Raw genomic sequence first — 125,033 nt, 5'->3', positions numbered from 1 at the left:
ATCTAAAATATGCGGGACATAACCTTTCGAAGTTAAATTGTACTGCATATGTATACCGAATCATCTATAAGCGGTTCAACAGGGTATAGTACACGGACATAATGTAACATTGGTTAGAGCAACGCCGGTCGGTTCTCAAACGCAAGCCAATTTATGTTCGGTTGCGTAACCCCGCAAAATACAGGGGTCCACTTCTGATCATGAGCAACGTGCACAAAAAGTTTATTATTTTTATTTTGATTGTTTTTATAGAATATGTAAAAGAAAACATAATAGTATAAAGACGTAGTTTGTAAAAGTACCCAAACGTGAAAAGTGACACATGGTAAGCGCATTGTCCGTCAGTTCTTACGCCGGTCTGTCCATGTACGCGTCCGTTATTATCTTGTTTCAGCATTATTTTTTTAATATTGATGGGATATACTCTTTACTTATTTGTAAAGCATCATGGGACGGCGTGTCGCGAAGACAAATAATAGGCCTTATAGTAATAAAATATAAGTCAAATTATCCATTTCAATATTTACACTCATTGATGTTAACTTCTTCGTCAAAATAAGACATTCGTTTTGGTAAAAAAATCTAATTAGCTGGAATTATGGAAAATTTCCTTCGCATACAATATACAATACACATACCCCCATAAAGCTTACCTTGAGCTGTGTACGTAACAGTGCCCAGCATATATCTCACATATGCGAAATGATTTTTATTCGGTTACACGGTGCATAATGACCGTACAAAATGTTAGCTTGGTTGAAGCAAGCAACCCCGGCACTTTTACGTGAGGCTGTGGACAGCACAGTATCCCCCTTATTAACGTCACTCCCGGAAAGCGATTAGTATTTAAGTGGTGAGACGGGAATTTAACCTGTGACCCTGGGTTGACAGCCAAGTGTGTAAACAGAAGAATAGCATAGACAATTCGTAAAGGGAATGCTATGAAAACAACAAAAGCTACAGACATATTAAAACACAGGGTAGGCAGAACACAGTTGTAAATATTTATGGTAAAAGATATTTATCATTCATAAAGATACCTGTACTGTTACAGTCTTGATAATTATGGAGACAGCTGAGTGTTGTTGGAACGCATTATGGTATCAGACTAACGTTGGTGATGAACACCAAACAGCGTTTCCGATTTTAACACAAAAGCGCGTTGCAGTGCTGCATACTACAGACTAGTATAGTTCGATCCTACATAATATTTTACAATGTAAAAAATAGGAGGATAGATAATGTGTTAAATCATTATCTATACTCGTAGTATTTACAGTGTTTTACAAATAAGAAAGCAGTGGAATTAAAACTATTTGATTTCGTTTTTGGTTTGTTAAAATTGCATTACTTTTTGCTCGATTTTTTAATGAAAATTCGGATTTTCTGAAGCTAATTTGGGGGGAAAACAGGGCCCGTCGCTTAAGGAAGTATCATGGTACCGGCTACGACAAAGAAGGGTAAAAAGGCTCTAGCTGTTACTTTAGCGTGTAGTTATAGTTTACTACAACTTCATTCAAAAGAGTCATCGAAAAAATACCGAATGTTCGAATAGTTATTTTGCCATTCTTTTGCATCCCTATAGTTTAAATACGTTTAGTACTAAGGTGATGGCAGTATCTCTTTTAAAAAATATCGACTATTAAATGCCATAGCAAAACAATAATCTACACTTTTTGAGCTGCCATTTATCCGTACCTGAAGTAGTGTTGAGATATGCATTCTTGTTTTTAAGAAAACAAAAACATAATATTGTGAAAAAATAATAACATTTTCGTCACACCAAATGCTGTAAACAGGGCCGTTCCAGGAATTGACCTTAAATGGGCTTTGGCGCTAAAAAAAGGCATTGGGATTTAGCTGTCAGTCCCAATGATTGGCATAAATGCTTAACGAAGGTGGGATAGGCCGCATGACCTGCTTGTTGAAATATAAGTTTCACTTCAGTTATTCAGTAGATATTTTGGGATTTTTAAATCAGCATTTCGATGAGTCTAACTCGAAACGAATGCTTCTGAAAAAGCTACAATGTTAATTTATGAACTTCCTTCCAAGGCTGACGAAACACCCATTTGAAGTCGCATGATTATCACGCCCAACAAAATAAATGAAAGGGCAATACTTTAACAAAGCTCCTTAACTGCTTGCCTTACATGACATATGTCAACGTACAAATACGCAAACACTTTGAACACCTATCATGCATAAAATAAATCAGAGTGATAAAATATCACAAAGAAATTTTATGGGAACATGCAATTTATCAGTTTGTCTAGCCGCTCAACACGCGTTTCCTCGTGATTCAATGATGATAGTCGTGAGGCGGGTATATAATCGGTTTGGGTTGACCAAAGAGGAGTAGTTTTCTCGCTGACCGGTCTGTTGTCACATGTTTTAAGGATCTTCACATTGAACGGTAGGATTGTTTTCTGAATTATACAAACGTATATATGAAGTAAAATGAGAATGAAAGAAACTTATCTTTCAGCTAACAATTGTATATTTTCATTTCATTTTCTACTTTTTTTTCAATGAAACTTTGTTTGGTTAAGATCGTGAAATGTGTCAGGAAATAAATCAATTATAGTGCTAATAATACCAATGGTATAAGGATACCATTTGTAGATTCGAGCAACTAGATAATCCTATTACTTCTAAAGAAATACAAAAGGTAGTCTAATCACTCTAGAGCGGTAAAGCGTTTGATAATTATCAATTGTTAAATGAGTAGTTTCATCGAGGCAGTTGATATTCTTTCGTCTCATTTAGTTGATTTATTTAATGCTATTCTTAATTCGGGACACTGTCTATTGGAGTGGTCTTAAGACAGTATTTTCCTGCTAACAAAAAAGAACGACTCGAATAACCTAAGTAATCTCCGTGGATTTAATTTAGAAAGCTGTTTTTCAAAGATTTTTAGTGGAATATTAAATAAAAGAGTTACTTAGCGAGCAAGAAAAAATAATACACTGAACGGATCTCAATTTGGTTTTCGTAGGGGTCGGTTTTTTACAGATGCTACTTTTATATTAAATGCAATTGTGCTAAAAAACCTTTTAAATGATAATAAAAGATTGTACTGCTCTTTTATTGACATGAAACGTGCGTTTGATAGTGTTATTTTACATGGCCTCTGGATAAAGTTTTATAGAACAGGAGTTGATGGGAAAATGCTTAGAATTGTTAAGAAAATGTAATCCAATGTAAAATAATGTGTAAAAACTGTAGCTCGTCGTCTGATTAGTTTTTCTTTTGTGCTGTCGGCCTTAAACAAGGGGAAATAATGTCTGCAATTTTACTATCACTTTTCGTCGATGATCTTGAGCTATTTAAAGAAGATAATCCTGTAGGCGGACTTGTAGATGATATCACTATTATACTCATTTTATTTGCCGACGATATGGTAGTTTTGGGCAATACTGTTTATAAATTACGAAATAACAGAACTTTGTTGCATGTTTATTGTTTGAAATGGGGACTAGAAGTTAACGCAGAAAAGACAAAGATAATGGTACTTCGGAAAAGGGGCATTTTACGTGGAAATAAAAAACGGACATATGATAAAAGATATCTGTATACAAACAGTTTTAGACTTTACCGTGTCTTTTGTTCTAAACCAAGAATCCATAGTAGGGAAAGGTCTTAAGGCTTTTAATATACTTATAAAGAATATAAAGCACTACAATTTTAAGCCTAGCGTTCTGTGCCAACGAGATCGAGCGTATTCACCTTAAATGTTTGTAAATATATACATGGCGTTAAAACGAGTCTATGCAACATGGCCTTGCGGTGAAATAGGTAGATACCTTTAATACGTCAATAGATATGCTAGGATTATAAAATTTTGGTGTAAAACTATTTTTACCGACTTCATTATCCCAAATGAATTGTTTAGTGACATGTTAGGAAGTCGTGAAAACAGGGAAAATAATGTAAAATCTCTGTTAGTTATTTTTGGTTTCTCAAATGTGTGGTTAAATCCAAACTCATTTAATGTATGTTTTCAAGCAATCACTGTATGAAGGGATAAGTAATAGCAATACTCAATGCACATTTAAACTCATAAAGAAACTTTAAATAGATGTTTTACTAAAACAACTTATAACGTCTTTGTCTCAGCTAAGTTTGTCATCTCATTAACTTCATATAGAAACAGGCCGATATGGCCGTCCGAAATAGAATAGATAGAGCTAAAAGTTAGTGTACTATTTGTAACTCTAATGATTTAGAAGACGAATATCATTTTATCCTAATGAGTCCTGTATATAACAACCTCAGAATAAAGTGATCAAATCGTATTATTTTAGAAACACAAGGTTATCAAACTAATGTCAGCAAAAAACTTAAGGATAAAAAGTAGCTCAGGTAAATTTATGATTCAAGCATTTCTGTTTAAAAATTCTTATATAAATAAAATCGTTTAGATTAAGTATTATGACATTCGTAAATATCCTTCCATAATGTATCATTACTTTATTTATTTTATATATCACAGTTTGATTTCGATATCTATCTCTTTTATTGATATATATTCTTGTATGTTCTTTAATTTAACTTACTTATTCCTTCCTCTTTTCTTTGTATTTAGGCCATGCATCGTTGTGACCATACTGAATATATATATGATTATATTCATTATATTTAGAGAAACTATTGTACAACATCTTTACGACAATAAACAGTTCTGTCTGTCTGTCCATCTTTCTGGTATTAGCGTTAAACAGGCTTATGAGTATCCGTTTTATTTTGGCCAATAAAATAGTCTAGTAAAAGTTAAAAAAATACTGATGAAAATGCGGTATTTTGTTTTCATTTCGCCAGTAAACGGCTACGGATCATTTATATACTTGTATATTAAAATTAGCCCATTCAAATGTTGATACATTTTATACATTTGCGCCTTAAGTAAAAACGTTACTGAATGAATACTGTATGTTATCATCTGTTTTAATTAAAAAAAACACATTTGGAAATAATTAAACATATCTATATTATTAAAAATGCTAAGATTAAACACATTATTATCAGAACTTATGAGCTCTTCGCTCTTCGGCTTGCATTTTCCTTATTACTGAACACAAATTTACCTAACATACACGAACAATTTAGACAATTTAGCTTCATATTTGATATTATTTATAATAATTTTTTCAATGATTGATTAGTTTTCATTCTTTCCTCCGGTTTGTACTTAAACCAATTGAAATGTTAGAATTGACTTTAAGGTGGACAAGTGTCCGAGATTAAGCTAATTAAGTTCTGCCAATAAAGTTAAGTGATAGTCAGGTAAGGTTAATTCTAAGACAACATCTGAGATTAATATTGCATTACCGACCAGGATTCACTTTTTTATACTTTGTTTACAGCACCATGCTGAGATTGTCCGCATTTCTGTTGTTGGGGGCCTGCTCCCTTGGGGTTATCGCCGGACGCAGTACCTACGGCGGAAGATTGAGTACGCTCGCCCAATCTTTTAAAAGCTGATACATTTCTGTGTACATGCATAAAACAGCAACTTACTAGAACTGGTTCATTTGTGAAGACATTGTAATTTGAATCACATTCGAGACAGTTACCATTCCTGGTGTTTTTTGTGAGCCCCAGAGTAACTATAATAAGGCTAGAATCCAAAAACTCTGCCATTACCATCCTTATACTTTAAAAAATTTGCGAATGGCGAAAGCCTTTGCCATTAGCCCACTTACAAAAATATGAAAGTAAAAACAACAACGTTTACTAGTTTTAAAACTTTTAATCTGAGACTTAGGCAAGATTTCAAAATTAAACGGTAACAAATTAAATGTAAGTGGGATATTGACAAAACTATACAGAAACATTTTTACAGCTTACCTTTACAAAGCCAGCATATATACATATATATGTGTATGCGTTTCATAAACATAGAACAGAGAAATTAGTAAAATAAAACTAAATTATGCTAAAAGAAATAAGATAAAATAACTTATTCATCTTTTTCTGATAAAGGTGGCGGAAATGGCGGATTTGCCGGACTTCTCGGGGCTTCACGGAACGGTGGCCTCAACGGGATTGGCGGCATGGACACCGGTAATTACGGAAGTAATGAAGCGGGAGGTGTAAGCGGAGGTAGTCCTAAACTACTTTTAATTACATGATTTATCATATGCGTGGCAATATAAGAATAAACGTAACATTAGATATATGAAAACATAAGAACATTATTGTAAGAAAAATGCTACTGAACATCTTTGAACAGAAAAACTAGGCTTCAAACACAAACATATCTTTTTATCTGTTTATAGCAGGTGCCGTCAACATGCCGGTCTTTGCCTACGCGCCATTTCTGCCAAATAGCGGTGCTGGATCCGGTTTATTTGGATCAGGAATGGGTTTAGCTGGTTTTGGTGGACCCAGCCTTGGCGGTCAAGGAGCAGGTAGACCAGGCAGTTCTGGTTCCTACGGCTCAAGTAGTAACACAGGTATCGCAGGTATTGCAGGTTTAAGCAGCGGTCTTCGAATGCGCCCGCGAAACGGAAATGGTGGTGCCCTCATCAACATTGGACCAAATGTTGTTGATTTCGTCCCTTTGTCCACGTCTTCATTCAGTCTCTTCCCTAGTCGCCCCAATACGATCCCAGTTAACGGCATGGTTGCTGGTGGCATTAACACGAACACCGGTGGTATAGGCGCAAATGGCATAAACGCGAACGCCGGTGCTATGGGCGCAGGTGGCATGAACGTGAACGCCGTTGGTATTGGCGCTGGAAGTATGAATGGAAACGGAGGTGCAGGAGCCGCTGCGGGAGCGGGTATGGGCAGCATGAACGCCGCTGCCGTGAACGCTGCTATGAACGCAGGAGGTAAGAGCGGTCTTGCAGTAGGGATGAACACAGGAACTGCATTGAATGCCGGAAATACTGGTATTAGTGCTAACATGGCTGCTGTTGATATGGGTGCTGCGATAGTCTCTATGAATTCCATGGCCGGAGCTGGAAGGAACGCTGGCATGAACGACGTTATGAACGGTGGCAGGAGCTCGGCCATTGGAGGAGGAATAAACGACAGCGGTATGAGAGCCATCGGAGCTGGTATAGGCGGTGGTAATGCTGGCGTTGGTGGTTCAACTGGTAGGTAACGCATATTTTTAACAGTTTTTGGTGATACTAGGAGAAAATATACAGTTACCGTTTCGTTAAACACGTTTTTCGACCAATCGCATGCTGTTTCAATCATGGTAGAGGAAGCGTGACGTTAACGCCAAATGTTATTACCTTACCATGATGCATCGGGTTTTAAGTGTTCACCGATATTTCACCAATACGATATGACTTGCTATAATACTTACATTTCAGGCGAAGTGAACGCAGCGATGGTGTCTGTGGCCATGGTGCCGTCGGCTGGTACCGGAAATGCCGGTCAAATGAATTTAGGTGGCAGGGGAGATGCCATCAGCACCGGCATCGCAGGGTTCGGGATGCAGGGCCTCACTCACATTGGAAACGGATGTTACATCGACGAAGGTCAGTATTCTTTACCTTAATTAGTTTTTGCTGGTTAACGGTATAAAACTTTGTTCCGCTTGCAAGGAGATTGCTTTATTCAGACCGAAACTGTTGATAAATATAACAATGTCAGTTTTTGGCCATATTAAATTATTTCAAGCCAAAGATGCTAACCATTATATCACAAACATCACCATAGAATATATTTACTTTGTATAAAGTATTATGGCAGTATGCATCGTGCCTGATATAACTCACATATTTCAGCTGGCGACATTGTGAAGCTTGGTTCGGGAGCAGCAGGAGTGGCGGGGGCCGGAAACAGCGGTTACGGCCGCTAGGCTGGAAGTAAGGCCTTTCTTCAATATTTTACGATACATTTTAGATCATGACATTGAAAGTTTAAAAAGGCGGCCATTCTCTACGGTAATAAACAAAACATAAATAAACTAAAAACCACTACATCTGGTTTACCCATCAGATTTCTAGCGGCTAAAACAATGCATGTACTTCAAAGCAGTTATGTTTACAATCAACCGGCATACTAGTGCATCACATTCATTTAAAAATTATGCCTTACAAATATAGAATATAAATCCTATTCGTTTTATATTTGCAGACATGGAAACTCTGGGCTCAAAATCCGGCATATTTATTGACCCCGGTAAAAAGGACTACAGCTTCTGCCAATCAGCGCTTGTCCTACAGTCCAGTGTACAATGTTTCCCTATTCTTTGCTTTTTGTATTGTTTTTATGAAATAAAATGCTTTGTTTTGCACACAGAAACTTTTTTTAATGTATGTTCTTTCCTTAACAACCTATTTCCATGAAACCTCCTAATAAAAAATGACCTATACTATACCATGAAACTCGTCTCGTCGATTTTCGCATTTTGCTGTGGGTTCTTTCTTATAACATACAGTAAAATTTAAATTCTAGGTCAAGTTTGAATGAGTAAAAAATAAGTATTATTAGTAGTAAAATAATGTATAATTATACATATTATGTGAAAATGCTGACACACGAGGCCGTAATTCATAACTATATATTTAAATAATAAAATATGCTAGTTTAGGTCTTGTTTTTAAACTCGAATTCCGTAAATTGGATGTGTAGCATATCGGAGCCCCTATTTTCGAATTCTACTTTATACGAATTGAAAATCATGTAAAATGCGTCAGTACGACTTGGACACATTGACCTCGAAATTAATTATGGTCAATTTTCTTCTTAAATAACTGTGCAGTTAAAAAGTCTTCCGTGTCGAGCTTTTCTTTTTCTAGTAAATGTTATACTGACCCAATAATCTTAAACGGTTATCAAATAACCGTGAACAATTTTTTTCTGCAAATATCTTGGAACACAACAAGTCATTCGGAAGTTTTGTTTCTGTACTGCAGAAGGTATAAAAGCCCTTAACCATTGACCTACTATTCCAATATTCAACAGTGGTCATTCTTCTGACAGTGACAAATGTGACGCTTAAGGACTACACATCAAGTTATTTAAAGATATTGATCGATACTTCATTCTGATAAAGGTCACTACGACTTTTGATTGATTTTTGACCCTCCACCCACAAAGCGCCAGGGCAGACCATAACCAATGACTATTTCAAATTTTGGGGTGACGTTGGGTTTAAGGTATAGATGACGACACAACTGGCCTTCCGTAGTCACAAAATCAGTCTTGTTTGATTGTGGGGTAGTAAAGCTCATCCCATATCGAGCTTTTTTGTGAGCTATATGCGTTAAGCGTTAGCTAGACTGGTCAGGAGCCACTTTTCACTTGTTACAACTATTCGCCGACCCTATAATGACCTTGTTTAGCGATTTCATTATGAATGTTTTATACAAATGAAAATTTGTGATCAAATGACGACTCCAAAAAGGATAACTGATATTTTTCTCGGACAATGATCAATATATCAGCAATATTGATAAAAATACCACGCAACGCCATATTTCTTACAGCGTGTGATAATCGATTTTTACCGCTCCACAAAATAAAAAAATAGTTTACCTAAATTCGTCCAAACAGAGCAAAATCTTCAATTTTAAGAGAAATAGACAGAAAAATCGTTGTTAATATGGAACATTTTCTTTAAATTCTTTTAAAATAGTGTTCTTAAGTGGGTGAATTATCAATACAATATATTGTCGTTTCAAGGAATTCAAGAGTATGTTTGGCACGTGAATAAGATCAAAGGGCATGCTCATTCCGCGTGTACCTTATGTATGAGCTGTGTGCGTGATCAATATGCGAACAAAAGCATGCTCATTCCGCATGTACCTTATGTATGAGCTGTGTGCGTGATTAATATGCGAACAAAAGCATGCTCATTCCGCATGTACCTTATGTATGAGCTGTGTGCGTGATCAATATGCGAACAAAAGCATGCTCATTCCGCATATAGCTTATGTTTAAGCTATATGAACGATCAATATGCGAACTAAAGCATGGCCATGTCGCATACAGCTTATGTTTTAGCTGTATGCGTGATCAATATGCTGACAAAAGCATGCTCATTTCGCATATAGCTTATGTTTTAGCTGTATACGTGATCAATGTGCGAACAAAAGCATGCTCATGTCGCATATAGCTTATGTTTTAGCTGTATACGTGATCAATGTGCGAACAAAAGCATGCTCATGTCGCATATAGCTTATGTTTAAGCTATATGAACGATCAATATGCGAACTAAAGCATGGCCATGTCGCATACAGCTTATGTTTTAGCTGTATGCGTGATCAATATGCTGACAAAAGCATGCTCATTTCGCATATAGCTTATGTTTTAGCTGTATACGTGATCAATGTGCGAACAAAAGCATGCTCATGCCGCATATAGCTTATGTTTAAGCTGTATGAACGATCAATATGCGAACTAAAGCATGGCCATGTCGCATACAGCTTATGTTTTAGCTGTATGCGTGATCAATATGCTGACAAAAGCATGCTCATTTCGCATATAGCTTATGTTTTTGCTGTATGCGTGATCAATATGCGAACAAAAGTATGCTCATTCCGCTATTGTATGTCCAAATGTTGAATTTGTTATATGCCAGTTCAAATGTAATACTGTAGTAAACGAACTAATTGTAACCCATTGTTACAAAGTTGTTTCCCTTAATAAGAAAAATGCATAACACCATACAAATCTTTGTTGAAAAAAGGGAATGAAAACATAAAAATAAATAAATAAATGGCAGACTTGACTTGTGCTCATAACAAGAAACATCAATATGTGACTCACTGTTCCTTTATTGATTCCCTTAAAATATTTTAGTTAATGAAAGTGAATGAAACTTGAAAAAAATCAAAACCTGGCAATGTGATATTGTAGTCGTAGTAGTAGTAGTAGTAGTAGTAGTAGTAGTAGTAGTAGTAGTAGTAGTAGTAGTAGTAGTAGTAGTAGTAGTAGTAGTAGTAGTAGTAGAAAAGGAGGCAATTTTTTCTAAAGAATTATGACTGTGACCGCCCTTGTTCCCAAATAGTGGAGTAAGTTTGAGTCATTCAAACGTCTTGGATGTATTACACCGTTGTTTTAGTAAACGCCATACTGACGTTGTCCGACATAACAGGGTCCACTACTGACCATTCAAAACGTGCACACTAAGTCTGAGAACTAAAACAAGTCATTCAAAAGTTATTTTTCTAGTGAAGGTCCAATTGAACCTGTGACCCTGGGTTGACGGTCAAATGTGTAAACAGAAGAATAGCATAGACAATTCGTAAAGGAAATGCTATGAAAAAGCTACAGACATATTAAAAGGCTTGGAAGGCTGATAACAGTTGTAAATGTTGTCGGTAAAAGATCAAAGACATTCATAAAGACACCACTAGAACTATTACAGCCTTAATACTAATGGGGACAGATGAGCTTAGTAAGAGCGTATTATGATATCAGCCTAACGTTGGTATTGAACACCACGCATCATTACCGATTTAACACCAAAGGAGGCTACAGTGTAACATTCTATATAGGGGATATTATAATAGGACGCTTTTCTGGTGACCTGTATCACGTCGAGTTCGGTGTGTAAACATGTGTTATGCATTTCTGTAGCTCGATCAAATTCTTATTTAATTTGTTCATTTTTTCTGCAATAGATACTGCTGTGAGCAGGGGTGGCTCCAAGAATTGATGTTAGAAGGGAAAGTGGTGTGCTTCTTTTCAATGAAACAGAAAAGTTTAGGCACTGGACAAAGTGTTGGGATTTAGCTGTCAGTCCAAATGATAATGTTGGCTAACTTTTGTAAAAACGGCGCACTCTGTCTTGTTTATTTTTTTCTACCACATTCTCATGAATACTTAATGTGGGTGGTGTTTGCCCCCAGAACATGAGACCGCTAGTTGAAATATATGTTTCACTTTGGTACTTCACTAGCAATTTAAAGATTTTAAAATAAGCATTTCGCTGAGTCCGACTCGAAATGAATACGTCATAAAATAGCTCATTTAAAAAAACACGTCCCAGGACGAAGGAAACACCCATTTAATGTATCACCATTATCACGCTCAATAAAAGACATGAAAGCGCAGATTTTAATAAAACTCCTTAACTTTTTTCCTTACATGAATTATGACAGCTTACAAATAAGCGAACACTTTGAAGACTTACCAGGCATACGAATTACAAATAAGAGTGATAAAATATTACAAAGAAATTTCATGGAAACATGCACTTTATCAGTTTGTCTGGCCGTTTTGCACGTTTCCTTGTGAGTTAATGACCGCTCGTTAGGCGTGAGGCGAGTATATAATCAGATTGCTTTCACAAAAAGGAGCGGTTTTCTCGCTGACCGGTCTGTTGTCACATCTTATACGGATCTTCACCTTGAAAGGTAGGTTTGTTTTCTAATATATACAAACGTGAATTACAATGAAAATGGAAGAAACTTATCTTTCAGCTAACAATTATATATTTTTCTTTTCTTTCAATGAAACTTTGTTTGGTTAAGATCGTGAAACGTGTCAAGAAATAAATCAATAGTGCCAACAATACCCAATGGTAAACTGGTACCAAATGTAGATTCGAGGAACTAGATAATCCTATTAATTCTAACGAGATACAAAAGGTAGCTAAATCACTCAAGAGTTGTAAAGCGTTTGGTAATAACCAATTGTAAAATGAGTATTTTTATCGAGGCAGTTGATATTCTGTCGTCTCATCTAGATTTATTTAATGCTATTCTTAATTCGTGGCACTTTCCAGAGAGTGGTATAAAGACATTTTTGTTCCTGTATACAAAAAACGACTCGACTAACCCATTTTATTTCCGAGGAATTAAATTAGTAAGCTATTTTGCAAAGATTTTTACCGAAGTATTAAATAAAAGAGCATCTGACTAGGCATAAATTAATACTATACCGAGCGATTCTCAATTAGGGTTTTGTAGGGGTCGGTCTACTACAGATGCTACTTTTATATTAAATGCAATTGTGCAAAAAAATAAGATGATAAGAAATGATTGTACTGCTCTTTCATTGACAAGAAACGTGCTTTTTATAGTTTAAGGTTACATAGCCTCTGGCTAAAAGCATTATAGAACAGGAGTTGATGGGAAAATGCTTAGAATTGTTGAGAATATGTATTCCAATCTGAAATAATGTATAAAAAATGAAGCTCGTTTTCTGATTACTTTTATTGTGCTGTCGGCCTTAAACAAGGGGAAATAATTTTATTTGCCCTTTTCGTCGATGATCTTGAGCTAAAAAGAAGATGATCCGGTAAATGGACTTGTAGATGATATCACTGTTATACTCATTTTATTTGCCGACGATGTGCCAGTTTTGGGCAATATTGTTGATGACTTACAAAATAGCTGAAATGTGTTGCATGTTTATTGTTTGAAATTGGGACCAGAAGTTAACATAGAAATGATAAAGATAATGGTACCTTGGAAAGGGGGCGTTTTACGTGGAAATGAAAAATGGACATATGACAATATTTATCTTGAAACAAATGATTTTAATTATCTTAGAACAGACTATACCGGGTCTATTGTTCTAACTTCTAAGCCAAGAATCCATAACAGGGAAAGGTCTTAAGGCTCTTTATGTTATTATAAATAATACAAAGCATTACAATTGTAAGCCTAGCGTTCTTTGTCAATTGTTTGACGCTTTTGTTGGGGCCACGTTGAATCATGGGTCTGAGATATGGGGATTTTCCAAGCGTATTCACCTGTAATTTTGTAAATATATACTTGGTGTTAAAACAAGTCCATGAAACATGACCGTTTACGGTGAAATAGGTACCCCCTATATGTCAATAGATAGGTAGGAATATAAAAGTTTGGTGTTAAACTATTTCTACCGACATCATTATCCCAAACAAATTGTTAAGTGATATGTTAGAAAGTCTTGATTATCGTGACAACAGGGCCAATAAGGTAAAGTCTTTGTAAGATATGTATGGTATCTCATATGTGTGGTTAAATGCAAACTCAGTTCATACTGTGTGTTTCAAGTTTCAATGGTATGAAGGGATAAGCAATAGTAATACTATATGCACATATACACTCATTAAAGGACTTTACCTAGATGTCTTGATAAAAAAATTAAGATTGTCATCTCATAAACTTAATGTAGAAACCGGCCGATATGGCCGAAATAGAATAGATAGAGCTCAAGGTTATTGTACTGTTTGTAACTCTAATGATTTAGAAGACGAATATCATTTTATCATTATATGTCCTGTATATAACAACCTCAGAAAAAATTATTAAATCATATTATATTAGAAACCAAAGTATGTGCACGTTTATAGAACTAATGTTATCAAAAAAGTAAGTATACTAAGTAGCTCAGGTAAATTTATAAATCGAGCATTTCTGTTTAAAATTTCCTATATAAATAACATCGTTTAGATCTTTCAAGTATTATGACATTTGTAAATAGCCTTCCATAATGTTTCATTACTCTATTTATTATATATCTCTCAGTTTGATTTTGATATGTATCTCTTTTTTTCTTTTCTGTTTATTAAATGCTCGTATGTTCTTTAACTTACTTATTCTTTACTCGTTTCTTTGTGTTTATGTCATGCATCGTTGTGACCATACCCACTATATTTAATTGGGTTGTAAGTACTGCATTTTGATCCGGGATATTGTATTCGACTCGAGTGGATTTTTGCAGATTCAGATTTCACGACGCGCTATATACGTTACTGGTCAGATCACTTAAAAGCCACATGTTTTCATAATAAATGTCTTTTAAACGACGCACTATTTTGTTTAATAACGTCATTTCAACATCGCGCAACGATAATTGTTATGACGTGACGTCACAAGAGAGGAATACGGCCGTATTGCACTGGAGTGGAATACGAACTACCGTATTTTGCGATATGTATTGCATTTGGATTTATGATATATAAATGGTATATAATAAATGCTAATATTTATCATACATGTATTTCTTCAAAAAAATGGTATATAACATGTTAACGATGATAAGCATTTCCGTCTGTCTGTCCGTCTGTCTGGTATTAGCGTTCAACAGGCTTATGCATATCCGTTTTCTTTTGGCCAAGAAATAGTATATTGAAAGTTCCATAACAAATGCGTATTATAAACATACGTAATTTTGTTTTCATTTTGCCAGTTAATAGATTGGTTGTGTCCTTAAAGTTCTCATTCTCTCTGCAGGTTTGTATTTAAACCAACTGAAATAATAGAATGGACTTTTAGGTTGGCAAGTGTCCGAGATTTAGCTCAATAAAGTTCTGTCAATAAAGTTAAGTAAGGGTCAGGTTATGTAAATTCTAAGATAACATTTGAGACTAATATTGCATTACCGACGAGTCACATGTTTATACTTTATTTGCAGCAACATGCTGAGATTGTCCGCATTTCTATTGTTGGGGGCCTGCTCCTTGGGGGTGATCGCCGGACGCAGTACCTACGGCGGAAGTTTGAGTACGCTCGCCCACTCTTTTGAATGATGATACATGCACAAGCTTAAAGCAACTAACAATACTAAGTTCGTTTGTAAAGACATTGTGATTTGAATCACATTCGAGACAGTTACCCGTACTGGTGTATTTTTGTGAGGTCCAGAGTACCTCTGGTAAGACTAGAATCCAAAAACTCTGCCATTACCATCAACGGCGAACGCCTTTGCCATTAGCCCACTTACACAAACCTGTATGTTAAAAACAACGACGATTTCTATACTTTTAATCAGAGACTTAGGCAAGTTTTCAAATAAAATAGTAAAGAATTAATTGTAAATGGCATATATATTTATGTCATAAATATGCGCAAAGAAAAATTCGCAAAATAAAAATAAATTATGCTAAAAGAAATAAGAAAACATAACATATCCATCTTTTTCTTTATAAAGGTGGCGGAAATGGCGGATTTGCCGGGCTTCTCGGGGCTTCACGAAATGGTGTCCTCAACGGGATTGGCAGCATGGGCGCAGGTAATAACGGAAGTATTGAAGCGGGAGATGTAAGCGGAGGTAGTCCTAAACTACTTCTAATTACATAATTTATCAAATGTATGGCAATATAAGAATAAACGTAAGATTGGATATATGAAATTATAAGAATATTTTTGAAAGAAAAAACGCCCTTGAACACCTTTGAGAAGAAAAACTCAAAATAAAGTTTCAAACACAAACTTATATTTTATCAGCAGGTGCCGTCAACATGCCAGTCTTTGCCTACGCGCCATTTCTGCCAAATAGCGGTGCTGGATCTGGTTCATTCGGATCAAGAATGGGCTTTGCTGGTTTTGGTGGACCCAGCTTAAGCGGTCCGGGAGCAGGTAGAACAGGAAGTTCTGGTTCCTATGGCTCAAGCGGTGGCGCAGGTATTGCAGGTATTGCAGGTTTAAGCAGCAGTCTTCGTATGCGCTCCCGAAACGGAAATGCTGGTGGCCTCGTCAACATTGGACCAAATGTTGTTGATTTCGTCCCTCTGTCCACGTCTTCATTCAGTCTCTTCCCTACCCGATCCGATATGATCCCAGTTAATGGTATGGTTGCTGGTGGCATTAACACGAACGCCGGTGGTATGGGCGCAATTGGCATGAACTCGAACGCCGGGAGTATGGGCGCAGGTGGCATGAACGCGATCACCGGTGGTATGGGCGCAGGTGGCATGAACGACGACGCCGGTGGTATGGCCATAGGTGGCATGAACGCGAACACCGGTGGTATGGGCGCTGTAGGAAACGGTGGTGCAGGAGCAGTTGCGGGAACGGGTATGGGTAGCATGGACGCCGCTGCCATGAACGCTGTTATGAACGCAGGAGGTATGGGCGGTCTTGCAGGAGGGATTAGCGCAGGAACTGCATCGAATGCCAGAAATACTGGTATTGCTGCTAACATGGCTGCTGTTGATATGGGTGCTGCGATAGTCGCTATGAATTCCATGGCCAGAGCTGAAAGGAACGCTGGCATGAACGCTGGCATAAACTCGGCCATTGGAGGAGGAATGAACAGTGGTATGGGCGGCGTTGACGTTGGTGGTTCAACTGGTTAGTACCGCATATATTTTTTAAAAGAAGCTATTTTTACAGTGATACTAACAGAAAATATAAAATGACCTATTTGTTTTGAACTTTGTTCGACCAATCGCACGCTTTTTCAATTATGGCAAAGGAAACGTGACGTTAATGCCAAATCTAATTACCTAACCATGATATATCAGTTTTTAAGTGATCACCGATATTTCACCTATATATTTCACCTACGATATGACTCGCTGTAATACTTACCTTTCAGGCGGAGTGAACGCAGCGATGGTGTCTGTGGCCATGGTGCCGTCGGCTGGTACCGGAAATGCCAGTCCGATGAATTTAGGTGGCAAAGGAGATGCCATCAGCGGCGGTATCGCAGGGTTCGGTATGCAGGGCCTCACTCACATTGGAAACGGATGTTACATCGACGAAGGTCAGTATTCAACTTTGATAAGTTTTTGCTGGTTAACGGTGTAAAGCTTTAATTCTTATATGTTCACTTCAGGCGTTATTCCGCTTGCAAGGATATTGCTTTATTCAGGCAGAAACTGTTGATAAATATCAATTTTTGGCCACATTAAATGATTTTAAGCCAATAAGGCTAACCATTATAAAACAAACATCACCATGGAATATATTGACTTTGTGTAAAGTATTATGTTCATATGCATCTTGCCTGGTATGACATACATATTTCAGCCGGCAACATTGTGAAGCTTGGTGAGGGAGTAGCAGGAGTGGCGGGGGCCGGAAACAGCGGTTACGGTCGCTAGGCTGGAAGTAAGACCTTTCTTCAATATTCACGATACATTTTAGTTCATGACTTTGAAAGTTTAAAATGTGGACATTCTCTACGGTACTGAAAAAGGCTACATAGTTTGCTACCCAATAAATTCATTGCGGCTTAAACAATGCATGTACTTGAAAACAGTTATTTTTGCAATCCACCAATATACTTCTTATTCAAAAACATACTTTCCAATTTATATAAATGCTATTCTTTTTTATATTTGCAGGCAAATGGAAACTCTTGGCTCACAATCCGGCATATTTAGTGACTCCGGTTAAATATACTACAGCTTCTGCCAATCTGCGCTGGTCATACAGTCCAGTGTACCATGCCTCGCCATTCTTTGATTTTTGTATTGTTTTTTATGTAATAAAATGCTTTGTTTTGCACACTTTTACCTTATTTTTAATGTTCTTTGTACCCTGTACAACATATTGCATGAAACCTTATACTAAACAATAACACTGAATGTTCAAGCCCATCGCAGCGGTTTCCGCATTTACCTCTTGTTGTTTTATAACATAAATTTAAATTCTAGGTCAAATTTGAATACGAGTTATAGTCAACAACTGTATGACTAGGATTATTATTGGAAAATGCTGACCCTTGAGGCCGTATTTCATACCTTACATCATAAAATATGCTAGTTTTGTTTTGTTTTTAAACTCGAATTCCGCGAATTGGATGTATCGCCTGTCAGAGCCCCACCATTTTCGAATCCTACTTTAAACATATAAAAAAGTAAAATGCATAGTACGACTTTGAAACATTGACCTGAATATAAATATTGGTCAATATTCTTTTAAGATAAGCGAACAGTTATGAAGCCGGTCATACCGTTTTTTTTTCTAGAAAATGCTATACTCGCCCAATTGCCGTAAACGGTTATGAACTAACAATGAACAATGTGCATACACAGATCTAGGACCAAAACAACCTATATGAAAGGCCAAAACTCTTTTCATAAAATTCCATTTTTATTAAGTTTTGAGGTTCAATATTTAGTGAGCATTAATATATCCGTTGCGATATGTGAAGCCGTAATAAGGAGACGAACAAATTTTACAAAATAAGTTTTTTATCAGATTTCCAATCAAAAAGCATTTTCATTTTTTCCGGAAATGTCTAAATACAAAATGAATGTGTTTTTGAGTCAAAATTGTCAGAACTACCCATTCAACAATGTATTGAGGCTTTGTGCTGATTGCAGCTATTTCAAAATTGTGTAACCAGGAAATGAATTTTAGCCACTATTTTCCATTATTTTATTGAATAACTTTTCATGTGAAAAGATATCATCAATAACTTTCAAGATATAGTTGATAAGGTGGTCTGGGCCATTTTAACACATCAAATGTTATGATGTCTACAGAAAAAAATGTGAATGCATTTTGGTCCAAAATCTGATAAAACATTGTTTTGTAAAATTTGCTCAACTCTTTTCTGCTCTTAAACATGTCAACAGGAATGTATGTTTTTCTCCCAAAAAGATTGTTCTTCAAATCTAAATAAAACATGAACTTTTGAAACGTTTTAATTTTTTACCTTCCCTACCCACTTTTGCATCACTGCAATGATGCGTCTGTTTCTTTTCTTCACATATCGTTTAGCATTTGTTTTGACAAGGGTATTGTCCCGTCACTGTGAAGTAAGTGCATCATTAATCCTATACCTAAATCGTCCACGGCGGATAAAAGAGATCCCTTATCGTATAGGGGCATTTCCCTGGCGTCTTCAATGTACAAATTGTATTGTCATGTGTTAAACAGCAGGCTAAGTAAATGGTCTGAAGAAAATAATATAGTTTCTGACGAGCATAATGGCTTCAGGAAACGTAGAAGCACGACTGATCACATTATGTCTTTATATAGTATTCTTGATACAAGGAAGAAGTCTCGTTAATCTACTTTTTGTGCCTTTATTGATTTTATAAAAGCATATGATACTATTGATAGAAATATACTCTGGAATAGGCTACCCAATCTAGGTATTGGTGGTAAAATGTTTACAGCTTTAAAATCCATTTATAATACAGTTTCCTCTTGTGTCAGAGTTTTTTTGTTGTTTTTTTCTGTGTAACTTTTATTTAACCCGTAAGACATTACATACAAATAATAAACATACGTAGAAGTGTGTTGGATAACCATACATATAAACATTAATAATTAATACCCTTAAGTACAAAATACTTCTAAACTACACTATATATTTAAAAAGCCAACACATTTGAACCGTTATAGAAATTTTCATTATGTGTGGATTCTTGAATTTCATAGATCATTATTAAAATATTTTAATTTTTTTTCAAATGAATAAATAATGCTCAGGAAAATTTGATAACAACAGTTATGTTCTTTCAATTTTCTGGCAAAAAGTTGGTAATCAATTATAGATAACTTAGTAACACATTTTTATAATAAAAAACAAAATACAATTGTGAAATATCAAAGAATGAAAGAAAAAGGGATCAACCAAATACAAACATTTGAAAAGAGTGATGAAACAAAAAGAAATAATAATCATAAAAAAAGAAATAACACTATGCAAGTTTGTTTTTAGTATTTTTTAGGTTTATAGTAAATGTAGTTCAAATGAAGAGAGAGTCTTACAAATGTCCAATTATTTATATCTTTATCTGAAAAGTTTGTGATGGCATTAATTTTCCATGCCAGACTTAAGCTATTTTTAAAAAGTACTGTTGTTGGAGTAATATTTTTTTTTCTTTTACCAATGAAAATCAGTTTCTTATACTCTAAAATGAGAATATCTAATTTAAAATCATTATTTCCACACCCTAATATAACACATCTACTATCTATGTCAATATTTGAATCAACAGTATTTAATGTTTGTATTATATACTGAAGTAGAGGTTGTACCTTAGTACAATCCCAAAACAGATTGTTTAAACTATCTTCAAAGCATTTGCAAAAACAACAAATGAATAATTCTTGTCTGCAACCATTGAATTTATGTGTCTTAAGTATACTTAAACACATAACTATAAATATTCTTCCAGTTAAAATCAGTGTTCTCATATAACATAATCCATTTTTGTTGACTGGTTGGTTTATCATTATTGTAACATAGTGTTTTGTAAACAAACTTATTAACATTTTGTTTGGTCAATATTGGATCCATGTAACAATTCATACAAGGGTTATTTGCCTCAGTTAAGTTAACATCATTTAAATGAATGTTTTCTTTTTGTACATATGAAACAATGGCAGACCAAAGTCCAATATAATGCAAGAAGTTTATTTTTTGACCAATTTTCAATTCTAGTGTATTCACATCATGCATATTTCCACTACCATCAAACAAGTCTTTTACATAGCGTAACCCTCCAATGTATAAAGTTTTCATAAAAACATAATTTCCAGCTTTGACAAATAAATGGTTGTAAAATAATGGCATATGTAAGAATTGATTTCTATCGTTTATACATAGTTTGTCAATATATATATATATATATATATATATATATATATATATATATATATATATATATATATATATATATATATATATATATATATATATATATATATATATGACTTTACAACATCTTTCCAAACCCTTTTGTTTCTGCAAGTTTGACTGTTAATAGCATTTTTTTTAAGTTGGAGACGTAGTGCGTAACAGGCACTTAAATAGTTTTCATGTCAAGAAATGACTGTTATTTCGCTGGTTGTTTCCATGTTTTAAGTGTCATAAATTAATATTTTGCTGAGGTAAATGTTCAAGGGATGAAAGGGACTGGGGACGATTAGTTGGTAAAAGATAATACTTATGCTGTATAATGCAAACATATAATTATGTTTCCAGAATGGTTTTACAAGATTACTGTGTTTGTATAGTCCGTAGCCCCTCTGTAGCCTAAATTTGTGATTCAAGCTTTTAAAAAAAATAAGAAGTGTAAGTTATTCAAGACTTTGTATACTAACAAAAGACACCTATATGTTTGATCTAAAGGGAAATTTGATTATATTGAGCTGTTATCTAAATGATTCTGCTAAATACAAGTGTGACTTCTTTTCTGATTTAAATGGTTCTTGCAATCCTACACATATAAATATTTTCATTTGTTTCAGAATCAAATTTTTGGCTCAAATGTTTAATGTTTACACATTACCAGTACTTTATGAGCAAAAAGAAGGTAGGAAGGTTGCATCGACTTTCCAAACAAAACATGTTATGCTTCGATATGTATAGTCTGTAGGTCTACACGGCCACTTGTATATATCAGTCTGTAACTTTTTTATCAGGTCTGCTACAAAAGAACAGTTTTAGAACATAATGCTCAAGGCATTAAGCTTGCAAACTCATATTGAATTTTACCGATTTGAAATACTTTAAAAATTGACCTTCGTGCAACACAAGTGTCCACTTTATATTGGCTAAGCGGAGATTTAAAAAAAAAAACACGAATAAAAAGCGATTGGCGGCTACTGCTTTCCGCCGGCTACTGCTCTCCAACCAGTATACCTGAACATGTTTTTTGGCATAGTGACATAAATAAATATGTGTTAAGAAGTAGGCAATAATATTTTCGTAGAAATTTTAAGTTATAACGGAGATAATTTCAAAATTGTGGCCGCGAAGATTCTCTGCGCAAGGACCGTCGGTACTTTTTGTTGGGATGGTGGACGTCACGAATCTGCCATAGTAAAATAATATCGTCAAAAGACTCGTTGACGGCCATTTTGGTGTACTAACTTTTTGACCCCACCCCCACCCCCCGCATCCCCACCTCCAGGCAACTATTAAATTTATAAGCTTCGATGTTGATTTAGAATTTCTGAACACTATTAGAGACATGATAATCTTGTAAATATAAGTCAAAGCAAGTTATAGAAAAATGATAAAAACTTTGACAGATGAAAACACTGTCATAAAATCAGTCTGTTTTTAGCTTGTTTGTTTTACTTAAAACACCGTAAAATTCATATACCATGAGTCTAATGGTTGGATAGTATTTCAGTCTATATTCCAGTGTTTTTATCACAACAAAACTCTTGAAATGCATCGAAATAAGAGCATTTTGTTTTTCAAAACATTTTTACAGTTGGCGCGAGGTTGCGTCCCCTGAAAATTTAGTCAAAACGGTGTCGTAACGATTTGTTAATTTACTCACCGGGTTGCAGATTCCACAGAGTCGTCTTCCGTCTTATGTCTTGAAATTTGTCAGTTGGTTTTGTTAAAATACGCCATAATAAATGAAAGATCGTCAATATAGAATATTTCTGTTGTTGTGGCGGCCATTTTTTAGTCTATTAAGTTCGTACGCCACCCTAAGAGCTTTCGTAGAAATTTTCGTAGATCTACGAAGAAACAGGTGCTTGTTCGTACGAAAATCTTAATAAAACGGCTAAACAGCCTGAGATACATCGTTCGAAGTTCGTACGCAAAACAGACTTCGTACGAAGTTTAATAAAACTGGCCCTTATTCTAGTAAAGCTTGGAGTCCTGATTTATTTTTTACCAAGTAATTTGGTTGGTGCCAAAAAAAGGAAACAGTCCAATGTCATTAAATGTAACGGTCAGCTCGCGCAGGAAAAAATCAAGACAAATAAATCATGCATTCTTAAGTAATGTGTTTTAAACATATCCTTTGTGCTTTAGAATTATATATTTATTGCATAATTATGAATGTTCTTGTAAGCTATTAAATATTACTGGTGTTTTAAGCATTGAAAAACCGCACTCTTTCTTCGACCGATACAGGCGGTAAATCGGTTTGTAACTTTTTAAGCCGATTGTCCCTACTATGAACGCTGTCCTGAGCGGGCACCGCCCAAAAAGGGGTATGAAAACCTAAAAAAATAATTAAATGGCAGACTTGACTTATGCCCATAACAAGAAACATAACTCTGTGAGTCACTGTTCCTGTATTGATTCCCTTGAAATATCTTAGTTAATGAACTAATTTGAAAGTAAATGTAACTTGAAATATAAAATCATGGTGATGTGATCTTGTACGTTGTATCAAAATTCTAACAATTAGACCCATTTTTAATCTAATCGCCTCCTTCGATATGATAAAAATACGTTATTTAAATTTCGGAAGAACTGAATACATACTGAAATATTGAATAATTGCAAAAGTTCTTGGATGAGAGTAAAACATTTGTTGATGGCAGGATAATAATCCCACAGCTCCGTTGATGTTTATTATGTTATGAATGCTTTTAAATTAGCTGATTGGTGAAATATTAATAATATGGCCATTAATTGTACTAAGAGTAACATATCGTTCTCAATCTGCACAACGTATTCGTTACAATTTTATATGTGACAGGAACAATTTAGTCGATACGTATTCTCATCTTGGCATTGGTATCAACGAATATCTTGATTATAATATGACTTTTGAAGCTATTGCTCAGAGTGCTGCGTGTCCTTGGTCTTCGTATTGCTAAATGTAAACTTGTCGGTAAAATGACGCGTTAACAAAGTTATATGACTCAATTGTATGGCCTATTAAAGGTCACGGAGCATCTATCTGGGGAGTAAAATCGTTTTCATGCATTAACGCCGGTCAGAACAGAGCCTTGCGTATCTTTCCGGGTGTCCAGAAATACACTCCTAATGATGCTGTGTCAGGAGAAATGGCATGGGTACCCCCTCCCCCAATTATTCGGTATTTTGGTCTAGGTTGTATAACACACCAGCGTATCGTGTAAATAAACGAGTAGCTCTCTAAGCAAGCAGTAAAGAAAGTAGAAAATACTTATCGTGGTTTAATTATGTATAGGATATTTTTTTTAAACTTTGATTTATATATTTTTTAATTTTTAGTATTCTAATTCCCCTCTTTAATATACGTTTATGCCAAGATTAGTATTCGTTTCTTGTCTGTTAATGTGTAACACATATATACAATGTGTGTATACCACGTGATAAATTGTGTCGGAAGGCATCATTTTGCGTAAAATGAAGACTTTTAAAAATCAAAGATAAATTTTCCTTAACTACACCATTTTTAATAAAATAAAGAGCCCCGCTTTCGTTTTATTACCGGACTTTGAGTTAGATGATTCGTTTCCTCAAACACTTCAACAAACCTGTTTCCATAATAATGTGTTGACAGTGCTCCGTCAGACGGCTGTATTGTGAAAAGGTCTGTCGAAGTGTTTGAAAAAACTAAACTCTCAAACAAACTCTGGCAAAAGACCGAAGGCGGGGCTCCGTAAGAGGCGTAGACTGCGCTATGTTTTATTTAAAATAGTGAAGAATAGTGAAATTACATTTGTTTTAAGTCTTCATTCGAAGCAAAATATTGCCTTCCGACATAGCATTTATGACGCAATTTATCACGTGGTATACACACACTGTATACAGTTACCACAATATAGGCATATCATTCGTTTGCTATTTAATATATATATAAGTGTTGTAACTATTGTCCCTTATAACAACTACTGTGTGTGTCAATACTTTTTATTGTTATGTTATCATGAAATGTATATACTGTTGTATTGATGCGACTTTATTAAACTATAAACTTAAAAAAATAACATTATTTATAATTAGATGTCACGTACGTGAACGGTGCAAAAACTTTTTATGACCCGAATGGTGGCTCATAATTATCGCAATAATCCTCCGTCCGTCCACCTGTTTGTCCATGTGTTCGTCTTTTGGAATCGTGTTTCAGCAACAGTTTTGTTAACATTTATAAGATTTAATATAAGCATGAAAGAATTGTACATCATCTTTTGTAGGTGTGTCGCGAATACCAAGACTGGTATTCATAAATTAGTCAAATTATCATTTCCTTTTATTGATGTTAGCTTCATCGCCAAAATTAAACATTGTTTTCAATAAAAAAAAGATCAAAAACCAATAAGCTATATGCCAAATCAGGTCACAGGGCCTCTGCATATAATATGTGGAACATAACCTATCGAATAGCTCTCCGTTAACTGTGTATGTTGCAGTGCCCCGCATATTGTTCACATCTACCGAACGATCTATAAGCGGTTCTACAGGGCATAGTGCACATACATAATGTTACCTTGGTTAGAGCTACCTCGGCCGGTGTAGAGCAAGGGACCCCCGTCTATTGCCCCCCCCCCCCAGGAAGACGATAAGTATTTTAGTGGTGAGGCGGGGAACTAACATGTGGCCCCTAGATTGACAGTTAAGTGTCACGGGTTACAGAAGAACAGCATACTAAATTCGTTAAGGAAATGCTGAGAACCCCCGCAAAAGTTACAGATATATGTTCGATATGTATATACTTTTTATACGTTACTGGCAATTGGACATTTTAGGGTGTGGGGTACACCTCCATCCACCGAGTCTGCTAGCGAAAATATTATTTTCACTTCGGTATTACTAGCTATTGATTTTGAAATAAACATTTCGCTGAGCTTTGCAACTTTCGGGTTCTTCGAACTTAATGCGTCATACAGAAGGTTATACAATTGAATGGACGTCTCCGTTCCAGGACTGACGCAACATCCATTATATATTTCATGATTAACACGCTCAACCATTGAAATGAGAGGGCAATATTTTAACAAGATAAAAAGGGCAATCTACTGCATAATATATAATGTAAAACATATGTAAACCTTGTTTATTGTCGCTATATTTTATGACTTCCCAACATCCGAACCTTCAAGTACACGACTCTATATCCGCTGCATCGCCTCATAACTGCTTTTCTGACATCAAAAATGACAACGTACAAATAAACGAACACTTTGATGATGTACCAGGCGCACAAGTAACAAATCTGAGTGATAAAATATTACAAATAAATTTCATGGAAACATGCACTTAACCAGCCTTTTGTCTGGCCATTTTACACGTTTCCGCGTGAGTCAATGATAGTTCGTCAGTCGTGCATGATTCGAAGGTGTTAGTGTGGAAGGATGGGGGTATATAAGCGGTTGGCTTTGACCAAAGAAGAACAGTTTTCTCGCTGATCGGTCTGTAGTCACATCTAAGGATATTTACTTGAAAGGTAGGTTTGTAATGAACTTTTCGTAATTATACAGTGTCGTATATCAATGAGATTGGAAGAAATTTATCTCTTTCAGCTGTTAAAAATGTTTCATTTGATTTTCAATTTTGGATATTTTGTCTAAGAAAGTTCATAAATCTGTATGCTTTCCTTTACTAAGTTGAGATAGTGAAATTTGCCTCACAATATAATTCAATAATGCTAACAATAACCAAAGGTATTGTCAAACATTTACCAAAGAAGCGTTCAACAGGCTAATTTTATTTGGTTTTGATTTGACTATGAAATAATACACAATGCTTTTGAATATACAGGTGTTTGTTGTTTTTTTGCTTTAGATTTTACCAATTATCTGCACAAGAGCATGTGTTTTTGTCTTAAATAAGCATATTTCCATACGTTTTATACTATAATTATATAATAATATTAAACGTAAATAGAGGAATATGCTTATCGTACCCTTTTATGCAAAATCATTTGGAAATAATGAAACATCTTTACAGTTATCAAAATTCTCAAAAAGTGGTATTGCTGCCCGGTATAGACTGTGCTTATCCTTCAGAATTAAACACAAATTTAAGACAATTAAGCATTAGATTTAATATTTTTATATTACATTTTCCTCTGTACAGATGGACACGTATTTGATATGTATCTCAGAGTAGTTGTGTCTTAAGGTGAATCCACTTTCCTCAGATTTATCCTTAAACCAACTGAAATATTGACATTAATGATGGCTAGAGTAGGAGGTTTCAACTAAAATTGGTCTGTAAAGTTGAGGAAGCGTCAGGTTATGTGATTTCTATGATAGCTTCTAAGGTTCATATTGGATTACCGGCCAGAACGCACATTTTTATTCTTTATTTGCAGCACCATGCTGAGATTGTCCGCATTTCTGTTGTTGGGGGCCTGCTCCCTAGAGGTCCTCGCCGCACCCGCTACCTACGGAGGAAGTTGGGGTACGCTCGACAACTCTTTTAAAAGATGAAACATGCATAATTTTATAACAAATTACTAGATTAAACTCGTCTGTGAAGACATATATATAAGCTGATCTGAATCACACTCTAATCAGTGGCCAGAACTGACGTCTTGTTGTAAGGTACAGAGGAATTACCTCCGATAAGACTCGAACTCACGCATTCCTGGGTGAGGTACGGGCGCATATACCATTAGACCAATCTGAGACCCTAAACTGAACCTAAGCGTTTTCTAGACTGAGAAACATAAATATCTTTTGCAATATTTAGAGTGTGAAACTTATTGTAATAATAATAAAAATTGTAAATTCCAATACAAACACATTTTCAATGCTTTCTATCTTAAACTAAGTTTTCTGGTTAGAAACGAAATCAACCTACATGTATATACATTCTTATCTGGATTGCTTATATTAATGATTTCGCAAATAAAGCTGCATATGATAATTGGCAGAACTGAACATTGCTTAGAGCTTTCTCTTACAAAGTCAATATCCACTAATTTCTGCATAGAACAGAAACTTGGGCAAAATTAAGCTTAAGCACCAGTCAATTGTAACAACGCCCCCCCCCCAACTCCCTTTGGGGAATAGCGGGGATTTTCGGCCCAGCCAATCCCATGAAAATCCCCGCGGAGACAAACTGCAGATAAAACCCCGCCAAAAATCCCCCGCACCCTGGGGACATCCAAGGTAAGGCCCATTCCCCGCTATTTACGGGCAAAAACAAAACCACCACATTCACTCGGCACTGCAGGGCCAATTATGATTAAACGTATTCAGTTGAAATAATCATATCCACTTTCTTCAGCTAAAGGTGGTGGAAATGGCGGAAATGGTGGTTCTGCCGGGATTCTCGGGGCTTCGATGAACGGCGGCGGCAGCGGGATGGGCGGCATCGGCGCCGGAAATAATGGAGCTGGCGGTGTAAGCGGAGGTATGGGATTGCTATCTGCATGGTTTATGCATTTTTGTATGTCAATAAAAGAATCGACATTGGATATATTGAGACAAAGGTAAACAATTTGAATGAAAGCGCTATACATGTATTTGTATTGCCATATTTAAGTTGTTTCACGAACATCTTTGAGTAAAACTCTGGTTCCAAACGCAAACTTATTTGGTGTTAAAATTCCTTTCTATCCGCGTTTCAAAGGTGCCGCCATGATGCCGGTATATCCCTACACGCCATCTCTGCCAAACGGCGGAGGTTCTGGAGCTGGTCAATCCGGCGGAAACGGTGTCATGATGGTCGCGGTTTCCGGCGCGGGTGGTAATGCGGGAGGCCCAGCCATGGGCTCTGGAAAAGGTGGATCCGGAATGGGCTTTGCTGGTTTCGGTGGACTCAGCTTTGGTGGTGACGCAGGCATGGGAGGTGGAAGTGGAAACGGAAATGGTGGTGGCATCGTCAACATGGGTTCCAATGTCGTCGATTTCGTCCCTATGTCCATGCCATCATTCGGTGGTTTCCCTAATCGCCCCGACACGAGTCCAGTCAACATGAACGCCGTCGCCATGAACCTGCAAGGAGGAAGTGGCGCTAGTGGCATGAACGCCGGTGCTTTTGGCGCTGGGGGTATGGGCGGAAACGCTGGTACTGGTAATGGAGGCGGTGCAGGGATTGGCGGAGATGCTGGTATGGGAGGATTTGGTCTAGGAAACATGGGCTTTGGTGGAGCAGGATCCGGTATGGGAAGCATGAAGGCCGCTGCCATGAACGCGGCTATAAACGCAGGAAGCATGGGCGGTTTTGCAGGAGGAATGAACGCAGGATCTGGGTTTAATGCCGGTAATGGCGGTATGGGATCGGGAAATGCGGGTATGGGTGCCAATATGGTCGCTGTCGATATGGCTGCTATAAACGCCATGGCCGGTGCTGGAATAAATGGGGGAATGAACGGCGGCATGAAAGCTGGCATGGGCGGTGGAATTAACGCTGGCATGGGCGGTGGAATGAACGCTGGCATGGGCGGTGGAATTAACGCCGGCATGGACGGTGGAATGAACGCTGGCATGGGCGGTGGACTTAACGCCGGTATGGGCGGTGGAATTAACGCCGGCATGGGCGGTGGAATGAACGCTGGCATGGGCGGTGGAATGAACGCTGGCATGGGCGGTGGAATGAACGCTGGTGGTTTTGGAGATTTCGGCGCTGGTATGGGCGGCGGTAACGGAGGCGTTGGTGGTCAAGCAGGTTAGTAACGTTATGTTTGTTTTAAAGAATCTATTTAATGTTAATGCCAACAGAAAGTCGACAATTACCTTTGCGTTTAACACGACCAATCGCACGTTAAACCATTAATACACGACGGTAACACAAATTCAATTTCCTAACCATGATACTTCAGCTTTTAATGCATAACCGAGATTTCACATATTCCGACGGTTATCCATGCGATATGACTTGCTGTAATAAATTACTACCTTTTAGGCGGTATGAACGCAGTGATGGTGCCTGTAGCCATGGTCCCGTCGGGTGGTGCCGGAGGTGCTGGTTCGATGGGGTTGGGCGGCAAGGGAGGCTCCGTCAGCGGAGGCATCGCAGGTTTCGGAACGCAGGGCCTCACTCCCATTGGAAACGGATGTTACATTGACCAGGGTCAGTATTTGACCTAAATTTGTTTATGCTGGTTAACGGTTTAACATTTGAAGTAATTTATGTTTACTTCATGCGTTGTTTCGCTTGGATATTGCTTGACTAAGGCCGAATTCGACGAATACAAACATGAGACATGAGTTTTGTCATCACTAATTGGTTTCAAGCCAATACAATAAATTAATGAAATGTCTCAAATGTTTCAGCCGGCAACATTGTGAAGCTGGGTGCAGGAGTAGCGGGAGCCGGAAGTAAGACCTATGTTTTACGATACATTTGGGTTAGAGTGTCTCAAAAGCTTTGTAGGCGGATATTTTATCAATCATTTATGAAATAAAATAGATTGCCACCCACATATTTCTACTTGTTATTTACATCGTAAACACTACTTTAAAACAGTTGGCAATGATTGCAAAATAAAACCATTTATTTTTCTGTATTTTATGTTTGTAATCGAACATACATTTGATTTATTTAAAAAGCATGCCATATAAACTATATAAACCATATTCGTTTAACATTTGCAGACAAATGGTAACCGCTCGGATGGAGATTGCATGCTTACAATCCGACATATTGTGTGAGTCCCCCGGTCAAATATACTACAGCTTCTGCTAATCTGCGCTGGTCGTACAGTCCAGTGCACAATGTTTCACCATTGTTTGCTTTTGTATTGTATTTTTGAAATAAATTGCTTGTTTTGCACACTGAAACTACCTTTTCAATGTTCTTTCTTTCCCTAACAAAACATTTCGAGACTTCGTAATGAAATAAATGATAACGTATTTAATGGTCGGATATTGACAACACGTTCATGGGCTTTTTTTCTTTTTGGAATTGCCAAAAACTGATTATCCGTTTATTGTATCATAGAAACAACGAGGTCAATCAATATGTTCATGCAACAAAATAAAACAAATATATAACATGAGAATTCCATGTCTTCGAACAATAATTACCGTTGTTTGTGCTATTCTATAATGCACTTCATGTTACTAACAATATAATTTAAATAATGGAAATACACATTAATTTTTTTTTCTGAGGAATGTTTATATGGCTAGCAAAATATAATATACATAAATTAAAATTGTATTGTTGGCGACATGCTGGCCTAGTGGCCTTGCAGCCTAAAATTGTTCACTATTTCAAAGCAAATAATTCCATCTAAAAGCCTTTTTTTGTTTTTCCTATTGTATGTTATATCATTATCATATCATTACACGTGTATGCCTTTTGAATATACCTGATTGTATTATCATATCATTACACGTGTATGCCTTTTGAATATACCTGATTTTATTATCATATCATTACACGTGTATGCCTTTTTAATATGCCTCATTACACGTGTATGCCTTTTTAATATACCTGATTGTATTATCATATCATTACACGTGTATGCCTTTTGAATATACCTGATTTTATTATCATATCATTACACGTGTATGCCTTTTTAATATGCCTGATTTTATTATCATATCATTACACGTGTATGCCTTTTGAATATACCTGATTGTATTATCATATCTATTTTTATACGTAAAACTAGTTTTTCAAGTGCTTTAGTAAGATTGATAAAATACACCAATATAGAGTTATGTTATCAAACATATGCATTGATATAGAGTTAAATAAAAGTTCAAGTATTTAAAGTTATAACATCTGAATTCACGGAATATAATGTACTACTTCTTAATCCAAACGCCTTTAATATAAACATAGTATTATTTACCAAACCCGATCCATTTTCTGTATCATCAGACATGTAAACTTGCTGTGACGTTGTTTGTAATACCTAGCTATATTTTCTTCTTCTATGAAACATTATACAATGTGCGCATACCAGCTGAAAGTGTTACTTATCTTCTAATACGTTACACATAATACATATACATATATGCTCATGTGGAGGCGCGGTTTTTACGCTAAATCTATGTGAGAATATCCGCAGCTCAGGCACAGGCTTTCGAAATGTCGTTATATTTAAAAAATTTGGGTATTGTTGATGTTTAAAACTTGACACATTATTGTTAATACAAGCTTAATTTACTATGTCAATCTTTTGTTTTACAACAATAGTTTAATATGATCATCATATTGATATATTTACAAATAATACTCAACGCTTTGAATCAAGCAGTACATCATATATCTATGGAGAAATACATTGTAAGTATGGGCTGTTCGACTTAATTAGGCATGAGGTTATAGGGATTGGACACAAGGATAATTTTCTATATACTTATCTGATCCCATAAACTTTTTACGCAAAAGTTGGCTCATTTCAAGACGAAATATAAAAAGTTGTCAAAACAGTCAATCTGTGAGAGTGCAGCTTTAAAGGGTTTACCAAATAAATGCGACTCTCCAAGCTCATCTTATTTTTGTAAACGCATACTAATAACTTAACGGTTGGCGCTGGTGTTAATACATACACATGTATAACAAATATAAATTTAGAGTGATAAACCTTTAACTTCTTATTGAATAATGCATTTATAGAAAATATGAGCTTCTGATAACAAGATTGTAACCTTGAATTTTATAGCTGAAAACGCAAAATATTAAATGATTGGTGAATGCTAAAAGATTTACAGTGATTTACTATTATCTCATAAGGTAGAAATACCTTATATATGTTTTCTGCACCTTTTTTCAAACTAAACTCGGTATCCTTCATAAGAACGATTGTTTTCGACATTTATTCATCCTTTTTGGTATATTAAAACAATTGTATTAATTGTGGCAAATCTTATTTGGGAGTAAAAGTGCATCTTTAAACATTCAAATTTAATTTGAAAGTGGAACAAAATAGTAACGCATTTAAAGCACTGGCTGCATATGTTACCCATGACACCCAAGTCCAACGATGTGACGATATAAAACGTGCGAATATCCCTTTAAAAACTAAATTTATTTTCCGACCTTGTTACACCGTTTACCAGTTTCGCTACACTACTTTTATATCTGTCAAAAGCCGCGTTCCATCTTTTAACCGAGGCTTCCCTTTGTCGCAATTTCACCAATATCTGTCAAAGGCAGCGTTCCATCTTTTAACCTAGGCTTCCCTTTGTCGCAAACGCAAATAGTGTGAATCATTTGAATAGAAAAACATACTATACAATATGTCGCTCGTGAAGGTTGATGTTGGTTCACCGGAAGAGACAGTGACATTAGTGGATTATGGAAATGGGATCCTGGGACCGACGTTTATCAAGCCCGCCCCTCTCATGAAGGAAATCTTTGACAGCTTGCCAAGCTACTCTTTCCGGGAGGACGATGTTATGCTGTGTACTTTTCCAAAAACAGGTTTGAGTTTTTACGTGATTTAAGTATCAAATAAGAGCGAAATAAAAAGCAAAAAACAATACAGCTGTACGTAAATAGAACTAGATCTAGTATAAAAATAGAACTGATTTTTTTTAAGATAAGCTTATTATATACTGGAATGCTTTTCGGTGAAATATGGAATGTTTCATAGTCAATGGTCAGCTCTCTATTGAATAGTTTTTAACAATCATAGATTCATAATACAATGCATATATCATATTAAGCGTGTGGAGATTACAAGTACTGTATTTGTATTATATCAGTAACTCTTTGCTTAATTACATGCCCACATTTTTTTGTACAAATAAGCGTTAAGCAAATATAGCGGTGGTATTCAGTGGATTCAGTTGGGGGTCGTCCAGGTTTGCTTTTTATGTCAAACTCGGAGATAATAAGTATTAATGTATACGCTAGTCGGATGTACTGATGATCGATTTAAAACGAAAATTGATTGGTTGGGCCTGAAATGGCGACAATTGTATTGTATTTGGGGCATAATCAATTATCGATCCAACCTGCGAGTTGTTTTTGTTCTTTTCTCTCGTTATTTGCGTTCGGTTAATTTCCATTTTCAAATTATTTTCCCCAATTTTCTCCTTTGAATTCATTTATACATTCGGAAATGTTCAGATTTTATCGTAAACGATATGGCCGAAAGCAACAACAACGCTTTATAACTTCAAACATGCACATTACATAAGCATTATTAAGGATAACGAGTTATTTAATAAGAATAACACTGCAGCTAAGATATTGTGTAAAACCGATTGTACTATCGATAATCGTTACCAGAGCGGAACCGATATCGTATCGATCGTCAAACTAGAACCCACTCCCGCCTCTAATATACGCTAAAAATTAACCGACTTTTAATTTCGGACTAGAAATTGTTAAAGGAAGGGGGCGAATGTCAAATGGTTGTTAAGGTTATGCGACAAATCCTGGAACCGCCATTGATGTCAATGATCTGTTATTTGGGGTTCTGCCTAACTTTATACACATTTTTGAAAATATTTTCAACGAAAACTTTGTTATTAGAACGAGGATGTCGTTGGGCGGGCGGACGTCAAACATTGGTTTCCGCCTAAAAACTTCAGTTAGCATTGATGGATAGTGATGAAACTTGGTATGTAGGTAGCTTATGTGAAAAGCTGGCTTGGGTTTGCTTTCAAAAAGGGGGTGGTGTTCAAGGCAAAAGTAAATACAAGTAGAAACATGGTTTCCGACCAATAACATTACTTAGAATTGATTGATAGTGATTTAACGTGATGTCTTGATAGCGAAGAGCTAGCCTGGGATTGCTTTTGGGGGCGGGGTTTCCTTCCAATAACTTTTAAGTGACTCTTTTTGTCTTTTTTAACTATTTATATTTACTGACTATCGAAAAGACCCCGAATTCAGTGCAACTTGCAAGTGTCTGTGTCAAAAATATAGCCGACATAGAGTTACATTAGGCCCGTAAAATCACAAAATATCTTAAAGCTGCACTCTCACAGATTGACCATTTTAACAACTTTTTTTTCGTCTAGGAAAGAGCAAACCTTTTCGTAAATATCTGCAAACCAATGATATAAGATTACTGACAAAAAATCAGATCGTAGATTTTCATATTTCCGTTCTAAAATTAATGTTTTATGGCTTAAACCGTTACTACCATTTTTACAACTTTTTTATTTTTTGTTTTGGAAAGAGCCGTTACTAACGGTTTAAGACAAATGCATAAAACATTATTTTTTAACTTAAATATACAAATTTGTGATGTTATTTTTTGTCAGCAGTCTTCAATAACTGGTTTCCATGGATTTTCGCAAAAACATGGCTCGTTCCAAGACAAAAAATAAAGAAGTTGTCAAAACCTTCCAGCTGTGAGAGTGCAACTTTAATAAGTGAAGATATATATCAATATGTTTTACAAATAGATTTACAGGAACACAATATCTTCGTGAAATTTATTCTATTCAATGAATTTATCATTTAGGCAATTTCTTGCGTATGTTCCTAGTTTTTTGTATACAAACGTAGACTGTTTTCTTAAAATTCGATTTCTAAGTTGACAATTAAGCTTAAGTTGCTTCATGAATACGGTCCAGATTGTGAATACGGTCTAGATTGTGAATACGGTCTAGATTGTGAATACGGTCTAGATTGTGAATACGGTCTAGATTGTGAATACGGTCTAGATTGTGAATACGGTCTAGATTGTGAATTATCTACACATATGTATTATCTCCAGGTGTAAAACACAATTAGAAAATGCGAAAATGTGTCTGCAATATATTTTTCCTGACTTCTGAACAAACAATTCAAATTTCTTCTAAAACTACCTCCTTTCTTAAAAGATCAAGACATGTTTTCTTCTGTTAATTAACAAACACTTCCATCTACTTCAATACCAATTCGACCTGTTCACTTTCAGGGACAAACTGGCTGTATGAGATCCTGTCCATGATTTATTCGAAAAGTACAGAGCGCGTCAAGACGTCAAAGGGAATGACAATGATGGAGTTTATGACACAGGAAGAAATGGACAGATTCCCCTCGCCAAGAATAATAAACAGCCACTGCCCTTTGAAGTATACTCTACATAAAATTAATCAATAGTCATATTTTCGAGACTATAATGAACCAGTTAATTGTAACCACGCCCCGCCCCCAGGTCCGGGGGTATACCGGATATAGCGGGGGAAGCCAGAGTGCCGAGTAAATGCGGTGGTTTTGTTTTCGCGCCGAAAATAGCGGGGAATGGGCCTTGTAGTTTGTCGTCAAAGTCTCCGGGGGCATGGTTACTATTGACTGGTGGATAACTATTAAGTTATATTTCACTATGTGTCGGATTGGCTTTATTTGCAAACAGTACAAAACATGTATAAATAAATGTTGTTATTATGTTATTGAATGTAATAATAATAATAATAATAATGAATGGATAACTTTCCCTTTCCAAAAATTATGAAAACCCAATGTTCTTTGAAATATACTTTCAATAAAATAATTTTTAAAAAGTATTTTTTTTTACACGAAGCGCATGCAGTAGAAAAACTTCTTTTAAAACGTGGAACATTTCATAGAGTCTAACATTAATAAAAACAAAATTCGCCCTGTGTCAGTTTGGGTTGTTTTACAAACATTACAAAAAAAATATAAGTTGATGTTGGTATTATTATGTTTAATTGTCTTATTGCACAGATTCCTTCCCAAGGCAGACATGCAAGCCAAGCAAATCAAGACGATTCTTTGCGTGCGCAACCCAAAAGACACGACCGTATCTATGTACAATCATTTGAAGGGCATGAATATGTTCGAGTATAATGGGACTTGGGCCAACTTTGTGACGCATTTCAGGGACACAAAACGTAAGTGTTTTTTTTTTAATTTAATATATTTCTTTTAATTATTTAAACTTATGAAGTGATCGTAAATTGTTTAAGCTTGCTTTTTTGAAAAAGCTTACGTACGATGAAAATTATTCTCAATATAATGAGATAACTCGTTAAAAAATAAGGGTGTTCAAAAGGTTACTACACCATAAGTTTGCCATGCGTGTTTTCGTCATTGAAGCTTTAGTGATTTAGTCAGAATTAAAAGGGACGCTGTGGAAAGTAACGGTGCATGGTGAAAAAATGCACATTGTATCGTGGTGTTAAGATCTTATTTATTGTGATTTTGACAGAAAATGTTGGAAATTGTTATTCAATATTGTAATTGTTCTTATACATAACAAACTATTTTGTGATACCATATTCTGTAAAGGCAAAAACAAGGTGCATATGCTTGTCTCATAGGGGCAGAAGGGAACAGAGGGGACAGAAGGGGACAGAGGGGGCATAAAAGAACAGAGGGGGCAGAAGGGAACAGAAGGGTACATAAGGGGCGGAATGGAACGGAGGGGGCAAATTGGGCAGAAGGGAACAGAGGGGGCAGAAGGGAACAGAGGGAACAGAAGGGGGCATAAGGGAACAGAGGAGGCAGAAGGAAACAGAGGGGCAAAAGGGAACAGAGGGGGGCAGATGGAACAGAGGGGGCAGATGGGGCAGAAGGGAACAGAGGGGGAAGAAGAGAACAGAGTTGGCAGAAGGGATCAGAGGGGACAAAAGGGGACAGAGGGGCCAGAATGGAACAGAGGGGACAGAATGGAACAGAGGGGACAAAAGGGACAGAGGGGCCAGAAGGGAACAGAGGGGACAGAAGGAAACAAAGGGGGCAGAAGGGGGTTCTTATACAAAACAAACTTATTTTTGATTACCATATTCTGAAGGGCAAAAACAAGGTGCATATGCTTGTTTCATAGGGGCAGAAGGGGACAGAAGGGAACATAGGGGACAGAAGGAGGCAGAAAAGAACAGAGGGGGCAGAAGGGGACAGGAGTGGACATAAGGGGTATAATGTAACAGCGTGGACAGAAGGGAACAGAGGGAACAAAAGGGGACAGAGGGAACAGAGGGGACAGAAGGGAACAGAGGGGACAAAAGGGGACAGAAGGGAACAGAGGAGACAGAAGGGAACAGAGGGTACAGAAGGGGACAAAGGGGCAGAAGTGAACATAGGGACCAAGGGGCAGAAGTGAACAGAGGTGACAGAAAAGGGAAAAGGGACAGAAGGGGACCTAAGGGGTAGAGGGCAGCCGGCTTCTTAACTGTCAAGTTCAAGCCAAAGCACATTTTATCTGACCATGCAGTTTGCGGCATTGTTTTTGTCAGCCAGTCAATATACGTCAGTAAATAAAACGGCATCTCTTATTGTTTCAGTTTGTTACGGTGAAAGTTATGCTGAGTACCTGAATGAATTTGAAAAACTCCTGAAGGTGACCCAGGCTTCCCTCTTCACTTGGTCTACTTTGAAGACTTAAAACAGGTAGTTGTAAATGTGTTGGCACTATATCAGAATGCGTTAGTTGACAGTTATAAAATTGTTGTAAAATAACTCTTGTAAAACAATGACATAGTGATTAAAAATATTATGCAACCAAATATTTCGATATTTAAAAAAAATCTGGTGATACTTTTTAATGTGCTCAAATAAATTGAATTAATTTAAACACGAACAATGCTTTTAACTTTTCTATTCATGTGAATTTACTTCATTCCGATGCGTGTATTTCTTTAAGGATGGCCTGAAAGAGCTCGACCGACTCCTCGAGTTTCTCGGAGTAGATTTAGATGACAATCTGAAGATCGAGATCATACAGCAGTGTGGGTTCGAAAAAATGAAAGAAGAAAAACGTCTGACGGTTGAAAAAGCTTCTGGTGGTCCGCCTGCTTCAAAACTAATGTTTAAAGAGGGATTCAATTTCTTCAGAAAAGGTGAGGAGTTTCAAATTATTTGTCATTTATATAAAATGTTATCATTGAATGATTAACACTATAGATTAGAACTATTATCGGATAATACTTTTAATCTGACTAACATATTTTTTCCGTTGACTTTATTATCATTTATTTCAAGTCGGAGTAGGACTAGAATAGAGACCTTGCTATGCATAAACACATATTGTGATGTGACTTGTAACCTCACATTGTTCACACATGTTTCTCGTGAATATCTTGAACGGCATTTGAGTTATGACCAAACGTTAGAATATTCACGACGCCAATCACACACATGTTATGACGATACATCGACTCATTTGTTTTCGAAAATGAACTGAGTAACTGACATTCAACAGGTCAATGCATCCATCCAGTAAGCAACATTCAAGCAACGGGTACACTGTCATTTTAGAGTGTATTTCAGGGATGGCCGGTGGATGGAAGAGCTGGTTGACTATAGTTTAGAATGAAGCCTTCAACCAGCTGTGGACAGGATAAGTCTCACGCGTTCACATGTACTCATTGTAGAAAATATAAAAGTGAGTCTATGTATTTCAGGAATGGTTGGTGACTGGAAGAACTGGTTTACTGTGGCCCAGAATGAAGCATTCAATCAGCAGTGGACATCACAAATTAATGCAGACTCTGTGTTCAAGTTCAAATATTCATTGTAGAATGAAACAGAATGACATTAAATCTCTTTATTTTTTATTTAATTTTAATATTAAGAATTGTTCTTAGAAGTCCTTCTATTGGCGTTGCTCTGCAACGTCGCTAGAATAGTTAAGCAATGATGACTTTAATCAAATTTGTGTTTCATTGGTATTTCTTTATTAGTCGGCGCTATAAGAACCACATTTTTTAATATTGTCCATATTGTAGCTTTAACTTAGGGGCCAGTTCATAATTTGCAGTAGAATGCTTTTGATATTTTCCATGTTGCACGATAAAAGGTGAAGTACAGCATGTTTAAATAAATGACAATGTATACTTTAATCGATAATGGTTTCTTCAGTTACAGCGACCCTGAACATATTTTTTTTAAATATTGATTTTAATTTCCTTATCCCTTAGATAGATGAAGGTTACTATAACAATTTCATGTATCTTTCTGAATCTCCTACGCAGTAACCTCCCTTGGTGAGCAGCGGTAAAAGGAGTTTTTGAAAAACTAACATATTAAGCTTAATTGTTTTGCAAATGTCATTCAAAAGAATAAATTCCAGATAATTATTCCCTTATAATGTATAGTCTTTTTTATCCCCATTCAATGTACTCATAACACTAAACAGTGTTCACAAAAACAAATACAATTGTTACAGTATTATCAACAATAATGTCTCTCGAACAATATGTATACTTAACATGTTATCATTGAGGTAAATAACTACTTCTTGGTGATCGACATGCATGTTTTTTCCTTCTTATTTTATCTCTCCGATTTGATGCTATGCATCAATTTTATTTCTTGTGTATATACTAATAATTATGTAACCAACTCTATGACAGTTTTTTTTAAATCTTTATTTACGTCTCCTTCGACGTAGAAAAACTGCTTTGTCATTGATTTATTACATTCAGTAATTTATTTTCATTATATATTCTACAATATGGTTCAAGTAAGAGAACTGCAAATACTGATGATGATGATGATGATGATGATGATGATGATGATGATGATGATGGAAAATGACAAGAGATATAGGATGTCACGTGATTGTTTGATAAATGCTAACAAAACTTAGTATCGGTAAGATAAGACGTACACTAGAACTTATTAGTTTTATACCGTTTATACATAAAAATTACCACCCCTAGCTCAAACTATAACATATGGTACGCATGTGGAACAAACGTTGATAATTTAAAGCGTTGCTATAGAAGCCACTGAGTAAACAACTGTAAATATCAATTTGTCAGCTGTAACATGGTATGTCAGGATAAGGTGTTGATGACCATGGCTTTTGGTTGATAATTGCATTAGTTTGAAAAATGAATGCATGAGAAATAAAAGCCTTGGTCAACAATTCAGTATTCTATAAATTAGGAAAAATCAAGATGAACATTGTAAGTAAAAACGACAGTGCTGTAAAACCTGTTGTGGGATTCATCAGTTATCACTGCGAGAAACAGTTTCTCTGCTTGATCAGCTGGGCACGTTGGGCTGGTGCAGGCCTTTAAAATGTTACAATTACATTGAATGACCGTCGATGTGCGCTAATACCGCCCTAACCCATTGAATTGACTATAACGAACACATACAAGCATCACATTTTTTGCGAGTATTAATTGTACAGTTTCATTGAACATAAATCATTTTAAGACAGCGATAGTTTAATACGGCGACACAATTTAAAGTTTTTTAATGGTTAGAATCATTTTTGAACAAATATGATGGCAGTATTTTTCAAAATATTCGACTTTTAAATTCGATATCGATCCACGTTTTACGTGTTGTACTTATTGGTTGAACAGCTTTAATAAATTTGCCGTTCACATAAAAGTTGAATCGAATAATGTCTTAATTCGTGCAGTAAGAAGTCCGCTGGTATTTGCTTAAACGCAGTTCGTTTAATAGATAACTCTGTATTATTAAAAGCAAAATGCGTATTAATTAATACTATGTATGATTCTGCCAAAAAAGAGCTATGCATGTAGATGATATCGTTCATTAGTTAGCCAAGAAGCACAAGTCAACATCTATACTGGTTAAAGGGAGACTAATATTTCTGGACGCATACCCACACGCACATCTCAAAAGGTGAAGGTCTGCCGAATCAAGAAAATAAAAAATAAAAAGAGAGATTGGACAAGAGCAATTTCAGCTAATTTCTATAGGGCAATGACTCAGCGATTTGGATAGTTACCAAACTCGTCCGAGGTATATTATGCCCTTATACATTCCGATTAAATTTGGCCATGATTTGACAAAGGGTTCTTAAGTAATTGATCGGACAACAATTTGGACGCCACCCGCCCAAACACCTGCCCGCCCGCCCGTACGTAAAATACGTCCCCTTCTTAAAACGGAGATTTTAAAACATGAAAAACATGTATTTGTTTAAAAAGTTACAAAGGGCCATAACTCTTACAATTTTTAAGTCTGAGTTATATAACTTATCACAAAATAGCACATTGTTACTCTGAATTAGTTCCTGACGTTTGTAGTTGATATATGATTGTAAGAGCAATAAAATAATTATAAAAAATAGTAACTAATATATTTATCTATGTGTGCTTACAAACAAAATCTTTACCAGAATTTCTTAGTCGAATATTAAAGGGCAATAATCTGCATTATTTGCTAGATAGAGTTATCTAACTTTATTAATCAAGGAGGTTGGATAGTTGGGAACACATGCCTAAAGTTTAAATGCAATACATCATACTGAGATATTGACTTAAATGTGGTTACATGCAAAACCTTAACCATATTTTCTAGGGCGATTAATTATAGGCTATAATTTGCATTTATGCAAACTAGAGTTATCTTACTTGGTTAATTAAGTAGGTTGGGTGGATGAGTATCGATGTATAAAGTTTCAATGCAATACATCAAGTTGTTGCTGAGATATTAATCTATGTGTGCTTACATGCAAAACCTTAAACAGAATTTCTAACTTGAATAGTAAAGGGCAATAATCTGCATTTATCTAACTTAATTATTCAAGTAGGTTGGATAGTTGGAAACACATGTTTCTTAAGTTTCAATGCAATACATGATGTATTTGCTAAAATAATGACCTAAAGGTGCTTACCTGCAGTATCTTAACCAAGGAGTTGCGCCGACGCTAGGGCAAGTACATGTAGTATACTTTTATATATTCTAAATAGTCGAACTCAAATATCAATCTAGGACCATTTGTTATTAAATATTCTCCCTGTGTGCATTAAATTTCCTCCAGCATTATCATGGGCATCCAGCAAATACTGGGAGCATAACTTTAAAAAGCTACAAAAAAGAATTAGTAGAATTTTGAACTGTTGATGGACAGTGTCCTTGTGTTGTGAGGGGACTGGAGTGCCAGGAGACCCGCATGTCCCGCTTGGTGACTCCAAACAAACCAATCAAACCGAGATACAACTTGGACCAATAACAAACCCTACTCCCACCATACATGAAGGCAAGGAATCAAAATAGGGAATTCTTGGTGAGAAATGAATGCGCTTACCACTGCGCAGTCCAGACAAACATTGAACCTGATGAAGCAGATATATCAATGAACATCAAAAACATAATAGTCTTAAGGGGCTGTACTCAGTATGATGAAACAGCGAAAACAAAAGAAAATTGTCGAAAACTGACATAAACTTTGTATCGATGTGTACAATGCATTGAAACTTACTAACTGAAGTACCACATGGTTTACAATTAATTTAATTTTCGCAGTTTTTTCATGTTTTTTTCCATTAAAAAAGATTACTAGGTATGTCTACCTAGTAGAATTCATTCCTTATGCGTGATTGGCTAGTCGATGTTATCACGTGATATTACCAAGTTAGGTATATAGCTTAAATATTCCAACAGTTTAGGGTAAGCCTTCGTAGCACAGTGGATACAACACTGGACTGCAATTTTGTCGACACAGGTTCGAACCCGGTCTCCGACTAGATTTTTTTTACATTTTGTTATTTTTTTTACAGTTATGATATCAAAGAATAAACATTTTATTAAATAATTGTCCTGAGATTCGTTACAGAAAAAAACCTTTTTTGGTGCCAATCTGGTGTACAGTCCCTTTAATATGCACTGTTATTAAATAAGCCATTTTAGGCCCTTGCTCAGAAAAAAGGAGGTGAAAATAAATTACAGACATACATGTATAAAAGCATCTGTGTATATGTCTATGAAAAACAACAACAACAAATATTTATAATATAAATTTAATTCATTACTTTGAAAGCAGTATGAAATATATCAAGTAACAAACTAAAAAAGTGTGTTGTTATTGCATAACAAATAAAATATACATCAATAGATGTTGACCTTGTGTATAAAATCAAACAAAAACACTATATAAAATGAACACCAGTAAAAAATGAACAATACATCAATACGTGTATTTTCATAAAAGCTAAATTCAGCTAATACATGTTATTTAAAAGGCAAAATGCATAGGCAAAATTGGTGAACAATGATATTATTGTACAAGGAGGTGGAGGCAATTCAAACAAAATACAGAATGATCGAACATATATAGCATATATACTCACTTGTAAAATAGATTATTACATAAAATTGATCTATAAATAAATTGTCCGTGATTGGAAAAAGCACAATTTTCAGAGACCAAATAAACTGTCATATTGACCTGTCTATTTATAGACTGGAAACAGTTTTATCATATGACTACAAAATAACCCTGGGAAAATCACTTTAGAAACGCCACATTGATCTGTCTAATTAAAGATTGGAAACAGTTTGTCATATGATGTTGTAATATAAAAAATTATCATGCTATAACATGCTATATATCATAATATTAATATTGAAATGAAAAACAAAATCATTCTAGCTAATACCAGTTCTGAAACGGGGGCATAAGAAAAAGTAAAATTGCATTATCTCCTTAAATGTATTTTGCTAAAATATCTAGCAATGGGTTCTCTAAATGGTTTCAGATTTAATTATTTAGAGGGGTTCTGATGAAATACATTGCCAAATAAATGTTTTGACATTAACTGATTTTCTTTTGTGGGTTGATTTAGCAGTTAGGGCATGCGTAAGTATGGAAACATTCACACCAAGTCTAAGACGGTAACGACTTTTGCTCAAATAAGTCAACAGTGGGGTTGTGACTAACGACAACTTAGGTCTTAATAGTTTAGTTGAGCAAATAATTAATTACCAACTATTACTTAATATTTATATAAATATATATATATATATATATATATATATATATATATATATATATATATATACAGTCGAAACTCGATGGCTCGATATTCTAGGGACCGGCCAAAGTACTTCGAGCCTCGAGAATATCGAGCCAAGCGGGATTGCTTACAGAATGTTATTTTTTCATTTGTTACATAAAGTCTTATTTATATAGTAATTTAGGGATGGATAACAATTAGAGACAGAACTTAAAGTGATGGCATGTTTATTCAAACTGTTAAACCATTTAAATTCGATAATAAATATAATATCAGTCAAGCAATTTTAATCGATAAGCGCCTTGTGCTAAATGAAGCCAATCAAACAAATCAAGGTGTGAGATTCTTAACTGAACTCGCGAAAATGACATCGACCCAAGCAATCAAATCAAAGTGTAAAATTCTTGTTTGGGACCGCGAAAATGACTTTGAGCGTGGAGAAATATCGACCCTCAAGATATCGAGCCATCCGATCGAAATTTATATGAACAAAGAGTAAATAAAAATCGGTCCTTTTAATTTGGTTCGAGCCAACGAGGATATCGAGCCATGAGATATCGAGCCAACGAGTTTCGACTGTATATATATATATATATATATATATATATATATACACATACCACACTCAGATCTTAACAACATCTGTTTTTATCCAAAACAGAACAACACTAGAAGATGCAATGTAAACATGAAAACCAGATAAAAACATATTGATATTTGTGTAAAACTACCATACCAAATTGTATGCTTAACTAGAATTAGGCCCAAAAAATAATGTAAAATATAACTGCCACACTTAAACATTTAACCATACCGACAGTTTTCAAAAACGGATAAAGCATCCGAATGAAACAAGCATAATTTGCCATGGTAACAGTAAGCACAGAGCACCACTTCAATTGCACAATGCAGAAAGCAAGAGTTCCAAAGGAGAAGGACAATGCTCCCCTGTTTTTCTCTGACAGTAAAATGGGATAAGTTAATAATTGTTTTAGCCATTGGTGTGAGATTTGCTTCATGTGTGCATATAGTCATAGTAGATGTAGTGAACATGTTTACCAAGTTTCATGTTAGTATTTTTGATGGTTTCGAAGAAATAGCTACCATTAGAAGTTTAAACACACCACCAAGTTTGCTGACAACCCAAAGGCCATGGCAAAACAATGACATCACAAATGGCATAAACAATAGACAAACATTGGACAATACAAATTTTTGATTTTCAAATAAGAAAGTTACAATATGTCAATATTTTAAGCTTGTTTGGAACAAAAAAGAATCACTCTTAAGTCCGTTTTCTGGGGTAGAAACGTGTACTTTTGCCCATTTTAAGAGGCCATTTAAAAATAAGCCTCCTCTTGGTTGAAAGGGACACCTATACTACTAGACCACTATAATCATAAAATACGTAATGAGAAGATCTATTTGTTGAAAGTATGAATAAAATATTTCAACTGTAAACTACCGAAAAGAAAATTAACTTCCAATAATAAAAATGTTGACATAAAACAAAGAAAGTACAATTATTATCGAAAAAATACCATAACAACATAAACACATAGTGATCATATAACTGTTCACTTAAACGATGTACACTCTTCAAATAAAAAATCTAAAGACCAAAGATTTTCAATATTCATCTTGGAAACGAAATTCAAATAAAAACATGCGTACATTTTTGTAAAATACAATATGATCCAACAATTGTAGTAAAGCGAATGTTTATTTTCATGAAAAAAATTGGGTTGAAAATGTCGTATAAAAAAGAATGCACAAACTGTGACTATTTGATTATAGTCTCAACAAGATTGAGACTGCTATATGTGCCTTAAAGGATGTCTCTTCCATAACTATATAATACAAGGAAAACAGTGTTCTTTCTTGATCTTTCTAAAATAAAGAAACACTTGAAAAAAAGGTACTGCTTCCTTTCTCCTCAGTATGTTAAGGAACTATTTTTATCAGTACACACTTGTTAGTCATCATTGTTTACTTTCAAATCATTACTGCTCTTGAAGTTCAATGGATACACTTTTGATCTGCTGTATTTCTAACATAATTTGAGACAGCTACTTCAGCTATACTGGTTTATATCTAAATATATCGTCACAAAATCAAATATTTAACATTTAGAATTTAACAACAATGTTGTTTATAACATATTCAATCATAAATGTGATAACATTTGACCCTGAAAGCATGGTTAATTAGTTTCTTATTATCATAATGGGCAGATAGTTCAAACTTTGTTGATGTTTACAACGTTGTTACATCATCCTCATTCAATTTTTAATGTGAACTATTTTTTAACATGCTAATATATGTATATAAAACATGCACAGCTGAAACAGGTGACTTGAATGCTGTGAGAAATACTACAGATAAAAAATTTGTCCATTTTAGTTCCCGAGAAATTAACATTCGAAAGTTAAAAACAGTGACCTTAACAACGTTGTTACCTTATAAAAAGTTCTGAATAAACCACCCATTGTGTGATATTATACATCTCATGAATGTGTGCTGAGTGTAAATAAACCTTTTAAGATAATGGTGTGATAAACAAAATCTCCATTGCTTATAAGCTGCAGTAACTTGTATACAAGTCCTCAGGCACTGGCTGTGAGAACAAGATAGTTCGACCTTCCTTCCTAAGCCAATAAAATCAACTCTGTGAAGGATAATCGTTTGTTTCAGTGTAAGATCGTGCTGTATGCGCACATAACCTCATTTCGGAAATGATGTAGTTGATATTGTGACCCAACTCTGTGTGCGTTGGTGTTTGTTTTGGATAGTAGAATGGGCTAAACTTTCAAAACAGTGAAAAATATCAAATAAATATTTTCACAGTTTGAAACAGTGAAATATCATTTTTATTTTACTGATAAATCTCTTTAGATCACTTTAAGCATATAATAAGCTCTTGCACCTATCAAACATGTTTAAGTAGAAAATTACCTAATCCAACCTTTGTGACATATCAAAAGAGGATTTTCATATTCCTCAGAAATAAAATTCATCAAAAATTCATGTCCTATAAGGTTACACTGTATGTCTTTCTAAACTAGTAATGTCTTAACATTTTTTCACACGAAATCGAACATGGGTGCTTTCTAGCTGGAGAACAAATGTGTTTCAGAAAGTCAAGCTCTTTAAGATTACAAACTTAACACCCACAGGACTCTGTAAAAACTGACTGTTTCAACAAGCTCTTCAGACAAAAAATCCAGTTGTTAATGTATCTTGCTGCTAATATCTTGATCAAGCCGCACTTTTGTAAATGTTGACAACCACTTTTTAGCTATTTCTAATTTGCTGCGATGGTAACGTTTCATTTAAATAGTCCTGTACAAATTTTGCCGCTATTTCCGTGGTAACATTCTTCTTTTCCTCACTGACGTAAACCTTCTGCTCAGGGAAATCGAGAATCGTCAACAGTGGTGTCTGGTCAGGCAGATTGGCAAAATTTCGCACAGGATCACATATTTCATCCTGTAAGTACATTATGATGAACTTCCTTTAAACAAATATAATACTTAAGGAAAGGAATGACTCCTTCACAATGTAATGCATTCATATAATGCAGTTTATTTAATATAACTAAATATTTCAAATTCAACATCACAGTACAGTTAGTCATGCAAAAAGGGCATAGACAGAACTTAGTACTGCACTGTTCGAGTTTTGGAAATTTATATGGATACAAAAAGTGCCATTGTATTGGACAACATGTTTTAATAGCGAACAAGTTATGCTTGAGCAGGCTATGAAAGGTACTCCAAGATATCCTCATCAATAAGGAGAGTGGCATTTTTAAGCATGTTGTGCAAATATAACACTGCACCAGTAAGGGTACATTCACACGGTATGCTTAAACCACACATGCTTAAGTAGATATGCTTCATTTTAGCTTGCTTTTACCCAAAACACACAGCCAATTGCTGCCAAATATATTTTTTTATTCTTGCCCATCTTCATCTAAAAACAAACATTTCTAGCTTACATTTGAAATACTGAGATGAAATAAAAGATCTTGAAACATTGCAAAAACTACTAGTCATAAAATCGTACTAAGACGATGATACATTCCTCACAAATTAGTTTTATTGATAATGCCTAACAAGCTATTCGGTTTGTGCAACATCATTGCATTATTGATAATCTCATTCCTGCAGAATTTTGGAGATGCAATATCAACTCCCGCTCTGCTGCTTGTCTAGGAAAACAATTACTTCTATGTCTTATAAATTTATTATGAAAACTTTTTGATGTCACATTTATCTGACCCTTAGGCCGTCTGCTTTGAGCATCAGCAGAACCCTTATTCACATGATATTTTTCAGCTGATATACTTAAAGTAGACATGCTAAACATACCATGTGAATTTGCATCTAAATTTTGTCTAAATCGGAGTTAACTAAGAACTCACATCTGCTCCAATGAAGAAGAAAAGGTCACGGTGCTCTCCCTTGTTGTACTCTTCAGTTGCGGGCTGCAGGAGAAGATCTCGAGCCTTGTCCACTTCCTCATCTTCTGGCTCTGTTATTATATAATTAAGACTGTTTATACATTATCCATTACACATTTATACATATAAATTCTTTAATATTGCTGCTGAACAAGCAACAACGGGTGTTGATTTTTTCCAGTCAAACAATGGGGATCATTCAACCAAGATATGGGCCATGCAATACAAGTGCGTATTGTCTCAGGCAACAAGTGTGTCATGTTTCATTTAAATGTCTTGAACATATTTGGGGGGATTATGGCTTTGGTAAAATCTTTCACGCAGTGACGCAGATGACAACAAGGCTATGAAAAATACCTCTATTTTAAAATAATAAATCCACTATTTCAGATTTCCTTGGCCCTGACCAATAAATTCAGTCAACATGCAACTTTGGCCTAAGACCTGATTTTTGCTCTCCTTTCCAAACAATACTGGACTTTCCTTGTTTTAGTTTAATTCTGACATTTTTCTTTCCTGTCATAATAAGAGTTTGCTATGAATTAATAAAGCAAGTAACCTGAAATTAATATCGGGCAAATGCAAGAGCTAGACTTGACAAGAAAAGGTCTCATAAGTAAACACACTTTGCCCATGGGATGTTGTAGTAGTTGTCCCTTCTTAAAGTGTTACCAATTAGTCATTACGATATCACAAATGCATATAAAAACACACCATTGGTCTTTTGGTTTTGGTGTTCACCTCTCACATAAGAGGTAGTGGGTTTGAATCCATTTTGGAGGTTCCCCTGGCCTATTATATGGGACACCAGTACTGGTTTCTACCAAAGAAATGGATCTGAGAGTGATTTAATCAGCTTAAAGCTGTCTTCACAATTGAGCTAAAATAAATAATGGTAAACTAATTCCATATCTTCACCAAACTTAATACAGCATTGCACGAGGCTCCCCTATGACCTTTTGTTTCTAGAGTTTGAACATACCAACAAACAGAACTAGACAAGCAGCTTCATTCAGTGTAATGGCGGCCCCCTCTGTCAACTCACTGATTGGTTTTGGGTACCATGGAAACTCCTGAAAATGCAAGCAAAACTGAATACATGTACGTGTTATGTGATTTAATTATTACTGGAGACATCACAAACCTAAACAAGAGTGCTGCGGATCGAATGCCAACGCCTTTTTTCATGCGATCAAGGGGCATAACTTCATAATTATTAAAGTCTGACTTATGGGCCTAGTTGACTATTATCGTTACGTGTCCCAAGTGTCATTTAAATATCTTGAAAGCTTTTTTAGTTATGGCAGAACAAATTTCAATTAAGTCATTAAATGGTTTTATAAAGTGAGTTATTAAGAAGCATATGCAGACTGGCTAATATTAAGGCATTCAAGCAGCGTTTTGCACTTAACACTTTGAAAGTTTATTTTTGGTCTTCTAAATGATTAGTCAGCGCTGGGCTGTGCCAGGACTGCCGACTTTATTGTTTAAAAGACAACTATTACATGGAAGTTTATTTGAGAAGACTAAAATTGTCCTTAAATTTTTGAAAAATTTAATTGCTCTTACTTAAAGTCTCTTCTTGCACATTAACAAAAAACATCTGGTATCATAAAACCTCAACATGTTTTTAAAGACCCAGGGAGCTGCATGATGTATTATCTTCACCATCATAAGCAACCATTATTGAAACTAGAAATCTAATAACAATTGAAATCACTTGAAATATTGCACTGCCTCTACATTACTGTCTTCAAATTGGAAACAAAATGATAGCCGCAGCTGATAAACCTTGATGTTCGCTTCAATCATTCCGACTTTTAAAACTTTTCAAACTGACACTATCTTGAAGCATAACCAGACCCATATGCCACATGTTACAGTATTTGCTCTCAATGATTCTTACTGAATTACTTTTAAGTTACAGAAGATATCCAAGCGGAAACACACTGCTACATGTCTGAGAAAACCCAGCAGCAAAAAACTACATTGTGCACTGACAGTTCTTAGCCAATGTCATTTTTGATGGAATTAATGTACCAGCTTACAATCAACTACTTTAGATTAGCAATGTAGCATTTGGTGAAAACATTCATAAATTTTTTATATAATGATTTATATAAGATGTAGTGTGGTCATTTATGTACCATTTTTATAATCAGTAAAACATACAGAGTCAACATCTAGATCTGTTTACGCCTTATTCGGCACACAATACATTGTCTCCCTAGGTTCTTATTCTATAGAACTGGAAAGCAGATGTTTCACAATAATGTTGGAAGTTGGCATTTGGTTATTAGAAAACCCTTTGATAAATTGTTTCCGAGGCCTCAATATGCATTCCATCAGTGTACAATGAACCCCCATTGGCATTTATCATTGCTAACAAAGGAATGCATAATGCTGAGTTTTCACAAGCATTCTTATTACTATTGACGAGGTAACAAGACAAATAATCATTGACTTCTTTGTTTATGCCGCCTGTGTTATCTTGATATTGTGTATGGCTATGAAAAGTTTGCAAAATGTCTGCAGTCATCATTCTATCAGCACAAATTCTCACCAGAATTGGATTAGTGAAGAAATTGTTACAAACCCAGCTCTATAAATTTCTAATTTAAGTGAGCCCAACAGGGTTTGTTCTTATTTTAACCATTGAGTATATAAGTATGGTGCTGATCATTATAACATTAATTGCAGGTCCATAGGTCAGTCTGAGGCATTTCTCTTCAAATGCAAGGAGTTCCTGCGACAGACCAATAGGTGACCACTGTTGTCAAATTCAGGCCTGACCGCTTCAGGTCTAATCCTCGTCTGACCAATACAGTCAATTGGTACAAATCCTGGAATGACTGCAACACATTAAAGCAACAACTGGACATGATCAGCACAACTTCTATATTACATGATGCTATGAGAAATCTCCAGATGATATTTTCCCCAAGTTGTTATTCCTCTCTGATAGAATTTTAGATAATTCAGAAACAACAGAGTAACCCATGCAGCACATTTTGACCTGGGGAATCCTCAGACAATCTCAAGTTGAGACATGAAGATAAGAGGTGTTCAGGTACCTGGTAATCTGGTTTTATCTGTGAATATACATATTCCCCTACTGTGTCATAAACAAGGAAACACCATTTACTTTCAAATGTTGTTCTTTCCAAAGACAGGGGCGTAGCTAGTCCAAATAATGATATGCAGGTTACAGTACTACAGCCGTCTATGAGCAAACTGTGCAGTCAATTGTATAAAACTGGTTAAGTCTTTGGATTGGTCCAAGTTGGCAAAATGCTTTTTAATTGGCTAATATATATATATCCAACAACTACTGTTGACCAATCAAATGCTTTCATGAGCAAACTATGCGAAAAAATAATCTGTGAATAACTTATCCAGTCTTATACAATTGACTGCAGCCTCCAACCTTATTTGGCATTTCCTAATGGCATAAGGTTCATGAACTTCTTCTGATGAACTTGATGAACAGTTCATGAAAAATTTATCAACTTTGGTTCATGAACTGTTGATGAACGACGCTGATGAATTCTTTAAATAACTTAATGGACAGTTCATGGATGTTTATGAACAGTTCATGAACAGATTCTCGACAGGGAAAACCCCACAATTTTTTTGGTCTCAGGTCAAAGTTAACCTAATACAGCAGGTCATGCGCATGCTACAGATGTTCATTATTTTATGCCTGTATAAAAAAAAATCTGGTGTATGTATGACTTAATTCACATTTTCATAGGATGTGCAGACCTGGGTCTACAGTGCCTACATGGAGCTATGTCTTAGAAGTGTGTTTCTGCGCAAGTCTGCCATCAAATATGTGGCTATCAAAAGAATATCATTTTAACCAAAAGGAGCCAACATAAAAGTGTGATGCTGTGGATGCCACTGCCAGACAACATGATCTCTTTAAGTCTGCCATGCCACAAAAGTGGCATAATAACCCATTTCACATAAGTTTATGTTTATATTTTTCATTCCAACAAACGGTAAAGCTAAGTCAGCTCTCCCTGCTGGTTTAGGGTTTTTTAAGAACTTAATTTGCAGTGCAGTATTTGAAACACAGCCAAGAATGTGCAACACACATTAAACTGCAATATTGAGGCAATTTTTATGTTCCTAAATCTTACTGTTTTATTTTCCCACAGCAAACTGACTTCCTCCAAATAAACAGCTTAACACTTTAAAACAAGTCTGTATTTCTGCAAAGCATTGCATATATAGGTTGTACTTTTACTCATTTACCAAAATGCAACTGGTCTTAAATTTTATTAATGTTTTAGAAAATTCAAACTAAAACACTTACAAAGTATATTGAATATCAATAATATAAATCTATAATTTAGTTTTACATGGAAGCTATAAAATTGAATTGGATTGGCAAACAAGTGTTAAAAATTTGCTGACTTTGAGCTATGTTGTTGGTTCTTTGAATTAGCATCTTTTTTTCAGAATCAATAAGTTCTACAACAAAACAATTTATATCATTACGACTACTAGACTTTAGTGATCTTTATGTCAATCTCCAGTAATCACAACATTAATTTTTTGTCTATTATTCTTGAGCATTAGGTTAGCAAAAAATAAATTAGGGATAAGACGTCAGCATATAACAATTAATAAAGCAATAAGAAAATAGTTCTGAGCACTTGGGCGGGTTATTATGGCTAAAGCAGTTAATATCTCCCTAATTCTCATCTACAATTGCTTAAACAGCTGTCAAACCTTATAATGGATGGAAAAAAATGAAGACAATTTCCTAGAACTCAATTTTATGTAAGCTGTGAATTATTATAAAGCACATTGAGACCATGCTATCCATGGGGCATGGCAAAATATTGTAGGATGTAGAATAAAAGATCATGTGAAGAGAGTGACACAAGCTGTACAGGGAGTTCTACTTACAAAATCAAATAAACAATGCCTCAACCAACCAAAATAATGGACCAAATTGCACTTAAAAAATGGACAGTCTATTACTTAGTACTTTGAAATATCAATAAGAAAATTTGATCATTCAATACATAAATATGTTGATGGTGCTGGCAGATACACATACATACATGCTCCAACATTAGTTTCTAAATTGCAATATTTTCAGCCATTTAGGAAACAGTGATAAAAATAAAATGGCTTATCAGCTACGGGGTAAATCTAGTCAGGTCCTACAGTGGGCGACAGGGTGAAAGTCAGGTCTAGTGGTAAAGGTGTCTGCTTCTCAATCAAGAAATTATGGGTTCATTTCCCCAACCAGGTACCTTTATATGGCCGCTCCAAATGGACACCATGTACTGGTTTATGCCCAGGAAACAGACTCAATAGTGATTCTATAAGCTATCAACTTTCGTCACATTCAAGCTTAAAGAAATTAGCATAAACTTAAAGGCAACACTCTCACTTTCCTGAACATTTAAGATTAAACCATTGTGATATGAAACAAAGTATTTTCTGTTTCTTACAGAACTTTCTAAAAGAAGGCATTTACATGAGAGTGCTAGACAAACAATACTTAATGCAGTTCAATAATTCTGTTCAATGACATAAAACCTAGGTTTCCTGCAAAACCTTTAAACAAAGTGCATCTTTTATTTGCCCAGAAGCATTTAACAGCAATAGACCCATTCAGAAACACTTGTGTCATAGACATGCTATTCCACTTTCCCATTGAGTCTGTTATTGAGCAAAAACTGATAGCAACTCTTGACTGGAAAATAAATCAAAACTTCACCAGAGTACATCAATATCTACAGACTGGGATTCCTCTTCTGAAAATATTTACTCAGAAACATTATATTCACAATCAAATGAAATCAAACCATTTTTGCATCAGAAAAGAGATGCATATTGAAAGATGTATCACTATTTGTTGGACTTGAACCAAAATTAAATGCTGCACTTCCAACAATTCTTGAGAGTTGTTCCCCTTTTCGTTAGACTTTCACCACAATAAAACCACACTTGAAAGATGTATCATGTTTTGTTGGAATTCCACCAAGATAAAACAATAATTCAAAGAAATATCACCATCTGTCGGACTTCAACCAAGATTAAACACTATTTGAAGGCAGAGTGTATCATTATTTGTTGGACTTGAACCAAGATTTAACAATATTTAAAAGATATAGCACAATTTGTTGGATTTGAACCAAGATTAAACACTATTTCAAAGATATATCACTATTTGTTGGACTTCAACCAAGATTAAACACTATTTCAAAGATATATCATTATTTGTTGGACTTAAACCAAGATTTAACAATATTTAAAAGATATATCACTATTTGTTGGACTTAAACCAAGATTTAACACTATTTAAAAGATATAGCACAATTTGTTGGACTTCAACCAAGATTTAACAATATTTAAAAGATATATCACTATTTGTTGGACTTCAACCAAGATTAAACACTAGTTCAAAGATATATCACTATTTGTTGGACTTCAACCAAGATTAAACACTATTTCAAAGATATATCACTATTTGTTGGACTTCAACCAAGATTAAACACTATTTCAAAGATATAACACTATTTGTTGGACTTCAACCAAGATTAAACAATACTTATGCGCAAGTGGGTTCCAATGTTTGTTGATAAAGGGGCAATACTCAACTATTTAAAGCAAGTTATACAAGTGCACTGATACAAAAGTGCATGTTGTCGATGGCAACATGTGTACTAAGTTTCGTGTGAATATTTTGATCAGTTTCTGAGTTATTCAGCAGCCAAGGTTAAAGTTTACCACGGTTATCACAATACCTCCACTATTTGCTTTAAAAAGAATAACAACAAAGACAATACATGTACCTAACCGTTTCCCCCAGAACAATAGACCAACATTCATGTAAGAATCCAAATTGGTCATCATCCAAACTGATTAACAAGACATTGATTCCAGTAATGGCCAAATCATTGATCTCATCTCCTCTCCATCACAGAAACTGATTACTTTTGTTATACAAATTCCCCAATTTATCGCGGTTATCCAAACATACATGGACACGTACATATTTGTAATGTCCTGCTGTTCATTTCTTGTCCTGTTGTGGAGGTTCTAACAAGGATCACAGATATTGCTGGCCCAAAATTTAAGAATTGACATTACACTTGTTGCTACTTTTGGATACCTAATACATGTAATCTTGGCTAAATGTGGCCAAACACATAGCTAAATGTGGTCAAACACATGACTAAATGTGGTCAAACACATGGCTTAATGTGGCCAAACACATGGCTAATTGTGGTCAAACACATGGCTAAATGTGTCAAGCACATGGCTAAATGTGGTCAGAGACATGGCTAAATGTGGTCAAACACATGGCCAAATGTGGTCAGACACATGGCTAAATGTGGTCAGACACATGGCTCTATGTGGTCAAACACATGGCTATATGTGGTCAAACACATGGCCAAATGTGGTCAGACACATGGCTAAATGTGGTCAGACACATGGCTATATGTGGTCAGAGACATGGCTAAATGTGGTCAAACACATGGCCAAATGTGGTCAGACACATGGCTAAATGTGGTCAGACACATGGCTCTATGTGGTCAAACACATGGCCAAATGTGGTCAGACACATGGCTAAATGTGGTCAGACACTAGACTAAATGTGGTCAAACACATGGTTAAATGTGGTCAAACTCAAATGAAATAATTTTGAAGTTGAGTTAGATCTCACAAAAATTATCTGTTTTTACACGATGTATAGAAATTAATGAAAACATCATAAAATGTCCTATACCTTAGAAAACAATGTTAATACTACCACAATGTGTTTAACTTACCAAGATGAAAGGAAAGAACAAAAATTTGTTTTGTTTGAATAAAAACAACCATAACATGGGAGTTAAACTGAGGAACTATCATACACAGGTACCTAACAGATGTATTAGAGTGTTGTATTATATCAGACTGGGAAAACAACAACATAGGAATTCCTCAAAAGCAGCTGAGCCATTTCAGTAACCAGCTGTACAATCAAGAAAGAACTCTGAGACATCACTTATAGTTTTTGTCAGGTAGTGTATATATGATAACAATTAATGCCGGAGTCTGTAGAACATGATAGAAAGAACAGTTGTGTAAACAGACAATCATTGACTAAAAAAAAAAGTTCTGTGAAAAGTGCACAAAAACAACATGAAGTACAGGAGAAAACAGTTTTTAGATTTTCATTCCTATTCCTGCCTGTATGTGACCAAATACTTGGGGATGTCCGAACCTGAGACTCCCCCCCCCCTCCCCCCCAGTTTATTTCGGATTAAAATTTGGCATGGGCAAAAAAATAGTGGCTGTAAATTGAGAAACATCCGCTTTCTTATTTGAAAAGTAGAACAACTGCCCTCCTGTTCCATTTGTGTCTTTTTGATTAACCCAGTAAAATTAAAAATAAACTTCTATCCAAAAATGTCTCCATTAAAGACAAATGAATAATGCATAATGTAAGTAGTTTTTGAAGATATTTGATTTTGGCATTCAAAGGTTTAATAGCTAAAAGGTTTTCTATCTATACAGTCAGAAAGGTTGTCGTAAATAATGTCATATGGAAGTCATTTCATCAAGCATGAATACTGGATCTGTAAATTAACAGACCATTAACACACTCTAAAAACATGCCTGTTTCTTGTAGTATTATTAAATTTAAATAAAACACAGACAAGAAAAAGAGACTTCAATGTAAACTAGGGTGGTGAAGTATTTCTGCAACTTAACCTTATGTTACATTTTAATAATATATCACTTTTCATCAGAAATAAAACATGGCTGTTAGTGAACTATACAATTTTATTGCATTGAAAATTATTTAATAGACCCAAATCTTGGAGATAAATATGATATATATGCATATAACCTGTTTCGACATTTTTTTTTATTTCAGTTTTGTTTACTTTGGAACTTCTACCCAATAGCTTCAGTCTTTTCTCAAAATATTCCATCTTTCAAGGATGAAATTTAATGAAGCGGAAAACTAGTTTTCCATGGAAACATTTAGAGACTGACTAGTGCTCCCTCTGCAATGGTTTATGCTGTTCTAAATATTTTTGCTTCGAAAGATAAAATCAGAAAGTACAAGTATGAAGTTAACAAGAACACAGTAAGCGAATGCATACATAGAATCATGGGATACCCATTTCCAAAATATTGCAATTAATCGTCTTTGCCACACCCCGACGTGATGAGGACAAGAAGGGTATGCTAAGTTAAAATCACCCAGGGGCATGTCCAAACAAATATTTTAAGACAGAGTTCTAAAGAACAGTTTGCAAAACATGTATTGCCATTATAAATATCTGTTTCACATACATTTTATACCTGGATGGGTCATGAGTTATTTTTATTTTTTTGCCAGAAAACAAAACTAAGGCTACTGCTATACAATTACTATTCAGTACTTTTTTACTTTTTTATTTGAAAAACTGACGATTAAAAAAAAACGCATCTCAAGCATGGTCCATACGTACACATTACAGACATCAGCCTCAAAAGTTTCCAAAATTAATTATGGTAGTTCAAATCTTTAGAAAGACTCAGACAATTCAAAAAGCCCTATCATAACTAATCAGAGCTGTTACATTGCAGCATGAAAGTGTTATGCTTGCAGCGTGCACCATAGGTTATCTGGTGATAAGCGTTTGGCTGATGTATCCAGAGAATGCCTGTTCTGTGTATTTCATCACTTACATCATAAACGACTGTATATCTAAATGTATTTGGAATCCCATTGAGATTTGCAACATAGATTACATTTCCTTTATGTAAGAGAAGAAACAACAATTTTTTACTCAAACATTTAGACTGTCTAGTGCACAACTTCAAAACTATTTCATGATTATCTTTCAAAAGTTATAAAATTGTCTTCACACATCCTCCTTGAACATTTTTTGCCAGAACTGATACAATATGAATGAACATAGCAAAAATTGTATGTAAATCTTTATGATAAAAAATCAAAATATTTAATATGTTCACGAGAAAGACAATGTTTCTTCTTTTTTTTACTAAAGGCATCCATGAAAAAAAAAAATGGTCATGGGCCAGAAAAAAGACATTGATCTAGTTGGACTCAGAAAGATGAAAGAATATAACAGCCCATTTTTTTTAACTTACATTTCCTGTACAAAACAGCTTTATTTTCCAACCTATCAAATAGGTACCCCCCCCCCCCCCCCCCCCAACTCCTTCCCCCATGTGATCCCAGACATCTCACCTGCCCGTCAATGTCCTCCTGCACGCCTAGTCGCCCATCTAGCGTGATCACATTTCCTGTCTCATCAAGCATCACCAACATAGGGATTCCTGGAGTACAATACATTTGTCTTAACAATATGACTGGGTGACAAGCTGTTTGACTGTGTATATACATACATGTCTACATGAATAAGGATGAACATAGATGACATGCAAATGAATGAACGACAGACATAACTGTGGGCAAGCTTACGGTTTTATGATAATAAAACTTCACTCTCTCTAATGAAAAACTGCATTGAAAACCGCATCCCTACTGACAAAACAAATATCATAATTATGTGATGGCAAACAATTCCCCTTTTAAGCCCCTTCTCTTCCAGGAAACTGCTTAGGCCTAAAAAAATATACATTTGGTTCATGTTACCTATCCTTACCTGAGAAATAGGCGCCGACCTTACTGTTTTGAGAGTCAGTTGTTAATTTTTATTTAAATTATGACAGTAACGTTTTTACACAAGGCCAAATGAAAAAAATAAAAAGCCTACCTACCCAACCTGTTTTTGAGAAAGATGTAACCGTCACCAAAGCATTATTTTGTTTGGCCTAAGTTTTGTATGCAATACTGAATTCCTTTCTAAAGTAATAAAATGTGCTTCAGAAAGTGCAACATTCAAATGCTAACTGTCTGAGAATAATGATTAAAATCCTTTATCCATGCAACTTTAAAGATTTAATGTGGTGAATTACAGATTTAGTGCATAGATTAGTTAACATAACATTACATGAAGAATGCGGTTGGCAACTGGTTCTACACGTGATGTACTCCTTTATTGCTTACATCGGGTAAAGTGCATATTTTTTAATATGTTTATATCAATTTCTGAACAACATAGGTTTTCTTTGATCCTAAGGAGTAAGGAATACATTATCTCCCACTCCAGATAAGTATATCCAAATATTGCTGGAAATCCTTTTCTCCCACCTCAGATAAGTAGATCCAAATATTTTGCCATGCTGGAAATTCTTATCTTGCCCACAGGCAAAGAAAAAAAAGTACTTTTTTATTATCATCACACAATCACCTTCCTTTTTGAAAGTTGTTGTCTGTAGCACTATGGAAACCTTTTTATTTAAAATCAAAATAAATCATTTCTCCCTTTAAATGACACCCAAAAAAGTTTTCACGCTGCATTAAAAAATAATGCTGCACTCTCCTCAGAACTATTCAAAGATAGATTTGACTATATATATTGAATCACTGCGGGCATATCTATGACAACAACAAATTATCACATTTCTGTACGTGAATTATTTTCACTGCACACAAAAGAGTTACAGCGAAAAGATACATTTTGAGGTGGGAGAAATAGCATCTACCACAGCCGCTCGTGTAAGATAGTTTTTCCCAAACCTCACGCAAGGTGTTCTGCAGAAACCATGGAAAACTTTGTTTCTGCAAAACACCCTACTCTCAGGTTGGGATGAACCTATCTTACATGAGCGACCATGGAAGATAATTACAATCTTCATTAAAATTGATTTTATCCAACAACTTAACTGTGGCCAAGAACCCTTCCTCTCAATAATAGCAAATTTCACTAACTGTCAAAAAAGGCATGCTTTTCTCCATTCCCAATACAGATTGTGAATAAAAACTTCCCCACCTTCAACCTCATACAAATTCTTCAGCATCTGAGCTCTAGTATCCCCGAACGGCAGGGCCAACCAGGGCATCGAATTAGCATAACTGGTAAACGAGTCTTCCGAACGATCTGAGGAAATGAACACGATCTCAAACTTCTTGCCGTTGGATTTCACCTTTTCATAAATTCTTATCAGTTCAGGAGTGAAGATTCGACATGGCGGACACTGCAATAAAAATCAGATCAACATAACAGTGTGACAATTAAAAACTGGCATACTTCTAATATCAGACAGGCTATAACCAGAGAGCCAAACTAGCCTTTTGTGCATTTGTCACAAATTAAACAAGAGGCATAACTCAAGAGGTAATTGAGCTGGAGTTATAGGACTTACTACACATTTATGTGTATAGTCATTGTCAACATATCTTGCAAGATAATATTGCAGATATTTAAATGTTTTCAGATTTCTGAGCGACATTCGAGTTTTTGCAAAAATGATGCATTCCTGACAAGCTCCATAAGAGTGTACATCAATATAACTACATGTAGTCTCTTTTTCTTTGAAAAAAGACAAGCTAAAAATGGGGCCAAAGAGATTATCTAAATCAAATAAAATTAAGTAGTTACAGCAATTACTTGTATTTATTCCTGCATATATATATACAGGGCTTTTTCTGCCCATTTTGGGAAAAAGACCCTAGACATTTTGGGAAATTTTGCGTCGTGAAAATGCGGAAAATGGGAAATTTTACAGTGAAAAGAAAAGCTGTCTAGTCTCCTTTGAATTAGGAAATTATTTAATACATGTATTAGTTTATTTTCCCTTTAAAAGACCCACAATGGCTGAAATATCAATCCTTGGGGTGTAAATATCTATTGCAATAAATCATGACAGATCTATAATATTTCATATCTCTGAATGTGATGAAAATCAATGATTTCCGAGTTCAATTATCAAAAAACTTCACATCACATAATTTATTAGGATGTTGAAAATGAACCAGTACAGTTAAAAAGAAAATCTAAAAAAAAATAAAAATAATAATTTTGGATTGGGATTTTTTTCTGAAGATTGGGAAAAAATCTTATATTTTGCTTTGGGAATGGGCCCGATAGTCGGACCCGTGGGTACTATAGAAAAAGCCCTGATATATAAATAATTATATATTTGCATTTCACTTTCGTTATGCAAGCAACCTAGCATTCAGGATAAAATATGGTTTTAATTACAATGCCACAAAGAAAACGCACCACAGAAGATTCAAATGAAACACTTCTACACTTTTCCATCATTCTTTCCCTTTTATAAAGATATCAATAAACTAATTTGAGAAGACTTCAGTGGTGAGCAAGGTCTTTAATTTGCGAAGCATTTGTACATAAAAGGCTCCTTTGGAAAGCTAGTATTTCAAAGTAAATTAATAACGTGGCGTTTGTTTGTTGATTTCTGATAAAAAATGATTATGTCCCAACCATCAAAGGGAATAATTGACAACAATTTGCAATATGCACCAGAAACATTAATCAAACGATAAAGCATTAGATACATGCAAATTTCATAGCGGCCTCTCTTGCAGTATATGCAAATAGCCTCTTAAATAGCAATATTAGCAGAACTTTGTTCGCAAATCACCATTTTATTACATTAATAACAGCGAAAGCCCCACAATGCTTTTATCCTACATTTCTTTCACTGGATATTTCAATTACAATTAACACTTAATGTTATAGGGTTTGTGCAGTGTTAATAGCCATTTTATTGTAATGAGTAAATATTATTACCTGTGCATGTCTGAAGCACTTTCATGCTCATGACACTAGCCCAGTCTGGCACGAGGCTAGATGGATGGATGGATGGATGGATATGGATGGATGGATGGATGGATGGATGGGATGGATGGATGGGATGGATGGATGGATGGATGGATGGATGGATGGATGGATGGATGGCTGGATGGATGGCTGGATGGATGGATGGATGGATGGATGGATGGATGGATGGATGGATGGATGGATTAGATGGATAGTTTATTTCTGACTTATGCAATGATCATCATCAAGAACACAATCATATTTTTACAATAAATTATGTCTAGGATGGTAAAAATATGAGTATATATATATATACATGTATACAAAAGCAAATTTATGCGGTACATCAAAGTTTACAGCCAGATGTGTTTTGAGGGCACTGAATGCAAAATTATATGAGCTTTTTTTCTTCAGGACTATGCATTTGAATTTTCCTTTAACTAAAACAACACATATTTTAAAAATCCTTTTGTAAAGCCAGCAGGTTCATGAAGCATTTGCAAGAGGAGGAAATGATTCTTTTCTTTCCGTTGTGTACTATAACTCCAACTTTTTTCCATAAAAAGACATTACGAAAACCAATGTCAATCCCCAGAACAGGCATTAAATGTCATTTTGGGGAAATGAATAGCCCGTATTAAAGTCTGTCTGGTATGGAAATGGCCCACAGTAAAAGAGAAGTGCCAACAGTAGAAAGTAATACACAAATGGAACCGATACAAAAGACGAGGTCAACCCCAAAAATCTTGGAACAATTTAATCCTTTTCAAAGAATGGCTTTGCAATGTTTCAAGTCAAATTTTTAAGTCTCAGTCTTTCAAAAGCGTAAAAACTTCTTTTTTTTGTGTTGGTAGCCAGCATCCTTAAACATGAAGTTTAGCTAGCTTTATCTCAGTTAAATGGCTAAAGCACATGGCGGCAAATAATTGCAGCGGTTAATTATGACAAAATTAGCAAGTAATTACATGTATCACCTGATTCTACAGTAGGAGGTACATTTCTGGGAAAGTTTGGTTATTATCATACTGATTGACACCAATCAATTTGATAGGTATTACCACAGAATCTGAATAAGAAGCATTAATTTGACTTTTTTTATACTGTTTATTGAGTAAACTAGTTCAAGCAAGTCGCTTGGTTAATGGTGACTTATCAAACTATGTTTTATGTTTCACACTGGCTACACAGTCAAAGGCCTTACTAAACTTTCCCCCTATTTTTTATCATTCTTGCAAGTTTTACAAAACAGAATATTTTTCTGTTTTAACATTTTTGGCAGCTAGTTTAAAGCTACGCCTTTCCATGTTTAACTTTTGAAATTACAGTGGTTAAAATTAGCACAATGCCACAAGACCCGCACTGGTAATATGCTTTATGGACTCAACTTTTATATGGCAGGGCTTGCTAAAAAAAACTTTATGCAAAGCACAAGTATAGAAATTCGGGCGTGTTCATCTACAAGTCTTAATTTCATGACTAAATTTTACGCATTAGTATAATGGTGTTAAACTCACCCAGTGGGCAGAAAAGTAAAGCCCAACAATTTTTCCCTTCAGTTCATCATTCGCTTCCACCTCCTTTCCATCTTTAAGAAGTTTCCCATTGACAATTTCGGAGAACTTCTTCCGTCGCCATGGAAACTCAGCACCATTTTCATCCTCCATCAGGTGAGAGTATCCATCTCGTGTAATTGTCTGGCCTGTCTCCCCATCCACCAAAACCAGCTTGGGAATTCCTTGAACTCGGTACTTTTTGCATAATTTTGCCTAAAATTTATAAAATTAGTAGTAATAATATAAAAGATAAATAATATTATGTTGTTTTTTTGTGATTTTTTTTATAAAACTAATTTTATATTTTAACATATCTTATTGATGTTTTTCATTCTATTTTTGATTAAATATTAATGATATTTGATCAAAACTGCAACGCTCAGGCCTGTAACAATTGATTTCATTGGCTGTGGGAATGCAAGCTATAATCTAATGTCAATTAGATGCAAATTTTGTTTTCAACTGAGTCCTCCTCAATCAATTATTTATAAAGTTAGTACCACGCAAATGACAATGACGATGAATTTTGTATGTTAATACTGCTGACATGCTAAAATTATTTATTTTAATTTAGTTTTATCATTTAAAATTGTATATATGAACCATAAATTTTACTTTTTTATCATAATTGTTTATGCAACATGCCAAACAAATCTTTAACAAAGACAGGTACCTATGTTAATTTAATTATCTCATAAAAATAATGCCTTTTATTAAAACTTTTATCTTAAAACAGCATTTTCTGTTCTTCAAAATGCAGTAATAGAAATCAAAAGACTGCTTTTGATACAGCTTACAAAACATACAAGGATGCAATCATGTTCTCAATGCAAGTCTTAGACATTCATGATGCACATTATATAAAGCAGCTGTTTCAAATCTCATCGAATGGCACCCCTCAAGAAACCATTGCAGTTTACGACATAATGCAAAACATTTTATATTCATATAGTGATAAAGACTATGTTCATAGACCGAAGCTTAAAACATATACCAGTAAACTACACTACAGAAACATGATTAATTTATACACAAAAATGACAAAAAGGTAAATGGTTGAGTAAAACTGTAAGATAACTTCATATTGCCTACATTAAGTGCTGTCACTGTACAAGTATCTATGAAATATCAAGCAGACCTCTCAGTATGACCTGGGTTTTGTGTGCTGAATGTCTGAAGAGTTCTATTAACTATGTATTCAATTTGGGACTGAAACATGTAGGACTTGCACCCATACATTGTGCACAATATATTTTATGCTTATTATTTCAAAACCCTTCAACTAAAACTAAAATTGAATGTGTCACCTTTCAGGAGCACAGATAATTTAGTTCATTGTGACCTTCAACTCCAAATAAATAGGGTTCATCAGATTCTACTGAACCATGAAAAATTGACATACCAGTTTTTAAGACTCTACAACAAACCGTTCAAAGGTTATTGGTTGGAAACAAGCGCCCATATTTTATGTAGTAAAAGTTATCATGACATTTAACATATTGACCCAAAAATCATTAAGGATCCTCTCCTGATCATGACCAAAGTGCATACCAAGTTTGAAGACTCTACATCATGCCGTTCAAAAGTTATTGATCAGAAACGGAAGTGTGATGCCGATGGCAATAGACCAAGTAATCCCTTTGTCTGCCATACATTGCAGGCAACATCAGTCCCATCATAAAATAGAAGTGTGTACAAGGTTTGACATTTCAGCTAGGGAACTACATTAGTAATTAACACAATAGGGATAAAAATAAAAAGGCTGCACATGCGCAGCTTCTAAATTACTAGCAACACAAAACCTAGCTAGCAATCCCATACCCGGTTAGATATCGGACCATTTTTTTCCAATATCAGATAGGTATCATGAACAATATCTATCTGATATCCCTTTGCCAGTCAGATAAGAGTCAGACCAATATCTTGTCGGCAACCTATTGTGCTGACATCGGCCTTATATAATTTAAGTCATCTGCCATTTTAAATCACTGTCCTTGAAGAAATTTCATTAATTCATAATAGAATGTTGGAAAAAAAGTAAAAAAAAATGTTTCTGACAAACCAGCACTCTCGCTGAACATTCAATTTTCTGACATCAATCATATCAGAAAAATACTGATAGTTAACCTTACATACAGCATACATGTAGTAAATGTTTTGTAGTTACTAATACGGCCATGAAATCGGGTAATTTCCACAGCAGTGAACTTTTGTTTTATTCGTCTAGGCCTTTGAACTCATTGCCGTAAACTGTATACACACTAGCCTTTATTTTCTATTATTTTGATTGTCTTATCTTTTATGGATGCTATGAAATCAATGAATCAATAATCGCTGATTGTGCAAATAAGTGGGAACTGACAGACATGACAGGCACCACCACAATGATGATTTTAATCTCTGCCCAGCCGACTGCAGTAACATTATGACAAATTAATGACCTTACTGGATGTAAAACGTAAATTTTAGGTATTTTCTCTGATTAAGAACAGTTGATTTCAACAAAAGTGGTAGATTTTGTCAGGACAGTGGTAGAGCGGTAGAAGGGTCTCAAAAGCGGTAGATTTTGTCTACCACCAGTACATGTCTGTATAATTTACAATTGAGCATCAGTTTCCTAATACACAAACAGGGATTATTACGGATATCAAACCGTTATTGGGCCATCATTGGGCCAATCTGCCAGCATCTGACCAATGTCAAAATATCTATCGGATATGACCATGCTCACTGGGAAGTCCCCAGGCCCTGTACTGGTGAAATGATTTCCAGGCTTGCACAATGTATTTAGTATTTTGTATTTAGTATACCAGGGCTTGTCAGAATTTGATTAGGCCAAGCACTAGTGTACAAAATTCAGGATTGTTCATCAAAAGAGGTTTATTTACATGACTGCTGTGGGTGTTCATGTTAAAACAGGTTTCCTTACCAGGAGGTTGGGGTTGGAGAGAAAACAAATTTAAAAAACTTTGTTATTCAATCATTATTATAGAAGGTGTACATCAATAATTATATTCACAGTATTTTTTATGTTGAAAACTTGTGAGGATTTTTTATTTGATATTCTTTAGAAACAAGACAAAAGATGCCTCTAATTGACATTCTAAATATATACTGTAATTCAGCTGGTAATGGTTTAAAAGTAGTTTTAAAAATTAAATATATATTTAATCTATTTTTGTACATTATGATTATAATTTATATAGAAATGAACAAACCTTTCGTTCATTTCCAAAAGGCAATGCGAGCCATGGCATTGAACTAAAGTATTCCGTAAATGAACTTTCATCCTTATCCCAACTAACAAACACCACTTCAAATGTGATACCTTGATCACTTGACTTAACCTTATTATACAAATCTATCAATTTTGGAGTAAATCCTTTGCAAGGGGGACACCAACCGGCAGACACATAAATTCCTATTACACGATCTTTACCACATAGAGAACTAATTGACACTTTTTCACCATTTTGTCGAAGTGCATGTGGTCCAAGCAAATTTTCCAACGTCCTTGCCATTGTTTATGGTTGTGTTAATTTGCAATTTATTTGACGCGCTATCTTCCCAATATACAACACCTGCACACCGACAATGGGAATTCCCGTTACTATTATTGGGTACATGACGTCGTGTCTGAGTAGGGTTACAGAGCACTATAAAAGCAATTCACAAAAAGGAAAAAATACCAAGTAAATAGTATGTCATCACTTTAGTTTGTAATGCTTTTTGGATGGTACCGCGAACGTATATAATACACAGGTTCATAGGTCCGTGATTTTATGTAATGAAAATGATGTGCAAGAAAACAAACGAATCGTATGGTAACCCTTACCAGAAAACAGGACAACACCGTTACCGGTTTTTAACCCTGCTGCACCCGCAGGGTGAACATAGAAGTCGTACCAATATGTACAAAGTCATACCACTCAGCAGTCGTCCCATTTCTGTATTTACGATTGACAAAGGTTTAGTTTTTTTGTCACATTTTCATGTGAGGGCCCTTGATAGTATGCAGTGAGTAACACCGTAAATTTTATAGCAGCTGTACACCGCGGTATGAAACTGATGTCTATATGACAGTTAATTCAAACATTGAACGGTTCTTTGATAGAATGAGTACTTGTTTAAAAGTTTGAAATAATATGTTATCTCCATGGGTCCTCTTCTCATTAGGACGAATTTCAGTGGTGAAAATTCAATCCGGAAACACATTTTGTTTTGTCTGAATGCATGATATACATGTAGGATCTAAGTGTCGTTCAACTAAACCATGCGTTTGGAAAAGGTTAGATTCAACAATTGGGCATGGTCAAATTAATTGAATTATAATGAATTGGGGTGCTAATTTATTATTACAAGACTATTGCAACAGCATAGACCCCTTAATATTATTACTTGAACAATTAAAACATTACACAAAGCATCAAATTTGAAAATAAGTGAAGTATAACTTTTAATTGGGTTTCATCTGAACATTCTTTTACGGCCTTTATTTGCAGAGGTACACAGTCATAAAGAAAAACAAATATCGACATCGACTATTTGTTAACAAGTTATTGGCCCATCAATTTGTATGTTAAACATTAACATAAACATTGCACAGCTACATGGTAATATATTACTATACATTTGTAGTATACTCTTCAAATAACGATACATAATAATCTTACGTATTTCGAAAATTGAACCTTGATCCGAAATCAATATATTATTGTTTTGAAATGGAAATGGAAAATACCGACATTCCTAAATGACTCATAGTAAAATGTTTGTAAACATGTTCACAATACATTAATATAGTTTGTATTTGACTCTTTGTCAAAAATCCTTGCATGTATCGAAATTGCATCGAAAGAACAAGTCAAAATAACTGATATTTGTGGGACAAAATAGTGTTTGTAATAATATGAATCTATGCACATTAAAACTCTTGTGTCCACAAAATATGCGTTCAACATGTATCGGCTACAAAAACATGTAGGTGTTTTCCAAAATGACTGTCTCAACGCAAGCGTATGCAAACTCAACGCAGTGTTACTTCCCTTACAGTACAGTTATTACTGCAAACATGACAACCACATGGCTAAAAATATTATGTAAATTAAGATAACATATATATAAAAAAACTCGCTTTTTATGTATAAAGTTTATATAGTTGAAATCCAGCTGAATACTCGCTTTATGTGGCACATATCTACCTGCTTGTCAGGGGAGATCACTGCGAAGAAGATTAAAAGTTATCTTATCAACTTAAATTTATAGTATACTGTAAACGTTTACAGCGTTTCGTTGGGTTAGTCCAAGCGTTGTGATTATCTCCCTTCCAAGAAATATTGCAAATGGCGGCGTCAGTAGCAACGATTACTTCAAGAGAAATGTCACGTATTAGCTGCCTTTGAAGTTATCCATCTATAATAGTGTACAATAGTGTACCTCCTTTATATGAGTAATACACGTAATATTTGATACAGTCAGATAAATTAACTAACAAACAAACAATAAACTATTTATGGTGAAATATTTGGCCACAATTTGACCAAATCTACTCGAATTTCTGAAAATCTTCAACAACTACATTTATGCTTATAATGTAAAATAGTTTAAATGTTATTTATAACGTATTATCATTATAATTGAAATTAGCTTGTACAAAGATATAAATGGCCTCTTAATGATATTAATTCTGCTACCCATTTAGTAATTGTTATTGTTTGGCTTTTCAAATTAAATAAAGAGCCAATTAATTCCTTATTGAAATCCTTAACAAATGTTGCAGCTTATGCGATGAATACATGTATCTCAGACAAAAAATATTGGGCAAGTCCAGTGATAAACCTGAGGACTCCCTGGTTGCAAGTCAGGCTTTCTACCAACTAAGTTGCTAACCTACCCAAATAACCTGCATACAATTACATTGTAGTTTGCGGTAGTTTGTAAGCTTAGGGAAATGTGATTATAACTTAACAGATGAAAAGGAGGTTTAACAACAGTATTGTGCAAATCCTTTGAATTGCACTCCCTGACCAATGTGTGCAAACTGGAAATGTGTCCTCAAATGTTTGGACACCATTGCTAATGATTACACAAACAGTGCTATCACTTTGGGATAAGTGTTATAAGATTTAGATACATGTATGCTGCCAGTCCAGGGAACAAACCCAAAAACCCATGTTTGCAAGTGCTCGACCAGCTGGCTTGGATAACTTGAATACTGTCTGACCTGTGTGAGTCAGTACCATGACTCACATTTTTTCTCGTGTCCAGTAAGATACATGTTCTTCAACTGAATGTTAAGAGGAATTTGATTTTTTGCACATTTACTTCTTTTCAGCCACAGTCTAAACAAGGGATAGGATGTAGATAGGGTTTGTAAGAGGACAATGCTGAAACAAGGAGTGGTGCAAGAAAAGTTATCCGATCTCACCTCCATGAACCAGCTACCACCACTCGGGTATTCACTGATTTTGTGTTTTCCATTCTGCTGTTTAGGTGAATGATGATAAAGTAAATCAAAATGAATGATTAAAGACAAATAGGAAAGGTATTCATTTGAAGTATATATTGTAAGAAAGACAATTTGTGTGAGTGCACTATTACTTTGCAAGATTTTATTTGAAAGAAAAATAGAAAATGATATCATCTAGGTTTTTTTAATTCTGAAAATAATAATATGTATGCTGAGTAGTATGTCTTATTTGGATTTTAAATTGTTTTATCATTCTTAATTAGACCATATTCATGTTATAATTTGTTGTTAACAATCTGCTGTTGCAAATTAACTTAGCATTTGAAGGTTTGAAGCATTGACTTTTTGTGACTTTAACTCAAATGAATGTCAATTCAAGTGCAAACATCTATGGCCTGTCAATGAATGGAGGGGGGGTGTGTTGAACTTATTTACCCATATGGGCATATAAGAACTGACTACCCTCAACACTTGGTGTATATTATTATGTACATATTTAAAATAAATATCATGAAACTAACTATTAAAGAGTTAGACTCAAAGCTTGCAAAGTATCTATGTATAGTTTGCATTGGTATCACTTCAGTCAACCAAATTAATGTTGTCTTTAGATTACATTCTCAAGAAAAGTACTGTGCCAGATGAAAGTATTTGAAATGCCACTGGCTTCTCAAATGTGACAGTATAAATAGATTTTCTCTTTGATGCAAAATTGCATTTCGAACATTCTTTGAACAAGCATGTTACTTAATGTTTATTTGCAAACAGCAGTATCCCTCCTTTTATCACTCAATTATTCAATATTGATTTCCCTACCTTCCAGAACCCTGCCACAATGGTCAAGAGTGAACACATTGAACAGAGGGGGCTACCCAAAACCATTCACTAAAGATAAACTGACGGTATTTCTGACTGAATCATCTATTTGCTTGAAATTGCTATAAAGTCAAAGATTGGAATTATTAAACGTTTTCGTTTTGTTTCACAGTCACAATCTGAGTCGTGTAAGACAAAAAACAATCTATATTTTTATAAAACTGATGTCTGCATTCATTTTGTGCAAAAAATGTGACATTGATGATGACTTAAAAGTTGTACACGCAAGACAAATATACACAAAAACTTGGTTCTCCATCCAAGACACATTGCCTATACTTGCAGTGCTGTTGTTTGTTCATTAGGGTGCTTTATTTTTATCTTCTTATTATATTCATTGTATTGCATGGCTGCATATTTTATTTGCTTTGTGATTCCATTGCTGTTCTTAGAAGGAGACAAGTGTTTTTGTACTTCTAACATGATACGTATGACAATTCTAAGCATATTCCGTATAACACTCACTATCTTTCACTGTCTACCTACAGACGGTATCAGACAAGCTGGGTGGGGAGGATGGGGAAGATCGGACCGTGGATCTGTCCGAGCTCAACCCCGTCCAGCGCATACACCACCTAGAGCGATCCATCCAGTTCCTGCGCCAACAACACACCGAGGTGCTCAAATCTCTACATGATGAGATTGACAATCTCAAGAAACAAAACAATGGTAGGTTACTCAATCTCTGGAAACAAATAGTAGAATTTCTTTCATAAAACAAGGTTCTAATTCTTTTTATTAAATTTCCAGTACCAGAAATTTTGTTTTTTGGTAATATAGTATTCTTTAACCTATCAATACTTTGAAAGTTATAGCATATGAATTAATCTCCAAAACCCTTTCTCACCATAAGGAAGTAACTCCATATCTGCTTCTATTTGTATATGTATTTATTGAGTTCTTGCTCTGAGGTGACAACTTATAGTTACTCAATACTCAATGAAGGATATACTTTGATATTAGGAAATAATGTTTCTTCTCTCTGTAGTAAGATAAGTTGTTTAGTTATTGTAATTTATTATGAAATTCAAGGGGTGTCGTCCTTCTGAAATACTTATACAAAATTTTCAGACCTACAGTTCAAGATAGTTATGTCTCAAAAGCAGCAGCAGCAACAGCAACATCAGAGTGGAGGAGTTGTTACTACCAGTGCCAGCAGCAGGCGCAGTCGGACAGGCAAGGAGGGTCGCTTTCTAGAGAAAGGTGCATTTGAGTACTTATGGTTTTACAAAGTATGCTTCAAAATAGTAATGGTATATTGTTTTCTATTGGGTTTCTCTCCCTTTTATTAAGTAAGGTAATGTTGGATTTGTGCTTAGCATCCTCCGATTTAGACAAAATAAAGTAATTAATTTTGTGTAGAAAAAAAAACAGTATTGAAAAAGTCAGAGAAGCAAAATATGATACTGCTGTTGGCATTGCTGGGCTAGTTTTTGGAAAATTGTTTTTTGCCACATTTCAGTTGTTTTGTTTTTTTTTGCTCAGGAAGATTTTTGTTGTGTTTTTGTCAATGATGAAAGTTGGATTTCAGAATCATCATCTCTGTCCATTAAGTCCGGAACTTACTACAATATCAAACTTGACAGTGCCTCAAGAGGAGGTTGGTTCTCACTGTTGCTAGACAACTTTGCACTTTCACATTGGTGTATCCAGTCATTCAGTTGCTAGGCAACACTGAAGCTACCAGTCACTCATTTGCTAGGCAACACTGTTCATTCACATGGGTGTAACCAGTCACTAGGTTGCTAGGCAACACTTTACATTTGTAGACATGCACAATTCTGTAACAATAAACAGATGCATTTTGTTGGTTTATACTTATTTATTTTTGTTTGATTGTAAATACTGCTGAAAGCTGATAAGAATCATTCACGAGTCTGTTTCCTGGGTAGAAATCAGAAATGTGTCCTTTTTGAGAGGCCATGAGAAGGTACGCCTGGTTTGGCTTGAACCCACAATCTCTTGGGTGAGAGGCAGGTACCTTTACCACTGAACCACTTGCAAGCTTTAAACGCATTTGTTTTACAGTGTAATCTAATGTAATGGTTCACTGATTAGCAACTGATCTTGCTCCATGGATTTCAAAATGAATGTCTCTAGAATATTTTTATGCATGACCTCAATCATGAATAGCTACAAAATATGAAGAGTTGTCATCGTATCATTGGTAAATTAGTGCACAGGTTAAGTATGATCAATGTGCATTGCCATCATTTTCTTGGTTTTTATTTCATAATTTGAAACTTATCATAAATGTAGTTGTATCTGCTGTGTACTGTAAGCAGACATTACCCTTTACTAACATGCACTGCATCATAGAGAACTACACATTTGCTTGAATATGGACAAACTGATTAACTTATCGTTAAGAAAGAGTATTACAAGTAGTTAAGCAATACTTTATAAATCTAATGTAAGAAGAAAACAATTCCATGTTAACAATTATATACTTAGTTTAACTATAATAAACAATAGCCATAAGTTCAATAAAGAGGAGATCAAAACTTGTATTAAATAAATTGTTCATTTGATAAAGTAACATTATAAGTTTAAATCATAGTCTGAATTTAAAAACTGTTATCTGCTCCCCCAGAGGAAAAGTTGGATGAGTTGAAGATAATCTTCCTTGAGGAGGAGATAAAGGAGCTGAAGCATGCACTACGCGAGGCTCGCAACAGGAACGCCTACCTCACACAGCTCATTGAGCAGAACGAGGACATCAAGAAAAAACAGTAAGTAGTTTTAGAATCAGACTATAGTATAGATTATATTTGAGATTAACCTGCTTGGATTTTAGTCACTGCTTCTTGTCAGTGTTGTTAGGATGTCCTAAATCAGCTGTAAAGATATATTTATGATTCTGTTCTCTATTGTAAATAGTTCCACTGTTTTGTATCTTTATGATTTTGCTCATTTGGGCTTAATATAAGCACTGTGTTTGTATAAAAAAGCTTGTATAAATAAGTTGTTTGTATAAATAAGTATATAAAAAACGTAACCTAAAAATACCAGAAGCTTTTTATTTGTACTGGCATTGTGTGAATTATGGGTTACATCTATTGCCTGGCCACATTATATTCTTTCATAGCTTCATTATGCCTTTCAATCTTGCCTTAACATTATGTGTTAAAGCATATTACATATTAAATACATTTTACTGCATCTTTCAAGATAAAACTGATCTTCTATCCAGGTCTCACACAATAGAGACAATGAAAGCCCAGCTGTCTCACGGGAATGCTGCAAACCTAGCTGAGCAATTGACGTCGGGAGGCAGCCTGTTCAATGTTGCCGGGGGTCGCCAACCCACTCTTGCGGAGTGCGAGGCAATTATACGTCGCCTCCAGCAGATCAATGGGCAACAACAGCATGAAGTGAGACACTTTGGGTGTTAAATATAGAAAGTGCAGAGTTATACTCTGTCCAGAGTTTGACTATGTCACTCTTCATACATGTAGTGATAAACTAGGTGTAGATGTACTTTGAGGATGTTGAAATGAATGTCAAATTATACTTACCTGGTATAGAAATAAGAGATTTATTTATTATTACCAAAAGGATTTTCTGAAATAAAATCAGCTTACTTTATTTAACTTTAAGAACAAAGCTTGAGCAGAATCAGGAGCAGATGTTGTCCCACAGGGTAGAAATCATGATCAGTTTTATAGTAAAAGAGGCCACAGCAATATGTTTTCAGCTTATCTGTTTTTAACTTAATTTTGATACCCTTGGTGGCATCATTGGCGTGCAAAAACTTGAAACTTGGCCATAACAATAAAAGTTCAATACTTTCGAAAGAAACTTGGTACACATGTTGCCAGAGACAGTAGACATATGCATAGAAAGGCCAATAACTGGATTTATGTCCCTTGTTCGACTCAAAATAACAGATGAGCATTTGCAATTGTTTTGCAGCTTTCTTGTATATCTATGGCCAATGGAGAGAAACTCATGCAATCAAATTTCAGTAGAGTGCTATCTATTTAAAGTTATTACCCATGCAATGTTGAACTAGATTCACTAGATTAAGTTAAGGGACATAACTGCCACATAAAAAGCGTATTCCTTTTAACTGTTGTGGATTTTGATCTAACCAAATACTGATATACCATATACAACTTGATAATTTTCAGCTGGACAACCTTAAGTCGGACCTACGTGATGTTTTGTACTCTCACAAGTGGACGCCGGATGCCTACCTTCTTGCCAAGGCCTATGTCACAGAGGAGGACCATTCAGGGAAAGAAGCATCAGGGGCAGATAAATCTCTACCCAAACTGCAGATGAAGAATCCATCGAGAAAACTGTAAGTTTGAAGGCTCAAGTGGTGTGTGAATTGCTCGTATTGTTCATAGAATTGTTGTTAAAAAATTCAACTTATAAAACATATAATTCATATTATAGTTACCATATATTGTATGAATGTTTTAAGCATTGTTTGAGGTTGGAGTAGTATTACATTTATATTAGAACATTTGTGTTTCATTGTAAATAGAGTTCTTGGTGGCTAGCATAATTCAAGTGTACATGACAATTCTGTCTTTCAACCACCATCATCATTGAATGCAAGCTCTAACTATGATGTTTGATTTATTAATTTTAATTAACTCTGGTGCAAACAGTTGACTCTTCATTGAGTCTTAGATTTTAAGGATATAGGTACTATATAGGGTGCAGGGTTACCCATTTTAACATACCATAAAACTTAGTTTACCATTTTAAAGAGCACAGAATGACACAAGAAGTTTATCATATTAAAGAGCAATGAATTGCCTTTTGTATCAACTTATTTATTCTTTTAGAGTTATATTGCAGGAACAGAAATAAATTGAAATTTATAAAATGACAGTTGTATAAATAAATAGCACCTTTCCATAAAAAAATCATGAAACAGATACTATGAACTGTTAAACTGTATTTCATTTTGTTTATGACACTGGAAACACTGGAGAAAAGTTGTTGAATCTTCAAAAAGTCTTTTAATACATGTCTGTGAAGCCACTTGTTTCCAAATTAAATATGACAAGACAAATGAGATAAAGTTTTGTAGAACAGGTATCAAAACGCTTCCATCTCTGATTTAGTTCATGCATAAATGAGCCACTGAATCTTTTACAACACTGAATTGTTCCTTTCTATGAAATCAGCCATTTCATTTTCCACCACAAAGGTGTTTCCTGACTGCCAATTTTACCTTCATCTATACCTATTTTCAATGTTAGCTCATATATGAAATGGACTTTGAATATCACATGGTTACAAATTGGATTAAATTCAATAGCATGAAGTCTAGATCAGATGCAAGAATAAACATATTAATTTTCATCCTTTATTATTCATTATTAATTTATTATGTTTAACTCATTTGACAAAAAAAAAGCAATTGCTTCGTACACAGATAAAAAATTAGCCATATACATGGGAGTTTCAATTAACAGTTACGTGGCCACAAATTCAGTTAAAAAAAGCACTGAAATATAGCTAAATATTTGTTTATCTGTTCACATACATGTATCAGACATACCGGGTATTTTTTGTTTTGATCATTAAAATCAAATGAGTTAAACTTTCTAATGCATTAAAATGAATGCAGTTCTTTTGTGCATCTATCTAGTCTTTGTACCTTTAAAGCTGCACTCTCACAGACCATTTTTACAACTTTTTTATTTTTTGTCTTGGAAAGAGCCAATTTTGTGTAAATACCTGCAAATCAATAATATATAAGATTGCTGACAAAAAATCAGATCTTAGATTTTCATATTTCTGTTCGAAAACTAATGTTTTATGGTCTAAACTGTTTAAGAAAAATGCATAAAACATCAATTTTTGAACTTAAAGATGAGAATCTGTGATCTAATTATTTGTCAGCAGTCTTATTTGATATAATGGTTTCCATGTTTTTTTGCAAAAAATGGCTCGTTCCAAGACAAAAAATAAAAAAGTTGTCAAAACTTTCAATCTGTGAGAGTGCAGCTTTAAGGCATCATGACAAAGAAATGTATGAATTATATGGTCTGTTAACACGACTCTGATTGACCATCATGTTTTTGAACACCATAATTAAGTTCTTTAAGCTATTTATCGCATGCAACTTAAACATTATTATCCTTATAGGACTACTATAGACATTGAAAAACAAATAATTGAGTAAGTCATCAACAATTGGGGTTTTACTTTTAGCACTCTGTCAGCTTTGCTCAAGCACAAAGTTTTGGGGATGTTGTTTTTTTCTCTCATTTTTAAAGGGAAGTTAATCGGGAAGAAATAATTATATTTTTCTCTTGCTAACTGCAATTGCTTCAATGCTAAAATTTTGTATTTTTTCATGACATGCTTTTCCTACAGTTTTAAAAATAATGTTTACAATTGTTAATTGCAGACTTTCATGAGTCAGGAATGCTATTTTTCGTTGAATGCTTTCTCTTTATCGAAAATTTATCACAGTTTTAAAAAATAATTCAATTAACATTTTTACAATCACTCATCTTCATTTCAACAATCTGCTGCGAAAGTGATGTCTTGTGCCATCTTTTTATCTGTAGATCAGAAATTTGCATGAAACTAATGAGTTATTTTATATATGCATAATAATGGTGGCGGTCAACAGATGCCTTAATGATGTGCTTGCATCAGATGGTATAAAACCATATTATCATTTAATTATAAGGCTCCTCACCAACAAATTTAGTTGTTTTGTTTTACTCAAAATCATCATACTGTGTAATTATTGGTTATGTTTTGTGTTATGTGTTTAAGGCTGAAAATACTGTAGGAGACAGTTTAGACTAGGGAGATGGTAACAACAGTTTATATAGATAGATATATATTTCAAGAACAAATATTCACCATCCTTTCCATGTCTCAAAAATGCTGGTAAAAAGTTACCGTATCTTCAAATTGGCCTGACAAAGATCCACTATTCTTTTTCTACTGAATATGACTCCCCTCATTTCAAATAAGGATAAATTAATGATTTATAGAACTGATCTGCTGTGTGTGTCTGTAATAATGGTGATCTGTGATGGTAGAAGGGTAAAACACAATCAATTTTGATGTTTCTGAATACCATTCTAAGTAAATATCTTGCAACTTAAGAACTTGACCTGACCTAGCTTTCATCTAAAACATATTTCACAAAGCTTAATGATACAGGCCTACTGGTGAATGAAATCTTTTACCAGACCTGAAAATAATGTCTTTGCAAGCTGCTTCAAAAAAGAAAAAAGGACTCAAAATCATGACTGTTGTTGGAAAATAAACAGGAGTTCTATTAGAAATAAAACGAAATTCTAAGAACATGATAGTTGGATTAAATATTAGCAAGCAAGCTTGATTTCTTTTATGGTTGGCACTTAAATGATGTAATCTTTGTTTGAATTTTCAGCCCAGAGATCGCATACATCCAGCGAGACAGCGTAAACCTTCCCGCCCTGAAGCAGACGGTGAGCAACAAGGCCATCGAGCGTAAGAAGCGTTCACAGATTTTGCAGAAGGCACGCTTGAAGAAGGAGGTCCTCCAGTAAATGTTTACAAGTCACTCAGAGACTTTGGAGTTTGTTTTAAGTCACAAAATTTGTTCTTTTTTCACTCTCACTTGTTTTTTTATTTGGAAAATGTTGCGGCATTGTGATTTGTTAAGAACGGTACATAAATTGGAGATTTGGAGATTGGAGATTGAAATTTGATTGTTATGAGAGATGTTTTTAACAGTTTTGGTGGTTTATGAGTTTGAAAAGAATAGTTGAATTGAAAGTGAGAAATAAATTCTTCAGAGAAATGCTTCAGTTTGAAGTTGTTGGTTGTTTTGTTATGGACTGTATCTTGTTACGATTTTAATAGTTGAAAGACTTTGTTATGTTAGTGGTGAACAGAAGATCTAAAAGGGACATTTTACTTTAATTTACACTGGATTGTGGATCTAAGAATGTCATTTTATTTTTATCTACACTGGTTTGTGTAAACTTGTGACTTGCAAGGAATGAGTTCTTTGTTTTATAATTATTTAAAATGTTTTGTTGTTTTATTACTTCTTTATATGTCAAGCTTTTTAAATATGTTTAACACTTCAAATACTATTAAAATGTACATGTAAATCATCTTTATCATTTAAATATGCATGTATGTTTTAATACAAGACCATACATTTCATACTTGTTAGGGATTGTACTGCCAATAATGTGAATAGAACTCTTTTTACACATTTTAGGTGCTAGATTGTGTATTTGAAGTAAATAGGAGTTATGAGTCAAGGTTTTCTTATTTTAATGCAAGCTTAAATGCTCAAGGTTTCGATATTGTCATTCAGGTTTCTTCTTTTCAGTTTTCAGCCTCTGATTAAAAGTGTTCAGTCATTTTATGCTTCCTGAAATGAGAGCATATTGTTGCAGTTTTGTCCGTCCTTTCTTCCATTACAGCCTTGTCCAGAGAATGACTTAAAAACTGTTGATGTGATTTCAGTGAAACTTGACACATAGTCACAGTCCTATGTGCAGTGTGCAAGAACCATTATCATTGCTCCAGTCATTGGTGATTGTCCTCCCCTTTCAGTTTTACAGTATCATTGTCATTAGTAAGGAAGCTGCCTGTCAGGGCCATTACTCAAAAAGAACTAAAGGGATAAACAAATCTTTGAAAAAAGACAGGTGGCAATGAGAGGAAGTGCAGATAATCCTACCTGCCATATTTACTGAATAATCTCCCCTGAACTGTATCTTTTCTACTTAATTTTAGTCTGAAGCACTACCCCAAAGGTCATTGAGGTACTGATTTAAAAATTTCATATACGTAATATATAGTGAAGTGGACAGGAACCATAGCTCTGTCTTTGGTATTTTAAGAATTCATAACTCCAAACTATACAGATACATCTTATTGAGAAGGAGTACAGTGCCCTGGAAATATAACTATGTTTTGGGTATTCAAGAGTTAAAACCCTTTTTTCATTTTTTACATCTGATTTTTGTGTGAAGAATAACTCCAGAAGTCTTTGAGGTATCAATTTTTTGCTTATGTTTTCTCTCGGGCATATTTCTTACGAATTCCTTTGCTTTTTTATGAAACACTTAAGATTCTTCTGTACTTATTTCAGTGGAGGATATGATTGTGCATCTGTCCTCAGCAATGCCTTTGCTTTATGTATAACCAGAAGTAAAAAGAACACTTAAATATATTTTTCCAATTTGCGCTTTCCTTTCCAAATTTGTACCATCTTGGGGAGCATACATCATTTCCAATGATAGCCTTGTTGTGCACATGTGTGATAGTGTAGATTGTTTTTCCAAGTAATTGAACATATATTTAATGTTTCAGGTTCCATTGACTAGTATTAATTTGACTATTGAGAAAATATTCACAGTAACATATATATATATATATATATATATATATTATTATTATGTGTAGGTGTTTCGACAAAACTTATAATGACAACTGATATGAATTTTTTTATTTTATTAATTTAACAATGTCATTCCCAATTCTAATCTTTCAACAAAATTTAAAATATTTGTTTTTTATATGTCTTCTATTCAATTTCAGACTTTATAATGTTTTGCAGCATTGATATTGTGAATCAATATTTTTGATCTGTATTTCCGAATGTTTTTAATAAAGTTGTATATTTTCTAATACTGTGATAATAGAAAATTCCATTGATTTAATGATGTGTTGTTTAAATTTAAAGTATATCATAGTAACTATATAAATGTCACTTTAATTATGTTGTTTTATAAAGTGTTGTCGTTAAATGTGTACACCAAGGATCTGTTTTACTAATGTACAATCCTTTCCCACAAATAAATATGCTTTCTGATGCATTTGCAGCAGATGAATTTTGAAACATTGTGACAAAGGGAGAATTTTCTCAATATGACCAATTTCTTCTTTTTCCACAAAGTTTTTGAGCTGTTTGTCAACTTCATCTACTTCAGATTTGTTATATGTGGGAAAGGGATTTTAGTGAGTTGTTACCTGAGAGATAGGGTCCAAAGACATTGAGTTTATTGCTGATTTTTTAAATGATTTTATTACTTAACACACATGCTATATAAAACCGAACATCAGACTGATCTTCAAACTTGGTATTAAGCTTTTAATATTAAGCTTTTGATAATGAGAATAATTTAAGTCTGGTCTTTTCTGTGTGTATAGAATGTCGAAATGTAAGTTTATCATTTTATATAAATACCTATAATGGAAAATGTGAATGGGATCCAAGTTAGCATGAAAAATCAACAACCCCAGCTCTGGTATTCATAAAACATGTGAAGTCATTTCCTATATTCCTATTTAAGTAGCTCACTCGCTAACTGATATAATCTTTTCATAATGGCATAAACACTTTATTTTCATAGACTGTAAAGATAATCTATACTTAACTTTGATCTAATAAAAACACATATAAATATCATTAAATTTGACTACGAGCATTTTAGGAAATCATCTCAAGTAAGGAAATGACATCAGCAGCTTAGTTTTATTTAACTGGTTACCTTTTTGGTCTGGTTAAAGTAAGCCCAAAACATTGATTGGTCAATATTTATCCAATAAGGGCTGTTCACCAATCAATTACTTTTATTTACAAACTAGCCAAAAGATAACCTGTGTGTAACTTACTCAGTTTTATACAATTGACGGATGGTAATTTGTTTGGTTAAGTACAAGTCAGCCAAGTTTATGGAATGACCAGTATTTATCCAATAATTGTTTTTTAATTAATCAAATAATTTATTTGTGAAATCTGGCCAAAAGCCTGTGGACAGCTTCTCAAAGTTTTACACAATTGGCAGCTGATGATTTATGAATACCGGCCCTGATGTTGGAAGATTAAATGAATGTACCATCTGAATGTGTACATGTAGCAGAAACAGCCAAGTACAATAAATGTCTCAAGCTATGTAACCAGACACCACAGTGTTTGTTCGATGGGAAGTTTTGCCTGAAAAAGTTGGGGTATTTTGGGGCTAATTGTTAAAAGCAAAAAATAAGGGGCTAAAAAGGGTAAAGATATTTCTGCTTTATCTGGAGTTTTGTTTTAATCTAAGTCAGTATATTTATACTGTACATTAATTATCCACCTTTTAATTTGTCACCTCACTTCTCCTAGACAAACTTCCTATTGCCATGCCATTTGCTAGTCTTAGTTTAGATGCAAAACATGTAGTATAGAGATATATGCGTTGTAAATCATATAAATCACAAAATAACGTGAAAGTTGTAAATACTTCAACTAGGAAATAAACTATAACCTTCAGGCATGTTCATGTATCATGATTTTGATTTTTTTCATATAAATTTCGTTCCAAGTCATGAAGAGTATATTTACATAATAAACATAATTGGAAATGTTTATAAAAATAATATTTAAGTAAATATTTTGCAATAAAAGTATTACATTATTTGCATAGACGTATTAAAGTTTTAAGCTTTTAAGTTTTAATGAACATGATTTCTCTCTTGAATCTAAGCATTGGTAGATTTATTTTCTTAATTACACGTTTATTTCTGAAATTTTGCAACAGTCTGGTCTAGCACATGCAATAATAATTATCGATTACACTTCAACAGCTGCCTTTCTATTTAATTCTTAATTATCTCCAATTATAAAGTATCATGTTTCTGTGCTGTATCTAAACCTGTGGTGATTATGTGTATACAATATTGTGATAGTTTACTGTGCATTTTCATTTAATCAATCTGTTCACAAGAAATTCCATTAAAAGATCTCCCAAATGTCTCTTTTGTTTTAACTTACCTAGATTCTACCTAACAATAACTTAAAGCACTACCAGCAGTTCATGTTAGTGCATCCTTTTAAATTGGGTTTTATTCTACATGTTCAATAAGTACAAGATTTAGTTAGAAGAGTTCATGCATGCAGTAAATTGAATATCACTGTTAAAGCAGAATGTGGAAGGCATCAAACGACAATTCAGCTTCAGAGGGGATTGGTTCCATATAAATGATCTTTATGGTCAGAGCATAGTGAGATAATTGATAATTATGTTATATAAAAAAGTGATATTGTGAAACGAACTCATGGAGCTGATGGAGGGTTCCGATAATTATCAGATTACTATTCATACCATGGTTATCCAATAATTGTCTTTAAATATCGCATGATCACCCTTCAGTGAAACCGCCTGAAATAAGCACAATGAAATCATATTTGTCTATTTTTGACCTAGATAGGATGTCCAATGCAAAGTCAACTAGACCTTAAGACCAATGCTTATAGGTTTTTTTCATTCAAGTAAGGGTTTTACCTAAACCATTATATTAACCAGTGACTTGCTTCACATATGCATATTGCCATTATTTACAGTGACTTGCTACACATGTACGTATGGCAATTATTTACAGTGAATAACGACTCAGTTGTGTATTTCCATTAATTACAGTGACTTGCTACACATAAGCATTCTGCCATTATTTCAAAATGTGCCATGCTTTATTTGAATAGGCTTGTGTTTCCAAGCCAGCATAGCTCAAATAGACACCTTTAAGGACTCCCAAGTCTCGGATACTTCTTTGTGAAAAAGACAAGCAAAAATGTTACGAAAATAGTATTGTCAAACCCATGATTTGTAAAAGATTTATGCACAAATTGGCAACGATAAAAGATCATGGCAGCACTGAAGGGTAGACGGTTGAAATTAGGCATTGAAGAACATGTTATTGGTTTAAATTTGATAACTAAGATATATGATTTTTTACACAATAATCTTCAGGACACATTTCATTGTCGCTGGTTTGATATTCATTGCTGGTTTTTCACTATTAAGATAAATTACTCTATTTTTGGTTTCTGTTTCAAGGAACTAGACAAACAAGAGATGCTTGTCCCCCCTGAGTGCCATGTTGTCAGGAATATTTGGACAATTGAATAAAATATACATGGACCGAAATGAGAGCTGATTTGTCATTGGCATTGGATGCCTTTGATGCAGTTTAAAGATTATGACCATTGAAAGTGTGAGGATGGTAGGTACAGTTGTAATCATGTTCTGATGATGGTATTTTGAGATAAACAAGTATCCTCTTACCAGCAGAGAATAAGTCAATATGACATAAATTTAAATGACCAATGAGTTGTGGCCTTGACCTTTGACCTCAAAATCAATTGGGTCATCTAGTGCCCCCCCCCCAACCTAAATGCAAGTTTAAGGGCCATGGGTGCAGGCATTGTCGAAATATTACACAGGCAAGCTTTTCGCATTCAAGGTCACTGTGACCTTGACCTGATGACTCCTAAAATCAATAGAGGTCAACTACTGGTCAGGCCCAGCCTCCATGTCAAGTTTGATGACCATAGGTCCAGGCATTGTTATCATTCCAACAAGCTTTGACAACCTTTTCACATTAAAGGTCACTGTGACCTAGACCTTTGACCCCTAAAATCAATAGGGGTCATCTACTGGTCAGGCCCAACCTTCATGTCAAGTTTGATGACAAGGAATGGTCGAGTTTTCACTCAAGACAAGCTTTGGTCTACTGACTGACGGACCCACCGACATGTGCAAAGCAATATACCCCCTCTTCTTCGAAGGGGGGCATAAATATTTTCAAAAGAATAACATTCACACTGTTCTAAATACATGTAGTGAGCAAACAAAACACAAGAACATTATTTAAATAGATTTATTTCCATACTAATTCAATATTCTAAACTCAAATTTATGCAAAAAATGGGCAAATCAATTTACATCAAAGTTTGGAAACAAAGACTTTTTAATCTTTGCAATTCCAGTAACTTATAAATTTTGAAGCAAGCACAGTGTACTGTTATAGAAATATCACTTAATGAAACACTGATAATAATTGTTCAATAACAACTACATAAATCTATCCACCAGAATCATAACATTAAGAACAGAATGGCTCCTCCGCTCAGCACTGTTTGTGTTAGCACGTAATTGCTCTTACAATCAGATATACAGCATTTCATACACATACAATAAATAAGCCTTTTTCTGACTTCAACTGCACATCGTAACAAACAGAAATGATTGCAGTATATTTATCTCAGTGTTTGTTTTGTTGACAGTTCCACTCTACTCCCCATCTGCCCATCAGGATGCCAGCACGTTGGGTTCTGCAGATTTCTTACACAGCCTAGCCAGCATGCCGGACATCTGTAGAAGCGTCTGCACGCCTTCTGCTATCCTCATATGGGTGTAGCCGATCTCCTGAAATATGCGTTTATTGTTTCACAAGTCTCAGGTCGAGTGAAAAGTGTCGTATAAATTTCCACATATTTATTCTACTCTAATGTGATATGCTAAAAAAATTTATAACAAAGCTAAGCTAACTTTTTTATACATACAATTGAGATCTTAAACATAGGTACAAAATAAGTGAACATTTAAATTTATTAAGTGAACTACCAGTACATGTATTTCAGTATCAGAACATATGAACAGAAAGAAAAGGTTGTCCATGCTGGTCTCCATAGGGGCAGAAGGGAGCTTTTAAAAAAGGACAGAGAGCAGCACCCTTCTATTACGGTACTCCTTAGCATAGCATTAACACTTGGCCACTGAGAAAAAAAATCCAGACAAACCTTGATGAATTCCAGCTTGAGATATTCAGGCATGTCATGATTCTTGCAGACCCGTGACACAATGTTGATAATATCCTCAGGCGAGTACCCGAGGTTCCAGAGGTGAGCCATGATCTTGTAAGCCTCATCAACGTTACCATTCACGCAGTGTTGTAACATGTCTTTAATGAGGAGGGGGTGGGGCTCGTCACATACCTGATGATAATATAGATAGATAATCACATTACGGGTCCTGATATGTAATAGATTCTCACTGACATGTGCTTAATCTAAGGACCCAGATTTTATACCTTTTAAGTAATAAAATTCAAAATCAGACAGGATATTTACTATCTCTTAAATTATCACTTTCTCGGATCACCCTTTTATAAATGAAAATGCCAAACAAGTAAACGGATAGGTCTGATATTACTGTTCAGTTTATGTAAATTGATGAACAATAGTCGGGCATTAAAATAATTTAAATACACTAAGTCACTCATCAGAATTTGAACTTAATAGGACCTTTAAACAACACACAGTTGTTTGAATTAAAGATATGATTGTGTCAAATCATAGTGTCTAGATCTTGATTATGGCATGTATATATCATGTTTTGTTAATTTGGAACTGAATGCTTCTATCATACTTTCAAATGAAAAGGTAGTAGATTAATATTACACATTCACCAGACAGAAGTTGATCTGGAGTTGAAATTCTATGGTTTACATATACCTTGAATACATTTTCACTGTTAACATGTTCAAATCCTTGATATGTGGACTGAAGATTGTTGAGAGCCTGAAACAAGAAAACAATCATCAGTAGCAATGTCATATTTGAACACATCTATCATTTAAGTGTAATTTGAAGAAGATGAACAGAGATATTACATTCACATGTATTTTTCAATAATATTTTTTTTAATTATATACACCTTTTCAATAAATATCCATGAATATATATATATATATATATATATATATATATATATATATATATTACATGAACTAATAAATACAAAAAGCTTATTTTGTGTATCACTTTTAATAATGATACAAGTATAGCGGAATGAAAATAAATTGTCATAAATGAACTGTTTGCCTCTGAAGAATATATTAATATTAGAACTTCGACATGAATTTATAAAATAAAAACTAAGAAGTTTTTACCAATATCAAGTCTTTTAACTCATTAGGGCTCTCTATGGATTTGACAATTTTTTAAACCAAATGTGATATTTATGAATGACTGAATGTGATTTTCTTTTGTTCCTTACATTTGTAAGGAAAACATTTTTGCAACTGCTCCCCCTTGTGCATATCTTCAGTTTTGATTTTGAAGTTGAGGATTGACAGGATAATTACTCTGTTTATTTTCAATCATCATTATGGTTTCGGTCTGATTTTCAATCCCTAGAATGTACCAACCTGTCTCATATCTCCCTGCGCTGTGAACACAATAGCCTCCAGTCCATCGTCTGTGAAGCTCACGTTTTCTGCCTCGCACACTTCTAAAAGACGCTTCAAGACCTGGGAGTCACTCAACTTTGTGTACCGCAAAACTGCACACCGTGATTGGATAGGCTCTGTGAACATTTTATTTAATCCATTACTGGTCCATAATCATGAATATATATAAACATTACCAGTAATAGGGATAGCTGTATCAGTCTTGATGGTTCACAAAATTAAATGAGTGTCAGACACACTGTCACAAAACATGCATGTCAGATAAAAGAGGGCTAAACAAAAATAAAGTTGTGGTTCCATTAATAACCAGGGACCATATGCTTAAGTTCCAACTGTAATCATTTTTGGAGGGCCAAAATAAGTTGTTTTTAAATACTTGAATATTGGAAATTTAAATCATGTTGTACAAAGTGATACAATTTACAATTAATGTGTTACCTTCTTGGCAACATTCATGCCAAAATGTGTATGTATGTAAACAATTTGAATATAACATTATACACATTCTTTTTACTTAATAAAATAATTTTCCAAATGAATGCTCACCCTACCTACCCGACCTGTTGTTTTTCAAGCATGTAACAGGACCCACAACTTTAGTTTTGCTTGGCCTAACTTTTTAAACAGATACAACTTGAGAAATTTACATCCTAATGAAAGTTCTTACATTTGAAAAAGGGTATTAAAACAGATTGTGAAATCAGATATATTCTCAAGACTGCGAAATCAGAGAATAAAGTTAATGTCATGCCCTGAAGTTTACAGGAGGTCTATCAGTTTTATATTTTATTTAAATGCAATTGGATATCCCAATTTCCAGATTCACTATTTTCTTCATCAGCTGAAGGAGGAGCCTACCTATGATTTTGTCTGAGGCATTACAGGCCAAGGCAAAGCGTGTAGTTTTGGAGTAGATCTCCATGGTTCTTCTCAATGCTTGCTGTGCTCCATCTGTCATACTGAAATAAATCCCTAGGGTTTTGACTCCATAATGTGACTATAAATTAATTTATGTATTTTGAAAGCTTAGCAATTTATTGAATCTCAAGTCACCTCAGCAACAATTACACTAAGGCAAGACAAATCCACACCCCAATTTTTTCCAATAAGACTTGTGACCCGACAATATCACATCTCAAAAACAGACTTGTAACTTGTGATGTTTCGATGACCGATCGAAAATTTATTGGTTGGGCCTGTAATCTGCCATAATAAATTTATTTGGGCATTATCGATCATCAATTCTATCGGCAATTTGTTTTCTCCTTTCCTTTTGTTGTTTGCATTCAGTTCATTTATTAATCCGGAAGAGTTCAAGTGTTATCGTTATCAATATGGACGGATGCAACAAGAGTACTAAATAATTTCAATCCTACACATAACATCAAAACCCGTTGTGCTACATCGATAATTGGTTACTCGAGTGGAATCGATTATCAATAGTCAAACTGGAACCGATTCCCCACACTACTTGTAACGTAATAATCCTTTAAACAAAAATGATAAGAAATGAATCAAGATCAACCATGTATTTTCAATGCAAAGCTGCGTGTCAGAACTATTTTTATTCATACTAAAAATTTGAACAATAAAATGCTTTTTTCAAGAAATTAAATAATTGATCACAAAACTTGAGACTTCACCTGTCTGCCTCATCAAGGATGATGATTTTGTGACGACCTGCTGGCAGTGTAACTTTCTGCTGTGCAAACATTTTAATCTTGTTGCGGACAACATCTATTCCTCTGAAATAATGAGAATCATTAAAAGGGGATTGTGATAAAAATAACCGCAGTCTGTAACAGCAAGTATAGAATTGCTAAATGTGACATGCTCTACACCTGTGAGATATTTTATTCAATAAAAACACACTCTCGCAGTGGTCGAAATTAGCATAAGCCCACAAGCACTGCACTGGTAAAATGTCTTCCAGGCTTGCTCAAATTCTGAATTTTATAGAGCAGGGCTTGTTCAAAAATATGATTCCATGCAATAGTATAAGAATTCGGGCTTGTTTATCTGAAAGTCTAATTTCAATGACTGCTCTGGTATATGCTGATCTTTCATTGGCATGAACAATCTTTAGAATGGTTATGGTAGCACTCTAGAAGGGGTGGCTGGAATTTAAGATGGCCTGATTTAAGTTCTCCATCGGTACCTGTCATTTGAAGCATTCAGCTCAAGTACAGCCTCCCTGTATGACGCTCCTAGCATGGCCCTCGCCAAACACAGAATACTGGTGGTTTTTCCAGTTCCTGGGGGTCCCTGAAGTAAAAATCCCAACATTGTCAATCAATGTATTGATCCCTTCAAGAACTTGTACAATCAACTAAATCCCTGATAATGCACCACTTCGTCTGATGGCATCTTCATAGAATGTTTTTCCAATATCAAAATTTGTCTAAATGTTACCAATTTTTTGTCCAGTATGTGAGTTTGCATTGTGGTCAAATTATGCCAACAAGAGTGCCTTAGCAAAGGATTATATTACTTTCTTCACAATTGTTGTTAGACAAATATTATTTACACTGATATTGTGACAAATATATCAAATAAATCTCTTATGAAATATATATTTCTTATTCAAGCCAAAGGACAAGGGCAAGTTAATACTATGCTGTTTATCACTAACATATATACTAACTGATGTAATTCAAACATTAAAGTTTTTAAAAGTTATTAAAGAAGATACAATTCTAGCACTTTCCACAAAAAAGTTCATTTAAATTATTTGAAAAATTGCATGCAGATAGCTTATTTAAATAGAAACTTGTGTGCTACTTACAGCAATGATGACATTTGGAACATTTCCTTCCCTTGCAAATACTTCCAGCCTTGAAATGGTCTGCTCATTTCCAACGATATCTTTCAGTTTAACTGGTCTGTACTTCTCAACCCTGAACATTTTAAAAGTAGTATAAACAGTACAGATTTAAAATGTATACTCATTTTAAACTTGCATGCTAAAAAGTGAACTACAGGGCTTGGCACTAAAATTGAAACAGAAAATTTGATGACTCATAAAAGTTACAACTACTGGGGTTACTCTCATTTTTTTAACCATAAATAAAATTTATAGAAAAGGAGTACAACCCAATTTGTTAATTTTTTCAACAGAATGAAATTAAAGAAGTATCTATGTTAAAACAACATTTTTTATATAAAGTGACTAGTTAAAAAAATAAAAGACTTTAAATGACTGAAATCACCACTATATTGAATTATCAATAATAATATAAATGATTGGATTCGGACACACTTTCACAAAATCCATAACACGAAATATGCAATGTTGCTCGCAATGACATATCCAAGACCAGTTAATTGAAAAATCATAAGTTTGAACTCCAATCACTATGTCTGTTGTACATATTTAATTATCTACCGTAAATGACTGGGTATAACAGACAATAGGGGGTATAAGATGCAGGCAAAAAAGTCCGTGAAAAATCTGAGAAAAATAATAATTTAATCTATGTTTTTGGTTAAAGGACGCATAGAAAAATGTCAAAATCGTTGCGCCATCGGCCACCATGTTTGTTGACAGTGACAATTTTTATTTTTTTCGTGAATACTATGGTTATTTTTAAAACCATACAATACTAATACAAAGCAAAAATATGTTTCATTGTTTATTCGTTTCATGTTATATAAAAACATAACAAATTATTTAAAATTTGTACCTGGATGGCACTGAAAAGTATCTTTATATGACAATTTGTAAGCTTTCTTTCTGACAGTATATCGTAAACGATAACCTGTTGAGAATAGTTTAGTAATGCAAAAACCTTATATTGTACGGGTTTGTTCTCAAAATGTCAACACCTACAGAAAAGAATAAAGAACGTGGCAAAGTGCAAAAAAACAAGACCATTATCAGAACAGTTTGTAGTATTGGTATGTTAATCAGCTTTAAAGGCAGTGCAAGTTTTTCACACCTTATAGTACAACTGACAAAAATATTTTGACAGTGCACAGCTTTGCTTCTTTATATGCATGATTAATTATTGTTATATTCAAAATAATATTGAATAATTTTAATCGTACAATATTTTTTTAAATTATAAACATCTTTTGATATACCGTATCCCGATCTTCAACTGCTGTTTTAACCCATATATACTCAATCGACATGACGCGAGTAACACCCCTTACTACATAAGTCTAAACAAACGCTAGGCCTGAAAAAAGGTCAAAAGCTTGTTAATGTTGTTAAACGCAGGCATCGACATCTGAGGGAAAAAAGTGCGTCTAATACCCAGTCATTTACGGTATTTGAAATTCACCACTAAAATTGATGACAAATTGAGTTTTGGTTTGGTTTTCCATTTTCATTTCTGAGTACACCGGTTTCATTGAGTGATTTCATTGGCTAACACAGAAAATGGTAAGTTAATCAATCTTTTCATGTAGTTGTAGTGCACTAGTCAATTGTAACCACGCACCTCCATTACACCATCCTTCTCCCCCCAGGTCCGGGGGAATACCGGGGGGAATAGGCCGTGTTTTTACCTTACAGGTGGCTCCGCAGTACTGAGTGAATGCGGTGGTTTTGTTTTCATGCCAAAAATAGCGGGCAATGTGCATTACCTGGGATGTCCCCAGGGTGCAGGGGCATTTTGCGGGGAAATAACCAGCAGTTTGTCCATGCAGGCGGCGACTTTACCAGGGATTTGTGGGACCAAAAGTCAAATACACCAATTTCCACTTCTTAGAAGAAAATTTAGTCAAAGCCAGTTTTGAAGGGTAAATTAAGTGTTGATACCAATTTCAACTTTGAAAAGCTTCTTCTATATAACATTCACCACTGAATTAATGGAATATATCACAATATGTAATAAAGACTCATGGCATCTTTCTATATTAGCCACAATTATGTGTGTAACAGAAACTTTTCTTCACATTTTGACACTTGTAGGACTATTAATTATTGTCATGTTTTATGGCATAGTGCGAATTGTTGATTAAAATAATGACAGAACTGGAGCCTAAACAATTTCAATTATTTGAGATAATTTAGGAATTCTTGTTATCGTCAATGATATATCAATTGATTGAGAAAACCCTGTGAGGTAATAATACAGTATTACCCTGTTCCCAGCTCTTACACACAACCAGACTGGTTGTGTGTAAGAGCTGGGAACAGGGTAATACTGTATTATTGGTCCCAGGTGAGATACAGTACACTCAACGAGTTAGACCCACTTTCCTCGCTCACTCCGAGGGATAAAGTCGATGATCGCGGGTTTCCTCCAAGGGTAAAACTGTTGCCCTCAATAAAATCCCCCCCGAGTGGCTGACTTACCGCCGAGTTTAATATGAACGATAGCGTTGAGAATCGTTCAATTTTATGATCCCGCGGCGGAACTCCGAGTCTAATCAGATAAGCAAGAAATCATTCTTGTTTAGAAGTTACTTATTTTTATGCTTATGCACATTGTTAAGTGTAAAAGATTCTTACATGTACCAACGTTTAATTTGTATTCATGTCCGTAAATGCCAATTGAATATTGTCTTGAATTATAAACATTGAATCATTAAAGTATATCCACTAAGTTATTGCATCATAAAGCAGCCGACTATTTACGAGATTCTGAACCATGACCTCTGACGTCAAGCGCGTGATCAATACAATGTAGAATATACTATTTATTATTGGTGGTTAAAAATAGCTATGACGTTTCATGGAATTTTCCACAGAAAACGAGGCAAGAAGGCCTCCTGATTTTCCGAAAATGTGTAACCGAGAATTTCATGAGTTTATCAGTCATTAGTAAAACATGTTTATAAGATGCATGTGCAACTTGTGAAATACGACTGCATTGTGGTAAGCTAACTTCATGCAAAACGGGCAGAGGAAAAAGAATAATAGCAATTTACTAGAGCCGTCGTAATCTGTTGAAAATTTTAATAAAATAAATATAACTTTAGCGTAGAATTTTATCTAGTGTCCGCAGAGTTTCGCGGAGTTAACCCCTCCGAGGAATGCCGAGTTCTTTATTCTTCGGTCGACTTATCACCCTCCGAGGGCCTTAAATTCAAACTCCGAGGAACGCGGACAGTCGATAAAATCATTGTGTTGGCCGCGATAACAAAAATCCGCGAAGGGAAACGGAAAGTGGGTCTAACTCGTTGAGTGTACTGTAGTCTAAAATAATAGACGTGTTATACGGGATTCTTCCAATCTCTAACGTCTAAACGGGAATGTGCAAAAAACGGGGGTGTTTTAAAAATATTGAAATTGTTTTAAGTGAAGTATTTTATGGTTGAAATTGATCATAAAGAGTTATATTCATATTTTACCATGTAAGTGTAATGTTATTTTGCACTAAACAAGCATTTAATGCATTAAAACAAGTTGTTTACCTTTCCAATAAAACGAAAGTTGACTAACACAGAAAACAATGATGCGAAGGGGAACAACTCGATACAATTGTATTAACTCGTCCTCCTCAGACAAAGCTTCGAGATAGACCTCTTTATACAATCGTAACAACTTGGCCATGGCCGAAATGTTCCGAGCGATTTAAAACTTTGCCCTGAAACCTTGCAGGTGCCCTTCATGTATTTATCGTTATGTTTTGACAGAATGAAATGAAAAAAGCCGTCAAACTCATAATTATAAGTTGGATATTTATTTTTGTGTACAGAACTAATATAAAATAACATTATCTGGTAATATTTCTTGTTTTTATGATAATTTATAGACTCTATATGCTTTAACCCGGAATCCTGATCGGAACAACTACCCACTTTTGATACTAAACAATTTGTATGTGAAGGATGCGCCAACGTACAATTATTTGGACTACCAGGTGAGACTGACAGTAGATGTTGAGAACCCAATTTCACATCTTACCAGGGTGCCTCATAAACGTTTGTATCAGACGTGCTAGGCTTATTTTCTTGAATATCAGTGGTGTCCATATCTTCCATTGTTGACAGTAAATAATAGAAATATGGAATTTTTGTGTTACTTATTTCCCGCAATTTCTTGGGTGCTGATAGATATTGTGGTTGTGAAAATTGCAAGAGTACCAGGTTGCATTTAGCCAACTTTTTACCGACTTCGTAGCTCACAAGAGTTATCCTCCTTGTCTTAAAAACAAAATATCACGATATTGAACGTTAAGAAAAATAAGACACGTTCATGAATCTCTTGACATTATAATGCTATAATTATACGTGATAGCTAAAGTAAATCTGGGAGGCAACCAGCGGCCAGTATGGAGCTCGAACCCATGACAGCCATAATCTAGCACGTCACATAAACCAGCCGATTGAGCTTACCGATCAGCTGGTTCTTACCCCCACATACCACACACCTCTCCCTTGTAAACCTTTTAGGCCAAGCCCGGCATACTTGCATTTGACTTCTGGCATTAATAAAGTAAACGTGGGGTAGGGACGGGGCTGTTAGGGGCTCTAATCCACGACCGCCGGGACACTAGCACAGCGCGCGCTCTACGTACCCGACTGAAAAAACCGGGAAGCTTGTTCTAATCCACACTAACTACATAGTGAAGGCTATAACTAGTATCAATGTCGTTTGATATTGTCATGCCAAAGAGGACAAACGCAAAGGTTGTAGAGACACTGTTTCACCTATTTATTCTCGACTGGGCCTTCGAGCAGGCGCTTTAGGCTTCTCAATCTCCATTTGAAGCGGTGGATATATGATGGTATCGATCGCATATTTAAACATACAGTACAATTAAAAGAAAACAATCACTATATAGATAGTCGGCCTTGTATGTTTTAAAACAAATGTAAACCAAAAAAAGCGCCTGATTCAACACAGTGAAAATGTTTAACTGTGCAAAAAATAGGTTATGTTCACCTAGTTTGAATTTTAGAAATATTCCAAAAATACAATAGTGATTATTTATTTGTGTTTTGTGCTTTCCAAGATTGAATTTAAAAATAATTTCAAGAAAAAGGGCAAATTTCATAAATACATCAAGGACTTTTGGTGACGGATTGTCAGTAAATGGAAAGTGTAGTGTAAGCGTATTTGATGCAGTGTTAATTAGGTTCATAAATGCATTTATTATTAATCACTTAATGTATTATATTATCTAATAAATTTGAATATGGAATAAATAAGTTTAGCAGAAAACATTATGTACGAGATATATCATAGATCATAACTATTTTTTTACTCCAAAACTAAGCTATTGACATACATACAAATAAAACATAGAGCACAGGCAGCATTTGCCTGCTTTTATAATGCTTTGGGAATTCATAGTTTTCTTGTTCACCAATATTAAAAAAATAATCATTTTAAAGATGCTGTTATCGGAGATTTCTGATTTAGAGAATGCAAAATACATTAATGAGATACTCTATAAATGTCACATTTGATAATTGCTGTTTTTTATTGTTATTAAAGTTCTGGGCTATCGGCCCATCAATGTTAAATGAGCTGAAATACACTTAGTATATGTATACATATCGTCAAACTGAATTCACACTATACACATGTACAGGTATATATAACGTCTGTATATGTAGGCAACATGTTATGATATGAAGCAAAACATCCTAACATAAAGATAAAACGTCATTAGATAAAGGTAAACCATCATTATATGAAGCTAAGACTACATTATTTAAACCTTAAACTGTATTATATAATGATGAAAAAGTCACTATATAGCGGGAAAACCTCATTATATAAATTAAAACTTTATTATTTAAAAGTAAAACCACATTGTATGAAGATAAAATTCATAGCATAAATGGAAACTGCATTTTACATTTTATAAAGTCAAAATATATATATATATGTAAAGGTAAAACATCACCATGTAGCGCTAAAACATCATAATCAGGGGCGTTTCCAGGATTTGACGTTAGAAGGGGAATTACTTGTGGGGGGGGGGGCGTCCTTAGAAGACTTTAATGACGTCTAGTCCGAAATGGTGCATTTGGGGCATATTGAAATAAAAAGTAAACTTTGTGTCGGGTATACCCCCCCCCCCTTGATCCTCTAGTGATTATATAAAGTCAAAACATATAGTGTAAAGTAAAAAAAAGCATAATATTGTTAACCTAAAACGCCTAGATATAGAAGGTAAATATATGTACTCTCTTCATTATTTTTCCATTAGCATTTGTCTTAATGGTGATGGAGTTCCAGCCAAGCTTCATTATTTGATCAAAGTAGCGACGTTAGTATATGGAAAAAAAACTTCCGGTTAATAATGGAATAAACTGACGGCGAAATGATTCACGCGCTGAGGTGGAATCAACTGTTTGTCACCCTTACATAAAAAAAAATGCTTGCTTCATTATTTTTTCCAGAAATTTCCAGACATACATATGCATCGTACTATTTTGATACTCCGTTTTAGTATACATGCTTGTTAAAGATATTACATACATGTATGTACACTTATACCAACACCAATTAATGAACTTATTGTCAATGAATAGTAGCATACCTTTAACATTTACACTCAGCCTATGCAGGGATATTCAAGGAGAGATGCAGACTCAAACTATAGCTCCATGTTTGTGAAATAAGTGGCACATGTTGCCTGGTACATTACTTAAGATAAAACCAAAACTCAAATGTGCAATACCAATACCCAACTGCACATAGTTAGAATCTTATGCATTCCACCACTTGACCATTTACAACCCTAATCAGCACAAACTCAGTAATGAGACCAACCCGCTATTAAGACCATTTACTCAGGGACCAAGTCCTTTATAGGTGGTCTAAACAGAGGGGTTTTACTGTATTTGTCATTGTCATAAATGTAATTGGACGTTTGCTTGAAAGTGAGCTGTTAGTCAATATTATACGTTTATGTATGTACAAACGTGGATTTTTGTCTAGTGAAAAGAATGGCGGTCCTTTTCTCTTCAATATGAAAATCGTTGGCCCTTAGAAGTGAATAAGTCAATATATTTCATGTGCGGTGTATTGCATCATATAACATCTATTCTAACCATTAATTTAGCATACTTAAATTAACTATTAAATTGAAAATCAAAGAAGTTTAAATCGTAGACAATATTATAAATAGCCATTTCAATCGTCATACTGACGTTTTACAGCAGGATGACGGGCGCTGCCACACTGTGTGATAAACACAAAACGTTTTTGCGGGATATAATATTGATTCTCTTGACTGGCCTCCAAAATCACATGATTTCGAGCATATGTTGGACTGCCTAGGACGTGAAGTACATGCACGTAGCCGCTAGGAGAAGGCGTCAACAACCTCAGTGGTTGACACTGAGCGGGCTTCGTACGAGGAATGGTGGATCTCAACGTTATAAGAACACTTATAAACAGAATGAGACGTCGGTGTATAGTTGCAACTTTTACAAGGGCAACTTGAAGATTTTTTTTTGACATGAAGTGTACAATACTGGAATGTGTTGGTATTTTGTGTTTATATTGTAAAAAAATGTTGGATGTTAAATAAACTATGTTTTAAGTCAATTTGTTTAACTTCATATAGTTTATGTTTAACTATAAAATCACAAATAATGGTCGTATTTAACCTAATGTAAGTATTTTGCGATCTTTCTACAGTATATTTTTTCGGAGCCGCCCGGTACCGGAAACGAAGCCAAACGTACGGCGCCATTGTTGACGAAAAACGTAAACAAAGATAGAAATCCATTGCATCTGATCGTTTAGAGCCAAAAAATCAAGTTCAGATATAAACTGTTTTAACACATTAGTATTACCATGTCTATCGGTGTTCCAATTAAGGTCATGCATGAGGCAGAAGGCCATATAGTGACTTGTGAAACTACTACCGGCGAAGTGTACAGAGGAAAATTAGTTGAAGCTGAAGACAACATGAACTGTCAAATGGCCAACATAACAGTCACATACAGAGATGGCAGAGTTGCACAGCTCGAGAACGTGTACATCCGTGGCAGCAAAATTAGATTCATGATACTACCTGATATGTTGAAAAATGCACCAATGTTCAAAAAAATTCAAGGAAAGGGACAGTCAGCAGGAAGGGGGAAGTCAGCAATATTGAGAGCGCAAGGTAAACGTTTGTAACGGATTATATTAAGAAAACATTTCATTTCACAATTTTATGACTATTCATTGTGTTTTTGGCTAAAATTAAATTGATGTAAATATGTGGATGTCTGTTAAATGTTAGATTTTAATCAAAATTACTTTGCTGTGCAAGTTATCTATATTAATGTTATATAAAATATGTTAATTATATTGTCATATTGAATGCTATTAAATTGTTAAGATTGCAACTTCATGTGTTTTCATTACTCAATTGCAGCTGCCCGCGGTCGGGGACGTGGCGGAGGTGGTGGACGCGGTGGTCGGGGTGGATTCCAGCGCAGATAGACACAATCAGCAGCATACATTTTGTACATAGACTTCATGTGTTATCTCAAAAGACATTTGATCGTGTCATGTTTTCTGCAGTTTTGCAGATTTGTCATTGCATCAACTCGTACAAAGAACAATACTTGACCAAGAGTAATGTAAATGTTAGTTAACACGAGTATTGTTATGTTGTCATTTTGATTTGAATCATGTTCATTTAAACAATTTCATATTACATGATGATGTATTTAACTTACATGTGAGTTGTTTCTACTGTTGTATTATTAGAAACTATGTCTGTATTAAGTCTGTGCATGTACATTTAATCATTGTCAGTTGATCACAAATCACCAGTGAGTAGACTAAAGCTTTGTGGTACAGAACAAACATGTATGATTAAGATCATAATTACAGACTATAATACTTCTAAGACTTGTACTAGAAAAAGACTTGTACTACAACTGGGTGCCAATACTTATTTAAGTATACAAATTCATTGGTATCAATTGCTGGAAATTGTTGTGTATTTTTGTTCATTGTTTTGATGTCAACAAGAAATGAAAAATGTAAAAGATACCAGTAAATGTTTTATAGAAATGAAGAGTTGTTACCTTCATTTAAAAGCACAAAGTAAATAAATGGAAATATTACCTTTTTGTGCCACCAGTTACAAGTCCTCAGCTATCAACATAAATCATTAATGCTGATATATTTACCCTATGATTATCATGTTACAATCTGTGTGATACCAGGGTATGGTCCTTGCATAATCTGGCTATTTCATACTGTCTCAGCCATGACTTAAATGACATTTATTTGGATTTCAACCAAACTTCACAGAATGGAATTACAGTATTAGAAAACCTCAAACAGAGGTCAAGGTCACAAATAGAAGTGGTTAATGAAGCTTAATAGAGATATTGTAGTCATAATTTGTGTCCCAGTGGTCAGTGTGTCGCTACCAATTAGATGTAATTAAACTAAACAGAAATCAAGATTTGTACAGCAGCATGCATGATGGGAAGGCGTAGCGCTATGTGCATATAATTTGTCTTATGTGTAGTACATATGATGGCCACACTTAGTGGTCAATTGATAGGAATTCAAGGATTAATTCGTCTTACCGTACATTGTTTCAGTTATTTTCCGCCCTTTGGGTGTCAATTTGGCGTGTCAATCCGGAACCAATACTGTTTCACTTAAGGACAAAAGTTAAACATGTGAAGCATTCAGAACTATAGTAGGGTGGTGTTCAAAAATATCATTGTCCACACAAATAATTGCTCTTTAGTAGAGAAGGCTTAACATAAGTCTGTTCTTTTTTTCCTTACAATGTAACCAATAGGCTTTATTTTCACAGAAGTGTTTTTTGTACAACCATAATGTTTTTTGCTTGGATATTTGCATCAACAACAGTAAGAATTACCTTGAAATTAATTATTATAATTACAAACATATGAACCCCTTTACCCTAGGTATCATACTATGTCATGATCTATCATACTCAAAACAGTCTGCCAACTGTTTTTCAGGATTGATAATTATCAGCTGTAAGAACACCTCAATTAATGGAAAAAAGTCTAACCATCTCTCCGGATCCATTACAATTTACCCAACAGAAATAAATTGATGAAACTTGTGAAATGTGGTTACCATAGTACGGTGGTGTACCAGCAAGTTTCGTGGCAAGTTGAAATTTAACTGTCCGAACTTTTGAAGCATTAACAATGTAATTTACTGAAGGTAACGTGGTGTGTCTGGGACTAAGTGTAAAGTGAGACTAAGTGTAGGTTTAAGGAAATGTTATGTATTCAAACAAAGATGGCACCGAAAATGCAAAAACAGTGTGTATTGTGGGACACATTTTCACCTGGTTAAAAGTATTAATAAACATCCCCACGAATGATTTTGCATGCTTGGCTCGACTGTGTTGTGAGGTATGAAAGTCATTAAAAGAAAACCTTCAATGAATTTGCCCACAGCCATTCTAAATGATAGGAGGTAAATGCCATACATATATATTCCTTGTTACTAAAGGTTTTATCAATTGTGAGGGGGATATTATTTTGGCGTTGTCGGTCTGCCATCCGTCATTCTGTGCATCAGTCGCTACTGTTCTGTCTCGGACCATGTCTTGCTACGGATTAGTCAGATGATGTTCAAACTTCGTCAGAATTCCTCTTCATAAAACAGCTTGTAGATGTGGTTTACATGGGGTCAAAGACTAGGTAACAAGGTCAAATCTTAGGAAAATCTTTCGAACACACTAGAGACATAGTTGGCCCAACTTTATCAAAATCTTTTCAACTGTTAGATCGATTTGAAACTAGTTCATGTTGTGTCGAAAACTAGGTCACTAGATCAAATCTTGGAAAAACAGTCAAGGGCTTATGTTTGTGTTTAGAACACACTAGAGACATATTTAGTCCAATATCCATGATCCTTAATCAGACCGTGCTCCTAGGTCAATTTAACGTTTAATTTGAAACAAGGTCATCTGGGGTCAAAAACAAGGTCAATAGGTAAAATCTTACAAAAAATGTTAGGAACATACTAGAGGAAATATGTCTGATGCTATATATATAATATGAAACTTATTCAGAATGTTTTTTTTTGATAAAATCAATGACTAGCTTGAAACTTAGTCATGAGGTCAGAAACTAGGTCACTTGGTCAAATTTAAAAAAAAATCGTGCCCGAAACCAAATATTTGTATTGATTGAACTAACTTTGTTCAAACTGTGGTCAACATGTTCCCTTTATCTAATCTAGGTAAACTGTTAAATTGGGTCTTGTAGGGTAAAACACTAGACCACTAGGTCAACTCTTAAAAAAAGACCTGTGAACAAACACATACCCACTCCATTCTTCATGAAACTTAATCAGAATTTGTGCCACCTGTTACCTATTTTAGCTTTACAACATTTACAGGTTAACTAGTTATGATTTGCGAATTTCACTTAATAAGGAACATAATAACTGGTTAACTAGATAAGATTCGTGTTACTACTTATCTAAAAATGCACTTTGACTTTTAGCAGTTACTGGCTATTTAGTTATGATTTGTATATATACAGATATTGCCTTATCACCCTGTTACGATTTCTCCAAATCATCTCAAGCAGTGTTCAAGCCTTCAAACCATTTTTTGAAACATATAACCTTCAGTTTAATGTCGCAGTTTGAAAACTGACTCTGGTCCAGATCAAAAGGACTTCACTATCACATATTTTTGTGATATCTAATGAATGGTACAACTGGAAACGGTTGCCAATGATATATGTTCGATCTTTAGGATGATATATGTATAATAATTATGTATTGTTTCAATGCATCTTTATGAAATTAAAACAAACGTTTATGCTAACAAATAAACGGCATCATACCAGTTTTAATACTCGCTCATTTTCATTCCAATAAAATGATAACAATTTACTATTAAAAAGTAATTTGCTCCCGGCATCGAGAAGGGGTGACATCTTGCCAGCTGGCACCATGTATGGGATGTATCACGTGATAAATAAAGCTATTCTATTGGCCAGATGGTGTTCTAATCAATACCTGATTGGTTTGCTTTATTCTGGACAGTTATTATAACAATTTATTAACATTAGTGTTAACTGCAATTTGGAAATGAAAGGTGGATTGAGAATTGGATGGGTTGGTGTTTGAAATATGGATATACATTATTTGGGCAATGTTCACAACAATTGTATGGGTAATTAATGTAAATGATACAGTGATCGGTACACATGAGGACGTGCGGATTGTTTTCAACTGTTTTCGAGTGGTCTTTTTGCGATCAGACCAATTCGTATACTGAAAGTTTGAATGCAGATTCTCTATTGACTTGGTTAAAATCTGGGTACACTGAGAAAATTAACACCGCGTTTAGTCTGTTTCATGATTTCCAGGAATTTCAGTAAACGTATATTATATTTGAGTGCATAGTCACACACAACTATTATTTCTTGAAATGAGATGAAAAACCACAATCATCTTGGTCGAGCATTGTAAAGCACAATTTGCAATAAACCAAGCGTTTGTTTCTGAGAGTGTTTAAGCATGATTGCACAAGCAGTACGGTAGAGTTTTAAATTCATGGATGAAAGCAATGCCACTATTGAAATGTAATTTGTTAGATTGTGTTATAAAACGCTATGTAATAACTCTCTTTGACATTTAATATATGTCAGCATTTTTCGCATTTGTAATGTCTGTTGAAGAGAAATCGTCTCATGTAAAACGCATTCATTAATTGCTGTCTACGTGTGTCCAAAGTTAAATTATATGATAACAAACCGTACACATGCAAAGTACACTGAAGCAAATACGGCAGCAAGTTTTCAAAATAGTTTTACGTTAAATTTGAAAAATGGCTGAAACAAAATGTTCTTTTGTTTTGAAAGTTTAGGGATATTTTAAAGGAACGTCCGCATGCTGTTTACTAGTGTCGATCCTTTTCGTATAACAAAAACAACTCGAGTACCCATTCGGAACTCGTCGGCCATTTTCTATCGATTAATAGAAAATGACCGAGGAGTTCCGAATGCTCGAGTACGACAAGCGTTCTTTTGACATTGCACGATCTCTAGGTAAATTTACAATAGTTTTGGTATTGGTGCCTCACAAAAGAAGAAATTCAGTGAATGCATTTGAAAAATGGTGTTATCATAATTTAGGGTTCGAAATTATAATTTGTCCAATCGGATGGTAGTATGTTGCAAATCTGCCGTAAATTTACTTTTGTAATCATCACTGAGTAAGTCGTTATTGTTTTTAATCAGGTATATAGGTTTACTTAATTGGAGGCTGGACCTGTAGACAAAGCATAACTTTGAACACTAATCATGTTAAATAAAACAAAAAACAAAACAAATGAATCTGAAGGGGTTGGTCGACATTCCTTACCACGTTTAATTAGGTAAATGCATATTAACAAACGCCCTATACTGATTTGACTATAAGTTATAACACGTCTATTTCGTTATAATAATATACGCCGAACCGGATCCAGTATCAATAATGAACATGCGACAGATTGTTTCAAGATTCGCCGGCTGTGACATTGTGTTGGTAGTTTTAATTGTATGATGGTAAATGATAATCTACCGTGTGTTCTGAAAATCGTTACCTTATTTCCATACAAAGGAACTGCAACACGATATTGTAAGGGGAATTGTTTCAAACTTAAGATATTCGATTGTTTGGAATTCATCGCTTACAAATATATAGCGTGTCTCTGGAATGAAAGACTTGTAGACAGCCTTCGTTTTTCATTAATATTCATTTTACTTAAATAATGCTCCATGAATTTTGAAATCAAACCAGTTTAAAAAGATTTTTAAGAAAAGTAAAGCCCCATATAAATGAAAGTGAAATTAAAATATACTTTGATATAAAGATCGTGTTCAACGAACAATTTTTAGTTTTGTAGTTTAATCTGGTCGCAAAATGGGTTGTAAACATTAAGCAGAATTTTGAACGCACTGAAACGACCACTGACTAACGAAATAGTTCGGAAAATTAAAGAGACGTTTATAAAATACATTGCGGAATCTACTCCATCTTGATAAATGGTAGTTACTAGCGGATGGAAGCCTGGGCCGGTCCTGATTTTGTGATCGGTGGGACTTTCGTTCGATTGTAACGGCTGTACTTCATCTGTGTACGGTGCTGTGTTCGTCAGCTGAACTCTGAGAAGTTTTAATGGAAATTAACGAATGGACGATTGGGTTAAAATAATATGCATACTCGGTTGATGTTTGGTGAGTATATTTCATTCCTTCTTTTATTTTGTCTTATAATTCCGATCAATAACATTTACGTAAACATGTTTCAAAAGTATTGGCTAGTATAATAACTCATTCTTATTTGTGAAGAAAAATACAGATAACGTGAAAAGCTTAGACATAATTACAAAGCTGCAACTGTTGTGACTGCTGTATACGGAATCCCTAACGAACACACTTAATACACTGGTATATTTCCAATAAATCAAATAAAGCTAAAGATGTTGCTATGAATATGCACTATGTGTTTAGTTTATCTAATCACCAACATTGATATTTACTGGCCAACAAACATATTGGGAAGTACTCCACACAGCATCATGCGGTCCGACAAAGCTTTACGCTCGAAACGCACTTAGGACCGAACCATATAATTGACCCCCCCCCCCCCCAATTTCAAACCTACTTTTTACGCGAAACCTGACCGACTTTGATAGGACATTTTTATTTTTATGATATTTTAAAATCTTTACTTTGTATGAGAACATAATTAGTTCAGGGCACATTGCACGTGCGCTTATTGACATGCTATGGCAACAAGGTTGAGTTAAAAAAGCGGAAGGGATAGGGAAAAAAACTGTTATTAGTCCTTTTCATTAATGATATTTTATCCAATCAGACTAATGAATCCTTGATAGATACGAAGAAAATGTTGCACCTCATACTCTCCCGCGAACTCTAGATAACAGATGTACACTATATATTAGTGTAAGGTTCATCAAAAACGCGACAAAATAGGCCGTAGTCTAATCGTGTGGTTACATTATCGACGTTACGGAGAACATAAAAAAGACATACAAAACTTCTACATATGTTGCTTGTTCATCTCTCGAATCAATGCGTCAAATCCCCATTTTTAGAAAATAATCGCTCAATTTTCTACACAGTTTTAGTACAACTCCTACCTATAAATAACACATAATTTGACGTTTGTTATAAGGTTATAATAGGGCGTCTAACCAACGCTCAGCGTCAACAGACGATATTCATGCTTGGCGCCTGAAGAAATAAACGTGATGTAGCCCCCACACCCCCACTCACCAGTGACCATCCTGATAAACAGGAAATCTAACAGGCACTGTAAGTGATAGAAGTCGATCAGGAACGCCGCAAAATGACAACGACAAATTAAGACCGTCAAACGCGTCTGAAAACATTTACCTGAGAGGTTGAGTACGGCCGTGCAAACGAAAGGAGACAGTCTGCAAACGACATGCTACTGGCAACTTACGCGTCTACAGAGCTTACCGCGGTGACGTATTGCCACATGAGCAACGTCGACAACGCGTTGCGTGGTGCACTTGTTAAGCACGATTGTCCAAGAGAGACTAACAATGAGTTGTGCTCACAAATTAATCACGTTTGTTTCAAGTGTGACTAAAGAAAATGGATGGGAATGATATATTAAGCAATACCTTGTGCTGATGGTAGCTTTATGGTGTAGGGAGGCATATCTTTCTATCATTAGACACCTCTAGTAGTAGTATAGGTACTTATATAGTTATATAACCGTGATCACCACTGCATTTTTATTCAAGTAAAAAGGGTACACGCCGACGTCACCGTGTCACAGCAGGACGACGCTCGACCTCAAGACAAGTTACTTTCTTGGAAACAACGTCAATGTGTTGTCATGCCGATTTGCACCCTAACGGACAGCTCTGGTACATCTCTTTAACGGCCGACATAACAAATCGGAAAGAGCGCCCAGTGAGTGCCCTCACTCAGGAGTTGAACGCCATTCCCAAGTATCGTATCCAGCGACTCATCAAATTATGAGGAGTCGATGCCAAGCTGTACTTGATTGGAGGATATGTACGCTATCAACAGTTTTGTTACTTTCGTTTTTGAAATGATTATGCCAATTGAACAGCTCTGCTTACTTGATGTATTTCGTTATGATATGAATTAATGACCTTTATGATTTATGGTTTATTGGCTTTTACTTTAATCTGTGCACTTGTTAAAATAACGACTTTGACGTATTGAACAGTTTTATGTACTGTTTTATGTAATGTTTTTATTGTGTTGGTGTATAAAATGTAATTTATATTGTTTACATACGTTTCACAAGAAACCCTATTTTGAGTTTTAAAAAATTGTATTTGAATTATTAGTTTGTAGCAATAATGCAGTAGAGGTATAATAGTGACTGTGTCACAAAAAATCAGACTCCTATCTGAGTATCACCGCTAAGTCGTTGTCTGGTTCCTAGCGTACTCTGCACAAGAAGATAATGAAATGGTAAGGGCAGGTAACCCAGGCTACGCTAAGTCGAGGCCTGGGGTCATCCCTTGAGGTTAATTCCATTTAACCGCAGCTTACCGATCTTTTTCTCTTCTCTCTGCCGTGTAACGCGTGTGATATCTGCCGTGTAACGCGTGTGATATCTGCCGTGTAACGCGTGTGATATCATTCATCGTTTTAAAACAAGCTCGTTGTTGTGGTCTATGTGATTGTCGTTGGCTTTATATCTCGTTTATGTTGAAGGTAAATACCATCCTAACGGCTTAAAATTTTCTCATAAACTGCATGGGCTACGCATACAACTACAGGAATAAACCATAATTTGCCAGAAGGAGCGGGCCGTCCAAATGTACTCCAAAAATTACATCATTAAACAGGAACCAATCGGGAGTTTTTTCGTATTTGCATTGCAAATGACATTATATTGTTCAAGTAATTGCAAATGCCTTCGTACACTGTAGTATAATTTTTCCGCCTTAAATAAAACACGCTGGTCTCATTTACTTCATTACTGTGTTGTCGCTCCTAAATCAATCAATCTTGGGTAATTCGACGACTGTCTCCCTCATCATGCCTTGTATTATAGAAGTACATTTTGATGTGATAGCACGTTTTTTTCATTTAAAGCTGCACTCTCACAGATTTACCGTTTTGACAACTCTTTTTTTGCCTTGGAATGAGCCAATTTCTGCGTAAATATCTGCAAACCAGTGATATAAGTCTGCTGACAAATGATCAGATTGCAGATTTTTATATTTCCATTCTAAAATTAATGTTTTATAGCTTAAAGCGTTACTAACGGTTTCAGAAAAATACATAAAACATTAATTTTTGAAAATGATGCGTTCTGATTTCTTGTCAGCAGTCTTATATCACTGGTTTCCATGCACTTTCGCATAAATTTGCCCGTTCGAAGACAAAAAAGAAAAAATAGTTGTCAAGACGCTAATGTGTGAGAGTGCAGCTTTAAGAGCAGCTAACCGTATTTCCTCATGAATACATTCATGTAATTAATATATAGAACTAGTGTATTCTTACTTAGGGCTCTGCCATGCAGAACTCTTAAGCTCGTGTATAAAACTGCTTCAAACAAATATTCCAGGAACAAACATTTCACCAACCATGAAGAACACTTGGAAATGTGGCGTGTTGTGGCTTTCGCGACGTACTTAACTGAATGTCGAACCACTTCCTTTCAAATTCGAATTAGGCAAAGGTCTGTTTATTATTAGACCTTACATAAAATAAAAATAGTAAAAATCCATGTACATAATAATATATTTTATTTATCAATGGTATAAGCAAGGTACTGTATATACATTAACAACTGAAATTTAATTATAGATAACAAATATTATTGTATGTATGGCACGTATGTATATGAAGCTGAGGTAGGTTAGGTGATATCTGACACGCATTGTTTAATACTGAATCATGTAACATTTAAGATGGATCATCACCACCACTAACGTTTAAAAATGAACTCCATAGAGGATTGCATTTCACAAAGGATTATATATCCAACGTTTTACGCATCCTCGGCACCCCAGCGTATCATAACCGATATATCATATAGGTTATGATACGCTGGGGTGCCGAGGATGATTTCACGTAGCAAACTGTAATTGAGTTCTAAAGTAGTCATGACAATGACATCTTGATGCTACAGCAACAGTCACTTCATACAACCACCATTTATATTCTGCTTAAAATTTGGTTTAAAAGCACTGAGTATATTACAGATTTTGAGACAACTTGTTGATGTGGATCATACTGCTTATAGGGTGATGACAAGTATGAGAAAGGTCCATATTTGGGATAAGCAGGTGCGTGATGATATGACGTCCCCATTGGCAAACCGTATGACGTATATGGGCTCACACCGTATTGTGACGTGGGAAAAGCGGCGGTGTGGCCGTATGGTTGATACATAGGCTGACTGGCATATCCTTGTTGAAGTGGGTTATACTGGGTCGTCAATGCCGGGTAAAGTGTGTTGAAAAGTCCTGCTGCGGCTGAAAATAAAATTCAAATCAACTGATGTATAGGGTAATTCTCGTCATATAAATGGGGCCTTTGGTTTGTTTTATATATGACGAAGTTGATTCCTCGGAAGCATACAATCAAGCATAAACAAAGATGACTGAAACTGTTCATGAACAACGGGCTTTGCTATTATTAAAGAATCGTTAGTGAGGTAAAGAAAATAATGTTGAGCGGCCACACTCATAGCTCTCCCAAACCAAATGGGCGCTTACACGGATATAAAGGGTCAATTTCGTCATATTGATTTCTTTTATATTTGACGAGGTCTATTCCACGGAACATTAAAATTAAGCATTGACAAAGATGAATGAAACTGATCATTTACAACTGACTTTAAAGAGGCTTTAGAGAGGAAAAGAAAGCAATGTTGAGCGGGAACACTCATAGCTCACCAAAAACAAATGGGCCCTTAGAGTGGCTATAATAATAAAGGAAATGTCGAAAGAAGCCTTAGCTCACAATTCAACACTTGTACATCATTTACTTACTATAGCTATAACAAACATATAACATTGAAGTTATTAAAGTGTTAATGACTATTGTTAATTTTGATATTTGCCCCATCATCAGGTGAAAATAAAAGCATGGTCAATATTTAGCAGGTCATCGAAATACATAAATTTTGAACAACTAAATGACAACGTTGGTATCTCTTAAGCAAAAGTTAATATTTGTTTGTTTATTCATGTTTATGTTTTAAGCATTTTGAAAATGCTCCCGATATTCATGTTATTCCTTTTTAATATCATTATATAAACTAGTTTCAGTTTTGGTTTCATAGGTTTCAGTTGTTTGGAAGCCTGTTTATTGAGGTTGTGTGCACAGTTTCAACATTATGTTGAAGCTTCTGCATGAAGCCATTAATTCTAAAGCATGATACCGCAAATGGTCGTTTGCCTGTTTTACCTTAATGGTGTTTCAAAACACCTGTTGGATCAATGCCCGCCATGTTGTTTTTTCAAAGTGAATTACTTTTCGGATGGAACGAACCGACGAACCGCCTCCGGAGGAGGTTGCGATAGGTTAAAAAAGAACAGTTTCGGTTTTTGCAAAACATACAATAAAACTGGTTTTCATTTTATTTAAAACTGTCACAATAGTTACAAAGTTCGTGAATCCGATGTTAAAGCTGCACTCTCACAGATTGAACGTTTTGACAACATTTTTATTTTTTGTCTTGGAACTAGCCAATTTTTGCGAATGTCCATGGAAACCAGTTATATAAGAGTGCTGACAAAAAATCAGATCGCAGATTTTTATATATAACTTCAAAAATTGATATTTTATGCGTTCATAACGGTTTAAGCCATAAAACATTAATATTCGAACGGAAATATGAAAATCTACGATCTGAAGTTTTGTCAGCAATCTTATATCTATGGTTTGCAGATATTGATACAAAAATTTGCTCTTTACAAGACAAAAAATAAAAAAGTTGTAAAAATGTGTCAATCTGTGAGAGTGCAGCTTTAAACAAAAACTAGTGCATTACCAACAAAAACGCTTTAAGTGTATCAAAACATCTTTTTTATCTTAATACGCTGAGTCTGCCATGATTAAATGCCAATATTTTGCTTCATGGTTTCATACGTTATTGTACACAACTTTAAAGGTCAAACGCGACAATCTCAGATACAAATAACAGGAGCGGTTCCAGGAATTAACGTTTATAGGGCGTAGCTCGAGTTCGCCACCTTCCCCAGCCCCGACACAGATCAATATACACTATGCATTACAAGGGGAAGAGGGCGGGTACACCCCGCATTACAAACTTCTTATATTTTTCTAAAATGGTGTACTAATATTTTACTTTTCTTTTTATATTTTATGCATATTCTTTCTCTTTCGTACGCATATTTTGGATCCGTAAGTGATACATTCTCTGGAAAGCAATTCCAGGAACGCGTTTGTCACAGTGGCAATTTACAGAAGTAGAAACTCTTAGTTTGACATACTCTCCAATATCCGACAATGACACTGACATGACTACCAATTCCCCGAAAACACACATATTATAAGCTGGGTACATAAACTCTTGATTTCTCTGTAAATATTAGTAAATACGATTAAACTATAAATGAAACAAAAAAAGTTAATTGAGTTTTTCTAACTTAAAAGCCAGCACCTACCTGATTTACTGTTGTATCCATGGACATAAGCATTTACACAGAGACAACACAACAGAAGTGATTTACAAAACGCGTTCATTTTGAAATAAAGTTTGTGTTTGATACTAAATATTAAGATAATTACAAAGTGGTAGTGAAATTAAAGGGTTGAGTGTATATAAATGAAAGGATGAATAGGGATCGGACAAGAAATTACCTCTGAGTGGTCAGTTTAACTTCCGTATGTATCGGAAACACATGAAAACAATCCTACTCATCTCAATTCGTTCATTCATATGCTAACATTTTAGTTGATTATATCCACGTCACCACCTGCAGGCATTTTAACACTGAATCACACTACTTTGATAATCAGCTGTCATCATTACTACATTCGTCATCACCTCAGTATTCATACTTCATTGATTTTGACTTTTGTACAAAATAATGTTACATTCGATGTATTTCAAAAATACATTTAGAGTCAGGGATTGTATCATTTAACTGTTACAATTCTAAGCATGCAGTCATCATAAAATCTCATGCCATAATGAAATCTCTTTTAAATGATTTTGTTCTAATTTCAAGTCTGACGCATATAGTACTATAAAAATAAGATTGAATTGGCGATGTTAGACAACTTACTATTATAAAGCAACATTGTTTTCTTTAGATTGTTGAAATTATTATTATCTACATAGCATGTATGTGTATATTACATTAAATATTTGTAAATATTGTGTTTGTCCTCATGGCCTGTATGGCTTTTTGGATAAGAAATAAACCATCTTTTTCTATCAAAAATGCATGTGATTCCGTTGATTCCATTTAGATAATTTCATGTTACGTTATATTCAAAAAGGCCGAGACGTGTCTAGACGGAATTATAAGTAGAATCGGATGTTTCGATTTTGTCCGTTTATTCATTTTTTTTTGTATGTGTATACGAGGGTTGTTCTGAAAGTTTCGGGACAAGTGCTGTAGCATCCTTTTTTTTCCTTTTTTTTTTTTAAATACACGCTTAGTTTATTTTACTTTGCATCTGAGTCTTTTGCATCCACAACAATGCCTCTTATTTTTTTTCTTTTTTTCTTTTTGGAGCCATTTCCGATGGCCCGTTTATTGGTTAAAATATTAATATATATGTATATAATATACATTGCAACACAAAGGTTATGGATATCAAATCGGAGTACATTTAAGACAGTAAGTATCAAAACTGTTTGTGTTTGTGTCTTGAAATAAAACATACTGTCGTTTATATTATTTAACAATATATTGCTATTTAAATCGATTGATTAAGGAAATTTTTAAGGTATCAAAATAAGGCAAAACCAAAGAAACAAAAAAACAACAGAAAAACCAATACCAACAAAACAAATACTCATTTTAGAAGGAAATCTACATCAACATAGAAGTCCTTAATGAGTATGATATCTACTGAAATTATGGGAGTTCTCACGATGTCTACTTACAAAAGCGAAATAGTAGAAACAATCGAAAAGAAAAAAAGAAAAACAACAGAAGATAATTTTTGTGCAAGTATAAAACAAGCGTCTCTAAACTCGCCTTAAGAATGTTAATTATGCTTATATTTGTACTGCGTCTATTACTCATCATATATGATTTATATATTGCAAATCCAATGTAGGCTAGCAGTATATTGATATCATTATATTCTTGACTGTATACTTTGTATCCTATAACAATATATTTAAGTGATTTAAATGAATGTTCAAAATTACAACTCTTGAATATACCAGTTATAACATTCCAGAAATGTTCTACATATCTACATTGAATAAAAAAGTGGTCGAAATCTTTCATTTCATTACACACGGAACACATTGGATTAGATCCTATTTTCCAGGTGTATAGGTTTTTATTAGTAGCTGTTATTCTATGAACCAATTTGAACTTAACTTGTTTGATTCGATTATCAAATTTTGTTTTAATTCAACACAAAATAAACCAAATTACATGCAATATGAGTATCATCAAATTCTGTTTCCCATGACCTGTGTGTGTATGGTTTTGTGAATTTCTTGCCAATTAAGAGTTGTTTTATGCATTTGTTAGTGCTATTCATGAACTTAATTTTGTTCGGTAATACTATAGTACAGTCTGTTCTAACGTATGCTCTTATTGAATGATGTGTGTTTAATGTTTGTTTCCAAGTTGTTGGAATAGCTTTTTTTAAGCGGTGTATTTCAGATATCCAATTAGATTTTGATTTTAATCTATTTAATATAAATGCTTCATTGATCTTTCCATCTTTGAATATATCGTCAACATATATAAATTAGATTCGATCCAGTTATTAAATACAAGGGATTTCCCCTTCTCTTTAACAAAGGGATTACCCCATACGATTTGCTTTCTTATTTCTGTAAAGGATGTTGGAAGATTAACAAAAGCAGGATTTTTTAGTTCAATAAAAGCGTCCAATACACGTTTATAAAAAAGTGGTAGTTCTAATTTTTCTGGCAGAGATTTTAGGCTGTCTATATTCATATTAAATATGATTAAGTTCTTGCCGTATTGATTTAGATAATTGCGGTATTATTTTCCAGGTTGCTATTTCTGGTTTCTTTAGTGTTTTAACCCATTTAATTTGAAGAGTTTTGTAGAATGTAAAAATATCAACCATTTCTAGTCCCCAATCTAATTTATTACCGATTAGTGTTGTTCTTTTGATTTTCTCACTTTTATTGGACCAGAGAAATTTAAAAAATAATGTGTTTAATTCTTCAAGTACCTTCTTTGGTGTGAAAAGGGATTGCATTATATATGATATTTTAGATATAAGAATTGATTTTATTACCGTTAATTTACCATAAAATGTCAGTGTTCTTTTACTCCAATGATTAATTTTTACTTTGATTTTTTCTATCTTGTCATTCCAATTCAGTTCTTGCATCTGGCTTAGATTCGTACCGAAGTAAACACCTAGTGCTTTGATATATGTTTTAAATTGGATACCAGAAACGTTTTCAGTTTTACATCCTCTAAGTTTACCTATCCATACTGCCTCGGTTTTGGATTTATTCAAATACAAACCGACTAACGCGACTAAAATCATTAATTATGTTTAAAATAACAGAGATTTCATTTTCATTTTTTGTTACTTTCGTTTTTGAAATGATTATGACAATTGGACAGCTCTGCTTACTTGATGTATTTCGTTATGATATGAATTAATGACCTTTATGATTTATGGTTTATTGGCCTTTACTATAACATGTGCACTTGTTCAAATAACGACAATGACGTATTGAACAGTTTTATAACTGTTTTATGTAATGTTTTTATTGTGTTTGTGTATAAAATGTAATTGATATTGTTTACATAAGTTTCACAAGAAACCCTATTTTGAGTTTTAAAAAAATGTATACGAATATTGTCTGACGTACATTTGTCGCGCACAAACATTTATGTAAAATGAACGAAACATTGAATTTGCATATTTCTTAAATTTATGAAGCATTTACCGTTGTAGCAAAACATACATTTTAATAGAGTTAAATAATAACATAAGGCTTTTCGTGTTACGTGTACGGTTCAGTTTATGCCTTAATGGCGCCCCAGGTTATAGTAATAGCCCCGATATAACTTTTTTCTCATGTTTTGTCTTATCTTTTTTGGATATTGTGATCTTGTGAAACATTTCGGTGTTATTTAAGATCGGGTTGGTAATAAATAGCATGCTTTATGTCCTAGAAGAATAAGTAGTCTTTGAAGGAATGATTGGTAACAAGTGACCGTAAAGATCACTCACAAAGTATTTCCGCCCCATCTCGAGTTTTTTATGAATGAATAGATGTTGTTTCTTCTGTATCAAATTACAATTAGTGTAAATTACAGCCATATATCAAACTACATCGACATTTTGAAAAGAAAAATGAAGAATCAAGAACGACATTAATTTGACTGATATTCCTCCGAAAAATTATCTGCTGTGGCAACGTTTCGCGTTAGCCAATTGATAGTGGAGATCACTGTGTTAGTGAATGGACCGCCAAATGCATACACATATAACAAACGCGTCGCAGTATGTTTTATTTTGTAAATAGATCGATGCAATACATACTATAGTATGTAACAATGATACACTAATGGTATTATAGTGGTATTATAGTGACTGTGTCACAAATAGTCAGACTGATCTTATTTGAGTATCATCGCTAAGTCGAGGCCCGGTGGCCCATTTAACCACGGCCAACCGATTTTTTTCTTTCTCTCGGCTCTGTTACGCCTGCGATATCATTCATCGTTGTAAAACAAGCAAGTTTTGGGGGTCTGAATTATTGTTTTTGGCTATGTATCTCGTTTAGTAATGAAGGTAAATGCCACCCTTTCGGCTTATACATTTCTCCTCAGACTGCATGGGTTATGTGGTGATACAATTACGGGAATAAGCCATAATATGCCAAAAGGCGCGGGCTGACCAAATGAACAATTACATCATTAAAAAGGAAAAAATCGGGATTTTTTTCGTATTTGCTTTGCAAATGACATAAAGCTCATTTGTTTCCAAATAATCTCGTACACTACTATACTTATTCAGCTCAAAATAAACAAGCTAGTCTCATTTACTTCATTACTGTGCTTTCGCTTCTAAATTCATTATTCTAAGGTAATTGACTGTCTCTCTCATCATGTGTTGCATCTAAGAAGTACATTTTTGACGCGTTAGTTCCTTTATATCATTTAAAGCTTCACTCTCAGAGTTTATCGTTTTGACTTTTTTATTTTTTGTCTTGGAATGAGCCAATTTCTGCGTTAATATCTGCAAACCAGTAATATAAGACTGCTGACAGAAGATCAGATCGCAATTTTTCATCTCCAATGTAAAATTAATGTTTTATAGCTTAAAGTGTAACTAACGGTATAAGAAAAATGCATAAAACATCACTTTTTGAACTTAAATATGAAAATCTGCGATCTGATCAGCAGTTTTATATCACTGGTTTCCATGCACTTTCGCATAAGTTGGCCCGTTCGAAGGCAAAAACTAAAAAAGTTGTCAAAACGGTAAATGTGTGAAAGTTCAGCTTTAAGAACAGCTCACCGTATTTCCTCATGAATACATTCATGTAATTAATATATAGAACTAGTATTTCGAACTAGCAGGTCTTCATTAAAGACTGCTGTAGCTACCATTTCATTTTTGTGTCAATAAATCAGACATAAAAGAATGTGTTTATTCTTATCTAGGGCTATGACATGCAGAACTCTTAAGTTCGTGTATAAAACTGCTTCAAACAAATATTCTAGGAACAAGCATTTCACCAACCACGAAGAACACTTGGAAATGTGGCGTTTAGTGGCTTTAGCAACATATTTAACTGAATGTCGAACCACTGCCTTTCGAATTCGAATTAGGTCAAGAAGGCCTGTTTATTATAAGACCTTACATAAAATAAAAATTGTAAAAACCAATGAACACAATAATATATTTTATTTATCAATGGTATAAGCATGGTACTGTATATACATTAACAACTGAAAATTAAATATAAATAACGAATATTATTGCATGTATGCCATGTATATGAAGCTGAGGTGTGTTAGATGATATCTGACATACATTGTTTAATACTGAATCATGTAACATTTGAGATGGATCATCACCACCAACAACGTTTATGAATAAAATAAACTCAATAGAGGATTGCATTTTACAAAGGATTGAATATTGCAAACTGTAATTGAGTTCTTGAGTAGTCATGACAATGACATATTGATGTTACAGCAACAGTTACTTCATACAACCACCATTTATATTCTGCTTAAAATTTGGTTTAAAAGCACTGAGTATATTACAGATTTTGAGACAACTTGTTGATGTGGATCATACTGCTTATAGGGTGATGACAAGAATGAGAAAGGTCCATATTTGGGATAAGCAGGTGCGTGATGATATGACGTCCCCATTGGCAAACCGTATGACGTATATGGGCTCACACCGTATTGTGACGTGGGAAAAGCGGCGGTATGGCCGTATGGTTGATACATAGGCTGACTGGCATATCCTTGTTGAAGTGGGTTATACTGGGTCGTCAATGCCGGGTAAAGTGTGTTGAAAAGTCCTGCTGCGGCTGAAAATAAAATTCAAATCAACTGATGTATAGGGTAATTCTTGTCATATAAATGGGGCCTTTGGTTTGTTTTATATATGACGAAGTTGATTCCTCGGAAGCATACAATCAATCATAAACAAAGATGACTGAAACTGTTCATGAACAACGGGCTTTGCTATTATTAAAGAATCGTTAGTGAGGTAAAGAAAATAATGTTGAGCGGCCACACTCATAGCTCTCCCAAACCAAATGGGCGCTTACACGGATATAAAGGGTCAATTTAGTCATATTGATTTCTTTTATATTTGACGAGGTCTATTCCACGGAACATTAAAATTAAGCATTGACAAAGATGAATGAAACTGATCATTTACAACTGACTTTAAAGAGGCTTTAGAGAGGAAAAGAAAGCAATGTTGAGCGGGAACACTCATACCTCACCAAAAACAAATGGGCTCTTAGAGTGGCTAAAATAATAAAGGAAATGTCGAAAGGAGCCTTAGCTCACAATTCAACACTTGAACATCATTTACTTACTATAGCTATAACAAACATATAATATTGAAGTTATTAAAATGTTAATGATTATTGTTAATTTTGATATTTGCCCCATCATCAGGTGAAAATAAAATTATGGTCAATATTTAGCAGGTCATCGAAATACATAAACTTTGAACAACTAAATGACAACGTTGGTATCTCTTAAGCAAAAGTTAATATTTGTTTGTTTATTCATGTTTATGTTTTAAGCATTTTGAAAATGCTCCCGATATTCATGTTATTCCTTTTTAATATCATTATATTAACTAGTTTCAGTTTTGGTTTCATAGGTTTCAGTTGTTTGGAAGCCTGTTTATTGAGGTTGTGTGCACAGTTTCAACATTATGTTGAAGCTTCTGCATGAAGCCATTAATTCTAAAGCATGATACCGCAAATGGTCGTTTGCCTGTTTTACCTTAATGGTGTTTCAAAACACCTGTTGAATCAATGCCCGCCATGTTGTTTTTTCAAAGTGAATTACTTTTCGGATGGAACGAACCGACGAACCGCCTCCGGAGGAGGTTGCGATAGGTTAAAATAGAACAGTTTCGGTTTTTGCAAAACATACAATAAAACTGGTTTTTATTTTATTTTAAACTGTCACAATAGTTACAAAGTTCGTGAATCCGATGTTAAAGCTGCACTCTCACAGATTGAACGTTTTGACAACATTTTTATTTTTTGTCTTGGAACTAGCCAATTTTTGCGAATGTCCATGGAAACCAGTTATATAAGAGTGCTGACAAAAAATCAGATCGCAGATTTTTATATATAACTTCAAAAATTGATATTTTATGCATTTTTCTTAAACCGTTCGTAACGGTTTAAGCCATAAAACATTAATATTCAAACGGAAATATGAAAATCTACGATCTGAATTTTTGTCAGCAATCTTATATCAATGGTTTGCAGATATTGATGCAAACATTTGCTCTTTACAAGACAAAAAATAAAAAAGTTGTAAAAATGTGTCAATCTGTGAGAGTGCAGCTTTAAACAAAAACTAGTGCATTACCAACAAAAACGCTTTAAGTGTATCAAAATATCTTTTTTATCTTAATACGCTGAGTCTGCCATGATTAAATGCCAATATTTTGCTCCATGGTTTCATACGTTATTGTACAACTTTAAAGGTCAAACGCGACGATCTCAGATACAAATAACAGGAGCGGTTCCAGGAATTGACGTTAATAGGGCGTAGCTCGAGTTCGCCACCTTCCCCAGCCCCGACACAGAACAATATACGCTTTGCATTACAAGGGGAAGAGGGCGGGTACACCCCGCATTACAAACTTCTTATATTTTTTTCTAAAATGGTGTACTAGTATTTTACTTTTCTTTTTATATTTTATGCATATTCTTTCTCTTTCGTACGCATATTTTGGATCCGTAAGTGATACATTCTCTGGAAAGCAATTCCAGGAACGCGTTTGTCACAGTGGCAATTTACAGAAGTAGAAACTCTTAGTTTGACATACTCTCCAATATCTGACAATGACACTGACATGACTACCAATTCCCCGAAAACACACATATAATGAGCTGGGTACATAAACTCTTGATTTCTCTGTAAATATTAGTAAATACGATTAAACTATAAATGAAACAAAAAAAGTTAATTGAGTTTTTCTAACTTATAACCCAGCACCTACCTGATTTACTGTTGTATCCATGGACATAAGCATTTACACAGAGACAACACAACAGAAGTGATTTACAAAACGCGTTCATTTTGAAATAAAGTTTGTGTTTGATACTAAATATTAAGATAATTACAAAGTGGTAGTGAAATTAAAGGGTTGAGTGTATATAAATGAAAGGATGAATAGGGATCGGACAAGAAATTACCTCTGAGTGGTCAGTTTAACTTCCGTATGTATCGGAAACACATGAAAACAATCCTACTCATCTCAATTCGTTCATTCATATGCTAACATTTCAGTTGATTATATCCACGTCACCACCTGCAGGCATTTTAACACTGAATCACACTACTTTGATAATCAGCTGTCATCATTCGTCATCACCTCAGTATTTATACTTCATTGATTTTGACTTTTGTACAAAATAATGTTACATTCGATGTATTTCAAAAATACATTTAGAGTCAGGGATTGTATCATTTAACTGTTACAATTCTAAGCATGCAGTCATCATAAAATCTCATGCCAAAATGAAATCTCTTTTAAATGATTTTGTTCTAATTTCAAGCCTGACACATATAGTACTATAAAATTAAGATTGAATTGGCGATGTTAGACAACTTACTATTATAAAGCAACATTGTTTTTTTTTTAGAGGATGGTTGAAATTATTATTATCTACATAGCATGTATGTGTATATTACATTAAATATTTGTAAATATTGTGTTTGTCCTCATGGGCTGTATGGCTTTTTGGATAAGAAATAAACCATCTTTTTCTATCAAAAATGCATGTGGTTCCGTTGATTCCATTCAGATAATTTTATGTTACGTTATATTCAAAAAGGCCGAGACGTGTCTAGACGGAATTATAAGTAGAATCGGATGTTTCGATTTTGTCCGTTTATTCATTTTTTTTGTATGTGTATACGAGGGTTGTTCTGAAAGTTTCGGGACAAGTGCTGTAGCATCCTTTTTTTTTGAAATACACGCTTAGTTTATTTTACTTTGCATCTGAGTCTTTTGCATCCACAACAATGCCTCTTAATTTTTTTTCTTTTTTTCTTTTTGGAGCCATTTCCGATGGCCCGTTTATTGGTTAAAATATTAATATATATGTATATATATACATTGCAACACAAAGGTTATGGATATCAAATCGGAGTACATTTAAGACAGTAAGTATCAAAACTGTTTGTGTTTGTGTCTTGAAATAAAACATACTGTCGTTTATATTATTTAACAATATATTGCTATTTGAATCGATTGATTAAGGAAATTTTTAAGGTATCAAAATAAGGCAAAACCAAAGAAACAAAAAAACAACAGAAAAACCAATACCAACAAAACAAATACTCATTTTAGAAGGAAATCTACATCAACATAGAAGTCCTTAATGAGTATGATATCTACTGAAATTATGGGAGTTCTCACGATGTCTACTTACAAAAGCGAAATAGTAGAAACAATCGAAAAGAAAAAACAAAAACAACAGAAGATAATTAAGAAAAAAACAACAATAAAAACGACAACACTATTTTACTACAAACGTTTATGCTTTTCGAAAAAAATAAATATCATATTATGATTTTTATTATTTTTGTGCAAGTATAAAACAAGCGTCTCTAAACTCGCCTTAAGAATGTTAATTATGCTTATATTTGTACTGCGTCTATTACTCATCATATATGATTTATATATTGCAAATCTAATGTAGGCTAGCAGTATATTGATATCATTATATACTTGACTGTATACTTTGTATCCTATAACAATATATTTAAGTGATTTAAATGAATGTTCAAAATTACAACTCTTGAATACTAGTATACCAGTTATAACATTCCAGAAATGTTCTACATATCTACATTGAATAAAAAAGTGGTCGAAATCTTCCATTTCATTACACACGGAACACATTGGATTAGATCCTATTTTCCAGGTGTATAGGTTTTTATTAGTAGCTGTTATTCTATGAATCAATTTGAACTTAACTTGTTTGATTCGATTATCAAATTTTGTTTTTATTCAACACAAAATAAACCGAATTACATGCAATACGAGTATCATCAAATTCTGTTTCCCATGACCTGTGTGTGTATGGTTTTGTGAATTTCTTGCCAATTAAGAGTTGTTTTATGCATTTGTTAGTGCTATTCATGAACTTAATTTTGTTCGGTAATACTATAGTACAGTCTGTTCTAACGTTTGCTCTTATTGAATGATGTGTGTTTAATGTTTGTTTCCAAGTTGTTGGAATAGCTTTTTTTAAGCGGTGTATTTCAGATATCCAATTAGATTTTGATTTTAATCTATTTAATATAAATGCTTCATTGATCTTTCCATCTTTGAATATATCGTCAACATATATAAATTAGATTCGATCCAGTTATTAAATACAAGGGATTTCCCCTTCTCTTTAACAAAGGGATTACCCCATACGATTTGCTTTCTTATTTCTGTAAAGGATGTTGGAAGATTAACAAAAGCAGGATTTTTTTAGTTCAATAAAAGCGTCCAATACACGTTTATAAAAAAGTGGTAGTTCTAATTTTACTTCTGGCAGAGATTTTAGGCTGTCTATATTCATATTAAATATGATTAAGTTCTTGCCGTATTGATTTAGATAATTGCGGTATTATTTTCCAGGTTGCTATTTCTGGTTTCTTTAGTGTTTTAACCCATTTAATTTGAAGAGTTTTGTAGAATGTAAAAATATCAACCATTTCTAGTCCCCAATCTAATTTATTACCGATTAGTGTTGATCTTTTGATTTTCTCACTTTTATTGGACCAGAGAAATTTAAAAAATAATGTGTTTAATTCTTCAAGTACCTTCTTTGGTGTGAAAAGGGATTGCATTATATATGATATTTTAGATATAAGAATTGATTTTATTACCGTTAATTTACCATAAAATGTCAGTGTTCTTTTACTCCAATGATTAATTTTTACTTTGATTTTTTCTATCTTGTCATTCCAATTCAGTTCTTGCATCTGGCTTAGATTCGTACCGAAGTAAACACCTAGTGCTTTGATATATGTTTTAAATTGGATACCAGAAACGTTTTCAGTTTTACATCCTCTAAGTTTACCTATCCATATTGCCTCGGTTTTGGATTTATTCAAATACAAACCGACTAACGCGACTAAAATCATTAATTATGTTTAAAATAACAGAGATTTCATTTTCATTTTTTGCAAATACTGTAGTGTTATCTGCAAGTTGTGTTATCTTAATGTATGCATTCTTTGACACTTTAATGCCTTTTATATTTTCGCTAGCCTTGATTTTTAACGAGAGAATTTCGACAACAATTATGAATAACAAAGCAGAGATTGGACATCCCTGTTTAATGCCTCTACTTAACTTAAAAGATTTAGATTGCCATCCGTTATTAGTAACGCGTGAATTAATGTTTTTATAGATAAGTTTTACCCATTGTTTAAAATTTTCTTTAAACCCAAATTTATCCAAACAAATCATCATGAAAGGCCATTCAACCGTATCAAATGCTTTTTTAAAATCTAGAAATATTATTGCCCCTTCCAAATCTATCTGTTCAGCATACTCTATAATATCCTGTATTTGTCTGATGTTGTTTCCAATAAATCTATTTTTAATGTACCCTTGTTGGTCTTGGCTGATAATTTTTTGTAAGACTTTTTGAAGTTGGGCTGCTAATGTTTTTGCAAGAATTTTATAGTCGATATTTAATAATGATATTGGTCTCCAATTTTCCATACTCCCCGGGTCTCTCGGTTTGTGAACATATAGATTGTTTTTGGGAGTATGTAAGTTCTTCTTTCTCAAAACATTCATTAAAAGTATCCGTTAAAAAATTACCAATTGTATACCAGAAATGTTTATAAAATTCCGCTGTAAGTCCGTCGAGGCCAGGACTTTTGTTTAATTTCATATCATTAAGGGCGTCTGTGCACTCGTTCAGAGTGACATGGCCTTTACATAAGTCGGCATCAGTCTCTGTGAGTTTTGGCCTTATTTCAATATTTTCAAAATAATGTTCTATGTTTGTCGACACTGCTTGAGCCGAGTATAGATTTTTTATAAAAATTAACATCTGCTTTAAGAATTTCATTTATACCAGTAATTGTTTTACCGTTTATATTTAATGAAGTGACCGTTTTCCTGGTTTGACGAGACTTTTCTAAATTAAGAAAATAACTTGAATTAGTTTTACCTTCTTCAAGATATTATACTATAGATCGAATTTGAGCACCTTTTGCTTTTTCATTATAAATATTTTGAATTTCATTTTCTAGCTGTTGTATTACATCACCATTTGATTGGTGATTGATATAGTCATTTGCATGCAATTCCCTAAGTTGTTTTTCAAGTTTTTGTAAATGATTATTTCTGTTTCTTGCCATTTGTTTAGAAAAACTGATTGAATATTCTCGTATTTCATGTTTACATATTTCCCATTTAGTCTGCAGAGAGTTGATATTTAATGTTTTTGAGCGTTCAATAATGGCCTCTATATTTTTACAATAATGAAGGTCTTTTAAAAGAGAATTGTTTAATTGTTGAATTCAAAGTAATTTATGAACCTGAGTCGATAAAAAGTGAAGGATCGAAAATTACGTTTTAACAATATTTAAATTGTGTAATATTTCTTAAAGTGCAATAACTTGCATACACATATATATATACATATATATATATATATATATATATATATATATATATATATATATATATATATATATATATATATATATATATATATATATATATATATATATACATATCCATAATATAATACACACATATACAAGTATAAATACTTATAGTAGTGTAATACATTATATATCACAAAGTGCAATACATTTTCTAGTGCAATAATAATTCCTATTTAGACAATATAAATCACATTGTAAACATGTATGTTGTAAAAAACAACATCTCTTTGTTGTGTTTGAGTAAGTTATATCTATCAAATAAATCATAACAAAATGCATATAAAACAAATAACGTCGTAAAGCAAAATCTAAGTCCATTAAACAAAAAATGTGATCGTATTTTGGAAAGTTACAAACGAGTATCACAATCCTTTAGTCTAGATTTCTTTGACTCATCGTTTAACACTTCTGCGGGAGTCGGCGGTGACCGTTCGGATGCAATGGGCTTTTTCCCTTTGCTTGGTGTCTCTTTACTATCCGCTCCAATATCTACGAAAGCGTCAATCGGCTTTTGACCTTTAATCGCCTTTTTCTGCTTTTTTTTCCCCGTGGACTTGACGGTTCACTGTGTTCCGCTTGTTGGATACTGTCCTGAATCTGAGTGACTTCTATGTCTGGTTGAGGGGTGCTCGAAGGGTTACTTTCTTATTCGCATTCGCCCTTTTTGTGACCAATT

The 125,033-nt window shown here is 34.5% G+C and overlaps 8 protein-coding genes across 13 annotated transcripts; 6 read left to right on the top strand and 2 right to left on the bottom strand.

Annotated features, from left to right (window-relative positions):
* The first annotated feature begins 6,303 nt into the window (after positions 1 to 6,303).
* On the top strand, positions 6,304 to 8,207 carry LOC128230199 (uncharacterized PE-PGRS family protein PE_PGRS10-like). Its single transcript, XM_052942265.1, has 4 exons — positions 6,304 to 7,106; positions 7,332 to 7,499; positions 7,749 to 7,829; positions 8,101 to 8,207. The coding sequence occupies exons 1-3, from the start codon at positions 6,365 to 6,367 to the stop codon at positions 7,820 to 7,822; spliced, it is 984 nt and encodes a 327-aa protein (XP_052798225.1). The 5' UTR covers positions 6,304 to 6,364; the 3' UTR covers positions 7,823 to 7,829; positions 8,101 to 8,207.
* Positions 8,208 to 12,287: 4,080 nt separating this feature from the next.
* LOC128229902 (uncharacterized PE-PGRS family protein PE_PGRS10-like) lies at positions 12,288 to 18,123 on the top strand. Its single transcript, XM_052941804.1, has 7 exons — positions 12,288 to 12,329; positions 15,322 to 15,410; positions 15,838 to 15,918; positions 16,137 to 16,979; positions 17,227 to 17,394; positions 17,661 to 17,741; positions 17,978 to 18,123. The coding sequence occupies exons 2-6, from the start codon at positions 15,326 to 15,328 to the stop codon at positions 17,732 to 17,734; spliced, it is 1,251 nt and encodes a 416-aa protein (XP_052797764.1). The 5' UTR covers positions 12,288 to 12,329; positions 15,322 to 15,325; the 3' UTR covers positions 17,735 to 17,741; positions 17,978 to 18,123.
* Positions 18,124 to 26,684: 8,561 nt separating this feature from the next.
* Positions 26,685 to 31,010, top strand: LOC128232513 (uncharacterized). The gene is made up of 7 exons (XM_052946100.1): positions 26,685 to 26,728; positions 27,599 to 27,687; positions 28,519 to 28,644; positions 28,864 to 29,901; positions 30,139 to 30,306; positions 30,510 to 30,554; positions 30,831 to 31,010. Exons 2-7 carry the CDS (start codon positions 27,603 to 27,605, stop codon positions 30,839 to 30,841), a joined length of 1,473 nt encoding a protein of 490 aa, XP_052802060.1. The 5' UTR covers positions 26,685 to 26,728; positions 27,599 to 27,602; the 3' UTR covers positions 30,842 to 31,010.
* Positions 31,011 to 33,404: 2,394 nt separating this feature from the next.
* Positions 33,405 to 40,170, top strand: LOC128230832 (sulfotransferase 1A1-like). The gene is made up of 6 exons (XM_052943276.1): positions 33,405 to 33,615; positions 36,053 to 36,209; positions 36,823 to 36,989; positions 38,382 to 38,479; positions 38,741 to 38,936; positions 39,501 to 40,170. Exons 1-6 carry the CDS (start codon positions 33,432 to 33,434, stop codon positions 39,614 to 39,616), a joined length of 918 nt encoding a protein of 305 aa, XP_052799236.1. The 5' UTR covers positions 33,405 to 33,431; the 3' UTR covers positions 39,617 to 40,170.
* A 3,649-nt stretch (positions 40,171 to 43,819) lies between these two features.
* Positions 43,820 to 68,103, bottom strand: LOC128231850 (nucleoredoxin-like). The gene is made up of 7 exons (XM_052945076.1): positions 67,726 to 68,103; positions 64,469 to 64,720; positions 61,161 to 61,365; positions 59,513 to 59,601; positions 50,270 to 50,360; positions 49,249 to 49,358; positions 43,820 to 48,311 (listed from the first exon to the last, which is right to left on the bottom strand). The coding sequence occupies exons 1-7, from the start codon at positions 68,026 to 68,028 to the stop codon at positions 48,117 to 48,119; spliced, it is 1,245 nt and encodes a 414-aa protein (XP_052801036.1). The 5' UTR covers positions 68,029 to 68,103; the 3' UTR covers positions 43,820 to 48,116.
* Positions 68,104 to 69,837: 1,734 nt separating this feature from the next.
* LOC128232011 (coiled-coil domain-containing protein 74A-like) lies at positions 69,838 to 83,586 on the top strand. 6 transcript variants are annotated; one of them, XM_052945341.1, is made up of 11 exons: positions 69,838 to 69,929; positions 70,842 to 70,961; positions 71,800 to 71,878; positions 72,341 to 72,521; positions 72,924 to 73,055; positions 73,384 to 73,452; positions 74,446 to 74,584; positions 75,046 to 75,226; positions 75,986 to 76,158; positions 77,967 to 77,999; positions 79,237 to 83,586. In XM_052945341.1, exons 2-11 carry the CDS (start codon positions 70,891 to 70,893, stop codon positions 79,373 to 79,375), a joined length of 1,197 nt encoding a protein of 398 aa, XP_052801301.1. In that variant the 5' UTR covers positions 69,838 to 69,929; positions 70,842 to 70,890; the 3' UTR covers positions 79,376 to 83,586. The 6 variants fall into 6 exon arrangements, with proteins under 6 accessions (XP_052801301.1, XP_052801300.1, XP_052801304.1 ...); XM_052945340.1 differs by having other exon boundaries at positions 69,838 to 69,956; XM_052945342.1 differs by lacking the exon at positions 69,838 to 69,929 and adding an exon at positions 69,997 to 70,100.
* Positions 83,587 to 85,474: 1,888 nt separating this feature from the next.
* LOC128231858 (replication factor C subunit 2-like) lies at positions 85,475 to 94,861 on the bottom strand. Its single transcript, XM_052945096.1, has 9 exons — positions 94,723 to 94,861; positions 90,649 to 90,760; positions 90,022 to 90,128; positions 89,507 to 89,608; positions 88,722 to 88,822; positions 87,822 to 87,979; positions 87,127 to 87,192; positions 86,413 to 86,607; positions 85,475 to 86,038 (listed from the first exon to the last, which is right to left on the bottom strand). Exons 1-9 carry the CDS (start codon positions 94,797 to 94,799, stop codon positions 85,922 to 85,924), a joined length of 1,035 nt encoding a protein of 344 aa, XP_052801056.1. The 5' UTR covers positions 94,800 to 94,861; the 3' UTR covers positions 85,475 to 85,921.
* A 3,569-nt stretch (positions 94,862 to 98,430) lies between these two features.
* Positions 98,431 to 99,796, top strand: LOC128230140 (small nuclear ribonucleoprotein Sm D3-like). Its single transcript, XM_052942181.1, has 2 exons — positions 98,431 to 98,890; positions 99,146 to 99,796. The coding sequence occupies exons 1-2, from the start codon at positions 98,578 to 98,580 to the stop codon at positions 99,211 to 99,213; spliced, it is 381 nt and encodes a 126-aa protein (XP_052798141.1). The 5' UTR covers positions 98,431 to 98,577; the 3' UTR covers positions 99,214 to 99,796.
* The last annotated feature ends 25,237 nt before the right edge of the window (positions 99,797 to 125,033 follow it).

This window comes from Mya arenaria, chromosome 4 (genome assembly GCF_026914265.1).
Source record: "Mya arenaria isolate MELC-2E11 chromosome 4, ASM2691426v1".
NCBI lineage: Eukaryota > Metazoa > Mollusca > Bivalvia > Myida > Myidae > Mya > Mya arenaria.
The sequence above is the reverse complement of the archived record's forward strand: the minus strand, read 5'-3'. Positions and strand labels throughout refer to the sequence as shown.

Bases quoted from the DNA above. Each gene is read 5' to 3' on its own strand.
- LOC128230832 (XM_052943276.1), top strand. From the start codon at position 33,432: ATGTCGCTCGTGAAGGTTGATGTTGGTTCACCGGAAGAGACAGTGACA. The intron at 36,990-38,381 runs GTAAGTGTTTTT...TTATTGTTTCAG, and splicing joins GCATTTCAGGGACACAAAAC to TTTGTTACGGTGAAAGTTAT. The intron at 38,480-38,740 runs TAAAACAGGTAG...TATTTCTTTAAG, and splicing joins CTTGGTCTACTTTGAAGACT to GATGGCCTGAAAGAGCTCGA.
- LOC128230140 (XM_052942181.1), top strand. From the start codon at position 98,578: ATGTCTATCGGTGTTCCAATTAAGGTCATGCATGAGGCAGAAGGCCAT. The intron at 98,891-99,145 runs GTAAACGTTTGT...ACTCAATTGCAG, and splicing joins AGCAATATTGAGAGCGCAAG to CTGCCCGCGGTCGGGGACGT.
- LOC128231858 (XM_052945096.1), bottom strand. From the start codon at position 94,799: ATGGAAGATATGGACACCACTGATATTCAAGAAAATAAGCCTAGCACG. The intron at 89,609-90,021 runs GTACCGATGGAG...TCATTATTTCAG, and splicing joins CTGAATGCTTCAAATGACAG to AGGAATAGATGTTGTCCGCA. The intron at 87,193-87,821 runs GTTGGTACATTC...TTCTTGTTTCAG, and splicing joins CGCAGGGAGATATGAGACAG to GCTCTCAACAATCTTCAGTC.
- LOC128230199 (XM_052942265.1), top strand. From the start codon at position 6,365: ATGGGTTTAGCTGGTTTTGGTGGACCCAGCCTTGGCGGTCAAGGAGCA. The intron at 7,107-7,331 runs GTAGGTAACGCA...CTTACATTTCAG, and splicing joins TGGCGTTGGTGGTTCAACTG to GCGAAGTGAACGCAGCGATG. The intron at 7,500-7,748 runs GTCAGTATTCTT...CACATATTTCAG, and splicing joins CGGATGTTACATCGACGAAG to CTGGCGACATTGTGAAGCTT.
- LOC128232011 (XM_052945341.1), top strand. From the start codon at position 70,891: ATGCTGAAACAAGGAGTGGTGCAAGAAAAGTTATCCGATCTCACCTCC. The intron at 73,453-74,445 runs GTTGGTTCTCAC...CTGCTCCCCCAG, and splicing joins TGACAGTGCCTCAAGAGGAG to AGGAAAAGTTGGATGAGTTG. The intron at 74,585-75,045 runs GTAAGTAGTTTT...TCTTCTATCCAG, and splicing joins GAGGACATCAAGAAAAAACA to GTCTCACACAATAGAGACAA.
- LOC128231850 (XM_052945076.1), bottom strand. From the start codon at position 68,028: ATGGCAAGGACGTTGGAAAATTTGCTTGGACCACATGCACTTCGACAA. The intron at 59,602-61,160 runs GTGGGGAAGTTT...ATTGTACTCCAG, and splicing joins GAATTTGTATGAGGTTGAAG to GAATCCCTATGTTGGTGATG. The intron at 48,312-49,248 runs GTGAGTTCTTAG...ATGTACTTACAG, and splicing joins TCTTCTTCATTGGAGCAGAT to GATGAAATATGTGATCCTGT.
- LOC128232513 (XM_052946100.1), top strand. From the start codon at position 27,603: ATGCTGAGATTGTCCGCATTTCTGTTGTTGGGGGCCTGCTCCCTAGAG. The intron at 27,688-28,518 runs GTACGCTCGACA...CACTTTCTTCAG, and splicing joins TACCTACGGAGGAAGTTGGG to CTAAAGGTGGTGGAAATGGC. The intron at 29,902-30,138 runs GTTAGTAACGTT...ACTACCTTTTAG, and splicing joins AGGCGTTGGTGGTCAAGCAG to GCGGTATGAACGCAGTGATG.
- LOC128229902 (XM_052941804.1), top strand. From the start codon at position 15,326: ATGCTGAGATTGTCCGCATTTCTATTGTTGGGGGCCTGCTCCTTGGGG. The intron at 15,411-15,837 runs GTACGCTCGCCC...TTCTTTATAAAG, and splicing joins TACCTACGGCGGAAGTTTGA to GTGGCGGAAATGGCGGATTT. The intron at 15,919-16,136 runs GTAATAACGGAA...TTTTATCAGCAG, and splicing joins GATTGGCAGCATGGGCGCAG to GTGCCGTCAACATGCCAGTC.